The 144,179-nt window shown below is 32.5% G+C and overlaps 1 protein-coding gene across 1 annotated transcript; it reads left to right on the top strand.

Moving 5' to 3' along the window:
* The first annotated feature begins 4,271 nt into the window (after positions 1–4,271).
* On the top strand, positions 4,272–113,702 carry LIN28B (lin-28 homolog B). The gene is made up of 4 exons (XM_051997460.1): positions 4,272–4,305; positions 13,583–13,770; positions 68,168–68,352; positions 113,151–113,702. The coding sequence occupies exons 1-4, from the start codon at positions 4,272–4,274 to the stop codon at positions 113,518–113,520; spliced, it is 777 nt and encodes a 258-aa protein (XP_051853420.1). The 3' UTR covers positions 113,521–113,702.
* Positions 113,703–144,179: the final 30,477 nt, after the last annotated feature.

Genomic DNA, 144,179 nt, shown 5'->3' on the forward strand with positions numbered 1-144,179 from the left:
AGAAAACTAAAACATCTTTTTAAAAAATATATTAGATGCCCATGGAAAATGCTTGAGCATATTAAAATTGGTTTTTGCTTACTTATTCATTTCAATATAAGCATCAAAACAGCTATTAGCATTGTTGAATAGCAAAATTATGTACAAAACAAAATAATTTGTTATCATTGGAATTTAATGAAAGTGGTTTTAATTTCAGTAGAAAACTTTTTGTTATTCATTTTACAAGAAGGCAATTTAACTTAAAATGTAATTCAATTAACTTTGAAACTATGGTTGGTCTTCAAATGTATTAGGTCTTTTAAAAGAGGATTTTTTTGCACTTATTTTCCCCTTTATCTTAGAATCAAACTATTCTTGCTTTGTCTTTATTTCACCTCTGTTCCTTGTGATCTGAACAATTACTCAGTTGGAAGCTTTATCATATAAAACTATTATTTTTTGTGATGAAAAACTTGGATGAGCAAAACCAACTGTGTTGTAGCCCATTTATATTTCAATATACACATTTGTTTAAAGAAAAGTGTGGCTTATTAGATTAACATTTGTGCTATAGGCAGTATCTTTAAACTGTTTTTATAGTGTGCCTGTTGACTTTTATTCAGTTTCCTGGAGATTGAAAGTTCTTATTTTCTGGTAAACTGTTCATAACTGTGTTTGTTTGTTTCTTTGTTTTTAAGGCAAGACTTGTTTTCAGAGGTATTCATAGCTTATATCAGAGTAACTGAAATCAGATTTGTAAACCTATCCAGAAAATTAAATTCTGTGTGGTAATTCAGCAATGTTATGAATATTATTATTTGCAATTAAATACTTTATGTGATATAGATAAAAGATTTTCCTGAAAGATAAAAATGAATGAGTTTTCAATAATTTTCATCATTTCAGAATGCCTACAATTACTTTTCTCTCATGATTTTTTCAGTTAAGTACTTCATTAAATTTATATGGAAAATATATTAAATAAAAACAAAGAATAATCAAGACAATGTACTATTTTGACATTTAAGTTGCTCCATATTTATTTCACACATAACATTACTAACAAACAAGATCAACCTTTTGTTTCTCACCATTTTGTGGCCATGATTGCTATCAAATAATATTTCTAGTGTTTAAAATGCAGTTCAATTTTCATCCTTCAACTGAAAAAAAAAAAAAACCATTGAATTCATGGATTGTAATTTTATCGAATATATTTTTTTAAAGTAAGACTTGAAAATGATGGCTATTGTACAATAAGTAATTTGCATGATAACAGTGGAAACTTGTTAACATGTACTTGTATCTATATTGAATACTTTTATATCTAGCTAAATATATGAATTTTCTTTTTTTGCTGTAAGAAGAGCAACAATTCCTATTAAGTGATAAATATTAATTCCAATATTCCCCAAATTGTGTTTATAGACAATGTTCAATTATTTTAAATGTAAATGAACATTTTAACTTGTGGTTTTTTTTTTTTTTTAATATTTTAGGTATATCATTTTCTGTGTAGAAAACTGCATTTAAAAAGTTTTTAACCAATTTGTTTGATTTTTAATATATATATATATATTTTTTGGTGTGTTGGCACCTAATAATTAGCCATGGAAATAAGCTCTTTGGCACATGCACTTATATTAGTCAGGAAAATTTTGTTGTTAGTTGAAGCCTTAGATTTTGCAAAATGTTTTTAGAAATTCTGATTATTGTCACTGGTCATGAAATAGTTTATTTCTTGGTTACTATCCTGGCATTTTCCTTTTAGATACTAAATGCTTTTTGCTGCTTGAAAAAACTGCTATTTATTTGATATTTTTTACTGGTATTCTTAGGAATGAAAATTAGAATTAAACAGTAACATTTGACTTTAAATTGACATTAAAATTTTAATAAGACTAAAATTGTGTTTCCAATGTTATATATTAGAAATATATGGTTTCTATTTCTGTGTTTGTTTGTTTTAACTTGTCAGTTGCCAAAATTCATTGGTATCAATAACCCACCAAATTGTTAATCATATAAAATAATGCTCATATACATGTGAAACATAATTTATTTGCCAATTTTATTGCATAATTCCACTGCTTTGATATTACTACTTCAGGGTTAAAGTAATGAATCAATATAAGTACTTCCCATGGAAAATATGTACCATATTTGAAAAAACCTGTTATGTATTTTAAAAGGTTAATGTAAATCATAAGAGTACAGGTAATTCTCATGTTTTTTTTTTTAAATATAATACATCATGCTGCAGTAAATCACACCTATATCTGTATAAACAATTGATGAAGTTATTGGTTATTTGCATGTTTTATTATTTTGGTTAAGATCTGAAATAACTTGTTATACTTTTTTATGTAAAATTGCTCTGATCATATCTTTGCTTTCAAATAAGATCAAATAATTAATGTACAAATATTTAAACGATAAACTATTTTTAAGTAATAAGGTAAAAATAATAGTGAATAAATTATTATTAAATGTGTTCAGTGCATTCTTGGGTTTCAGAAACTTTTAATTTTTAATTTTGTGGTGAGTCTTAATCCCAAAAGACTGAATAATAGTTTTGTTCTTAACAGTCACTCTGAAAGAACATTGAGGTTCAATGATATTTTAATTAACTTAAATGTCCAGATTTAAAAATAATCTGTTTTTCCCACCATAACTCTTTGGTTTCCTTTAGGAACAACAACAACAAAAAAGTTTGAAATCAATGAATTAGCTTAATCCACTTATGTCTTTAAAGCTCAAATTAAAAAGTCCTCCAGTTTATAAGCATAACACAAATTATAGTGAGATTCACTTGCTAATAATTGCAGTGTTAAATTAGTTTCAATATGGAAAGATGACACATTATGATAAATACAATGCTACATTTTTAAAAAGGAAAGGTACATTTTTTTTTTTGTAGATTAGCCTATCTTTTGCTCTTAAAGACCTTGCAAGGATATAACTGAAGAGGGCTTAATATATAGTAGTTTGAGCTTTACAAACCTTTTATTCACATTTTTGCTTCTAACCCTTTATAAGACAGAGTCCTGGGTCAGCATTCAGTAGACCTCTACATTTGGAGCAGCCTCCATTTTCTTTTGATAAGAAAATTAGACATCCAAAAGATGCTACAAAAAATGGTTTCTTTGAGAGGTTGAAATAATAGAAAGTGTTTAAAATCAAGCAAAGGAAGAAAGCTTGCCTAAAAAAGGTGAGCTTGTGAATGTCCAAACAAATTTTTTTTCTGTGCCTTGAAAGACTATACAATCTGAGTAGAAATTATCAATTGAATGCTATTTTGCCATTTACTGTTCCTTATTGCTGAATAGCATTTAGGAAGTGAGAGTGAAGGAAGGGAGTACATTTTATTGGCCTGTGACATCTTCAGCATTCTACTCATTAGAAAGAGGAGTATAACTTACACAAGTTCTTTGGGAAAACAGTTTTGCCTTTTCAGATTTAGTTTCCTGCACAGTTAGTGTCTTGGGGGATATATATATATATATATATATATATATATATACTTTCAACTCTTAATATAGATGAGAGGATGTCTGTCAATATCTGGAAGGAACTGTAAGATCTAATTTGGATAGTATGTTACAAAGCTTATATTTTTGAGCTGTTTCTTTTAAAATATATTTTAAAGGAAACAAAAATCAAATATGGATACTATTATTGATGTAACCAGGAGCCAGACACTTGCCTTCTTTGTCCCTCAGTTTCCTCATCTGTTAAAAACAAAGAATAAAAGTTATAGTATCAACTCTACTGTGAAGTTTAAATTATAAAGGCTACATAAAGATTTTTGCAAACCCTAAAGAACTATATAAATATCAGCTGTTCTGATTATGTATATGTAAAATTTGTGAATTTTTAAATTATTGTTTATAATAAAGTCCTTATTAATAAATAAGAAGAAGATGTTTTGGTTTTTCAGGAAATTTGTATCTTTAGACAAAAACATTAGTTGTATAATGCTAATAAAATAAAAACCAAATTAAAAGACCTTATTTACACAATGCCCTTTAACCGGAAAAGGCTAGGCAAGGTGCTGCATTCCCTGTTTGATTGTTATACCAATTGGTTATCTAACTGTGGATTTGATGAGCTAGGTAAGTCTTAAATTGTTGAAAAGTTTACAGGTCACTTCACAGAGTCAAAGCCTTGCCATTTTATGGCCTTATAATGAGCCGTTAAGTTGGGGAAGAGGCAATTAAATAGGGTGCTCTGGTAGAATGAACAAAGTTCTGACTTGAACTCTTTAATTTCAGGTTCTTCAGAAGATGATGAGGTCATTTAAGAAGATTCCTTCAAGCCCAGGTTAGTTTTGTTTGTTTGATTTTTGTTTGTTCATTTATTTGTTTTTCAGTATTTTACTTAGCTGCTTTTTTTTTTTTTCATGAGCAGCCAGAAACACAGCAGATATTATAGCTCCCAGTATTTCTCCTTCCTTTAGTATTTCCCTTATAATAAACTTATTTCTAATGCTATGTACTAGGAAGAGAGTATTAGGTTAAAAGTCCCAGTATCTGGTTTAAATATATAGTCTCTTTTAATTTTATTTTTGTGTGTGACCTTCAGCAAAGTTCTTAGCTGCTTTGGACCTGTTTCATCATCAGTAAAATGAAGCGTTGGTTAAAATAATCTTTGAGATCCTGACTAGCTTTAAAGTTTGTGATACTCACTTGTATTCAGATTTCTTAATATTCATTGGAATTACTATCTCTTTTCTTAAAAATGTCAGCGACAGATAAAACCAGGGAGGTGCTGGTTAATGTTTAACAACCAGCTCAGAAAAAGAGAATGTACTCACTGCATACTTTTAAGTTTAATCTGCATTACTAACAGTTTCTCCATAATTTTCTCAAGTCTGAAAATCAACAAAACAATAAATCAAGCTCTGATTTGTAGCATTTGCAGATTTTCAAGGTGTAAATGTTCACAATGAAATTGGACAATCTATTGGGCTGGCTACTATTCACCTATTTTTGAAAAGGGGTAGGAATTCCTATTGTCAATAGTTGTGCTTACCTAGAATTTGAGATAGAAATTCAAAATGCTAATAGATCTACAAAAGCACTTTTCTTGAGTAAACAAGCATTTACCAATAGCTCACATTTATGTATATAGAGCTTTGAAGCATAAAAAATATGCTTTAAGGTAGATGGTGTCTATTATTAACAGTCTTGTTCTACGGATGAGAGAACTGAAGTTCAAAGGAATTAAGTCACTTCTTTATATAATTCAGCTACTAGATGGCAGAGGCAGATCTTGAATCCAGGCCTTTCAATTATAAGACCAGTACCTATTCCATTATATCACACTACACCTCTATAATTAAACTAGAACTGTGAGTTGACAAATAATGTGGCTTAACTTAAAAAAAAAAATTAGTGTGTAGATTATAGCAAATGTTCTTGGAATTATTCAAGAAAAGTTCAGCAAGAATTTGTTAAGCATCTGTTGTATATTAGGCTCTGTGCTAGAGGCTGGTAATGTTAAAATAAAATAGAAATAATCCTTATTCTCCAGGAGTTTACATTTTGGGGTGTGACAATTTGTATCCACATAAGCAAACACAAAATAAAAACAAAGTTATTTTGTTGTTGTTTTATAGAGAGAGGGAAGTTTATAATAACAGGGGAAGAGCCTCATACTGTAGTTGGTGTACTTTTTCTTTAAGGGAGATAGGCATTCCAAAAAGCTGAGTTGAAGCAAGAGAACATTTTTTCTTTAAGAATCCATGATCTTAAAAAAATTTAATTGGGAAATAATTAACAAAACAAAAACAAAACCAAACTAGATAATAGAAAAGAATGTATGCATTTCATTAGCGTTAAACTGAGTCAACTGATCATAAAGTTTGATATTTGTGATGTCATTTTGAGAAGCATATAGGTGTAAGTGCAAAAAGCACTTGACTTTAGTGAGGAGGCTAGGTTTAAATGCTTGAGTTCTTATTTATGGTATTCTGATAAAGAGCAAATCACTTTAATTTTTAAAACAGTTGCCTCAAGTATAAAATGAGGATAACGGCTCTGTCTTAGAGAGTTGATGTAAGAAATATACTTTTAAAATGCCACATAAATGATAATTATTGTGTTCCAGAAATCATAAGAAAAAAGAATGTAATACTTATTAAAAATATTAAAAAATCAGTTTATGATGATAGAGTTTGATAAATTGTCTGACTTTTGTCCAAATTAATTCAGTTCCATTTTTGCTGCCTATGAGTGTTAATGTGGGCCAGCAGGGTGTGAAAGCATCAAACACAAGTGCTGTTAAAGGGAGGTTATCTCTTAGGATAGTTTTCTTGACTGACTTATCAAATTAATTAGCAAAGATGAATAAATAAGTATCAAGAGATTTAATAATGGTTCTAGGTGTTGATAGTGTTTTAGAATTGAGTATTTCATGCAAATATATCTTTTCCTACTTGAAAAGATGGTAGAGAATGCTTAAGTCTTTTGGTTTATAACTTCTGATAATGGTGTTAGCAGGATAAATCATGGAAAAAGAATATTCTAAAGAGTAGCTTTACTGTTGGCTCTTTTGTAAATTATGAGGGGAAAAGTTGTAGACTTTTACTTTCTATTGTAAAATGTTTAACACTGATATTTTTAGTGAGTTGTCTTTCATAGTGAAGAAAGTTCATATAGTATCCTAAAGGAGATTTCTAGACAATCCCTTAAAATTTTTCATCAATTTAGTACATGTTGCTAATACATTTGTGGCTCAAATTGTTAATGTATTAGAAGGCTACATCTGGTATATAAAAAGAATAAAATAATAAGATTTTAGTGCTGAAAGGGAACTTTAGAAATCACACTTTTTAACAACTTCATTTTACAGATGGTGACACTGAGGGCCAGAAAAGTTCATTGATTTAACCAAAGTGATGCAGTAAAAGGATTAGAACCTAGGTCATCATTCACTTTTCACTTTTTAAACTAACTCAAGCTTCTTCCATGTTGTAAATTCTTTATTATCTGAGGAATTGTTTTTCTCTTTCTGTTTCTCTCCTAAGAACATTTCAATTTATTTTAAATGTGTCAGGATATATGTTCAGTTGACATATGCAAATTCCCCAGTAATTACCATAATCCATTACATAATGTAGCCATTAAAATTAGTCTAAAAGTTGTTATTACTGTGCCAGTTTGTTTCTTTCACGTAATTATATTTTGTATGAGATTGAAAGAAAAGTCTTATTGTCTTTAAGGAGGGAAGCTGATTATTTCCTTATTTTAATTCTCTTAATTTTCACTAATAACATGCATTAATTTCAAATTACATATTCTCTACAAAATTTTTTTCAAGGAGAAAGAAGTTAGGGAATCATAGCATATAAGTAATATTTGTCATTTCAAATCAATATTCAAGATGAAAAATGTTTACAATTTTACATTTTCCTAAAACAAGCATGAAAAAAAAATACACTTAACTTTGAAAGCTTACAAATCATGTTGGTCTATTTATGATGTATGAAAAATAAAGACATCTGGAAAACAGTTTAAAGCTTTTTTTCTTGTGTTTTCCTCCTATTTGAAGTTAAATTAATTATTGGGTTTTGAACTCAATTAAAATCTTCAATTGGATATTGAAACATTTTAAAATTTATTTTTATTGACCACAAATCAGGAACTTTTGAGTGAAAGTAACCACAAGAGATTTATTTCTCCACTTGAATCTAAAAGAAAAAGTAATAGAATTATCATATTTGCCATTTCAGTTATTTAGGGATTAAATTATCTTTCTTTGCTTATTTTGTTTTTTAATTTTTAAATGGGATTTATTGAAACAAAATATTGTGCTTATCTATTAAAAAATCTCAATTCTACTTTTTTTTGGGATATATATGAGAGAGACAGATTGAGAGAGACAAAGATTTATTTTAACAGTTCAAATGGAAAACATTGTTCCATAGACTCGTTTTATATATGGAGAAAAGACTTGAAGAAAGTTGCTTAATTCCGCTTTTCTTCTGAGTTTAACTTGACAAATTTAATCATTTTACCTCCAGAAGAGGAAATTAGAGACAATACAACGAAATTTTGCCTTAACAAATAAATTGATGGAGCGATATGGTGCCCTTAGATTACCCCCTCTCCGAGGTCAGTTAGCCTATTTACTTGGTTTCATGATTACAATGTTTTCTACGCAAGATAATTGCCTGGAAATCCCACAAAATGCTCCCTGGAACAAGAAAGACAGAAGGGAAGAGTTTACTGGAGGGACGCTCTGGCTGTGGCGTCATTTAGGCGGGAAAAGATCACGCCGCAAGAGGATGAGCTCTCTTTAACGAGAACATCGCTGCTTCCTCTCTCCCCCTTACACCTTCTTTCTCCCGACGTTTTTTTTTTTTTTTTTTTTTTTTTAACATTAATCCCCAAACACTTCAAGTAGTATTTTGACTACAAAATGATTGTAGTAGAGGTTCATACAGTATCAGTTATCCTTGTTTAGATACTCTCTTTCTTGGCATTGCTGTTGAATTCTTTCACTATAACTATCACTATAACTAATCTTCTACTTGGCCTTTCTTACGTTTGGGTTGGTTTCTTAAAGTGTCTATGTTCATCCCGGGATTTCAGTAATAAAGGAATCTAGTTTTAGGTGATGAACACCTCAAGATACAGCAAAAGCAGTAAATTCTGCTCAATGATTGTGGATGGGGGCGGGGCAAGGGAGAGAAGGACTCTTTTGTTTAGTCTTGGTTTTTTTAGAAGTACATCTGGGCAGGGGCAAGAGGCCAAATGTGAAAGTCGTTTAATTAGTGAGACATGATCACTAGTAATAATCTTGAGAAGGAAGCTTTGGAGTATTGTTGGGAACAGTTCAACATCAAGAGAGACAATGTTGAGCTGAGGTAAAAAGGAAAAGGTGAAGCAAGAGAAAAGGGAAAGGAAGTAGCCAGGGCTAGAGGTGCTGGAAGAGTGCAAGTCAACTTGCCACTCTTGGCGGTGGGTTTCTTTGACCCTGGGGGATCATCTCTATCTGTCTGTATGGGAAGGATTCGAGGGTAAAGTACCGGGCAAAGCTAGAATCTATATTGGCTGAAAACGCCGGGTTTTATTTTGAGGGAGGATAAAACCGGTGCACTTATTAGCGGGAGTGCTGCAGCCCCTCCCCCTAGTTTTAAGAAGAACCGGTGCATTGTTTCTGTCTATAATAGAAGTCATAGTGCACCAGAATAAGAGTTTAAAGTAATGATTGAGTAGTAGTACCTCATTTGGCTCTCAGCACTTCATTATTGCAAAACAAAATAAAACAAAACAAACAAACAAAAAAAAACCCAGCTGGACTACTAAGAGAAAATGCATTGCTGCTTGTTTTAAATGGAGAACCCAAATAATCGGGATAAACAAAACTCATAGCCCACTTTGTGTTTATTACATTGTAATTTTTAAAAAGCACATTGACGATTCCTAGGTAGCTACTTGATCTTATTTCAAAGGATTTTGAAAGAACTGCGATAAATCAAGCTAATAAAGTATTTGGCTCTCTCCGATATAAAACATGCGTTTTGAGTCAAATGCAAGTTTTTTAAGGTATTAGAATTAGTCGGAAATGAAAAAAAAATTAAAACCAGAAGACTGCAGGAAGGTGACAAATTGGAAAGCATTCAAGTCGAGCTGTAGGGCGTTTTCATGTCAAAGAAACCCGTATGAGCATCAAGAGGTTGTGTTCATTTTATAAAATAATTTCTCTCTCAGAAGATTTCTTTGGGGGTGGAGCAAGAGAATAAATCGATTTCAATGACAGTGACTTTGCCCGAAGACGTAAAAAGGGACAGTGATACTTTATTTATCAGCCTTGTTTCTTTTGTGTGTGGGTGTTTTAAAAGGTATGTATGTGTATTTGCCTCCAATTCTTCGTGAATGAATTTTAGAGGATTTCTGAAGAGTTCCCAGTTGGAAAGAGCTCTACGTTCTACACAACTTGAAAGGCCGATGTCCCTCTCAGGAAATGAATGAGTCGATAACATCTGACACCAGTGACCAGTCCAGTGAACCCTACCTTAATTCCACTAATACTGGAGGCCCCCAAATCGGGGCAAGTTCGTGTATCTTGTAACTATAGCATTAAACGTGCTTCAGCTGTCTTTGGAGGTTGTAGTCTTTTCTTAGCTAATTTTAGCCTTGTTTTTATTTTTATTTTTTCACTTAGCAAATTGGATTTCATTAAACAAACTAAAAACAAAGGAACAAGACATACCATAAAAGCACTAAAAATAGTTTGGGTTCTGTCTAAAAATATTCTTGCTACATTAGGTTTTTTAAAATACGAATAAAATGAGAGATTTAAGATAAATTTATGTTTAACAAAACACTTTATATGTATTATAGCATGTTTTAAAGAAAAAGATATGTGTGCCATGTTTTAACACATTTAATCTAAATTACATTGTTCAGAAACATTTTGTACATTTTCCTATTGATTCTTTTCAAAGAAAGTTATTTCTTAAGCATTCGAAAACTTGGCAATTTTTATTAAGAATCGAATTTTAAATTTTCTAGTATACAAAATGTTTTCATGTCAAATTGCAATTGTAATATAAATCATTTATTTTGTATGGACCAGATAATCTACAAACCAAGTTACATTACTTAATCTATGGAGTTTTATTGTTTAAATAGTATATAGTTTGAGAATGCAAAGAAAACTCAAAATTTAAACCTTGTTTCCCTTGCCAGATTGCTTGTATTTTTATGCTACTTTATGTTAGTTCCTTTTCAGTTCCACACCAACTGAATCATTTTTATCCTCCCAAAATTAAAAAGAGAAAGATTTGTACCCCAACCTAAGAAATAATAAATTAAAAAAAAAAAGGTAAATAAAGCAAATAAATCTTTCTAAACTGGTCACACTGATTGACACCATTCAACCTCAACCTTTCCCTCCTATACTCCCCAAAGAATAACAACTGAAAATTACTTACAGTTTAGTAAAAACTCTTTATTTCAGATCTGGACTGATTGCCCCACATTTTTGTCTTCTAAAAAGGACAATAGGATACTATGGGAATCCAGTGTATGTTTTTCTGTATCTCTTAGATTGACTATATCTTCATTTTAGCATGTGCTAAACTAAGCTTTTAGAGTTGGGAGTGTGTGTTAGGCTGAGAAGGGTGGGTTAAGAGGTGAAAGAAAGGCCTGGGTGTGGTGGGGGAGGGGGACTCTGGAGCTTATAGAAGGGAAGTAGTATCTGTAGTTTTTGTGTAAACTGCTTATCTAAGAAAATGGGGGTGGGGAAGGGAAGCGAAGAATTGGCTATTGTGTATTTTTGATATTCGTAAACGGGAAATATTTTGTCTTTGGAAAACCATATCTAAAGTCCTTATCATAATATTCCATAAATGCTATAGTATTGACACCAGAATCATGTAATCATACCATTTTAATAGCTGAAGCAATATAAAAGGTCCAGCCTTTGAGAGGGAATTACATTGAAGTGGGAGGCCACCAGATCCGTTAGAAATTGTTCATATATTTGACTCCACCAATAATAGTGCAGCTTTAAAATGTGAGTGTCCTGGTCAATATTATACCTAATTACCTTCTCTTGCTCCTCCTATCTCTACTTCTTTCTCCAGCCCATTCCACCTCCTTTCTCTTTTCTTCGTACAGTCTTTTCTCCCCCTCCCCCCCCCCCCCGCCTCCTCCTCCCTTCCCCTTTTCCACTCCTCCCCCTCGTTCCATTTCCCCTCCCCCTTTCTTCTTCCCTCCCTTCTTCTCTCCTCCCCTCCTTCCCTCCCTCCTCCTCTCTGCTCCTGGGGAACAATCGGCGCTGATTGAGGTTCACTCTTATTCTAGTCTAGAAAACTAGGCTCTTATTTAGGAAGTCATTAATCACATCTCCTCCCCCGGAAAGAGATGGCGGAGAAACCTGTGAAGTACAATTTCTCACTCATTCCCTCCAAAAACGCTACGAAAAGCCAAACCTGTACACATTTTGACAGTATTAAGATGATAGCAAGTTTCTGATAGACTTTGAATTTGAATTTGAAATTATTCAGCGAAATCAAAGACTGGGAATCGTGCGGTTTCGCGTACTATTAGAGATGTATAATCAATGATCCGAGTAATCGTGGAAACGCAATTTTGGGGTAATTGGCTAGAATCTTAAGTATTGTATTTTTCCTCTCAGAACTGTCTTAAATCAGGAAATAACTTATCCTAGCTATGCTTGCTCCTAGCTATTCTGGTTTGTAGATAGAAAACATGTATATTATCAGTTCCATTGTGTAACTTCCATGCATTCAAATACATGTTGATTTTTTAAAAAAGAAATATTTAGAAATCTCAGTCTATGACACACGAGTAGAAACATGACTGTTATTTGCTTACATAGATGAATCACAAGGAACCTGAACTGTTTCAGTGAGATGCACAGAATCAAGTCCCCTGGTTTACCGTAAAGAATTTTCCAAATAATCTGTAAGATAACGTGTTAGAGTTCTTGTTCATTCATAAATTATTTTGATGTCAGCATAGATGAAATGGCGATTGGTTATCTCTTCCTCTTGCCAACCCCTTAAGGATCCGATGTAAAATTAGTAGCAAGAAAGCATGTAATTGACAAAGTCACGTGTGCTCAGGGGGCCAGAAACTGAGGGAGAGAGAAGGGGGAAAAAATCAAAAGAGGGAAAGCACATTAGACCATGCGAGCTAAATTTGTGATCGCTCAAAATCAAGATGTTAGGCTGATGCAGAAGATCACTTCGTTCCAAAGGGAAAGTTTTCATCTTACGAGTTTGGAGCAGAGGGCCCGTGGGGCAACATGGCCGAAGGTTAATTTTCTTTTCTATTGTTTTACTATGATTTTTTTCCTCTTCCTCTCTCTTCCCTTCCCCCACTCCCACTCTTGCCTGCCTGTCCCCCCCCTCCCCTTTTGCTCCACTACTATGCATTTACTTTGCGGGTCCCCCCCCCCTTTCGAATCTCTCGAGGGGGGGGCTTTCTACAAACCTATTGTTATAGATCTCCAAAATGTTTTGTACCGCCCACACTGATTCACAACTTGAAAAGCTTTCTGGGGGCTATTGTTTGAATTGTTCGGGTGTGATTAAGCACAGTTTCAGTTGGTGCACCCGAGAAAACATTTATACACCTGCTCTCTTCCCCCCATTCTTTCCTAACTTTAATCGAAGGTTATTTCATAGGAGATGCTCGTTGCAAAATAATCCTCGTTCTAGTGCTATTTATTGCTTGTGCAATAACAAATAGTTATGGTATCTTCCCGGTTTCTCCTTCCTCTCCGCGCCTTGCAAAGAGAGAATAGTTTGGTGGAACATTTCCTTTTGGAAATGTGATCAGTGTTAAACTAACCATATTCTTGTATGTTGTAGTTTAACGATATAACTGAAAAATGGAATTAAATGAAAAAATACACATGTACAGAAACGTGGGCGCTAATCTGATCTGTAGAGCTTTACAGGTCTCCCCTTTTAATGACCGCTTACTTCTAGAAAATGTGATTCAAAAGATTTTATAAAGATTTTCTCTCTCACTCTTTAGCTCTCTCCTTATTTTGTATGTATGGACATGTGTTACCATCGTAGTAATTCCATGTGTTTTGTCGCCTTCCATCAAAGGGGGGGCAAGTAAAGGTGGTGGAGACGAACCCGGGAAGCTGCAGGAGCAGGAAGAAGAGGAATCCCAGGTTTTGCACGGAACAGGCCACTGCAAATGGTTCAATGTGCGAATGGGATTTGGATTCATCTCCATGATAAACCGAGAGGGAAGCCCCTTGGATGTTCCGGTCGACGTGTTTGTACACCAAGTAAGAACAACTTTTTTTTTTCCCTTTCCATTTTCTCTGTTTGGATTAATTGATTACTTGTTAGGTGAACAGAAATAAGTGCAGTTACGTTGTTTTAAGCTTTAGTGAACTGAATTTTCGCCGTTAAAGTTGTATAGATTTTATGATCTTTGGGTCAACTACTTGAAAAGTCGTCCCTTCCTAAGGAGTGCGGAGTCTTTGAAATTTCATGACCCTTGCTTGTATAACATTTTTAGTCTATAGCAAGATTAATAATAATTTCCCTTAAAAGATGAATGGCAAAACAACAGATGAACAAATAAAATGCCAATTCAGTTCTGAGATAATGTAAGAAAATAGCGTTTGTTTCTACAAGTTCTCTTTTAGCTTCTTCCCTTCTGTAGCTAAAGAGTCTTTCTCCCCTCCCCAAAAGTTAGACTTATGTTGACTCTAAATCAGCCATTATATCTCATATAATTATTTGGTTCTATAAGAAGATTTAATAGTGCGCTCCGATATGAAACAATAATTTTGAGAAAGCATGTAAGGGAAGAGATTTGCTAATCTTATCATGTTGGTTATCTGCAGGATGTAGGAAATAATAGGTCCAAGGATACTGTCCCTTTAAGGGAGGAAACTCAAAAAAGCATGTGGCCAGAGGCGGTTCTAGCTTGTATGTTTAAAATGGACCAGGCTATGTTTTATAGTAAATGTCTAACTGTACACATAAGTTGTTCCATCTTTTTAAAAAATCTCAAAACACCAGAAAGCCAGTATTTCGTCTCAAAAAGAAAAAATCATTCTACTCTTCATTCTAACCCTAATATTGTAATTACAATGTTGCAACAATAACATTCACAAAATTACAAGCTTTACTAAATACCTTGAAAGTATAGAAAGTAGCACTTACAGAAAAGGGGGGAGGGGACCGGAACTTGAATCTCCTGTTTTGCTATGTAAGCAAAAATAATTTAAAAACCTTTTTTTATTAATAACATATGTTATTCTTCTTGCTCAAACCTTCAAACCTGTTGGAATGAATATTGCTAAAATGCTTAGTTTCTTTTTGTGTATAAAATTTAGATATACTTATGTGTGTCTGTATGTGTGCACACATTATCATTCATACATATAAGTGTATTTTCTGTGTTGCACATTTGTAGTAACGTTTTCTTCTTCTCTTCCCCCTCCCCCCCAATGTACATACAATTGAAATTAAGCAGATAAGCAGTGGAAACCGTAAGAAAATAATCTCTTTTGGTCTGTAGTCTTATGGTCCTTGCAGCTTCTTGATTTCATTCTGTAGCATTTTTCCCTTTCAAAAGTCTGGGCATCATTATTGTCTGTTTATATGGGGAAGAATAAGCATAAACTGTGAAGGGAAGCAGGATTTATATACATAAATATATTATGAGTTCTTAGACAAGCTACTTGATTTTATGCTTCCTGTCCAGTGTGTGCAAATGAAGCCATCCCTTTTGGTTTGTGGGTTTGGTTTTTTTTTTTTTTTAATCCAAGAATGAGTTACTAAAATCACTGACATCAGTCTCTTTCTACTCCCACCCTCTTTTAACCTTATTTAGGTTGTTAAATTGTTTTTTACGATCTCATAAATTTGCTTTATAGATAAATGAAAAAAAATCTCTTTTGCTAATCATACCTTTGTGTAATTTTGCTTTGTTTTCTTTTTTCTTTACAGACATATATAGATATAAATAGATGTTATGACATTTTATAATACTTATAGTTAAATGCCAGTTCTTAAATCATACAGCATCCAAGTTTAAATAGTTACAATTTGTGATAATTGATAAATATGTCATATTTAGGATTTTGAAACTTTTAAAAAGGACTTATTACAATATAACACTTCACAATAGCACCTCTACTTTAATAAGTCTTTTGGCAATAAATTTGCTTTCAGAAATACATAAGTGAACTTTTAAAGTACTGATATATATATATATAATATAAAATTCTTGCAATGAAATGAATGTATAATTTGAAGTCCTTTTTTTACAGGCCTGTTATAACTATATAGGCTTCAACAACTTTATAGCTAGTATGGAATTGATGAGAATATAATTTACTCTTATTTTTAAATTTTAATCTGGTTAACATTTTAGAGTTTTTCTAATAATATTACCAGTTTGATTTTGGAATGTTTTCTCCTTCTCAGTTTAACTGATATATAAACTATAGACTTACCTTCTCTTCTTCAATTCATTACTCTGTTTAAAATATTTCCTGGCCTTCCTTGGGAAAGAATAATCTATTTATTTAGGTAGTGTGTAAATCATATGATTGACGGTTTTGAAAGAGTCAAAAGCCTTATTGACTTTGATAGGGTTACTATGAAGATATGTGCATATTATGTGATAGTGTACAATAACTACTTGAATATTTATGTAAAGGTATTCTATAATGTTAGAATGCATTAGTATTTGGGCAATTTTCATTAAAAAAATTTATATTTTAAAAATAGTATGGCATTTCTAAAAGCTGCCTTTCTTCCTGGAGTGTACTTTAAAAAAAAAAAAAACAGACTTATATTTATGGAAATTATAACAAAGTTTTTTATAGTTTGGGCTTTTTTTTTCTCTTTCATGACTTGGAAAATTAAGAGCATTCAACTTAACTGGTATCCCACTAAATTGATTAAGTACCATCACTGATATTTTATTAGGTATTCAGAAAGATTTTTGGTATAGGGTTGGTTAATTTTGAAAGTCATCTGACTTTACTTCTTGAAAAGCTTGAATTTGAGGGTTTTATATATCATTAGTGGGATTGGGTTTTTACAGTAATGAAAATACACAAAAATGCCTCTCAAAGCATATTTCTCTTCTTTAAAATAAAATATGAACATAAATAACCCTAAGCCTATTGTAATATGGTTTGTCTAGCATAAAGGAGAAAGTGTTCATATGGTCTTAAAATGATAATTTGGATGCAAAAATTGGTGGCATAGGATTCCAACACAGCTTTCCCCAGGAGAGTATGATGTAATCAATACACACAGAAGAAACTCATGACTAGGTGCTGTGCCATGTCAAACCATAATGCTCCACATCATTTTGTTATATAAATTGATAACATACTAGTTGAGAGAAAAATGCCTCATAATGTTGAATTTTCATTGTAGAAAAAAGCAGTTTAGGAGGAATGTTTTGTATAGTAAGCCAAAATAAAATTCTGAAAGCTCTGTAGGTAGGTGTGTATCAGTTGTGATTCTGTTGAAATAACTGTGTAAGAATCTTAGAGCATATTTATGACCAAAGATCCTTATCAAGGTATTTCATAGATTCCAAAGAATAAAGTTATGTTGTAAATTATGATCATTTAACTTGGTATACCTAGAACATTGCCTTACACATAGTAGAAACTTAATTAATGTTTAATTTGTTTAACATTACCTTATTTCTTATTACTTATCAACAAAACATAAAACACCAGAACCATCATATTTAAATGACAAGGTACCCTTAAGTCAAATTATTTACAGAAAAGATATCTGAGCTTCACAATGATTGATGGTTGACAGTGTTTATAACTAAAAGATTTAAAAATAAAATTGTTTCACCAGCATCTGAAATTCATTCTAATGATTTATTTTAAATTATTGTACATGGAATGAATTTGAAAAAAATCATGTCATTCTATGGAGCTTTTGAATTATAATACTTTAGGGATGAAATTTTAGAAGTGATTCAGAAAAGGGGACACTATATGACCCGATGCAACCTACCAGTTAATATTGTTATCTGGTAAACCACCTAGTGCTTCAGTTTTGACATGTTTATTTTCAAGGTTCCATTACTTCAATCTGTAGGTTAAAATGCACATTTTGAACTTTGTTCTATTAATATAAGGAGGAAGAGTAGGGATTTGTTTTTTTAAAACAGTGGAACATGGAGTCTCTTGCATCTTAATAGTGTTTACAGAATAATGTTTTCTTTTGTTAAGTATGTCACATTAGAAATAGGATACATAACACCTATACAGTATATACACACACACACACACACACACACACACACACACACACACACACATATACATACACACACACACATTGAAGAGCTAGAGAAAAACAGAGACACAAGACTGACAGAAACAGGAAAGAAGCGGGGTGGTTGGCTGTCAGATTTTTATTTGAGGCTTACATTTCTAAATTAAAAAAAAAGTATTTTAGATTATAGGATAAATTATGCGAGGATATTGACTTTTTTCAGTTGGGAAATGTTTTGAAAACCATTTAGTTCAGTTATTGTATTAGAGTAACCTCATATGTTTGCCAAGATTTGAGCTTTGATTTCTTCCTTTAGACTTAAAATTCATTTTGACAGCCATTTATTTAGTACCTACTATGTGCAAGTCACAATGTTAAACTATACAAAGATAAGTAAGATCATGTTATTAAAATTTTATCCTCAGCAGATTGTTTCCATTTTGATTTATTTTTTGAACTACTATTGTTTTCTGAAAAGTGTAAGCCTTTAATGTATTATTTTGTTTGGAAGTATAAGGTTATGTAGGCAAAAAGAAATTACCAAGTTATTTTAGTGTATAATTATTTCTGAAAAAAATTTTCAGAATATTTCTTACTGTTAGTAATACGGAGTTTATATTGACATTATTGTGCATTATAAATATGTATAGATGTATACACTTTTATATATAATTATATATTTTATATAATTTTACTCACAGGTGGAGCATCAATCATTTGAATGTAGCAAATAATTCAAGAATTGTTCATCTTTAGAGTAGTTAAATATTTTTTGAAGACATTTATTTCAAGATTTTCTTATTGTGATAAATTTCCTCATAATGCAGTATATTCATTATCAAATTGTAAAATATTCTTCTTTTGATGTGACAGTATAGAAGTGTATTTTATTTCCATGTAAAAGTTTCTCATAGTTAGTGATAGACTGAGTGCTTTAAAGCAATTAAAAATATTAGTTATACTAAATGAAGCCTTATAAATTTTATTTTTTTATTTTTAAAATTAAACTTTATTGCAAGCCTTTTTGGTTATAAAAACAGTGCCTAATTTACTTAGCCTTAAAAATTATTGGCTTTGGTAAAGTCTTCCAAAGAATTATAAACAAAATATATTTTATGTGTTGCACTAACAAATTCACTTTTTTACATGTATTTAAAACAAGATTTTGGGAATAGCTCTACTGATAGAACAACCCAACCTTTAATGGTAGAGAGAAAGATGTTGGGTCTCCCTTTTATCAACTGGTATATTTTCCATCATTTTTTGTCATTTCATCCATCTAGAAAGAATTAGTCTTGTTCATTCTGCACCTTGATTTTGAATTAAGTTTACAAAAGAGTATTTACAATGTTCAGACTTTTTATTTAAATTCTTTAAAGAGACTTTATTGTGTCTACTTTTTAACATTTTCCTTTTTCCTTAGTTGTGTTTCTTTTTCAAGACTATAGTAAAAAAAAGAATATAAATTATATAATTGTTTGTTAAACAACTATGAAAGATTTCACAAATTTCTTACAGACACTTAAGAGTTTAACTTTTTTAGACCATCTTTTGACCAAATGATCTTGAAGTTGTGGTTACATTTGGTCAACTTTAATTGGTTAGGAACATCTCTGATACTTGTACTTAACAGTGTGAATGAACTTCCTTGTGAAGGCTGCTGCTTTTGTGGGCAAGCAAATTTTTCATTATTATTAGAACTTAATTTCTTCCTGTGATAAAATGACTAAAATATTTGTATAAAATCTATTAACTTACAGATTTTATAATTATTTGAGGATGAGTAATTGTGTTAGTAGTGAGGTTAACCTACGATTTTGTATAATTCTTTTATAAATTACAACACCCAATTATACTTGAAAAGAAGATGTATATTTGATAGAAAGACTTAATATTCAGTTACTGAATTAAAATGAAGCACTTTAAAATGTGGTATCACATTGAAGAATTTTTAAAAGTTAATCTAAAATTAATTTCACCAGGTAGATTGTTTAAATGTTTTATTGTATATTCACATGTTTGTGCCTGTAGGGCATGCATAAATTTTAACAGGAAGTTCAGCAGTGCAGTTTGGTGAGATATTTTAAAAGATGACAAGCTAATAAGAGATACTGAAATGGTTTACATTTCTTCAAAAAAAATTTGATTTAAAATGTCCAAATAACTAATTTAATAGCTATCAGTTAATTAAAACCAAATACTTCCATGATAATTGTGAATGTTTTAAGAAATGCTCATATTACATTAATAAAAACATTATATATATTGAATATACATTGAATGAAGAGCAAAGGTTTTAAATTGCACTTTAACTCTAGTAAGAATAACAAGATATGAGCATATTCTTGTCATTGTTTCATTTTGTCATAAAAATATTTGTCAATGTTTCTATTGAACTACAGTGAAATGTATAAATAATTGCTCTCTGTGTTTTATGTTTTTAATTGAAGGACAGGATAGTTCTGTGCATTTAAATAGTTCCTAACTTAATGGTTAGCACATAGTACATCTTCAATAAAATATATGCTGAAGGAATGAGTAAAAATTTTAAAAAATTTTCCTTAGAAAAACCACAGTTAAGTGATTTTGCTATATACTTATTTTTGAGAATTCGATTATTTCATGGGATGCTTTTGATTCGAACAAGCAAGGAACTACTTGTATTCTTTTGTGTGTTTTAACTTTGTTCATTGAATATTATCTAAAATCAATGAAAATAATTTTGTTACACAAGCATTTTTTATTTTAATGATAGCTGGTATAGAACTATTTGATCTTATATTGGTTATTATTTAGTGCCTGGATTTATATCAGTAGGAGTTACTGCAAAGCAGTGGTGCTTTAAATAGTGTTCCTTGACTGCCCAGATAATATATTTATTATATTATATGTAATTAAGGACAATGAAAATAGACATACAACTTTATTTTCAAATATAGATATCTAGATTGTGAATGCTGTTAGAATCTAAACAGTTTCTTTGTTAAGGTATGGGCTTTAAGACTGTCTTTGTAATAATTTGGTAGGTGATGGGGGCAGGGAGAGGAAGAGAAAGTGAAGCCATATTGTTTGCTTTGACATTGGGTCAAATCAAATGAGTATTTCTTAGTTTTGACTTAAATTTGTTCTAGTATATATAAATATGCACACATGCGCGCACACACACACACACACACACACACATATGCACACACACACACTGAAAGTCATGTACCTATAGCTGTCTCTGGATTTTTCTAGAGAATTTGGATTTTCTCTGGATAATGATATCTAGAAATTATCAGAGTACAAGTTCATTCACTGCAAAAGTTAATTGGCACTTCTTTTACTCTTTTAAATGTTAATTTACTTTTACTTTATTTTCAAACCATTTAAATTTTGTAAATGTATGAATTTTCTTGTTAATATTCGCCTCTGATGTTAGGAATTTCCCCATTGGTTTTCAGTTATAACAGGTTGTTTATAATAAATTTTGGGAGGAGTTAAATAGATGAGGACTTTTATTATTGAAGAAAAGGAACAAGTATGAAAATATTTGGAGTTATTTCTTTGTGGTAAAGCATGATTACTCATGCTATATGTAGTTAGATTAGTGTTTATTTTGCATTTTAAAATAATTGTACAGCATTATTTTGAGCATATATGTGGATAATTTAAAGAAGGAAAAAAAGTATTTAGTGTGAAAGCTTTTTGTTGAGGTTTTTTTCTTAAAAAAATCTCCAGAAAAAGATTACTTTGTTAGTATTCATTCATATAGAACAAAATATAATGCAAGTGGGGGAATTCAGTTCCTATTTAAATAGACTTTTTCATGTTGTCTACTCTTCATTTACTGTTGATTACCTGAGTTAAAAATATAAATGTTTGCATTTTAATTATGAAACAGATTTAATTATTGCTTCATAATAGTATTGGGAGGAAATGTCCTGATTTTCAGATGTTCATGAGAAACCAGAGGGCCTCTTTTTATTATGCAAATCCCTATCTATCTAAAATTTATAATTTAATGATTTACAATGTTTAAATAGAACTTTTTTCATTAGTTTTGTAAGAATTACAACATATCTCTCATTTTATGTAGCCTAAAAGTACTTAAAACTGTGTGTTTATTATTTTAAATGTAATATAACTTTAGGTAAATTTAAAAAAATCTTTTTAGCTTGGTTCTCTAATTAAACAAAGATACATGTATGATTTTCTTCTCTTTCATAATGTAAAGTTATTACAAGTTTTCAAATTTATTTTATTTTGTACAGTATTCTTTTCCTGACCATTGCCTTCTACAATCCTGTAGGCCAATACTGTTGTTTTAAAATGCTTGCAATATTCACATTCTTTTATCTAACATTTTCTTTTCTTGAATTTCTTCCACCTATCCTTGATGTTACATTTTGTGTCACACTGTATATACTAAAGGAAAGGTTTCATTTATCCTATAACAAAGGTGTCTCACAATTTAAGAAGGTTATTGATTAAATGTAAAGCCTGGCTTGGATTATATCAAAAATTTTCTCTAAGCTTGGGAACTTTTCCATTTAATAGTTAACACAACTGGAACCTCGGAGATTTAGAAGACAGTCTAACTTTTCAGCATCTTTACCAAAAATAGTTTAAATGACAACTTGTCTCACACTTGATTTTATTTACTATATATCTAAGAAGAGAAGTAATGAATTATTTTGATTTAGAATTAACCAAGAAGGAAGGAAATGCTTTCTCATTTTGAAAACTATTTTAAAATTAAAAGTTTCTAAAATCTAAAAGACAACATAATCTGAAAAAATGCCTTACCACTTTTAAAAACAGGAAAACAAAATCTATATACAATTGGATTTGCACGTATCCCTTCTTAGAGTTTCCTCCCCCATTCCATTGAAGAATTTTGAATGGTGAGGAATTTGCACCCTTTGGCTCAGGTTGCAGGCCCTCTTGATCAAACTGGGGAAGCTAGGGTCAGAACTATTCATTGCCTATCACTTCCTTGGGCCATTTATAACCGACCTTTCTGCTTGCAAAAGATTTTTTTTTCTTTTTTTTGTTAGTCTTTAATATGACATACTCTTACACAAATAAAGATCATTGTTTTTTGATTATTTCCAGTACATGGTCTGATCTTAATATCTGGGAAGGTTCATTATTAATCATTTGGTGAATTTTATATTGTTTTTATTTAAACATTTTAAATAGCTTTAGGTAAGTACTTTATTATTAAAGTAATAAAATGGTTTTTCTATCTGTATGAGATTCTCTACCACGATTATTTTCTTTTTTTTCCAAATCTCTTCCAAATTAAGTAAAGCATTTAATTTGAATTAGAAACGCAAAAAACTCAGAAGTACTTCTAATATTTATGCTAACACGTAGAAAAAGCAGGAAACAATATTTGCACATGTGTATGTGAAGCACTGTTAAAGATATAAATACTTTTCATCTGGACTCAGGTTCAAACAAACACCCTACACTTTGTTCTTATCTCTGAATCCCAAATAAAGTATACAGCCCTGGTTCAAGACCTTAGGACCACCCATCACCCTGGACACTGGATACTCCTATTTATTCAAGAAGCTTGTGAAGTGTGTGTAGTGTGTAGTGGGGGATGGTGTGTTGTGTGTGTGTGTGTTTAACATCATGATCATAGGTGATTGTTCAAAACAAAGACACAATATTACTTGTAAATTTCTGTAGAATGTTCCAATTTTTATTTTACTTCACAGAAAATTCTATTTGTTTTCTTGAAAGTACTGTCAGTGTAGTGTGTGGAGCTGGGGAGGTGGGGAGTAGGGAGGTTGGATGCAGTTTTCACATTTTTGATGTATTCAGGAGGTTAAAGTGGGCCCCCATTAAGATTAACCTCAACCCATTACAGCTTTTTGGCTTGCAGGCCCCACCCATGAATGGCCTTGGATAGCTAATACCAAGCTTTTGTTTCTCCTGTAGAAAGGTTTTTAAGAAAGGAAAGAAAACAGTTCATTCTCTTTCACTGCTTCAGTCATGTGACTTCCCTTTTAGTGAGTCACAGGGTTGAAGGTGAATTTCAGAATGAATAAGATCAAAATTTTAAATTTATAAAAATAATGGTTGTTGAAATGGTTAATAATGTAATTTATCAAACTGCATTCACTAGAATACTAATTAAAAAATTAATGTGCTTTATTTAAGGATATGCTCTTGTTTTTTGTTTTTTGTTTTTTTTTTAAATCTAGAGATGCTCTATGCAAAACAGGTTTTCAATTGAAGCTGAACTTATCTCTTGCATCTCCCCTAAACTGGTAGTTACTGAATTTTCTGCAGAATTTTTCCACCATCCTCTCTATCTTTCAAGCTGTCTTTGAGGTTTCTGAACTGTAACATATTTTCTCAGAACACATATGGTAAATAAAATGGGGGAGGGGATCTCCTTACCTACTTCCATTGTATGGAATTGGGATTGCTTCTTATCACAGAAATTTAATAATAAATATACTGCTGATATATAAAAAAGAAGCTATATAAAATGGCATGTAAAGAAAGACAAAGGTAATTTAAGGATCACACATCTTTTCTTTTGCTTATGATAGAGAATTGAGATGAAAAGAAAAAAGTATTATTTACTGTCATGGTTAGTTTTGAATTTAGATAACTTTGAATAACACTGGAGATTTGATTATTTTTGAGGATATTCCTCCATTTTAATTTTTAAGTACCTACCACCAAAATGTTTTATTCTTTATTTACTTTTGTATAAATTAGCTTTTCAAAGTGTTGCCATTATCATTTCTAAAAAAAAGGGGTGGCATTTATGAAAAATCTTTGAAATATTGAGCACTTCTAAAAAGAATTCACTTTTACTCTCTTGGTTATTCTTTACTTTTAGCCAGGTCATTTAACACCTTGGGCATTTGTTTCCTTATCTATCAAATGAGGATGTTGGGTTGTTTAGGCTCTTAAAATTCCTTTCATTTCCAAAGTCTTAATGTCTTATTTTTGTGTTAGATTTTGTTTTGTTTTGTTTTAAGGAAAGAATAGTAGTACTTTTAAGAAATGTTTAAAAGACTTCATTTCCATTATATTCCAAAAAACAAAAAGAATAAAATTAATTAAAATAAATAGGATTATTTGAGGATGCTTTTGATTTTTTTCTTCCAGTTAAAAACATTCTAGATTATTTTAACAGAAAATAATCCTTTTTTATGTCATGTTCAAAATAGTTAAAGGGCAATGATATTTGACTTATCAGATCCCTGAAAAGAATAACTGAAATTATAAAATAGGATTTTTTTTTTTACTTCATTTTTTAGGGCAAAATGAAGTATAACAATTATTTAAGGGATCAATTGATTCAGTGTTAGTACTTACCTGATATATTTTGTCCATTTATTTTCAAATAAATTTCCTATTTCCAAAATAGGAAGGAAGATAAAAATATATTATTTAGTCTGTGAATTCAATTAAGTACTACATGTTGTTTTCTTTGATTATAGCAGGTAATTAAAAAAATTTAAAAGGTATATTGTATTTTGGGAATATAGTACACATGCTTCTTTTTTAACATTAAAATTATCCTTTTGGGAGTAATTTATACACACACACACACATATATACATATATATGATAATATACTTTACATGTTTTAATCTTTAATTTTTAAATTAGTATTTTAGTTTTGGTTTACATTTCACTAAGATGTTTCAGAAAATTCCTTAAAGTTTAAACCTTTCAAATCTTTGTGTCACTCATTTCTTTTGTCTAGTCTAGTTATATATAAAGTATCTATCATTTAAGGATCTGAACCTTTAGCATTGACATTTATCATTGAGATACAACACCAGTTTTCCAACTGTCTGTATAAGCTTTAAAATTAGATAATTATAAAAGTTTTTAGAATTGCTTTGAAGAGATGTTTCTTTAGTTAAAGGAATGAATTACTTTGGTTTAGAAAAACTACAAATAAAGACGGTTAGAACAAAAGGGTTGTTTTAAAATCGTTATTTTCTTCTCAAAAAATTTTTTTTCCTTATATTTTTCTGGTTGATCTCCTTTTGAGCAAACTTTCAAATGTTTCCTGTAACTTAGTAATATTGTTTGAGGTATGTTATCTTTTCACTTGCTTTTTTTATTTTTAATGAGTGAAATATAAAGTTGATGAATGATTGAATGTCACATTTTCACCCAGAAAATAAAAAATTTAGGAAATTGGAAGTTTTTCAAAAGGCTAAAGTGAAATGCCAACTGAATTTGAAAATTTACTGTAGTAAAGACTTGTTAGCATGTCTTAGTCTTCCTTTTACAGTGGGAATATTTATTTTGTGAAGATAAATCAATGAAGAGAATCTTAACAGATAGTAATTGGTGAATTTTTTAAAAAAATAATTTAGTAGTGAGCACCTTTGCCCCTTTTTTTCTTGATTAAAAAATAACCACCATCTCTCCCAATTTTGTAATTGTTAAAGATTCCCAAAAAGAGTAAAGGTTTTCTTATAGAATTTGAAATTGATATTCAAAATTCATTTTGAAACTCACCAAAGTATCTAATTTTAAAAAATCCTTTATTCTTGGAGTTAAAATCATTATCAAATAGATCATTTAATTTTTTCAAAATTGATTGGTAGGTTTTTAAATACAAAAAGCCCTTTTTTAGTTTTCCTTATATTCTAATGTGTAATTTTTTTTCATCCAGATACATCAAATTTCCTATGTTTTTAATATGTTGAGATGCCCCCAAATGAGTCAGAATTTCCTGAGTTTGCACCTCTCCTTATACTAACACCACTGTCTGAGCTGCCACCAGTAATTATCACTTCCTTTGTGGGGCCTCCTTGGTGTTCTTAGTGTTTCACATCCCTCCCTTCCCCCCTCACCTCCTCCCTTCCACCTTACCCACCCGAGATCAGCAGCTGCAAGCTCCCTTTGGGGAAGGAAGCTGGAAGCTTGTCTTTAGCCATGGTAAGAACCCAGCCATAGGGGGGGAGTATGGGTAAGAGAAGGGATTTTATCTTAGAATTTTCAAATTGGCAAGAGTATCTATTCCAGTCCTTCTTTTAACAGAAGTAGAAGGATAATGGGGCTCTCTGGCATTTTCTGTTATCTGGACATTGCTGCCACTCTGAAAAGAAAAATCTGACTTAAGTATGATATGCCTAAAAAAAGTCAGAGACAATTTATCAATAGTTTTTTCTTCCCAGTTTCTCCTCTCAGCCTTTTAAGACAGACTGAGTTTCTTTCACTGTAGCCTATCTGTAGCTATGTTCTTGCTACTGGTCCAACAGTCAGTGGCAACACTTTCCTTTGACAATTAGGTCTTCCCATTGGTATTATATATTCCCATTGATACTGGGGAGCATACTCCCCAATCATACGTAGACAAAGAATATGCATAAGGAATCTGATGCCCCATAAAAGCCATGAGTGTAATTTTACCTACCTCTAAAAAAAGTATCTTATTTTAATTTAGAATTGTGACAGCTACAGTATTAAAAAATTAGTTAGTATATGTTCAATTTTAATGTTAATAATTTTTCTGTTTGCAGATATGTTAATTCATAAAAATTAATATACCTTGTGATATCTTATTCAGCTAACTTTGCCACACGTATTCTTAAATCATTTCATATTTTCCTTTTTTTTTTTTTTTTTTTTTTTGGCTGAAGCAGTTGGGGTTAAGTGACTTGCCCAGGATTACATAGCTAGGAAATGTTAAGTGTCTGAGGCTACATTTGAACTCAGGGCTGGTGCTCTATCCGTTTCCCCACCTAGATGCCCCTATTTCAGATTTTCAACACAGCATAGTTTATAAGTGTGTATATATCATTTCATTCGTGAAGATTTTTAGATAATAAGAATTATAAATAAAAAGAATTATTAATAATTTTCCTTTTCCTACATTATTATATGCCTATATAGGTATATTATTATCCACTAGTGACTTTTGATCCTTTTTATGACACATTAATTAATTTAAAAAATCAATAAGTGAATGCCATGTGGAGTGCTATTTTGTGATGTTAAATATATATTTACTGAAAGACTAGTTTTTCGATATTTTTCAATGAAATTTCGATTTTAATATTTTATGCATAGCACTTTAGTCAGTTTGATATTTTTCCTACTCCTAGTCCCAGTTGTGTTAAGGAAGGATTTAAAGAATCTGAAGAAGAGGTCTCTCCAGGTACTGTTTACCCAAAGTTATGAGCAATTAAGTAATTTCTCTCTAATTTGCATATTACTGATATTATATATATAATTCCTTCAAGAAAAGAAATGTAAGGGAGATATTTTACTCCTCTTAAGTCTTTCTTCATATAGTTACTTGAATACTTAAGTGACCTGTGATCTCATCAATTCATATGTTCTATTCAACCCATCCATGCCTGCCCACTCTGTGTGACTCTTTATCTATAGCTTCCCATAAGGACACCACAGGGGTTCTACCCATGCTAGGTACTTTGGTGCTTTTTCCTGACAGCTAGGCAGCTCACCTCTTTTCTTTCCCTCTTGCCTCATGATTGGCTCATCCTCCTTTTCAGTCATAGATTTCTTTGATGTAATTGACTCTAATTCTTAGTTTCTTAATTGTTAAATCTGCTCCTCATCAGTGTTTCTTCATTGCCCTCTGAATGATTATAATATGTAAACCAAAAGAATCCTCCTACATGCATATGTATGAATAAGTATATGTGTTTCTGTATGTGTATAAACACAACTCATATGCACAAATCTTAGATACTGTAGATGGAAATAAGCTAGCTTATATAGGACCTGGAGAAGTTGAATTGCCTTTGGGAAATTACAACTCTTTAAATGACCTTAAACAACTTCTAGTAGGGACTAGAGCAGTGAATAGAGCACCAGCCCTGAAGTCAGGAAAACTAACATTCAGATCTGCCTGAGACACTTTAATACTTACTAGTTGTGTGATCCTGAGCAAGTCACTTAACCCCAATTGCCTCAGCAAAAAAAAAAAAAAAAAAAAAAAAACTTATTCCAGAAATAAAGGCCCATTAAAAAAAAAAAAAAAATGCCAGTATTGTACTTGTGTTATTGTGTGACTGATACAGGGAATACTATCAAATTTTAAATTCTTATGAAAAATCAATCTGGAAGGAGTTTTTTTTAAAGTGAAATAACTTCATAGTAGAATACCTAGTTTGACAAGTACATTCTTAATAGAATATAATTTATCGCAGGTATATTCTTTTAGGATATTATGGTAAAAGTTTTTTGGATTAGTCAGAAAGACTTGCCATATAAGGAAGATCGTTCAGAATTAGTCGTTCAGAATAGTAATGAGAAAATGCTATTTCAAAGGAGTAAAAATGATGTCAAAATTTTTTGTCTCCTTCTCAAGTAGCCTTAGTCAAGCCTGAAGATCTGTCAAAATGAGTGAGAGTGGGTGAGAGTAGAAGAGACCTTAGGAGAGCTCTTTGCTATCTATTGTTAGGGATTATTGTTAAGTAAATTGTGACTGTTTATATATGTTTCTTTGGATTTTTCTTGATTTTCTTAGTTCCTTATGCATTTGGTTTTTATTTTTCTTGTCTTCTGTCTTGATGTCTTGATCCTCTGTAAACTTTTCATCTACATAGGACACTAATGAAACCTAAAGTCACAAAAAAGGTGAATGCCTGAAAGATAATTAATAGAAAGGAAGATCTAATTCTGATTTATAAAAATTAGCAAAAAAGTTCAGTTCTAGATAAATCAACATTTTAAAGCTATTTTTAAAGAACAAATCAATATTTTATGAAAAGATAATAATGAAGTAGGTGGCATCAAAGTTACTTTTTTCATTTTCTTTTGTACTTTATCTGCACTCTGCCAAGAGAGCAGACTCATATACCTTATCTTTAGTCCTCTACAGTCAGTTTGCTTACTGTATTGGTCAGAATTCAGAAATTTTTTGATTTAAAAAAAATTGCTTTCCTTTACATTATTTCCATTAACATGTGAATTGCTGTGGTTCTGCTAACTTCACTTTGTATAATTGCGTATATTTTCCCAACTATCTCTGAATTCTTTTATATGTCCCCTTTTAGGATTAGTGATGCTTCATTGTATTCATATGTCACAGTTGGTTCATTCGTTCCCCATTGATAGATACTTTTTCTTTTCATTTCTTTACGATTTTAAAAATCATTGCTATATATAATTTTAGGTCATTTCCTTCTTGTGTTTGATTTCTTCAGATACATTCCTACTAATAATATCTTTAGATCAAAAGGATATACAGTTTAATTATATATTTTATATATTATATATATATTTCCAGAATGATTTGCCTATAGTTTCACCAACAGTGTATTTATATTCCCATAGCTCTTCTAGAATTTATCATTTTGTCTTTTTTCATCTTTATCTAGGTTATGAATATAAGGTGAAACCTCAGAGTCATTTAAAATTTGCGATTCACTTATTCATTGGATTTGGAATAATCTATCATGGTTTTTATTCCATGTTTTTGAAAATTGCTTGTTCATATTCTTTGACCATGTTTTATATCACATCCAGCTATGTATCACTACATATTGCCATCCACTCTGCTGTTTCCCTGCTTTTTCCCACCTGGAATAATAACCCCAGGCAGAAATCTACCTATCTTCATTCAAATCTTGATCTAACCTCAGTAGTCAAAATCAATCAAATCAATACTATGACACTACCATTGCTCTTGAAAAGGGCATGTCGATTGATTGTTCTGTGGATCAATTCACTATCCTTGTGACCTCCTAATTCCCCAGATATTTCCTTTACTGACCAACACTCATATGTATATATATTTATATATTATATCATGTAAATATGTCTCAATATATACATAAATGTATGTGTTTGGGTGTCTAATGTTTTCCTCCATTGGAATGTAATTCCCTTGAGAGCTTGGACTATTATTTTTTCTTTATATTTTTATGTAGTATAGTGCTTCATACAATAGTAAGCACTTAAATGCTTTTTAAATTTATCCTTTCATTCCTTTGTTCAATTTTGAAGAATATCATTGCTTTTTTTGGTTACTGAGTATAGCTTTCTTTTTACATTGTAGTCATTCTGTAATTGTCTGGTTCTGCTTATTTCATCTTTTCCTATCAACCTTATATCTCTGAATTCCTCATATTCACCATTTCTTAAATAATACTTCAATCCAGATAATAAATAATATTCTATTAGTTTATTATTCTAGTTTGTTCAGCCATTCTGTAATGGGTCAATACCCACATTTATTTCTCAAATACTTATATGAATATTTTGGTGTATATTGAACCTTCTATCTTTGTCCTCCTTAGGAATATGTTCCTAGTAAGGGATCAGTGAGTCAGAGGAAATGAACAGTTTGGTCACTTTTCTTATATGATTCTTATCTATGGGAAAAAGATATCTAAGGAAATTTTGGAGAAAAAACAAAACTGACTTTCAGGTAGTGAATATTTAATAAATATTTATTAAGTTGAATTTTTTTGTATTGTATATTAAGTAAATTTTAACTTAATGTATTTAATATAGTCTGAGTTAGTTTTCTAATGATTTTTGCTTACTTTGTCAGTAGCCAATTCTCTGTGTGTATATTTGTGTGTGTGTGTGTGCTGTAGTTTGATCCATTTGCTTCAATTGGTAATTCTTTTATTTAAATTATTAAGTTACATGTTTCCATTCTTTAAAGTGAAAACTTAAAACTTAAACTTCCTAATCACAAAAAGTAGAAACAAATATTTCAGATGAGTTATTATTGTCGTTATAGTCGTCATCGTCATCATCATCATCATCATCATCATCATCATTATCACCATCACCATCACTACTCTTACATAGATCTGTGACTCTTAGTTGCCTCCTCATTTTGCTCCTATAGTCCTCTTCTCTCATTGATGAGTTCTCCCTGGAGCCTCCATATTGGGGAAGGGCCCAGACCAGCCATCTGTGAGTTTTAGTACTTAGCTACCGTGCCTCTGAGCTGTCTCCTCATTGTGTTCCTGCTGGGTCCTTTCCCATTGAGAATTCTTTCCAGAATCTCCACTTTGAAGAGGAGTTAATAGAGCTATCCTGAATTCTCAAAATTTAGACAATGTGCTGCTATAGTGGTACCTCCTCACCTTACCCTTTTCAGCTTCCCTTTTATGTGTTGTCTTCATTCATAAGAATGTAATCTCTCTTTGGGATCAGGGACTTCTCTCCTCCACCTTTTAACTACAGTACAAGTACATAGTAAGCACTTAATAAATGTTTGTTTATTTGACGTGGATTCTGTTGAAATAAAGTCATAGAAAATTTGTTTTTTTTGTTGAAGTATGTCATTAGAAGATCCTGGAAGTGAATTCAAATTATTTTAAAAGGATTTTCAACAATTCTTCTGGTCCTGACTAAACGGAGAGATTAATCTGTATTACCACTTATAACCTTAGGAACAAATACTTTATGGAATCATACAAACCAAATCATGTGCACAAATTATAATAGAATTCATATAACAAATCATTTTGATACCTCAGGCAATCACCTAGTTAGTAGAAGAAAATTCAGAGGAATAAAAATAATTTAAATAGTTCATTGTAACAAAGTCTGACAAGTTGTACTTCTTTTCTATAGGCAACTTTTTTTTTTAATCTGAAAGAGGCACCCAATTACCTTTTTAATCCTGGGTACCATATTTTTCAAGAGAAAAGCTCCAAAAGTAATAGAAGAAAAATATGAGAGAAAAAAAAACAGAATTATCATGAGAAATGGTAACAAAAGTGACTGACTTGGGTTCCACTATGGAAGGATTAATTTTTCTATGTGGATGGAAACTTTTTTCACAGAGATACATATATTGTATATTTTTAAGAAGGATTTTCATGGTCTTTTAATAATTATTTTGTTGCTAAACCATCCTTTTGATCATGTAAATAAATTCCTGAAGTTTCTGTTTTGTGCCAGGCACTGTGCTAGGCACTAGGAAATCAAAGACAAAAATGAAATAGTGACATCCCTCCAGGAACTTATATTCCACTGGGAGGAAACAGAGTGTGTGTGTGTGTGTGTGTGTGTGTGTGTGTGTGTGTGTGTGTGTAAAATATGTGGAAAGTCACATATAAAATATGTGGAAAGAAATAATGTGGATGGTGAGTTTGTAAAAGGAGAATAAGAAGGAACATTTTGTTAGGTGGGAGGAAGAGTGTGACTAAGAAAGAACAGTGTCATGAAAACTCAGAGAGAAAGAGAGAATATCCAGGAGAAGAGTTGCCAGCAATGTCATATGCTCTAGAGAAGGTCAAGAAAAGTGAAGATTATGAAAGTATTTCATATAGGATTAGTAGCTACCATGGTTTCCCCCATTCTCATGAAATCCCCATCTAAGTTAGGCTAATCCTAAAAGACAAGAACCATGTGCCTAAAATATGATTGTTGTAAGATTTAAGCACTATCTCAGTTGAACAAATTCCTATTAGCCTTAGAATATATTGATACAGCTTCTTGAGTCACCTAAGGCATAAGACCTCTTCACGTGGATTCTAGGACTTACAGACTAATTCTAAGTTGAAATTCATCTTATTTCTGGAAGATATTTAAGGCTCTAGACAGTACCAGGAGCTGGTCAAAGGAAAGGGGTAAATTTTGAGACCCATGAGAATGAAAACCATTTCACCATGGACAAAATGGTGCATAGACCAACTTTTTTTCTTCTGGAAATTCAGAGATTTCAAACATTGAAATTCCACAAGAAAAAACTCTTTGGTCTACAGAGGTTTCTAGTATTTTATGTGCTTTAATAATATTATTATGAACATTTTTATCTGAATGTCAGTGGATAAAAGGAAGCATATTTGAAGAAACAGGCTTGCTTATAGAATTTGACTGTCCAGAATAATATGGCAGACTATGCTATTGCCCTAAAAGAAAATCTGGCATCTTTTTAAAATTATCTGCTTATCTTTGACAAATAGCAGGTTCTTAGAAAGCACAGCTCAATATAAATTGAGCACAAAGAATACATGGATTTATGTACTTAATTAACATTTTATAATGGCTGTTCATAGCATTGTTAGAAGGGTTAGCCAAGTTTTCTTGTTATAAGACTAATTGTGGGAGTTGTAGAAGAAACAAGCCTGTCCTTGTCTGATTAGCATTATCATTAATGACTTGTAAGACTCAGCAAGCATGTTAATTATATTTACTGATAATACAAAGTTGGAAAGGATAGCTAATATACATAGATGACAAAGTCAGGATTCAAACCATCTTGAGAATGTGGAACAAGGAATCAAAACAAATGAAAATAAATTTAACATGGATAAAAGTGAAATCTTAGATTTAATTTTAAAAATAATATTTACAAAATCAGAATGAGGAAAGCCTAACTTAACAGCAGATCACATATGAAAGGCCTGGGGGATTTTAGTTGAAAATAAGATATCTAAATAGGTACATAAATATTTACAGGAAAGCATGGCTGCTAGAAATTGCAGCCCAAGCAGTAAGAGAGAGAGAGAGAGAGAGAGAGAAAGAGAGAGAAAGAGAGAGCGTGTGTGTGTGTGTGTGTGTGTGTGCGCGCGCATGTGTGTGTTTGTGTCTGTGTGTGTATTTTTCCCTCTCAATGTGGGGGAAAATCAAATAGCTCTTGATTTTAGATAGATATTGTTTACCTCTTAATGTGGTAATGCTGGAAGGAGAAATGCTGGAAGGCTTTTCTATGTTTTTTGGATTTTTTAAAAAAATCATTTGTCAGACCTAATCTGGAGTAATTTGTTCAGTTCGAAGTGTCACATTTTAAAAAAGACATTGACAAATTTACATTCATCAATAGGAGTCTTAAAATCAAATCATTAAGAGCAAGAGTTTCATAAAGAACTAGGAATATTTGATTTCAAGAAGTGGAGATCAAGAAGGCAAAGAGCAGGTGTTTTCATATATTTGACGAATTATTATGAAGGAAAAAGAATATTCTGTTTTATAAAAGAATAAGAGCAAGTAGGCAAAAATTAGAGGAAGGAAAATTTCTGAAGGTATAGTAGTGGGGCAATACAGTGCAATAGAAGAAGCATTGGACTTGAGTTCAACCTCCTGAGTTCAAATTCTGGCTGGAATAATATTAATAGCAAGCAAGTCACTTAGCTTACTAAGACTCAGTTTCCTTATGTATAATACATCAGTGATAACAATCATTACTTAATAGATCTTCTGTTCAGAAAGTTTTTGTAAATTTAATAAATAATTTGCTCCTGTTATTAAAGGAAACCTTTGTAGCAGAGCTATTCAAGAATGGAGTAGACTTGTTAAAAGTGATCCTTTTGTCTCTGCAAGTACCATGTAGAAGATGTGAGGGATGTGTTGTTGAAGAGAGAGGAGCTTGTACTAGATGACTTTTGGGGGGGTGAATTTAAAAAAAAAAATTAATTCAATGAATATTAAAAAAATTCATATATAAAAAGTAGAACAGAAAATGAGGATTATATGTGATAATTTAAAAATTCTTGTAAATTTTATTTATTTTAAACTTAAATATGAAGCTAGAAAAAAATCATTGTCATGGATTCAATGTAAAAGGATAAATTTTTATTTCAAGAAAAACTTATATAATGAGTAGTATGCATTGTTTTCAAAACTGTCCAGCTTTTCTTTCTTCCTTTTAGGTATTCTTTTGTTCTCTGCTTTGTACTTTTTATTTTATTATCACCCTCTATTCCCATTCACCTTCCTTAAAGAAGGCCACAATTCAGCATGAGCACACATGTACACATACACACGTGTATCTGTAAATATATACATATAAACTCATACACACTTATGTAAGATCATACTATGCTTTTTTCCACTTGTTATCTGTTCCTCTGAAGGTAGATAGCATCTTCCTTAATAAGTCCAACTCTTCTCATAATTTTTAAATCAACCAGCTCATCATTTTCTAGACTATAGTAATATTCCAACCCAATAATATCCTGAGAGTTGTCTTCTAAAAGTTTCCCCTCCAATTTTCTGCATTCCTTCTAGGCTGCATAGATTTTATTTATACAAGAAAATTTTAATTTAAAATCATCAAAATTATCTGTTTTGTGTTTCAATTATCTCACCTTGTAATTTAGTTTATTGTCTGATATTGCTGAGTCTGCTCCTTTTACATCTTTTACCCCATTTTTAAAAGTTTCTGACCTTTTGTTCTTTCATATGAACATTATAATTTTTTTCTAACTAAGCAAAATAATTTTTTAATAATCTAATTGGAATGGCATTGGTCAGGTAAATTTTAAAATTATATTGGCTTTACCCATGAACAATAAGTATTACTTCATTTATTTAGATCTGAGTTTGTTTTAAAAATGTTTTATTTATGTCCATACAGTTCCTTTTTAAAATAATACTGCTGACACATAATGGTTTCCCTATTTTTCTCTTTTGAGTAACTATTTTAGCTTTAACTTTATCTGAGATCATGAGTACCATACCTGCTTTTTTTAATATAATAAATTTTACTCTTGATCTTTATTTTATCTTTGTGTGTAAAATTCTCTTATTTTATAACATTTTGTGAAATCAGTATACTGTTTGATTCAGATTTTTAATCTATTGCCAGTTTCAGTTTTATAGGTAAAGTCATCCCATTCATATTCTAAACTATAATTATTTATGTATTTTTTTTCCTTCCTATTTTTCTTCACTTCCTTCTCACCCTATTTATCTTGTCTTTTACTTTGTTTCTATGACTATCTTGCTCTCCTATTCCTTAATCCACCCACCATTCCAAGAGTACCTCCCTAATCCTCTTTCCCAACCCTTTCCCTTTGCCCTCCTATTTCTTTCTGGATTTAGAAGACTTTTATACCATATATGTTATATAATATGTACACACATGTGTGTGTATATAAAGTTATGCACACAGAGACCCATACATATATGTTTCCTCTTTAACCCATTCTTGATGAGAGTAAGATTATATCACTACCCATCCTTCCCCCACTAGCTTCATCTGTGTCATTTTTCCTTTTATGCCTCATTTATATGAGATAATCACTCCTTCTTATCTCTTCCTATAGTTTTATTTTTTTAGAATTGTACACAGCTCAGTCCAAATAGTTTTTTGAAACTGCCCAAGTAATGATGACAGTGATAAGAATACTGATAATATTTTCACATATAAGAAGTAAACCTTTTGACCTCATTGAGTCCCTTAACAAGTGATCTTTAATGTTTGTCTTCTTTTTTTCCTGGATTTTATATATTGAATTCTTTCCCAAGTTCTGTCATTTTTCTCACAAATAACCTGTAAATCTTTCAATTCATTAAATGTCTTTTATTCCCTTCACACTTTCCAACCCCCATTCAGGATTATAGTTAATTTTGCTGGGTAAATTATGCTTTGTTGTAACCCCAGCTCTTTTGCTTTATTTCAAGACCTATGGTCCTTCAACATAGTGCTAGGTAGGCCTTTTATAATCCTTATTGTAGCTACATGATATTAATTTTTTTCCTTATTGCTTCCAGTATTTTTTCCTTAACTTGGGAATTTTGAAACTGATCTATGATATTCCTCTTGGGATCTCTTGCAAGTGGTGATGGGTAGATTTTTTTTTGTTGTTGTTGTTGTTCCATTTCTGTTTTACCTTCTTGTTCTAAAATTTAGGATAATTTTCCTTGATAATTTCTTGTAATACTAGACTCTTTTTAAAAGAAAAATTGTAATTTTTAGGTAGTCTGACTATTTAATCTATTGTCCAGATTGGTTGTTTTTTTAATGAGATATTTCACATTGTGTTTTACTTTTTCATTCCTTTGATTTTGTTTTATTTCTTGATGTCTTAGAATGTTATTAGCTTTCCTTCCCAATTCTAGTTTTCAGGAAATTATTTTCTTCCAAGTTTTTGATTCTTAATTTCAAGTTGATTTTTCTTTTCATAATTTTCTTGATTTCTTATTTAATTCTCTCCTCCCTTCCTAATTTTCTTTGCGCTCTCTTATTTGATTTTTAAAGTTTTTTTTTTTTTTTTTAAGTTCTTCTAAGACCTCTTTTATGTGCTTAGTACCATTTGCCATTTCTCATTGAAAAAAGAGTGGATTTTTTTGCTCTGTTACTTTCCTTTGAATATGAACCCAGATCTTCTCTATCCCCATAGTATCTACCTATGGTTGAATTCTCTCTCCTTTGCTTGCTCATTTTAATTTATTTATTTTGTTTTGTTGTTAGCAGCTTTTAGTGTAATCAAGCTATATTGAAGTATGGGGAACAATGTCCCAAGTCTCAGGTCTTTTTTACTTATTTTCTGAGGCCCTTATTTTCCGTCTGTCTGAGGTCTCAACCATAAACTCCCCTCTCTAATCTTAAGCCACAGATAGACCCTCTAGGCACCTCATCCGAAAATTATCATACTTCTGTGGCCCTTAGATGGCTTCAAACTTGAGCTCTCCTCTCTGCCTTGGAAATGAAACCAGGGGACTCTACTCCCCTGCAAGTGCTCACAGCCAGAAGTTCCTGCTACTGCACTCCCCAATTGTGTGCTTATGCCTTTTCTTCAGCAGCCATAGCCTTAGAAGCATCTGGTCATCACAGCTTTGCTTGTCATTCCTTGACAGCTGAAAGTCCTATAGTCTTCTCCTACTCAGTTTTCAGACCACCAATTTGAGAACAGATAGTTTCTAAGGCTGAGGGTGCCTCTCCACTCAGATGTCCCCAGGGTTTCTTGTTTGTTGATTTTGCAAAGTCAGCCTGGAAGTGCTTGTATTTCAGTGTGCCTGAGCCTCCCTCTTGGAGGGCAAGTCTTCCTTTATATCTTCTCTAGTTGTCTTAAGAGAATTGTTTAACACTAACACTAGTTTATTTCTGCTGCTCTACATTCCCTCTTTGGCTATATTTTGTCTTTTTGTCAAGGAAATTCAGAGAGCCAAAAGATCAAAGTTTTCTGAGCTACTTTGCCCATTCAGAATCCCATGTGTGTTATTTTAAATTTCTTAATACATTTGCTTTTTTAAAATTTGCAATTGAACATGTTCTAAAAGCTGTCCTGATTATGTTTCTGCATTTGTTGCTATGCATTAAAAAAAAATGACTTTCTTTTCTTTTTCTTATTACACTTTTACTAGTTCCCCCCCCCCCAAAAAAAAATTCTCTTTGAATATCTTGATATCAGACTTTTATCAAAGAAACATCCAAATTTTAACTATATTTATTAATGCAAAAGTTTTTCAATTTTATGTTTTGGGATCAATCATTTGTAATCATTTGTTTTGGCTTTTGGGATCTTCTCTATCCTTATGATCTAGAACTTGTCTTCTGTGGTTGCAAAGATATTTTTTCCCCTTGGTCCTTTAATTTGTTTATGATATGGCCTTTCATAATTAGATCGTTGGTTTTTTTTTTTTTTTTTTTTTTTTTGCTGAAGCAATTGGGGTTAAAGACTTGCCCAGGATCACACACCTAAGACAGATTAAGTATCTGAGACCAGATTTGAGCTCAAGTTCTCCTGATTTCAGACACTACACCAACTAGGTGTCCCAGATCCTGTATCTTTTGGGGATTTTACTGTACTATCTGGTGTGCGATGTTGGTCTAAAACTAATTTTTGTCAGATGACTTTCCAAATTCTCCAAGGGTTATAGTGAATAATATTTGATTTTACAAAACACTGTTCTGCTGTGTTCATTTCCTTTGGTATGTTATATACATAATCTGTTTCACTGATTGACTTTTCTCTTTATATATATTTTACAAGAACCAAATAGCTTTGAAATTTATTACTTTGTACTACTAGCTTTCTCTTTTTTTCATCTTTTTCATTATCAAACTTGAAATATATTTCATACACCCCTGTGGAGTAGTAATGCTCTATAAAGTAAGTTTCCAATTTATCTCTTTTATAAATTAACCCTTTAATATGTGGATTTTCCAAAAGCCACACATTCTGGGAATTTTGTCATGAAGCTCTCTTTAAAGTAAATAAGATAAATAATTGCAAATTGAATACTTTTCAAATTCCTGAATTTCTTCATTTTTTAGTTTTCTTTTGTATCTCTGAACAAATTAAACACTGGAGTATAGGCCTCATATCTGTAGCCTCTATGATCTTTTGGCATTCTAGAGTTCAAATTAGTTTTTAGTTTGTATGGTCTTGTGACATTAGGCAATTAGTAAATGTTTAATCTTTAATCATTGCAGGTTATGATAACATTTTATATATTTTAAAGACAAACTGAGTATTCCTTTTATAACTGACATATCTTCATTTTTCCTTAGCACATTACTGAAATAAAAGTAATAATAGCTCACATTCAGTTTAAAAAATTATATGAAAACCTTTCATTTTTACATTGCCTAAATTTCCCTTTTATCTCTTCTGGAGAGTCATCCCTTGGAACAAAGAATTTTTAAAAGTGGAAAAAAAATGAAAAAGATAAAAATTCAGCAAAACTAATCTATATACAAATATTGTGAAATTATAGCTAAGGTTCTGTACCTATGAAACCCTAAACTGCAAAGGAGAGGAAGAATATGTGTTATTATAAAAGCTATTTTTTGAGGCCCAGATTGTTTGTTTTAATAGTTTTGAAACATTAATTTCTGATACTGTGTGGTTATTCTAATTTCTTTTTACATTGTTATAGTTGTGTATATTATTTTCTTGTCTCTGATTCTTTTACTTTTTATCAGTTCCAGTCTTTCTATGCTTCTCTGTATTTCTAAAATAGAAATATTCCATTATATTTGTGTACCAGTTTAAAATTTAATCATCCTTCAATTGAAGAGCATCTGCTTTGTTTCTGTTTTTTTACTACCCCAAGAAAAGTTTTGCTATAGATGTTTTAGTGTATTCTTTTAATCAGTGGCCTCTTTATATAATAGTTCACATTTCTGTAACTCAATAAGATTTTAAAATACTTTCCTCACAATACTATGAGATAGGTAAGATATTTATTATTTTATACAAATACATCATTTTATAGTTGAGAAAAGTTAGTTATAATTAAGAATATTAATTAATTTGTCTAGAGGCACACAGCCAGTACATGTCTGAACCAAAATATAAATTCAGAATTTTTGAATATACACAGTGATCTTCAGAAACTGTCATAGGATAAAGCTGGAAGGTCATTGATCCTCTGATCCTATCCCCTCATTTCTGTAGGTCAGAAAACTGAGACACCAATATCACAAATAAATTGTCAGAATAAATTTGAACCTAGATTCTCTCACTCCAAATCTAGTTATTTTTAATCTAGTCATTCAAGGTTAATCACAGAGTAACTAAATTGATAAATCAGGGAAATGCTATAGACACCTTAGTATATTTAAATTTACCTTACCCTTGTGGTAGGAGGTAGTGCAATAGATAAAACATTGGGTTTGGAGTCAGGAACACTCATCTTTCTGTTTTCATATTTGACCTCAAGACACTTAACTAGCTATAGTTAACTGTGGGACCCTGGGCAAGTCACTTAACTCTACTTGCCTCAGTTTCCTCATCTGTAAAATGAGCAGGAGAGGAATGGCAAACCATTCCAATATCCTTGTCAGGAAAACTACAAGTGGGATCACAAAAAAAGTCAGACATGACATAAGTGATTTAACAACAGTAACATCCTTGTGAATATTATGACAAGTTGTGAACTAGAGGCAGCATAGTAAAGTAGAATTAGAAGTTGTGGAATGATTGGAACCAAAGAATGATTTTTTTTTAATAATAGCTTTTTATTTTTCAAAATACATGCAAAGATAGTTTTCAACATTCACCCTTGCAAAACCTTGTGTTCCATATTTTTCTCCCTCCCCCTCCACTTCCCCTAGACAGCAAATAATCCAGTATAGGTTAAACATGTACAGTTCTTCTAAACTTATTACCACATTTATCATGCTGCACAAAAAAAATCAGATCAAAAAGGGAAAAAAATGAGAAAAAAACATAAGCCAAAAACAACAAAAAAGGTGAAAATACTATGTTGTGATCCACTGTCAGATGCAGTGTGGTTCTCTTTGGATGCAGATGGCTCTCTTCATTACAAGTCTGTTGAAACTGACCTGAATCACCTCATAGTTGATCATCACATAATCTTCTTGTTGCTGTATAGAATATTCTCTTGGTATTTTACTCACATACTACTCATTTCTCTTAGCATCAGTTCATATAAGTTTCTCTGGACCTTTCTGAAATTATTCTGTTGATCATTTCTTATAGAACAATAATATTCCATAACATTCATATACCAAAACTTATTCAGCCATTCTCCAACTGATGGGCACCTACTCAGTTTCCAGTTCCCAATCACTACAAAAAGGGCTGCCACAAATATTTTTACACTCGTAGTTTTTTCCCCTTTTTTATGATCTCTTTGGTATATAGACCCAAGAGAGACATTACTAGATCAAAGGGTATGCACAGTTTGATAATCCATTGGGCACAGGAACCAAAAAATTGTATGTAATCATTCAACTGTCGGCCATAATGAGTCAGCATTAATTTGAATTAGAATTAAAAATGGTAGAGTGCTTCAGACCTGTTCTCAACCCTATGCTACTTAACATTTTTATCAATGACTTAAATGAAGGTATAGTAGGTATGCTTGTCAAATTCAAAGATGAAATAATCTGGGAAGTCTAACAAAAGACACTAATAATACAGCTTCCAAAAAGATTTGACAAGTTAGAATGTTTGGCCAAACCTAATAATCAAAGGAATCAATTGAAATTTTTACACTTTTTAAAAAAAAATTGTTAAATACAGGATGAGGGAACTGTCTAGCTAATAGTTCATTTGGGGAGGGGGTGAAGATCTAGATATTTGAGTTGACTATAATTTCAGTAGGAAAAGGCAGAAATGGGAACTAAAAATGCTGTCTTACATTGCATTGAAAGAATTCGTATCAGTAACAATGGAAGTTCTGTTGTACTCTGCAAGGCTAGACTACCCCTGGAATACCATGATCAATTTTCAGTGCTCAGGGCACTGACAATCTGGAATGCATCTCAAAAAAGGCAACCAAAATGGAGACCTTCCCTCCCTTTCTTCCCCCAAACATAGAGGGTTAATTTAAAGAAAGCAGGTATGTGTAACCTGGAATGGAGAACACCATGTTGGTGGGTCAGGAGGTATGGTAATAACAATCTTGAAGTACAGAATGAATTTTGTAAGAGGTATTAGCTCTATTCTGTTTTCCTTCAGAGGGCAGATTTATGAAAAAAGGTGCAAATCGCGGATTTTAATTAGATAAAAGTGAAAACTTTATGAGCTTTTTAAAAATGTAAGGAACAAAGTAGCTTAGTAGGTGGTGATGTCTGTCTCAATGTAAAATCTCTCTGAGCCTCAATGATGACTTATCATTAGTATTCTTTAGAGGATTCTTGTTCAGAAATATCTTGCATTAGATGGCCTTACTCTGTAATTTTATGCATAGAATTTTATTGTTAACTGTAGACTGTTTGTTTTCACTTATAGTGGTAAAACTAGAGGAACATTCACCACTTTATTTAGGTTTGCCATTTTTTATTTGTAATAGAATTTGAAATATATCACAAAGAACTCTGATGCAGTTTGTACTTACATGATTTATCCTACTTAAAAGATAAGTTACACAATTTATTAAATTAAGAATCTAATCTTTGGACATCCAGATTTTAATCATGGTTTTTGAAAAAGGGAACATGTAGTTTGGATGAAAAGAGGGGAGCATTTGAAGTAACAAGAATTTCACATGAAAATTTTCAAAGATAAGAACTAGTTCTTATAGGTAGCTAATTTTATTTGATTTCGAGTTCCCAGTAATATCCTTTTTAGTTATGTCTTCAAAATTGGACCTGCAGAGATATATGCATGTATGTGTTTCATTAAACCTACCGAGTAATAGAGCTTATCCATATCAAATTGATTGGTGTTCTTCAGGTTCTATAAGTTGCTAAATTAGATAGATCTTTTTTAACCCAGAGGAAAAAAAAAACAAATGAATGTATAAAGGACAATTTTCATTTAACAATAAATATTTTATATTCATTTTATTCTGATGATTATTCTCACTCTGTATATTTCTCTACGGTTTTGGCGTCTACCCTTTAACATCATCTACTACTTAACAGGTTTTCAACTGTTTCTTTCATGCAAATCATATAATTACTTTATTTTTAAAACTTAGACTGGCCTAAGTCACCCTGCTATGTTTCTCAGTATAACAAGCTGCTCCATTTCCTCAGTTACCTATTGTTATTAACTTCTGTCTTATATTGTATGTTCATTTTATTCCTTTTGTTGCTTTTCTTCAAATTTACTTTTTTTTTCTTCTTTATGTTTGCTCCACCCTAGGTGAATTGGCACTGCAAATGAAAATGGGGCTTGACACTCATTTAATGAGTCCCTGAACACTTTAATTGTGTGTCATAAAGGACTTTGAGAATGGGTTATCTACATTGCTTCTTATCCTTTGTTTTGCTAATGCTTTTATTCCTTACCTTTTCTAACTATTATCTTTTTTTTTTTTTGTACCTCTTTTTTCTTTCTGATTTTTGTACCTCTTTCAACCTTTGTTTTCTTTCTTGTTTTTTCCCTCATTTCTGGTCTTGTTGTAAAGAGCTTCTGTAGGAAATTGATAATCTGTTTCTTTCTGCTTCATACTCTTTAACACATGGAGCAGGCTGCTAAGGGAAATTGACTAGGAGCCTGTGATCCTTGTCAGCATATCTGATTAATCAATTTCTCTTTGCCACAGGAGCAGCTTTCAACAAAAGGAAGCTATCTTGAATTTCAGTCATTTGCCCAGTGCTGCTGCCTATCTCATACTCCACTTTTCTTCTATAACTTTCCCCTTTTTTACTGCTTATGCTTAGCTCTCAGTTTTTACATACTTCATCTGTGTTTGGAATGTAAAGAGCTTATTTCAAGCTATTTCTTCCAAGGTTTTGAATGACTTCAACTAGGCTTTAATAGTTTCAGAGGCCAGTCAAGCTGCTTCCTACTCATAAAGTAGTGACTACAAACATTAATGAGGATTCATTTGTACTTTGCTTTGTCTTGTAGAGAAACCAGATTAGTGGAGTCCATTTACAAATGAATTACAGTAACTGAAACTAATATAAAGAAACTGGGGGGGAGGGGAATGGGTGGTTGAGGTTGAGAATTTTTCCAATGCTTTAGATGTACTGAATATATTTCATTTTACATTTATGTTAAGTTAAAAGAATTTGCCTTTAGGTCAGGGACAAGTTTGAGCAATCAGATAAGGTGAAAAATGAAATTCTAATATTCTGTTCCAATAGATAAGAAATAATTTTTTCATATATGTAGCCTTAATGAATATGGAGTACTGGACATATTATAGTATTTATGAAATGACATACATATAGCCAGGAGAAGAAATTGAATAGATTTATTTATATATTATTTATGTTATTTCAACATTATATTTCTTATATATAGAATATTATTATATATAAAAATATTTACACATAAAATTTATACCAGTGATTTGATTTTTGGTATTAGTATTCAAATATTCCTCACAGGCTAATTTGTCATTGCTATTTTGGAGGAGAAGAATTGTTTTTATATAATACAGTTAAAAGAAAATGATAAATTCCAATAACATATTTTTGTTGTCAAAAATTTCATTATTAGAGGCAAAAATAGATACATTTTAGGACATCAAAAAAGGAAGACTGTAATGCCAAAGAAACTGAGCAAGACAAGAGATTAGAGACCAATTCAGTAATTTATTAAATGGAGAAAAATACTGGGACCAATGGATCCATCCATGGTTGATCTCAGGGCTAGAGGAAACTACCATCTCAAAGGGTCTAGCCCCGAGTATTGGAGTAGCAAGCTTTTTATAGAATAACAAGAACACTGACATGGTGGGGGAGATTACTGATATTCTAATGACATCTGAAATGGATAAACCTTTATCTTGTCAAACATTAAGAAGGAATGTCTATAAAACCTTTATCTCAAACTTTAAGAGGGAAAGGCAGAATAACTAAATAGAACAATTGGAAAACTGGATCACGACATTAAAAAGGGAACTTTGGCACAACAGACTACTGCACATAAATAAAATTAAATGACTATAATAATTTGAAACATTCTGGAATTTTCAGAAATATTTTTCTAGTAGTCTTGGACCAGAAGGGGAGGATTAAGTATAATTAAAAGGGGAAAACAAATTTATTGGGTGGACGGCTAAATTCGGTGTTCCCAGAAGAAAGTGAGCCAGCCTCTTAATAGTTCTTAGGACTCCTGTGGGCCCATGTTGGTAGATGAGAAAGGAAGAAGGAAGTAGAGTATTTTGCTATACACTTGCATTCTCATTCTCATAAGAGAAGGGATAAACATTTATATGGCATTTGTTATATACCAGGCATTATGCTAACTGCTTTACAAATATTATTTACTTTACTTTCACAGTAATCCTACAAGGTAGGTACTGTTATTATGCCCATTTTACAGTTGAGAAGGGAAGTTGTGATTGCCCAGAATTTTCCTGATTCCAGGCCTAGTGCTTTGTCCATTTTGCCACCTAGCTTCCACTGCTATTATTTACCATAGGTATTACTTGCCTTGGAAAAGTATTTTTAATGTAATGGCAGTTACATACTTCTGTTTATGTCACAGTTGACAATCTTTGCAAGTGCAAAACCCATACAATCAATCAACCAACAGGCATTTATTGAACATTTTCTATGTGCTAGGCAACATGAGGATGTACTACTTAGACAGCTATATGAATGATATGGAGAGGGACTTGAGACAGCAAAAGAAGATGATTATTTAAGTAATCCAGCACTTGAAATAGGAATTAGGTAGTGAGTGGGGAGGGGAAAGGGACAGATGATGTATCTTGGTGTAATGGAAAGACATTGGCTCTGGAAACAGTTACTTGTATGACTTTGGGCAAGTCATATAACTTCTTTTTGCTTCACTTTCCTAATCTGTAAAAATGATGGGGGGCAGATTAAATGTCCTTTAAAGGCCCTAGTAGCTCTAGGTAAAGGATCCCATGAAGAAGATGTGGGGTTAGAATCAAGAGTAGCTAGTTAAACCTAGGTGACTTAGAATGAAGGTGATGCCCTCATTAAAAACAAGAATGTTCAACAGTAACAACAAGATTATGTGAAGATCAAGACTTGCTTCTTTTCAATAGATAGGTGATTCAAGGCCATTTCAATAGATTTGGGTTGGAAAATGCCAGAACTATGGAGACTGAATGTAGATCAAACCATAGTATTTTCACTTGTTGTTGTTTTTTGCTTGTTTTTCTTTATCATCTTTTTTCCCTTTTGATCTGATTTTTCTTGTGTAGTCTGATGAATATGGAAATATGTTTGGAAGAATTGCACAAGTTTAAGCTGTACTGAATTGCTTTCTTGGGAAGGAAGGAAGAGGTCAGAGAGGGAGAAACATTTGGAACATGAGGTTTTGCAGAGGTGAATGTTGAAAACTTTTGCATGTATTTGGAAACATAAAATGCTATTTAAAAAAGAAAATGTTCAGAAGAATGGTATTTTTTGGGGGGAGAATAGCAGTGAGTTGTTTTTTTGGAGGTATAACTGGAAGTATGTCTAGTTCTTTATTGTTGTTTTCTCAATAGAATTTTATTTTTTCAAATACATGTAAAGATAGTTTTCAACACTTTTTTTTTTTTTACTTAAATAAAATATTTTATTTTTTTATTGAAGTGTTTTATTTTCAAATCATATGCAAGGATGATTTTTCAACATTGACCCTTGAAAAATCTCAACATTTATTTTTATAAGATTTTTTGTGTTCTGAATTTTTTTCTTCCCCAAGACAGCAAGCAGTCTGATAAAGTTTATATGTTTGTGAGAATACCCAGTTTGAAATCCATTTGATAATTGTTTATTGAGACTAGCTCTAAAGAGACTAGGGTTAAGGATATGGAGACTAGGGTTAAGGATATGGATTTGGGGTTTGACAGTGTTTAAGGGAATTATTAGAGAATAATATAAAAGACAGGTGATGTTGTTAAAGAGCTAATATAGAGAAATAAGTAAAGATATTAAAAAAAAAAGAATAGAAAGGACCCAAAACAAAGCTTTGGTAGCAGTTAAAAGGTAAGACATGCTCATGATAAGCTATTTAGTAACTGAGAAGGCACTGTTGGAATGTAGGTAGGTGGTGAACCAAGAGAAAGAACAACTCTCCAAAATGAATACATGGTGCAGAAAAGTAAAAAAAGAGTAAGGCTTAAGTAAAGGCCATAGGATTTGAAAATTAAAAGACAAAGTTTAGAAAGAGCATTTTCACTTGAGTGATGAGGTCAGAAGCCAGATTACAGAGAGTTGAAAAATTTGGTAGAGGAGAAGAGATAGGATAGAGACAAAAATTGTAGATGAATTTTTCCTAGAAATTTGGTTGTTAAGGGAGTAAAGTTGTGAGATAATAGGTTAGGATTTTGATTTTCTTTAAAAGGATGAGGACCTGGTCATGTTTGTAGGGAAGAGGGAATGAGGCATTAGATGGAGAGAGAGAAAGAAACAGAGTATGTTATAGACGCTATCTGCTACAGAAGATGTGGGGGATAGAGGGGTTGGCCTTATCAAGAGGGAAGGCTACCTCTTTATCAGAAACTAAAGGAAAGAAGAGAATAGGATTGTATCAAGAAGTTCCAAGATATCAAATAACAGAAAAGAGAGATTTCATAGTAAATATATACTCTTTTAAAAAGTAAATTATAACTACTGGGTCAAAGGAGAATGTTGGAGAAGGAAAAAAGGAATAAGCATTTGTACATACACACACACACACACAGATATAAATATATATGCATATACATATCTATCTAATATATAGATATCTATTTATAAAGTGCTTAACATAGTGCCTGGAATATATGCTTGCTTTGTGAAGGTTTTATGTTAAGTGCTTTATAAATATCTCATTTGATCCTCATAACAACTCTCCAGGGCAGATACTGTTATCTTCATTTTACAGTTTAGGAAACGGCAGCAAACAGAAATTAAGTGACTTACCCAGGATCATACAGTTAATAATTGTTTAATGATGAATTTAAATTCAGGTCTTATCAATTCTAGGGTCAACATTGTACACTGTGCCACCTAGCTGTTAATGAAAATGGGACTGCTATAAATGTCTCATAACTGGAACCGGCTCCCCAGAAATAGAAATAATTTATCCAAGAGAACTCAAGACAACAGCAAAAAAACCAGATACTCCAAACTTTTCAGAGTATCTGAGAATGATTGATGATGATATCCACAAGAGGAAGAGTTAACCATCTTTAGAAAGTTTCTTTTTTTTGGCTGAGGCAATTGGGGTTAAGTGACTTGCCTAGAGTCACACAATTAGGAAGTGTTAAGTGTCTGAGACCAGATTTGAAGTCTTCCTGACTTCAGGACTGGTGCCCTATCCACTGCACCACCTAGCTGTCCTGAGTTAACCATCTTTAAAAGAGACTGAATAAAAGGTAAAGATAAACAGTAATGTATGGAGTAAAATATGGAGTAAAGGAAAAGAGAATGGGATCATATGTGGAAATCCAAGAACCTACAGGAGGGTGTTTAGTTACATGACAATTTTGATAAATCAGAGCAACAAAGGGGTGCATGGCTAGCACACTGTTGTCATAAAAGAACATAGTTCTAGTCAGGGAGGTTATTTGAGACAAATTGTCCTCTTTCTCCATTTTAGACTGTTTCTCCTAACACTGCATTATATGTAGGTATAGTGCTTTCCAACTTTAAAACTTTTAAAACCAGCTAAAAAAAACTTTAAAACAAACTCTCCCAGTTGGGATGTTGAATTCTGCTTAACTCTGATTTGATATCATTAGGTCCCTGCTTTAACTTAGATCACTACTTGGGTCATATTCTCTTTCCTCAGGATGTTTGCTTCCCTCATCCTGTTCCAATTGTTCATAATTACCAGCATTTCAAATATCCTTTAGGTATGAGGGAGTTGACAGGAAGAAGCAAGATGGGATGAGCCTAAAGGATAGAGAAATAAAGTTGATAGACAACGTTTTTATTTTACAGATGAGCAAACTGAGGCCCAGAAGCATAAGTAATTTGCTCAGAATTCACATAACTGATTAGAACTTGTGGAATTGAAACTGCTGTTATAGAAAGGGGTGATGGAACTTGGATTTTGACAGCTGTATATAGATTGAATTAAGAGGGAAAAAAGGTCTAGATAGACTTTCGTAGAAGGTTAGTTTAATTTATTTGTGAGATGAGGTGGGTTAATAATAATGCTGACTTGTTAATAATAATGAGACTTTAAGAAATGGAAATGATTTTTAGATTTGATGGCTGAATATATAAGGCAATTGAGAAACGATTAAAGAACTTTAAAGCTGAGGCTTTCAAAAGTATTGATTTGTAATATAAAAATATGTGACTTGATTTTGTTGATAAAGATTTCACCTTATTAAAAACAGCTAATCTTATTGTTAAGTATATACTGCAAGGATGTTAGAAAAGGAAAAAAAAAGACTTTGTGTGTGTGTGTGTGTGTGTGTGTGTGTGTGTGTGTGTGTGTGTGTGTGTCTGTTTTTAGTGATAGCTAACCCTTTTTGGGGGGGTATCAAATTAATTAGAAACAAAGTAAGGTACCGGTCAGCTGGAGAATAGCTGAGTAAACTATGTTATATTAATGTAATGGAATATTATTATACAATAAGAAATATGAGGAATTTATGGTAAGGTTTGTGTGGATGATGGAGAATGATAAAACCAGAATCAGTAAAACAGTATATATAGTGACAATAGTAGTGGAAATATAAAGAAAGCTTCTCCTATCCCCTATCTTATATGGCAAGTAATCCTATATGTGTGTGTGTGTGTTAAACTTGGTAGAAATATATATTAAATCCAATATATACATACATATTTATACAATTATCTTGTTGCACAAGAAAAATAAAATCAAACAGGAAAAAAAATGAGAAAAAAATAAAATATAAGCAAACAACAACAAAAAGAGTGAAAATGCTATGTTGTGAACCACATTCAGTTCCTACATTCCTCTGGTGTAGATGGCTGTCTTCATCACAAGATCGATACTGGGCTGAATCATTTTGTTGTTGAAGAGATCCATGTCCATCAAAATTGATCATTGTATAATCTTCTTATTGCTGTGTACAATGATCTTCTGGTTCTGCTCATTTCACTTTTGCTAAACATTTCTTATAGAACAATAATATTGCATTACATTCATATACCATAACTTATTCAGCCATTCCCCAATTGATGGGCCTCTATTCAGTATAACTTCATATGCTTAGCATGAATTAAGGAACTATGGAATCAGAGACACATATATGGTCTTTAGTTACTCCTTTTGTTGCCTTTGATTAAATATTTTTCTTGGTAAAAGAAAAATCTCAATGCTCACCTTAGAAGGTGAGGTTAAATATCCAGAGATGATCATGATGAAAAAAAAATTAAAATATCAATAAAACTTTTTAAAATTAAAAATGAATAATGAAAAGGAGTAAGACCAGAATATTAGTACACTAAGAGCTCGTAAGACAAAGTGAAGTTTTAAATTCAGAGTAGAGTGCTAAAAATGTATGTTTGGAAGTTGAAATGTTTTGAGTTCATAAAACTGGGATGTAAGAATAGGGATTGGAGGTTTTCAGTAGTACAAAATGTCACAGAGACACTGGCATGGACAAGTACATATTAGATATATAATTGTTAAAAAGAAAGAATGAAGGATTTTGGGGATTTGTATGTTTAGAGTCTCATTAGCTTTATTAGTATGACATGTGCATGTGTGTGTAAAAACATTCACATACTTCTTAGAAGGAAATTTATCTTTTGGTGATTTATCCTCTCATCATTGTGTTGCTATTGAAAAATCTTCTTTAAGAGGGCTTTTAAATTACTATGATATTCATATTGTATTTGTAGTCAGAAAATATTTCATTTTGCAAATTTTTCAGCATCTTATAGTCGTAAAATTAAGGAGAATGATATAGTCTAATTTTCTCAATATTTTTGTTGATAAAATTTAATGGTAAATATACTTGAAACAGATGTTAATATTCATTACCAAAGATAAAATGAACTAAATGAACTGTTAACTATAAGTTTAATATATTATTAAAATAAAGATTATATTAACTGAGATTTTTATCTGTCAAATGGAAATTCTTTAAGTAGGTTTGACTGCATGTTCTTTTTTTCTTGTCTCATTTGTGTCATCTTACTATTGCTATGTGTTTCAATTACTAGTATAAAAAATTAATTTCTCTTTTTCCATTCATTTTCTGTTACAGCTAGATAATATTAGTCATTCACTGATTCAGATACCCAAAGTCTATGTAGGAGCAAAATTATGTAGTTTAATATTCATTTTATTTAATATCAATTCATCTGAATATTTGAAAGTTTTTATCTTAAGGAGACTTAAAAAAATTTCCATAAAGAAAGTAAGCTGTTTATAAACTAGATATAACATATTTGGGGAAAAAAGGTCAATTTGACAATATGTCAAATATATTATGGAAGAACTTGATTGACTGTTTCAGCTGTTTTTTGTTTTAAAGTTGGTTTTCAAAGCTAATTAAAGCCACCAAGGATGAAGTTCAATACAAATAGAACCCTTTTTAAAAGCCATTGTTGGAAAAGAGAACTACTCTCTACCTTATAGGATTTATTTGATATTGCAAGTATTTGCTCTATACCCTTATGTTTTAGGAGATATGATTCAATTTGTAACAAATAGCCTTGTTATAATAGTCTTATTGTACTAAAATTACTATTTTAAAAAAAGGAAAATCTATTTCTACAAAGTAAGGCAAGAAGATAAGTATAATTTATAAATAAAATACTTGTTCCAACATTTTTTAAAAGTCTTCCATAATTTAGTATGTTTGCAAAACTGTTCCATATTTTTCTGCTCTTCTATTTTTTTTTTTTTCACTAGTGTTTGAACTGGAATCATTTTTAGAGATTATGGAATACAGTACTCTCTTTTTACAGATGAGTAAACTGAAGACCAGAGATATGAAGTGATTTGTCCAAAATCATGGAGCTAGTTAAAAGAAAGTTGAAATCCTATATCAGTATGGTAGCTTCCTTAAATTTTAGTAAAGATTTATAGCTGTAAAAGTAGTATAGCTGTAAAAGTGTAAAAGATAAATATAATAAATATTTATCATGTTTCTATTTTTGCTTACATACTATGTAACAATTACAATATTTTTCTTAAGAAATCAGAATATTTTGTGCTAGAAAGAAACAGATTTACTTTCAACGGAGAAAGTAAGGTTTGTATTTATATAGTGAAGAGGTTGCATAATTTAATGGAAAGAGTGCTAGAGAAGGCTAGCAAAGGTCAGCACACCTAACCCCAGGTTCTCTAGTAACTTAAGTCTTCCTTTTATTGATGGGTGAAACATATCCCCTGAGTAAAGACTTCTAGTGGCCAAACTGGGCATCTTCCATCTGCCCCAAAGAAACCATTTCTGTCTTTACCAACAGAAGGCATCTTCTATTTCCTGCTACCATCCCAATTACCCAACTGGAATGTGGAAAACCTACAGTGCAAAGAACAACCTTCCCTTTGAACTCAGGCCTTTCATCTCCTGTGACTATTCTTGGAAGGTAGAGAAATAGTCCCACCATCAATGATAAATGTTCTCACACCTGGCCATACCCTTCACATCCTCGTGATTCTGAACTTCTGTAGATTATTAGTCCAAACCCATTCTCTACTTCCTACCACTTAATATCTCTTTCAATTCTCCCACCCCAAGTTTCAGCTTAATACCACTTAGCTCTTTCATTATGCCATCTAGAATGCCTATTTTGTAGTCAACACAATTACCTTCACTCATCTTCCATTCCTTCCATATACTAGCTTTTACTGAAATCTGACCTCTGCCTGGTGATACAGCTTCCCTGGGTATGCTTTCAGTACTGGTTGCATATTCACTCATTCTCTTCAGTTCACTAATCAAAGCAGGACATTTGGCAGACCTCTCCCCTCCTCCATCCCTCTGCTGACAATTCCAGATTCTATACCCTCTTCCATTTTCAGTAATCTCTCCTTCTGTTAAGTTCATGCTATTCATATCTACCACTCAATCAAAATCCTGGTAGCCGTTGTCCATAGTTACTCAAGTCACTCTCCTTTCTTCCTTAATAAGTTAAAAACTTGGTTTACAATTTTTGTCTCCTTCCTAATTCATGCCCTCATACTAGAGGACTTCATTATACATATAGATTCTCCCTCAAAAAATCACTCAATTCCTCAATATATTCACTTCCCATGGCTTATTTCTTCCCCTCATCTCAGCCAAGATAGTTATATACCTGACCTTTTCATCACTCACAAATATATCATCTCCATGTTCAAGAATTTGGAAATTCTCTTATCTGACCATAATTTATTCAGTTTTCCTTCTGTCTTTCACATAATTCTACTCTTCATTCACTTAGTAATCTCTAATCCTTTGACCCCTTAGTTCTCTCCCAGTACTTCTCCCCTACAATAGCCACTCTCTGCTTTTCTTCATCTTGACTCTTTGGTAAGCCATTCCAACTCTCTGCTATCTTTCTCTCTTGAATCCTTAGCTCCAGATTATATTACAGATTGTACCCAGCCAAGCCTCAGCCTTGCTTCACTCCCACTATTTGTTGTCTTCATGTCTACATGCATGCTGCTGAACAGAGGCAAAGAGAAGTCATGCAACTATTCTGACTACAGAATATTAAGAATATATACAGAATATATTAAGTAACCTCAAATGGGCCCTAACTGCTGCTAGGCAATTCTACTATACCTCCCTTGTTATATCACTGTCACACTGTCCATATAACTCTTCCCAAACTTTTTATCCCTCTTTAGAATCCTGCAGCTCCCTTTATCTAACTTTCTCAGTTGAGAACCTAACCTCAAATTTTATGGAAAAAACTGATATCATTCTTCCTTCTTCTCTCCCCTTCATTTCTTGCCATTTTTTCCTCCTTCATCCTTGTCTTATATGAAGTAGGTTAAGTCACCTTATTTCTTACCAAGGCTAACCCTTCTAATTGTTCCAGTGACTTCATTCTAGCCCCTCTCCTCCAACAGTTTGTGCTTTTTTGTCATCCTCATTCTCTTATTTATTTTTAATTTCTCCCTCATTCTTATGAAAATTCCTATGGTTCCCTCTTTTGGAAAACCATCACTTAATCTTTCCATCCTTGCTAATTATCCTCATATATCTCTTCTGTTCTTTATAGTTAAAATACTAGAGAAGGCCTCCTACACACTAGGTGCTTTCATTTTCTCCTCTCTTATTCTCTTACCTCTTCACAGTGTGACTTCTAGACTTATCATTCCACTGAAACTATTCTTTACAAAGTTAACAATGAAGTCTTAGTTACCAAACACAATGACCTTTTCTAGATCCTCATTCTTTTATTACTTCTTCAAGTGTTTTATCACTCTTCCTTCCAGCTCATATCCAGTCCCATATCTGGGACTTCACTGTATCTTGGTTTTCTTCCTATCTATCTGAATGCTCCTGCTTCCTTTGCTAGATCCTCCTTCAGATCAATGCTCTTTTACCTTTAGTGCACTTCAGGGTTCTGTCCCAGGTCTTCTTTTTTTCTACCTCTATACAACTTTATCTGGTGATCTCATTAGCTCCCATGAATTTAATCATTCATCTTAATTTGATGAATCTCAGATTTACCTTTCTTGCCCCAATTTCTGCTGATCTCAAATTTCATATATCCAACTGCCTTTCAGATATCTCAAGCTAGATGTCCAATAGACATTAAATTGAAAATGTCCAAGAAATAATTCATTGCTTTCCCCCTTAAATCCTCCTCTCTCTTACTTTCCCTTTTACTGCAGTGTCTTAACACCATTCCCCTAGACCCTCAGATATATAATCCAGAAAATATTATGCATTCCTCACTCTCACCACCCATATCTAGCTGTTGCCAAAGTCTGTCGATTTCACATTTGCAGCATCTCTCAAACAGGTCCTAACATTGCCACCATCCTAGTGCAACTCCTCATCATTCTCATACCTGATGGATTTGCTTGTCTCAAATCATTCATCAATGATTTTTCTAAAGTTTGGGTCCAATCATACCATCCCACCATTCAGGAAGTTCCAGTGGCTTCCTGTTTTCTCCAGGAACAAATACAGAATGCTCCATTTGACATTCAAAGGCCTTTATTACATAGTCCTCTCCTACCTTTCCAGTTTTCTGGACCTCTAACTCAGCAATACGTACTCTTCAGTCCAGTGACACTGATCTGATTATTCCACCAGTGACATACTCATCTCCCTGCTCCAGGTAATTTCTCTTGCTGTTCATGCCTAGAATGTTCATTCTCTTCCACTCTTACAACTGACCTCCTTGGGTGCCTTTAAGTCCCAATGAAAATCTTCTACAGGAAGCCTTTCCCAGCCTTTTTTATTTCCATTGCTTTCTCTCTTTTAGTTATTTCCTATTTAGTTATACCTATCTAGGTATAGCTTTGTTTATATTTTTTTGCATGTTGTTGGAGGCATGGGCTATTCTTTGCTTTATTTTGTATCCCCCACATCTAGAACAGTACTTGACCCATAGAAGGTATTTGATAAATGTTTACTGATTGATTTATTTTATTATGCATATATCATTTATCTACTTAGCTAGATGAAACGTTTATTAAATACTTATGTACCTAGCACTATGTGAAGTGCTGGTACAAAAATAAGCAAACAGAATAGTTCCTGCTGTCAAAGAGCTCTTATTCTAATGGAAGAAGAAAACATATGAAGCAAAACTAGAAAGGACTTGGGTGGAGGTATATGAATGAATGCAAGGCATAGAAATGGCCAGGATATACTTACTGGCCAGCCAGATTTTGAAAAACTTTAAATGTCTGAAAATCAAGTATCTAATAGTCTACATTCTTCTTTGCTTTGTTGTTCTTTAAGAAATATTTGAGGATATAGGCCAACCATTTCTCCTGTGTTTTTTCCTAATGAGATAGAGCTCTATTTTAATATCAATGGGAGTTATGTCTACATAGTATTAACCACCAGAAGAGTTCTGTCATTAGAATATATATACACATGCACATATATATTTGTCTTTTGTAATCAAAGATGGCAATGTTGCCAATATTTTCTTCTAATCTAGATTGTCAGGTTATATATTTATAGTCTTTATGATGATAATTGGTTATATTGAACAAATTATGTTATCTTGTTTATGGCACTCTGAATGTATAACAGATAGAGAGAAAAATGGCAGATATGAGTATATCTGTTTGATAAAAGTTTTCCATGTGATTTTTCTAGTAACAGTGTAATATCCACAATATTATTTAGATTACTAAATTACTCTTTTGAATATAGCAATCAAGTAAGCTAAATAAAGATACCCAGTGGAGTTGTCAGAATTTTTTTCATATCAATTCATTAATCATTCTAGTTGGGTCTCTCTGTTCTCACATTTCCCCTGCTCCCTTTTCCCTCTTGGGGAAGGATTCTAATTTGGTCAGACTATGACATTCATAGAAAGAAAAGTATAAAAAGTTCTTATATGAGCTCAAAAAATCATAGCAATCTGAGGCCATTTCATATATGGACAAACAGATCTATGTACCACAAGGGTACTGAGGTTTTGCTGTTATTGTTGCTATATCATACTTCTTGATATGCCTTTGATTCGTCAAGAAGAAAAAAAAGGGCTAAATTACCGTCATTAGTACTCCTTATCAGTGCAGTTTTGTATTAAGAAAAATTCAAACCTATTGGGCGAATAAAGTATGGCAAGTTCCATGGTATACACCGAATATATAGCTAAGGAATTGTGAAATAGGATGAAATTGAAGCCAATTTCAATTAAAGTTTGGGAATTCTATTATCAGATTAGTAAAAGGGATTGTCAGGAAGAAAGATGCTTAAAATGATATCAGTTGTAGAGGAAGATCACAAGTCAGGTATCTCTGTGACTGGGAAATAACTTATTTTCTTTGCAGATAGCCTGACAATTAAGATAGGCTCCATAGGTTTTTTAAACTCTTTAAGTTGATTCAATAAAAAGCTACTCAACATGTTTCAATATAGGGTAAAAATATTTTTTTTTCTATATCAATAGTGGATATATAACAAAAGTTGATTTGTTAGGTCAGGATACTTTTTTTTAATTAAAACTTTTTATTTACAAAACATGGGTAATTTTTCCAACATTGACGCAAAAACTTTTGCTCCAAATTTTCTCTTTTTTTCTCCCCACCCCCTCCTCTAGCTGGCAGGTAGTCTACTACATATTAAATATGTTAAAATACATGTTAAATTCAATATATGTATACATAATTATATAGTTATCTTGCTGCACAAGAAAAATCAGATCAAGAAGGAAGAAAAAGGAAAACTGAGAAAAAAATGCAAGCAAATACCAACAGAGAGAGTGAGAATGCTATGTTGTATTCCACCTTCTGTTCCTTCGGTTCTCTCTATCTGGGTATAGATGGCTCTCATTGTCACTGCACAAGTGGAACTGGTTTGAATCCTCTTATTGTTGAAGAGAGCCATGTCCATCAGTATTGATCATCACATAATATTGATGTTGTACAATAATCTCCTGATTCTGCTCATTTCACTTAGCCTCAACTCATGTAGGTCTCTCCAAGCCTCTCTGAAATCAGCCTGCTGGTCATTCCTTACAGAACAATAATATTCCATAGCATCCATATACCATAATTTATTCAGCCATTCTCCAATTGATGGGCATCCATTCAGTTTCCAGTTTCTTGCCACTACAGAGAGGGCTGCCACAAACATTTTTGCAGATGTGGCTTCCTTTCAGAGGTCAGAGTACTTTTAAAGAAAGTTTCAGTGTTTGTTTTAAGAACATAGTGACACAGTTTCCACATTTCAGAGATATAAAATTGCATTGGTAACATAATAGGATACCTCAATGATTGTCTGTCATGATTAGGAAAAGAAATATAAAATAATTTTCCAGAGAAGTGAAGCCTACGTCTCAAGTTCCAAAACTTAATATATGTTAGCTATTTTCTTGGAACTTTTCTATAATTTATCACACATTTCCCTGACTTCTAAAACATAAACACAATGATAGTAATTTAGCTGTTTTTTTTTTAATGAATCAAGGGCATATCAAGAACAGTTATGATATAGCAATAATAATGACAAAAACTTAGTGACCCTTGTGGTACAAAGATCTGTTTGATCATATATGAAGTGACCTTATGTTGCTATAATTTTTGAGCTCATGCAAGAACTTTATTATATTTCTGTCTTTTCTCTTGCTATGAATGTCATAGTCTGACCAGATTACAATCCTTCCTCAAGAGGAAGAAGGGAGCATGGGAATGTGAAAACAGAAGGAACCAAGTAGAATGATTGATGAATATCTAAGTCCATTCTCTGATATGGAAAGATTTCTGACAACTCCACTAGGTAGCCTTATTTTAGCTTACTTGTTTGCTTTATTCAAAAGAGGCCTGGGATCTGTTTCTGTTAATTTGTTTTCATGACAAAAATGTTTGGCTCCTTCCATTTTTACCTTGCCATAACTGCTGAGGTAACATTTAGAACCAGATCACAGTTCTGGAGAAGGTTGGTTTTCCTGGAACTATCATTTGTTTTCCTTTACCTGCCTTAAGATCAGAATGTACAGCTAAAATTTTGAGTGATCAGGGAAGCTAATTAGCTTTTGCATCTTTGAAGTCTGTATATTTGTCCATGTTTGCAGATACATGAACATGTGTATGCATGCAAACATACATATTCATGCTACAAATTTGAAAATTTTTCAATAAATCTTTTAGTTAGATATAAAGAGTATTCCTACTCCTCAGAATCAAGATTTGGACTAAATCAGTTAGAATGTAAGTTCTTATCTTTATGTTGTTGTTTTTTTTTTCCTGAGGCAGTTGGGGTTAAGTGACTTGCCCAGGGTCACACAGTTAGGAAGTATTAAGTGTCTGAGGTCAGATTTGAACTCAGGTCCTCCTGACTTGAGGGCTGGTGCTCTATCCAGTATGCCACCTAGTTGCCCCTATTATCTTTATTTACCTTACACTTTGTGTAGTGTTATGTTATGAAAAGAGCACATTATATTTGGAATTGTGAGACTATGTTTGAATTCTGCCTGGTTCTAATAGTTAATGGTTCTATGATTTGAACAAGTCATTTAATTTTCTGAACCCCAGTTTTCTCTTCTAAAAATATGTGAAATATATGCATTATTTATACTTGTAAATATTGTATATCAAGTGCTTTGTGAATTAAAAAGCCCCATACAAATGTGAATTGGGATAATTTCATTTTACAAAAAAAGACTCCAAGGAGAATCCAAAAGGTTAAGTGATTTGCCCAAACTTACAGAGATGGTGGCAAGTAGGAAAAATAGAACTTTAATCCATGTCGGCCAATTACCATGTAATGTAAATACCAGCATTCCTGTCTTTGATAGTCCCTCCTCTCTCTTTTCTAAATTTGTTATTTAATATGTTCTGCAGACCAGAAAAGTAAATTACTGTGCTTATTGGAATTATGTATGAAATGAGAACAATTAGGCTGAAAATGAGGATCTATGGGCAGAGCCATGGGTATTCTCTTTTTAATCAGGTAAACTGATTTATCCAAATAGATAGAAAAAAAAGAAATCAGAGATTGAAAAAAAATGTATATGCACACCCTCATTTATTCAAATAGCAAAATGAAATAGAAGAAAAAAAAAGTGTGTACACATACACATATACCCATTTATCCAAATAGAGAACAAAAAGAAATCAGAAATTACACATACACACATACATGCATACACACACATAATAAAATACACATACACACACCCCCATTCATTCAAATAGCAAAAAGAAATCAGAGAAGGAAAAAATGTATATATACACACAAACACCCATTTATCTATATAGATAGCAAAAAAAAAATAAGAGAAGGAAAAAAGTGTGTGTGTATGTGTGTATATATACACACACATTTATCTAAATGAATATCAAAAAGAAATTGGAGAAGAAACACACAGATACACACACACACACACACACACACACACACACACATGCGCATGCATTTATATACTAGACAAATATAGAAGACTGCCTGAATTCTCCCTTTAGGAGGGAGAAAACTCAGCTCATTTAAGGAAGAGAGTCCTAAATCTCAGCCGTGGAAAATTCCCCAGACTGTCCAGTATAGTAAGCTAGGGATGGGGATGGGGATGGGGAATGGGAATGGGGATGGGGATGGGGATGTCATTGAGACGGCAAATTATTTTACAATTTGACATCTTTCAAGAGTGCCTCTTCCTTCAGATACCTGAACATAGATGTTAAAATATTGTGTCATTTTCCTTGAAACTGGGAGCCATATCAGATGTCTCTCTATTCAACTATTACCATCTTCACTCATCCCTCATACAATTTCAGAGCTTTGGGGAACCAATCTTCACCAATGAGAAGAAAATTAATGGATGCTCTCTTAATGAGTTAAATGCATGAGATTCAATAGAAAACTTTCCCCCACCTATTTCTACTTAGAAAACCTTTGCTTTAACTCTCGATTCTAGAGTATGTTCCATATAGTTGAGGCAGTTGAATAAGTAACTAATGAACAAATAAGTAGAAATTAGCAATGGAAATTAGATGGGGACACATTGTAGTATAGAAGACTAATGGAAAAATTTATCTGATATTCTGAAACAGCTCACTCTTCATTCACTAAAATAAGAGTAGCTTATTATTCACGTATCCTAAAGATCATTTCATTTGTTAAAAGGAAGAAGAAACTTAAATTCTGGATTTTATTCTGGCCAATAAGGTGGTACCAGTGGCCAGAGTAGATATGACAGGAACAATTTGTTGTGGAGTGGCAAGAGTCTGGTTCATAGCAACTGAAAGACAAGAAATAACCATCAAGGTGAGAGGGGGGTAATTAATCCTTCTATCCTTTGAAATTTGGACAGAGTTAAAACACTTGTTCTCTTTTTGGTGTGGAAACAAAATACATGTACCTGTTGTGTGCTTTTATTAAGCAATATTTTCAAAGATATATTTGATGCAGTCATCCACTTTTGGTGAAGTATAATATGACTGCTTACCATTCCTCAGTGCATATATATTCGATTTCTCTAGGGAGCACATCTCCTAGACTAATATTATTTCATTTCAATACAAAGCATGAAGCATCATGAATAGAACAATAATGTAGACTGTTTTAGTCTCTGGTATTTTTACCTTTTGGTATTGGTGTCTCTGGTATCTAAGTTACATTGTGAACATCACATTTAGTGGAAAGCATATAGCTGAGGGATTGCTGGTTTAAGGTTGGCTTCTAAAATCATCACATATAATATATTTATGACCTTTGTCTACATGGGGTTCTTTATTTTATTTATACACATAGCTGTATGTATTAAAGTATATTTTATTGTAATATTATTGTTACTTAGTGACATGTAACTGTTTATGTCTTTGTAATATTCTAAGCTGTTAAATTAATCATCAAATCATAGTTGATTTAACAGTCACACATATAGAAGATAATTTCTTATTCCCTGCTCTCCCTCCATTCCCCATTGGTATTCCATGATATATTTGGATAAATAGTTGTTAGTCTGAGATAAGGAAGTGAAAGTCAAGCACTCAACTTTTAATTTTAGTTTCTTCTGTAAAATGAAATAGTGCGATTAGATGATCTCTAAAGTCCCTTCCATTTCTAAATTCCATGGCCTGAATTTTTAAATGAAAATGAAGAATGCTCTGAAGAATAAAATTTTGATGACATGAACAGAAGTGATCCCAATGAGGGAGAAAAGAGAAAGCTATCTTTAAAAGAAGAGTTTGTATATAGTCAGGGAAACTCAGAAGTTAGTTTTATTTTTAAAAGTTTTTATAAAGACATTCTCAATGAAAGCAAGCTCATAGTAACAGGGGTGGCACATTCTCACAAGAACAGTCTTCCAATAAGCTAAAATCCAGCATTACTTGAACCTGGTAATAAAAACTTAAAGTTCTCTTTAAGTTATTTTAGAGGCAAGATGATACAAGACTGGGACACTGTTAATACATGATAAATATAAAGCAAAGTGACTAAAAATTTATTTTATTGGTTTTTTTTTTCCTACCAAAGAGAATGATCTTCAGCTTGAAAAGATGCAATCAAAAATGATTTAATAGGTATGTGGAATGATGAGTGAGGAAATTATTCAAGAATACTAGGTTATAATGTGTTATGTCTCAGCATATAATGAAAGTACTTACAAATGTAATTGCTGAGCTGCTTTTATTCATCTGAAAAATGATGGAAAATGGGAAAGGTGCCACTGGACTTGAGATTGGTAAATGTCATTACTTATTTTTTATAATTAAAGTTTTTTTTTTTAAAATTTTTGAAAACCTATGCATGGATAAATTTTCATTAACCCTTGCAAAACCTTGTGTTCCAATTTCCTCCCCCTTCTTCCCACCTTCTCCCCTAGATGGCAAGTAGTCTAATATATGTTAAACATGGTAGAAATATATGTTAAATCCAATATATGCATACATGTTTATACAATTATCTTGCTGCACAAGAAAAATCAAATCAAACAAAAAAAAATGAGAAGAGAAAATAAAATGCAAGCAAACAACAACAAAAAAGTGAAACTGCCATGTTGTGAACCACCCTAAGTTACTACAGTCCTCTCTCTGGTTGTAGATGACTCTCTTTATCACAAGATCATTGGAACTAGTCTAAATCATCTCATTGTTGAAGAGAGTCATGTCCATCAGAATTGATCATCATATAATTTTGTTGTTGCCATGTAACTTAATTAGCCATTCTCCAACTGATGAGCATCTACTCAGTTTCCAATTTCTTGTCACTACAAAAAGAGTTACCACAAACATTTTTGCACATGTGGATCCCTTTCCTCTCCTTTACGATCTTTTTGGGATATAAACCCAGTAGAAACACTGCTGGATCAAAGAGTATGCACAGTTTGATAAATTTTTGAGCATAGTTCCAAATTGCTCTTCAGAATTGCTGGGTCCATTCATAATTCCACCAACAATGTACCAGTGTCCCAGTTTTCCCACATCCCCTCCAACATTCACCATTATCTTTCCTTGTCATTTTAGCCCATATGAGAGGTGTGTTGTGGTATCTCAGAGTTGTCCTAATTTGCATTCTTCTAATCAATAATGATTTAGAACTATCTTCATATGAATGCCCTCATTTTCAAAATGGGAAAGAATGTTTGTTTTTTATATTAAGTTTTTTCAACTATGTGAAACATACCACAATTGAGGAAATATTAATAATTAAGAAAATTATCTAATGATTTGAATTCAGCAGTCAGATGATATAGTAAGGTGGCTTTAAGTCATTGAAAACAACTAGGTGTTTTCTTACTATTTCCTAATTTATTTCATGTTTAATTTCCCTGTTAAACATTTTTGTCCCATCTTTTCCAGTCTATGCATCATTCTCATTGGCAGACAAAAGTGAAACTAAATAGAAGCCATGTAGTTCTACTTTTTATCTCAGTTTTTATTATTATCTTCCTGTAAACTATTCCAAGCAAGTGTCTTTAACTAACCTACATTTCACTCTTGTCCCCATCATAGCTTTTAAAAAACAATAGTCTTTTATTTTATTTTATTTTAGTATTCAGTGTTAACCTTATCTTACATTGGTCTCTTAGTCTTCCTGCTTTTATTCTTATGGGATATTGTCACTTTTATTTTCAATATTTTATTGCTTGATGTGCTTCCTAATACTTGAGTTTACTGATGAACTTTCCTATACAACAAATTATTCTTCAGTCACATTTCCATCCATTTTACTTTCTCATTAGAATAAATTAATTGCAATTCTCATTACAGTTTTTGTTCTTGTGAACTTTCCAACTCTCTTTAAGCCAGTTTTCCTTCTAAATTCAAAAGCCATAGAATCCTAACTGTATCCTATCTTTAGAATCTACTTCACTATGGCATTTGTGTTCTCATATGTCCAAACTCTAAAATGGCATGGACTTGACATCTAAAGTATTCTGACATGTTCATTTTAATAAGCATTTCTCAGTGATCAGAATTATGTCTATAATAGGATTTCCCTTACTGCTTTCACTGATGAAAGATGAAATTACTAGCATAGCCAGGTAAGAATTTATTAGTTTGTAACAATTCCTTGATTCAGAAGTTCCTAAAAAGCTAAGATGCTGTCTATTTAATTTACTTTGTTCAGTGAATACAATGGTGCCTTGCACACAAGGCATCTATTAAATTGTATATAAAGATAATCATAATGGCCTCCTGTTTCTTGTCATCAATTTCTCACCCTCCAGCTTCAGCTTCTCTTATCTACCTCTTGAGCATAACCAGTCCTCTCTCATCCTTAAATTATTACTCTGTCAAAGAGTTCTGTACTTTTACAGATGAAATAGAATTGGAAGCAGCCAACTCATTCTATTTGAAGAAATGAATTTATAGTAAATCATTCATTTGCATCATAATTATTTGAAATTTCTAAGTATTTTCAGTAGCTAGATTTAATTTTAATTTACCTATAGGCCTAGATGACATTTTAGTTACCTTCCAGATTTACAATCTGATTCTACAAATAAAACTTACTTATGCTTTGAATGAATTCTAATACCACCACAATTTTTGTTGTTTTCATACTACTTTTTTAATTGAGAGAGTTGAAGCATAGTCCTCTGTAGTGATCTTTTTCAGTTATATTGTTAGTAGTATTTTTTTTGTGTATGTACAACAACATTTAAGATTTGTCTCCTTATAATATTACTGATTTTTTAAAATGTCTATATATCTTGTCTCTTTAATTAAATAATATACTCAGTGTTAGAGAATGCAAACATGTCTTTGTATCACCCAAAAGCAGCTAATACAGTGCCTTACAAATAACATTCTCAATAAATATTGACTAATTTATTGTTTGAGATTAAATACAATGAAGTCAGCTAAGTGGAATTAATTATCCAACAAGCATTTCCATAGTATAGTATCAAAAACATATATTACTTTTTAAGACAAAATAAAATAGGACATTTTATAGTACTCATAACCAAAATCTTGCTTACAGGGTTTCCTTTTATGAGTTTCATGGGTAGTTCAAGACCATTCCTTTATCTAGGTTGTTAGAGCAAATTAGCAGTGTGATCATGGGTGAGTTACTTCATTCCTCTGAATCTCAATTTCCTCTTCTCTATAAAAAAGAAAAATGAGTTGGATTGAAAGAGTTCTCAAGTTTCTTCCAACTTTAAAGTTTTATGAGTATTTGAAATAATGAAATTATGGAGAACAAAATTATCATTGAAGTGGGTCACTGAAACTTCATGTTTTTATGGGAGCCTTCTAGATTGGTAAGCATGGAGACAAAAAGTGGCATAGAGAACCAGGCTGATATGAAGCCATATTTGCAAATTTTCATTGTGTTCCACTTAGATTGAGGACCATGACTCTCCATGCATGTCTTTCTTTTGCATCTCTTATTTCCTGACTGCCCTGTAGAATTATCTTTCTCCTACAAATCCATGAAATACACTTAATTATAAAATTTTCTTGCCTCCTTATTATATGCTTTTGTCTTCTGAATCATACTTTCCCTTGACATTGTTTTGTTTTGTTTTACAGATCCTTTTAACCATTGGGATAAAGTTGGGAAACTAGTGTGTTCTTTTTGGCTTTATATAGGATTATGAAAACATGGATGAGATTTTGCTAATGGAATATAGTCTTTAATTTGAGAAAAAAAGGTTTTGATTATCCAGGAATTTTTTTTGCCATTTTCCTTTTATTTACTTTTTTCTTTTATCACCACAGTACTAGTTGTAATGCAGTTTTACAAAACTCAGCAAAACTACTCTGCTGTTTAAAATGTCTCATGCAGTGTAAAAGCCCTGTTGTGAATCAACATTTTCACACATGACTAGAAACAAAACATGCTTTTGATCACAGATGACGAACCCTTAGTAAGAAGACCAAATAAATCTGAAAGCAGGAGTTCTGGAATCAAGCAACAAGTTCTGACTTCACAACAAGCAGACACACCCCCAAAGTAATTAAATTGTATTTTTCAGTGTCAAAGAAATGAACTTTTGCTTGTTTGGTAATGTAAATTTGCCAGAAATTCTATTATAATTTTACATTGAACACTGGACACAATATTTATCAGCTTTATACAGCTGATAAATATTTGTAGGAACTTTTGGCCTCCTACTTTAAAAAAAAACCACTACCATATGCACAAAGAAAAACAAAAAAAGTCTGACTCAAGGTTTAAAAGACAGGAAAACATTTTGTAAGATATTTAAAAATCTTAGAAATAACTATAAAAGTTGTTTATAATTTATTTCCAGGCAGGATCAAATTCTTCTTGATATGTGCACATACTCATGCAGAAGAAAAATTAGGAGTGTGATTCCAAGTTGCCAACTTTTTTAGTAATTACTTTTTGAAACATGAGTATTATTTACTAGAAGAAGAAAAAAAAAGAACTGGGCAATATTGTTTTCACTTGTTCATAATGATTTGATAGTGGATTTTTTTCTTATTATACTGCTTTGAATAATTTCTTTTTTGACTGATAATTATCATTTAGTATATTCTTTCTATTTATTTAGATGCCTTTTTAAAATTTGTCTTATACCAAAGACAGTTAAGAAATAATTTAAAACTATAGTGTCAACTGTAAAGAACTCATGATGAACTATTATATCTCCAGAGAGAGAGAACTGATGAACTTTTGAGTATAGACTGAAGCATAATTTTTTCATCTTTTTCTTGCTTTTTTTTATAGCAACAAGGATACTATGGAAATGTCTTGCTTTATTTCACATGTATAATTGATATATTGCATGCCTTCTTAATGAGTGAGGAAGGGGCTAGAGAATAGGAGCGAATTTAGAACTCAAAAAAATTTTAAAAAATGAATGTTTAAAATGAAGTTTTTTTTTTTCAAGATTAGTGTCTGAAATTAGAACTATTTTATGTCCTAAAACTTATAAAATGGAATTTACAAAATAATTGCTTTTTATGTATTTTCGGCAGGGAAAAGAAGAAAATGGATTCATATTTAAATTGAAATCATATGTGTATATGTGTGTGATATTACATTTTGCAGATTACATTTATAATTTAGAATATGTTGTTTTATGAAGAAAAATCCCCTTAATTTGATTATAAATTATATAAGCTCACTTTGACCTTATTAAGGATAGAAGAAAGAATATGATGGTAGTGAAATATGTTTCTCACTTCTTGGCAACGAGGTATTTGACTAGAGTTGCAGAATGAAAGGTACATTTTTAGTTGTGGTCAATTTGTTGGTTTGTTTTTCATGAATATACTTATTTGTTACAAGAGAAGGAAAGTGGGTAGAGATGGAAATATCAAAAAATGAAAGGGCAAAAATGGAATGTTAAAATACATAGCTTTATTATTTTGTTGTGTGAGCCTTTAAATTGTAAAGATTATTTATATAATAATGGTAACTGAGATACTTTTTGTTTCCTGTTTACAGAGCAAGCTATATATGGAAGGATTTAGAAGCCTAAAAGAAGGAGAACCAGTGGAATTCACATTTAAAAAATCTTCCAAAGGCCTTGAATCAATACGGGTAACAGGCCCTGGAGGGAGCCCCTGTTTAGGAAGTGAAAGGAGACCCAAAGGGAAGACACTGCAGAAAAGAAAACCAAAAGGAGATAGGTAATGATTGCATTGTTACTTTACAGTTTTTTAAGACTTTGTTGAGATTTTTTTTTTTTTTAATGTTCCTAATGCCTTCTTAGAACATGTTTATATTGCTCCCAAATAGGACCAATTCAGTAGAACTTCTCCACCATGACGTGGATAAATAAGAAATGACTTCATTGTGAATTCGCAAGTAAAAAGTATCTAGAGCCTAGCTCCAACTATAGAAAAAATACTCAAATACTGAGTACTCAGCAGATCCTGTTGTGAGTCTGCATTACAGAATTAAAGGAGCTGCCTTTTTGATGAATTTTCCTTTATGATATCTCTACATGGTAGATATCTCATCTATTTGTTCCTTTGAGCTACCTTGCATGTAGTGGAGCTGTCTTCCCCTGCTAGTGCTTTTATTAAACTGGAGCCATTCTAATCCTTGCAGCACTTTTGAGGCAGCATGCGTATAGAGGGAGGTGGTGTTCAATAACATCCATAACCTCGGATCACTGATCAGATATTCCATTAGATACCAGCCACAGGCTTCTGAGAGGGATGCAAAGTGGGATCCAGGAGTTCAAAGGATAGCTTAGACTATTTGGTAATTTGGTTCCTACTGCCAGGTTTCAGGTAAGAGTGAAGCTTGTGAATGAATGAGGGCCACATTCCATTCTCTGTATAGGATCAGTAGCCAGTCACAGGAAATCCACATAAAGTTGTAACATCTAGCTGTAATGTTGCCTAGCAGGAGAAGCAGGCCCTCCGTTTATTTGGCGGTCATGACCCCCAAAGTATCTGCAAGCAGTAGCAAATGTGCCACCGCATGATCTAATAGAAAGAGCTCTATGTTTGGAATTAGGTAAAGTGCGTTTGAATCCTTGTGCCGCTGTGTACTTATGATCTATGTGATGTTGGACAAGTCACAATCCCTTTAAGGCTCATTTTTCACACTTATCAAACAAAGGAATTGTACTAGGTAGTGTCTTTGGTAGTTTTTGACTCTAAATATTTTGATCTGCAGTCTTCTGATATAGAAAGGTAGGTAGTACATTGGTTCTGGTATGGGTCTGTATCTTCAGAATTGGTTTCAGACCTAGCCAAGTATTTGGGAGGCTTGCTCAGATTAATGTTTTAGCTAAAACTGTGCTAGTACAATTTTATTGTGTTTTTTTGAGCTTCAATTTCACATAGAATAAAACTGAAAATATGACAGTAGAGGCCCCATTAGAATTGTGCTTTCATAAAAAGTGATTTTTTTTTTTTTTGGGGAGAGAAGTTCATTATAAATGTGCCTTTATTGATGACAAAAAATAGGTCTTATATACAAAGTTAACTTGAACTCCAAATTTAGTAAATACATACATATAAAAGAAGAGGGTTGCATGGAATTTTTTTCTCCTAAAACAAAACAAAACATTGCTTTTTATGGTCTGGAATTTTTTGAAGTGTATTTAAACATTGTCTGGATATGTTAATATTAGAAAGACACGAAAATTTTGGTGAAACTAAAATTACATAACCATATGGAATTAATATAATATGTATGGAATATATTGGAATGACAGGAATCTTCATAGAACATGTGAGTCTTGAAGAATGAGATTTAGAAATGGGAAGAATTATCAACAAAAGTACAGAAGCAGAAATGTGCATAATATTTTTTTTGATCATATGATACCCATTTAATTAGATAAAGAGGAAAAGTAGAGAGAAAATCATAACTCCTTATACTAGTTAGCATTCAGAGTTATTTATAATCTGTGATCTTATTTCACCTAGCTGGCTTTATTCATTCATCTTTAAGTAATAAAGAACCATTAGTGCTTTTTAAGCAGAAGAATGACATAATGAAAGAAATCTTTTTAGATATATTAAGGTGATGGCAGTGTTCAGGATGGATTAAAGTATATGGAAGCAGAAGATCATATATTAATCTAGGTATGGAGTATGGAGAACTTGCTCTAGGGCAGTTATAATAAATATAAAATAGTAAGAGGTAGAGAGAGGAAACATTTTGAAAAATGAATCAATAGGATTTACTTGACTTTTGGGATATGGGGGATTAAGGAAAAGGGGAATTTAAGAATATTCTGAGATTTTGAGTCAATATGATGGGAATACTGCTGGTATCAATAACCTAGATGAATCAATTTAATGAGAAAATCATTTTGGAGAAGAAATTAAGTTGATTTTTAGACATACTGAATTTGAGGTTATAAAATAGAAATGCCCAACAGATAGTGGATGTGGGGGATTAGATTTTGGAGACAGATTTAGCAATTATTAGCATAAGAAGTAAAAGAAATATCATGTGGAAAGACTATTAAATAATATTTTTTAATATGCTCCAAATTAGTCAGACGATTACTAGATTATGATGTCTAGGATGTTGAGAAACTTGAATAGATTCGAAGAGAATGATAAAAATAATCAAAGACTTAGAGAAAACAATAAAGGAACTGTTACTTCTATTTCATCTAAAGAAGAAAAGGAAATTCAGTAAATATTTACTGCCCATTTATGTGCTAAATATAGTAGTAAATTGCTTTCAGTTTTAAGAATATGTAGTCTACTGTAGAATATAATTTGTAAAAGTCTTCTTATTTCTTTCTCATACTATATGCCAAGTATTTTAACATTATTAATCATTGTGGGTCACATTTTTATCTAGCACTTTTAAGTTTATAACATTTTCTTTACAGTTATCCTATAAGGTAGGTATTACAAGTAGTAGCATTCTCTCTTATTTTATAAATCAAGAAAATTAAGTGACATGCCAAATGTTTTACAAGTATAGAGTGGTATAGTTGGTATTCAAACTTAAGTGTTTTGCATCCATAGCCAAAGAGCTTTTCTCAGTACAGCACTGTCTTGGTCATTTATTGTTTATCATAAAGGATTTACCTTTTGAATTACTACAACTTGAAATTCTTAGCCTTTTTGCTTTGGCTATCTGGTGAATCCTATAAGCCCTTTATGGAAATAGTTTTTTTAAGTGTGTAAAATAAAATACCAGAGATTACAAAGGAAATTAGAAATTAGTGAGAATAAAGATTTTATTCCCCATCCAAGTTCATGCACCCTATAAACCTATTGATGGAACTTCAACAATCTATGGACTGTCTAACCAGACTTTAAGGTTTTTGTGAACTGAGGTCAAGTTTCTACACATTTTAATGCATAGCATATAGTTTTTCTAAATCCTGAGAATTGATGAAAATACAACACAATTTGATTAAGAATTTTGCTAGCAATTCTTTTTTTTTTCATTTCGATATTCAGAAATTATATCCCTTATGTGATTCAAGATGACTTTAGTGTTAGTATACTTAGGAAAAGAAAAATAGACTTTCATTTCTATTCAGTTTGTGCTTTAAAATCAGCTGTGTTAGTTAACATAATAATTCTCAGAAGTAAACATTTAGCAAAAGAAGACAATCCTAGTAGTTTCTACAATAATTGGCACATGCTTTAGAAAAATGTGTTTGTGGTATCAGAAATTAGCCTACTTGACTATAGAGAGTAAAATTTATGTAGGTCTTTCTACTCAGAAAGATGGCAGTTACTTTCAATAGTATCATCCTTGATTAGCAAGGATTGGTTTTCATAATTTAAGAAAATTGTCTGTCTCCTGTAACATTTTGAAGAATATTCAAAAACTAACCTTACTTTTAATAAAATTGTTTTGTAATTAGTTTGAAATATACCAACCACTTTATAAAAAGGAAATTTTTAGAAACTATCATTGTATAGAGAAGTTACAAGTCTTTGGGATTTGACTGTAATTTGAGTAGTTACTTGCACTATCACCTCCAGTTTTACTAGTTATTTAATGCTATATCTGAACAACAAAAACTAGTCAAACCTATGGAAATTGTTTTGAGATTCTTAAAAAGCAAGAACAGATATTACATGTGGTGACAATTATCTTCTTTTTCCAAATTAGAACATCAGTAAACAGAACTAAAGAAATGATTTGGCATGCACTGGTATTGAAACCAGCAAGACAGTCCTTTCGTGTCTTATATGAAAGATATCCGAAGATCTTGCTTGCTTATTAGTATGCTTAAAATTTTATTTTGAAGTCTACCGAATCTTTAAAATTAATCACACATACAGCTGATGAAAAACTGTTGTGGGTACTAGAATCCTAAATATCCTTTTGGTTTTGTTACTGGGGTAACTAAGCATCCATAGCATTTGTAGACTTGGTATATTCTTTGACTTATATAAGGGCAGTAATCTAATGCTTGCAGTGGATAATAGGGTCATTTAAGGATAAAATAATTTAAAAGATTTTTTTATCATATATAATATGTTTGTATATGTGAATTTTCAGCTCAGGCTTTTAAAAATTAGGTAAAATTTTGTTCTTAGGATACAAAAAAGATATTTAAATATTTTAATTGTCATCAATCATAAAATGAACTAGGGTTTTTTCTCTTTCTATATTAAAATTCTTCAATATTATTATTATACAAGATTCTTCATTTTAAATAAAATTCAAACCTTTTCCTTAAAATTTTATACAATTCTAGGCTCATTTCTTGCTATTCTTTACTTTTCTCTCTATTTCTTTTCTTTTTTCCCTCCTGAGATAATTTGGGGTTAAGTGACTTGCCAAGGTGACACAGCTAAGAAGTGTTAAGTGTCAGAGGTCATATTTGAACTCAGATCCTCCTTACTTCAGGGCTAGTGCTCTATTTACTGTGCCCCCCAGCTGCCCCTCTATTATTTTTCAATACAGGTATTTTGCATGTGTACTTTTCACTCTGTGTGGAAGAAACAATTTTAGCACATATTTAAATTATTAATGAAAGATTGATGATTTCTGATCACTTCCTGTCTGATTTGCCTTAACTTCCTTTTTCCTTAGAAGAAGTCTTCCAACTTCCTTTCTCTAAAAATAGCTTAAACCATGTGGCGAGCACAGTAATTTCTACTGTTTAAGGGGGAGAGTTATTTCTACAGTTCTTCCTTCTAAACTATAAACAGTAATATTAGCAAATAGTCTTAAAATTTGTCTCTGATTTTAATAACATTTTTCATTTTTAACTGATGTACATATAAATTTCATATATGATGGTTTTATATAAAATATAAAATTTATATAACAATAGCTTACTTTTGTTATTGTTATTGTTGTTGTTATGTTAATCCTTTTTAAATTTTAATTTCCTTGGGGATAGAGACTATTTGTTACCCCATAATATCTTCTCTCTCCAGAAGGACTAGTCACATAGAACTTTGTCTTTCCTTATGTATTAACTCTTTGGGGATCTTAAAATATAATTTAACAAATTGCAAGTATCAAAGTACTCTCATTCAGTTTTTCTTAATATTTTATTTATCACATCTGATTATAAGCAAAGTACTTTGGTTTTCTATTTTGGACTGCAGTATTAGTACATTTTTTACTAAAAAATAGATTAATAATGAAAGTTTAAAGTTAATGCTTTTTTTTCATACAAATCTTATCATTTGCATTGACAAGCATATGAATCCTCTATATGAATATCTTGGAATCATATCAGATTCTTTTTACTTAAATTATAGTAGGCTATATATAACTAATTTTATTGATTCAACACTAATTGTTAATTGATAAAATTTTATTACATAATCGAGATGTTATCTTTTTATCATTTATGCTATTAAGATTACTAAACAGACATAATAAAAATAATGCCAAGTTTATCATTGTTTTTGAAATTCCTACTTTACTAAATTGTATCTGAGTTTTTTTTGGCAATGCTTGTATATAGTAATAGTAAAATATTTTTATTGTAATTTTTTCAGTAGTTTCTGATGAAATTTTAAGTTATAGAGTCAATTGGAATCCTTGCATTTTATTCACAAGGACTTTTATTCAACTGTGGGTAGTGTATTTTTCCTAATCTAAAGAAGAGGGCATTTCTATTTAAAAGAGAATAATTTATAACTTGTTTTCCAATACAGCAATTTCCTTTTTTCACTAATAGTAATTATAATTTCACCTCTAACCATGTTTGCTTTAATAAACCCTTTTAAAATTATCATCTAAAATAGATTAATTTAATGATTTTATTTTATTTTTCAGTAAGTTGTACTTAAAGGAAAAGTAATTTTTTAAAGGTATATGCTTCAGAGTATTTGCAACTCACATACCATTGAATTTTTATGTTAAAGTTAGTTTTTACAATGATCTCCCACTATAAATTCCATCCATTTTAGCTGTTAATTTTTTGATGATTTTATTTAAAAGATATTCAAACACCTGCTTAGGAGAAATAATAATAATAATAATCAGTGTGGCTTAGGTGCCAGAGATAAGGTTTTTGGTAGAAGCACATCAACAAATACCAGTAAATAAGTGTTTCATCTTTATACTTCTGTGATTAGATTTTGGAATTTGCTGTTTAGTGGGTTTCTTTTGTGGAAGAGAAATCTTTCAGGCATGAATTGATAGGCCAGATCCTTTGAGGTCTGTCTCCTCTGACCTATGACCCCTATTCTTACAAGGTCAACATCTGAGGGCAGGAGATTAAGGCAGTTTAAAGACTGGAATGGTAAATGGAATGGAAAAATTAGCCAGCACATTTTGGGTGCAAAACATCAAAGTCATCAAACAGTTTACTTATTTTAAACCTGGCTTAAGGGTGTAACAAGCTAATTGTACTGGGCTTGTTGGCATAAAAATATATATTTTTAAGAAAAACTTTAATTTATTTGCAAAAGGTCAGTTAGAGTAAAAAAATATTTTCAAGAGTTTAATTCAAATTAAATTGACAAATGGAAGCAAAAAAGTTCAAGGAAAGCAAAAATGCAGTACTCCTAGTATCCTTAGCTTATACTGCTGCTGAGTTTGGATACTTATTTTTTTATATTTTCATTGGAGAAATGTTTGATATTATTTTAAAAACTCAATATATTTTTTTGTTAATTAAGTTTGCATTTTTGTGTACATTGCTTTCCTAATTAAGTAGTAGCTGCCAATTACATTGTAATATATTTCATTGTCTAAATAAACTATGCTTTTAGAGATTTTAGCTAAAATATGAAAGGAAAGTTGAGAGTGAATCCTAAAGTTAGAGGAAAGGACTAATGTGTTTTCTTCATCCTCTTTTCCTTTTTAAATATGCTTTCCCTCCTCCCTTTTCTATTCTTTCATTTTGCTCCATAATGACATAATTGTATAACAATACAAAGGAGCCTAAGTGTGTATCACCTCTTAATTGCTATGTCCTGGTCTCCAGTGAGATTGAACTCCAGACAAATTCTTTATTTCATGTTTGTTTGTTTGTTTGTTTTCCTAAACAGTTGTGAAAATAGAGTTTCTGCTTCTTACTTATTGGTGAAGGTAGGAGTTGAATGGGCTCTATTAATTCAAGGTTCCATATAGACATGCGTAGCTGAGGAAGTTAGTAGTACAAAGAGAATACCTATATCTTCAGGAATATTTTGCATGCTTTACATTGCATCCATTTTACTCACCAGGGATTTAATTTTTAAGTTGCTTTTCCAAGTCTCTTCCTTTCAGGATTATTTGCCCAGGGATCTCTTAATGAGGCAATTATAGCTGTTTCCTTCATTCACATTATCTTAGCAGATGCTCTCCCTGCTGTGACCTCTGGATAGGTTAGTCAGACAATGTGCCATTCTCATCACCTTCTTCAAGACATTGTATAGGGATGAGCTTGATTTGGCCTTACTAAATAAAGTCTTAGTGGATTCCTGATAAAAATAATCAAAAGCAGTTATCAAAAGACAACTTGAAACTAATTTTCTCTGAGATTTGTAGATGTCTTCACACTTTGCCTTCCCCTTAAAAAAAATCAATATTGAAAACGAATCATATGAAAAGTTAAACATTTCAAAATAAGTTTAATGAATAAAGTAACTACTATTGTCTTTACCCTTCACATATTGTGACCATGGGTAAGTAGGATCAACAGTTCACTGCATACCTTCATTATAGGGCTATTGTGAAAGTTAAGTAGGTAACGTTTATTAATATCCTTTCCAGAAAAGATAATTTAGCTACTATCCTCAAAATTTTTAGCAGATATATGCCATTGGTTTTCTGTACAAAAGTTAAAGAATATAAATGTCATGTCTTTTATTTAAGAATTGTGATGTCTATGGTTTGTTCCTATCTTTTTGTAAAAGGAAAACAAAATAAGGGTGAATACAGGCAGGCCCATCATACACTCTTGTATTCACCTAGATAAATAAATCCTCTAATTGATTATCACTTCTTTGCTCCAACTCCCGTGAACAGCAATAGAGATTAACAAATTTGTGATAACAGCGCTCACAATATCCCATCTTTATTCTCTCTCAAAAGGGAAGTGCCAGTCAAATTCTACTTAGAAAATTTTACTAGTTTACTACTTTCACATTTAGAAAAGTTTTGTACAAAACTAAATAAATTTTCATTGAAACCAATGGATCAATGGCTATAGTTTGAAATCTTTTTGTTGTATAGAGTTGTTTGTTAAATTGGTATTTGATTTGAATTTTAATATTATCTTTATGTGCTTACTGAGAAGTTTTAAGCAAAGTAATTATAATTTTTGCATTGAAATAGAATGGTTAAAATTATAAGCCAAGATGTATGCATTTTTCTGCTATAAAGCACACTTCAGTTTTTTGTAATAAAATTTTTTAATATTAAAAGTAAAGTGATACATATATGTATATATATAATGTGTGTATGTATCTACATCCATATAGATATATGTGAATATATATATATGATGCTAACAGTATTAAAATATAATTTTTTAAAAATATCTTTTTTAAAAAGAGTGATCTTGTGAAGTATCATAATATTTGGAGCAAGACCAGAGAACATTAATCAAGAATTTGAAATTTAAATTTTTAAATACTATAATTTTTGACTTGTACATTCATAAAGTTTTTCAGTACCTAAACAAGGTTTGAAAGTTACCCATGTTTCAAAGACTTTGTCAGTGTAACAAGAGCCCTTTCAGATTCTACAGTATTGGAAGATTTGAGTATGGTCCTGGCAACAGAGTAATTCTTCTTTCCAAGGAAAATTCTAAGTAAGGAAAGGCTCATCATTTCTAGACTGTCTACTTGCTAATGAATTCTTTGGCCATAGCAACCCCACTAGATAGAGTAAGCACTAAGTAAAATCACAAAAGAAAAATTAAACTGATTATATTTCAGTGGACAGGAAATGACTTGCTATTGATGTGAATGGCATTCCTGAATTAACTCTTTGGACTATCTGATCACTGGCTTGTTAAAACAAAGATCAAAATTCACATAGAATTTCAGGAAAGAACAAAAATAAGAGACAATATGACCAATTTAGAAAACTTCATCCTTGTTCATTTAAACCAGTTGCTGATTGTGAAAAAGTGGGATTTGGACAGAAGAAAAAACATAGACACAGACTTCAATATTTTCATCCAGAAACTTTGCTAATTTAACAGCAATAGAAATGAACAAAGTTGTTAACAGCTCCCAAAATATCCTATCTTTATTCTCTCTTAATATGGAAATGCAAGTCAAATTCTACTTAGTAAAAATTGACAGTCTATCCAAATTTTATCTCAAATTTAGAAAACTGTTTTGTACAACACTTAATATTGATTGTAACCAATGTACCAATGGCTATAGTTTAAAATCTTTTTGCTAATTGCCATAATGAGGAGTCCATCATGACATAAAAAGTGTCCTAGGCAAACAATTGATTTGCTTGCTAACAAGAAAGTTATGAATATTGGAGGCACTATTGCTTTAGAATGAGAAATGAGAACTTAATTTGTAAAATTGTATAAAGCACAACTATGAAAAAATAGTAGTACCATCTCACAAAGCATAGACATTATAAAGAACAAATCCATTTTAAAGAAAGTATGGAAATACCTAGATAAGTAAAGCAATTTTAAAGATGAACATTGAAGAAGAACAAGAAAAATTTATTAAAAGAAAAATTTACTTAAAATTATTAGAAATTATTTATCAAATTAATATTTATTAAATATGAGATATTTATTAAATTAAATGAATTTATTAAAATATTTATTAAAATTTATTAAAAATATTTTTATAACAAACTATTCATTGTCAATAACAGTGTAAAAGATATTAAGAATCCAATTTTTCTGTCTTAAATATACTTTTAGAGGAAGTAGAAATGAAATTGAAGAGACAGGAAAAATAGCTAGATTTGACCAAGAATAACATAAAGGACATAAAAACTTCATATAATTCAATTGTGAGAACATTGATAGATCAATTTGTAAGATAGCTGAATGAGTGGAAAGTACAAAGGCATGAAAAAATGTTGGGACTTACTAAAACCCCCCTTCCAAAGGGGATGACCTAGAAAATATCAACAACTGCTGATCTACATGCTGCTTATACTTTGTAGATCTGAAGTAATGAAGCTGAAAGTAATTCAGAGGCTAACTAGTACAACCTCATTTTACAGAAGGGGAAATAAAGAGAATGAAAGTAGTTGAATGCCTTCCCTAAGGTAACACTAGTAGTAAGTTCTTCCAGAGCCATTGCTCTTTTGGCTATACCACAGTGAATCCCAGCTACATCACAGAATAGAATACATACACAAAGCCATTTGTGTGTATGTGTGTGTGTGTGTACTTATATGACTACGAGGGTAGTCATACCTTTGTTATTGTTTGTCCTTCGTTCTTGAAGAGGACCATTAGAGGGGTAGACGATGCCACAGCATACTAGCGAATTGGATTTAAGTGAGGGAGGTCTGTGCAAGTTCCCCAGCCTCACTTTTCCCTCCAAAGTCATCTGGGTCCAGTGGCCAGATATAGATCAAGATGAGTGGAGATGGCCTTGGATGCAGTGGGAGATCTTGGACTTGGAACTATAGGACTAAAGCTTGTAAGAGATTCAAGGATGGATAATAAAGTTTTTGGAGTAGAAAGGAAATATTTGGGATTGATAAATAGGAAAGAAGAGAGAAAAAAAGATAATTGATGATAGATTTTAAAGAAATGCCAACCCATAGGGAATTAGAAATACATTTAGTGAAAGGGACAGAAGAAAAAATTAGAGAAATTGAAGAATAAAGTTAAGTAAATGCCAGTGAAGAAAAATTAAAAAAATTCAAGGAGAGAAGGATGGTTAGCTGTTTCAAATGCTAGAAAAAAGGTAAAAGAGGATTGAAAAAAGACCATTGAAATTGTCAACTCCACAAGTCATTGGTGCTCTTTCAGAGAGCTGTTGTAATTGATTGATGGGAGAAACCAGATTGCAAGAAGCTAATTAAACACTGAATAGAGAGGAAGTAGAGAAAGTGAATGGAGACTTCTCTTTTAAGTAACAAGACATTTATTTTGGATAGTGTATACCTGAACAAGGAAGCTAGTAAAGAGATATAAAAGGTACAAGGAGAATTATGACTGGATTGAGTTCTAGAAAAGTGGGAAAGGATAACCCAGGAGCATAGGTACCAATATTATTTTTAGGGAGGAGCAGGGGAAACACCTCACTCTAACCCAGGATTTGATACAGGATAAAGGGAAAGTCTGGGAATTCCTACCAGTTGGCTTCAGTCTTTCTAATAAATTAGATAAGTTAATATTTTGTGAGTGGTTTATAGTTTTGGAATGGTAACTCAAATCTAAAAAAGCTTTCTAATAACTACATCTGGAAATATCTGGGAATAATTAAGAGTTGAGAAAGTGGAGTAGTACTGAGTTACCTTTTGAGATTCAATAATCTAAATTCAATGTAAAAATGCTATATGCATTAAGAGTACTTTTTACAATGGTCATCAAAAATGTGGCAAAATAATGTAATATAGGTATTCTCGTAATTTTCACTTAATACTATATTTTACAATCATTTTATTATTTTTTATGAATCTCAGATAATAGTGCTCACCACTTTATAGGTGAAGAATTTTCTTAAGTATATATCTCTTCAGATTCCATTAATAAAACAATTGGAAATTGTGTAAAATACTTTGTTCATAGAATTATTAAAATTATAGTTATGTACTACTTTCAGATACACAGTATAGTATAGTAGAGAGTGCTGGATTTACAGTTAGGAAAAACTGGTTTCAACTACCATATCTGACCACTAATTGATCATAGACAGGTCCTCTAATCTCTCTGGTTAAGTAGATTTGAAACAGTTGTTAATTTTTAAAAAATAACAATTTACTCTTATCTTCTTAACATCAGATACTTAATATTCAGATCTCTTATGGCCTGAGGTCAATATGATGCATGACATATGTGAATGGCATTGGATTGGTGGTGGTGGTGGTAGAAAAAGTACTAATAAAGTGGTGTGCTGCTATCATCAATATCTCCTACATATAATGGAGCTAGGAATACTAATTATCATCATCATAGCTCATTTTTCTGTAGTTCTTTACCAAGCATTTCCCTCAAAACAATCCTATTAGGTTGATAGTCTTAGTATTATTTTCTCCTTTTTGTTGATGAGGTAACTCATGCCTATGATGACTTGACAATGATTAACAAAATCAAAAGAAACTCTGTAGGACAAAAAATCAGTCTTCAGCACAATTTCTATTTCATGAAATATCTGTCAGAAGTGATATTTAGTTAGAATCAGGAAAAAATAAGACATATAAATGATATAGACATGAAAGAGTTCTTAACCAAACAAGTGATAGAGGATATACCACAAGAGCTAAAATAGCCAATTTTTATTAGATGAAATTTAAAAAAAATTAGATTAAGAAATTCAATGCAACTGGGATAATAGAGAAAATTGTCACTTGAGAAAATCTTTGAATCAAACATCTCTGATATCTTAATATTCTATATATCTATATTAGTAAATAAGAAAGGACTTGCTGAGCTGTTTTAAGGGATGATCATCCATCCACCTTTTGTAATCACCTTCAAAACTCAATTCTCACTTCTGTTCCCAGAAACTGTAGCAAATGCAGTGGCTGCACCTTGATAAAACAATCTCAGCAGATGGACTAAACCAGTTTGAGTATAGTTGATAGACCAGCAGATTAGGGGGATGTCTTCCCAAAGTATATGAAGACTTCCCTTGGCTGAAAGAGTGGATGAGAAGTTTTGTTCCAGTGACCATGAACACAACTGAATCAGGCAGTGTGAAGCACTTAGAGCTTGGACAGATACTGAAAATGCCAAGTTTGTCCACTGCTTCCTGGGACATTGCCAGTCCTCACCTATTTATCTTACCACTGAACATTGATGACTTTGGAAGAAAAAGTAAAGTGGATGACTTTATGCAACTCTGCCTCACTTAAATACAATTCACCAGAGTCAAGCATTGGTCCTCTTTGGAACAAAGGAAAAACAACATGTGTCTATATTGGACAAAAAGATGTTCGTCAGAGGGTAAGTAATCAGTGAATATGAATAAATAGTTCTGAAAAAGAAAAAATTAAAACTTATAAACCATATGAAAGATTGCCCTAACTGACCAACAGTAAGAGAACCATACATAAAAACAACTCTGAGGTTTTACTTTATACTCAGAAAACTGGAAAAGATGACAAAGGGTGGAAATAGTCAATGTTGGAGGAAGTATAGAAAGACAGGTGGTGTGTGTGTGTGTGTGTGTGTGTGTGTGTGTGTGTACTTATAAACATAAATTGTAGAAAAGAGACAGTGATATACTATATGTATATACATACACATATAAAACTGTAGAAAGACAGGCATATTAATATATTGTTAGAGTTGTAAATTGCTTCAACCATTTTGGAAAGCAATTTGTACTAGTTTATTTCTTTTCTTTTTCCCCTTGTCTGTATCAGAATATTCATGGAAGCATTTTTTTTTTTTTTGGTGGTAATGAGAAACTGGAACTAAAGTACATGTTCATTGCTTAGAAAAGAATTAAAAATATCATGACATACTAATGTAATGGATTATTGCATCCTAAATATAAAATAGTAAATGTGAAATAATATGAAAAGTAAGTAAATATGAAAATTTCAGAGAAGTGTGGAGGCACTTGTATGAACTATTGTAGGATGAAGAAAGCAGAATAAAATAATACATGATGACTATATAGAATCATATATATAGAATATATGAATATATAGAATCATATAATTCTGTTATTTCCAGAAAATTTAAGTGCTTTCAATGCTTTAAATCCTGACCAAGATTGGTCCCAAGAAAGAGATACCTTCCAATATACTCTTAATCTTGAATGATGCACTGCTTAGTTCAGTCAATTAGTTAATCAAGAAACATTTATTAAATGCCTACTATATTCCAGGCACAAAAATGAAATTGTTTCTCAAAGGAAAGGATTAATGTACTGTTATAAATCATATGTAAATATATGAGCAAGTGAAAAATAAATTTTTGAAAGGGAAGGCATCAGCAAAACCAAAAAGGTTTGGAATTTAATATGGTAGGAAATTTTCTTTTTCTCCTTTGAGGACCAACATCAAATAGAAGACATTTAGATTTATGTTACATAATCACATACAGACTTAAAAAAAATCATGTTTTTGTAGCTATCTTTTTTAAATTGAGATATTTAATTGTATTTTTAAGATTTTATTGGTGATTTTATTCAGCAGTCTTTTTCCAGTATTCTCTCTCCATCTCTGCCCACCCTCATCTTTGAATCTTCTATTCAATAAAAGAAAAACAGTATATGCTGTGTGTCAGGTACTTTGTTAGGTGCCAGAGGTATGAAAATAAAAATAAAAATAAAATATTCTTGCCCTCAAGGAACTTGCACTGGATCAAGGGAGGTTACAGTAGAAATATCAGTTTATTTAAAACATGAGAATGAGACTAGATATGTGCTTTAATTGGTTCAGTGAAAAACTTTTTTCTTAAACAACAGTCTTGCACCTCCTTTCAACTTAGTCTTAGAGAAATGCCTGAGATACGAAGAAATCCTGGATCAAATAGCCAGTAGGACTTGAACTCAAGACTACTTGTCTCCAAGGCTGCCTCTCCATCCATTATGCCATCCTACTCTATGGAGAACAGATGTAAAATAAACATAAGGTAATTTGAAGAGGGAGGCCACAAGAGGAAGTCAGGCAGAACATGTTATCAAACTCATAGAAATGGATTCCTAAGGGCCACATATTGACTTAGAAAAGTACAAATCAGCATTATCATTTGTTGTTTTTGTTGTTGGTTGCTCCTCTTCTTCCTCATCCCCCTTTCCTCCACCATCTCCTCTTTGTTTCTCTTCCATCTCTTTCTCCTTATTCTTCTTTTCTATTTCTCAATTACATTTCAGTCTGGTTTGGTCCTCATTCTGGGAGCACAGGTTTGGAGTTGGACATCTTTAATGTAGAAGATGTGGTTAATCTGAATTTTACAAGCAACCACAGAAGTAAAAGATGGTGGGTCCCATGTAAGCAAATATCAAATGCCAGCAGAGTTGGTATTTGATCCTAGAGGAAATAGGGTCGTAGTGGATAAAACACTAGGCCTGGAGTCAGGAAAATATGAGTTCAAATTTAAGCTTAGATGTTTATTAGCTTTGTGATCCTTGTTAAGTCACTTTACCTCTATTTGCCACAGTCCACTAGAGAAAGAAATGGCAAACTAATCCAGAGCCCTTGCCAAGGAAAACCCCTGGTCAGTAAAAGAAGACAGTTTAAAAGCAGGCTTGAAGCTTAATATCAAAATTGGCAGTTGGGTGGCTCAGTGGATAGAGTCATAGGCTGGAGTCAGGAAGACTTGAATTCAAATGTGACCTCGGATACTTAGTAGCTATGTGGTTCTGGACAAGTCACTTAATCCTATTTGTCTCAGTTTTCTCATCTGTAAAAATGATCTAGAGAAGGAAATAGCAAGTCATTCTAATATCTTTTCCAAGAAAATCCCCCTCAAAATTTCAAAGCAATAAAAGTGTATGAACAATGACACTTGAAGGAAAAGTCTAGAAGTAGCAGTAGGGAATTTTTCCAATTCCCCATCTTAAGACTATGGTTTCAAGGGAGAAATAGGGAGTATGGAAAATCATAGGAGAGAAAGAGCAGCCAGTGCTTGAGAGAGTAGTCAAAGGTAGTGTCATTTAGGGACACACACAAGCCTCACAGCACTCCCATGCTGCCGATTAAAATGTAATTGGGAAATGTTACTAAAAATAAAAATACAGTGAAGCATAGATAATGTTAATATGAACTTTTCTAAGTCAATATTCCCACATAGAAATCCCTATGTATGATTTAGTGGTATAGTTCCTATTTGAGTTTGACATCACTGATCTGGAGAAAGCTTGGTTTCTGTCAGTAAAATAAACCATGTGATTTATCAGAGATAAGGGCAGAAGCCTTCTCCAGCTTTTACTTTATTTTGGAGAGCAGAAAATCATGTTTAATCATCTCTAGTATAGAATTGATTATTGTCATTTAATTTAGCTGTCTTCATTTTCTGGGGTTTCTAAGGTTGTTTTCATTTATATTTTGGTAGTTCTTAAGTGTATTCTTTTAGTTCTGCTTAATGTCTTCTGCGTCAATATAAATTCTGATGCTTTTCTAAATTTTTCAAATTTGCTATGTCTTTCAGTGCTATAGTATCCTATTATATTCATATCCCACAATTTCTTCAGCTATTTCTCAACCAATGAATACCCACTTCAATTCCAGCTTTTATGCTGCTATAAAATATACAGTTACAAATATTTTATGTTTATGAAACCTTTCCCCCAACTTTGATCCCTTTAGCTTAGATATGGAGTAGTAGAACTACCAAATCAAAAAAAAAATTTGTTTGTTTTATTGAAATTGCTTACTAATTACAGATTGTTATCTAAGGATTGAACTAATTGACAGCTACACCAATAGTTATTAATGTACTTATATTTCTAAGGTCCCTCTACCACTATTTCCATTCTTAATCAATAATCAGTTTGGCAGGTGAGAGACTGAACATCTGAATTATTTTCTTATTAATGATTTGGAGTATGTTTTATAATCTTTTAAAAACTGTTCACATTCCCATCATTTTAGGTTCTTAGCTCTTGATCCCATATTTTTGCCAATTTCCTATAAATTTTGAATATTATATTATCATCTGATATTTCTAATAGAAAGTTCCCTTTTTTCTTTCCCCCACAGTATCTCTTCTTATTTCAGCTGAAATAATTCTTATTTCTTCTGAAAAAGCTTAGGCTCACAGATAACAGAAATATAGATACAGAGCTGGAGCAATCATTAGAGGTCTTTTAGTCCTACTATGTAATTTTATAGATGAGAAAACTGAAGTCAGTCTAGTCACATCGATAGTAAATATCTAGTAGAGCCTAGAATTTTAACCTAGGACCTATGACTCCGGATTTTAGGCCTATGTTAGCTTTTTAATGTCATGTAATCAGAATTGCATTTTATTATTTATTTTTTATCATTTATTATTATTTTCTTGATTCATCTATTTTTATTATTGCTATTTTACTTTATATTATCACCTCTATCCCTTGCTTGGTTAAGAATTCTCACACTGGATATAATTGTCCCCTTAATCATAGTTGTGAAAAATACTTTTCAGTTTTCTTCTAATATAGGTCTTATATAAATTTGGAGCTTTTTTAAAATATGTAGCATAAGGTGTGGTTTCAACCTATTTTCTTCTAAATAGATTGCAAATTTTCCTGGAAAATCCTGTCTAATGGGAGAACTTCACTTAGATATTTGTGTTCAGTTGCATCTGGATTTTGCTTACCTAATCTGTTCCACCAATTTATTTTTTCTTATTTTATCAAATAGTCTTTATATTTTCTGTTTACATGGTGATTTGAGATTTGGAAATGATATGCTCACTTAATACCTACTTTTGTCATGATTTCCTGATTTCATCTTTTTCATTAACATAATGCTAACTCAATTTTAGATACCTACTTTTGGTTGTATTTTTAAAGGATACTTTAATGTTTATGTTTTTTAGGGTTTTTTCCTGTATTTTTTTCATAGGTTTTTCTACATTTTGACCTACATAATTATCCTTTTGCTATTCCTATTATAAATTATTATTTTTAATAATACTTAATATTTTAATTAATATTTTCTTACTATTAAACCATCCATGCATCCCAGGTATTAATCAACCTTGATCATGATGAATAATTTAAAAATTATTCCTATTTAAATTTTGCTTAAAATGTTAATATCCATGTTTCTTAAGGGAATTCTTTTAGTTTTGAATTTTTTTTTCCCTTCCCTGATTTTGTTATTAGGATTATCTGTGACTCACAAAAAGTATCTGCTAGAATGCCATGTTTCTTAATTATTGATAATAATTTTATAACATATGTATTAAATGTTCTTATATATGTTTGATAGAATTAAATTGAAAATGTGCCTCGATTAGGTTCTTCTCTCCCACCTCCCTTTGGTAGTTCATTTATGGTTTGCTCAATTTCTCTGCAATTGGGTTATTCACTCTCTCTCCTTTCCTCTCTCTCTTTCTCCTTTTCTCTCTTTTATTTTTGGGTATGTTACATTTTTGAAATCACCCTTTCCTATTAAATTATCTGTTTTGATGGCATATAATTGTGTATAGTAGTTTCTGATAAATCTTTCTTTTTGTTGTGGATGTTGATATGTGATTTTGGCAATTTAATTATTTTTTTCTTTTTTAATCATTCTCGATTGGTTTTTCAATTTAGTCTTTTAAAAACAACTTTTACTTTTGTTTATCAGTTATTTTAATTTCTTCTTATATTTGAATTTTCTTTTGGGGATACTATTTTCTAGGTTTTTTTTTTAAATCTCATGTTCAACTCCTCTTTTTTCTATTTTCTTTCTATATGTTTTCAGAGATATAATTTTTCCTCTGAGGACTGCTTTAGCTGTACCCCAAAAATTTTGGTATGTTTTCTCATCATTATCATTCTATTTAACAAAGTTACTTATTTCTATGATTTGTTCTTTTACCCACTTGCTAATGTTGATGCTATATAAATTTCACTTAGTTATGCCCCTTTTACTTTAACTCTATTACTGTCTTTAGTGTGTTATGGCCTATAAAAGATGTAGAGTGTTTATACTTTTTTTATTTTTTAATGATTTCTTTGTATACTAGCACCCAATGATTTTCATAAAGGTACTGTTAACATTAAGGGATATGTGCCTGTGTGTGTATCCCTGTCACACTATTCTCATTCCCAAGATGACTTAAATTTTCTTTAGTGTGATCCATGATCAGTTTTCCTTTTTTTTTTTTTTAATCTTTCCATTATGCTTATACAATTTAGAGAATCATTAAACTTCTAGTTATTTTGTTGCATTTTTATAATTTGATTAGCTTTTCTTTTATGAATTTAGACATTATGCCATTTAGTATATGTATATTTAATAAAGATGTTTCATTCTTTATATAGTTGTTCTCTTTATTTCTTTTAACATTGTAAATTTTTTAAATGTCCCATTTAAAATTACAATTACAACTCCTGCTTTCATCTAAAGCATAGTATATTTTAATTTAACCTCTAATTTTTATCCTATCTTTATTTTTAAAATGAGTTTCTTGTATATAAGAAATTATTTTTTTCTTATCCATTCCATAATTTTCTTTCATTTTATTAGGCAATTTAACCAATTTATATTTAAGGTTTTCAATGTAGCTTGAGGTTTTCCTTTATATAATGAATTGGTTTGATTTTCTCTTTTCTTTCCCCTTTTAAATTAGAACTTTGTTTTTATGTTTAGCTTTGCTTATATTAAATTAATCCTAGTCTCCCAAATACTTTCATTTCATTGTTCCTTTTCTCCTGCCCTATCCAAAGTTCCCTGACTTTGCTTTAATTATCTTTTTAAATGCAATTTTTAGTTTTATCTTTTCCTGTGCAATATAAATTATAGTTCAGAATTCTCCCTGTCTTCCCTTTCCCAAGAAATGCTTATTCCTGTCACTCCTTAGTTTTTTTTTTTTTTTTTTTTTTAATTCTTGAACTTTTTCACTTCTGCATCTTAATTCTTTCTGTCTCATCTATAGGACAAGATTTGGTCTTTCTCTTGTTGATCTCTTGATATGGTTGCAGATCTTGTACATGTCTGCCTTTCTCATCTTTTTAAAAGAAAATTTTCAAGGTCTTTTAAAAAATCTTAATACTAGAAATATAAATTCTTAGAGAAGGCAGTCTGCTATTGCACATATTCATCTAAACCTCACATTACAGGATCTGGTATAACTCTATGCTTTTAAATATACCATTTGCTCATACTAAAGTCAATATATCTTACTTCTGGACTGATATCCCAACTGCCCTGCTTCCAATCCTATGCACATACATTTTGTTCTGGATAAATGAAGAAGTCTTTCCCTCAAGGCTTTTTTTCCTCACGCCTCTCCTATATTAGATTGCAATCCTGAGAAATAGAACCACTGCTCAGAATGTAGTCTTCTGAGGTCCCCATTACTTATAATCAAAACCTGTTTTTTGATCTTTTGTCATTTTCCAACACTTATTTTACAATACCACTTGTCTTCTACCATCAGTTTGCTGACTGGGAAACATTCTTGTTCCTGTACCTACCCCTCACTGTACCCCCCCCAAAAAGTCTTTCTCACCAACTTATGCTGTAGTCTTCTTTCCCATATTATTCCAAGTATGTTTAAGCACCTAATTAAACTCAGAAACCAGGCAGAACTTCATTTTTGTCTCTTGCTCCCTCTACATTTGCCAGATTGACTTATTTATGAATTGTCATGAATTTTCAGTCAAAGAAATGTTGCTTTACTTACTCATCTTTTCTTCCTCTTAATTCTTAACTTGGTTGAATCTTCAACCCCAGAGATCAGAGAACATTAGAGATGTATATATATAGTTTTGAATTCCCAATGTGTAGTATCATTCCTTACATATGACTCTTAGTTAAGTATTTAATGAATTGAATTGTTGTTGAATTTAGAATGGAAAAAATTGACTTAAGAAAACATATGACATACTCAAACTCATATAGCTAATAAATGGCAAAGGTAGTACTAGAACTTACTTCATAAAAACACAGCACTCTGTCCACTGTGTCTCATAACTTTCTTGAAGTTTCTTGTAAATCAGTGAAGTCAGGAAGGGGAAAATTCTAGGTATGGGAGACAACAATGCCTAGAGTTTGTTGGAACATAGATTGTTTTATGCAAGGAACATCCAGCAGAATTTCAGTAACTGACTGAAGTACAAAGAAGACTAGAAAGGTTAAAAAGGGTTCAGAGTAATAAGAGCTTTGAATAGAATTTGATTTTCTATTTGATGCTAGAGTTGATAGAGAGTCAATGGAATTCATTGAAGAGGAGGTGACATAGAACTTCAGTATAGGAAGATGACTTTGACAATTGAGAGAAGGATGGATTGGAGTGGGTAGAAATTTGAGGCAGGGAGACGAGCCAGAAGGCTCTTGCCACAGTACAATTATGAAGTGATGAGGTTATGCACCAGGATGGTTTCATTGTCAGAGGAGAGAAAGAGACCATATATATGAGAAATATTGTGAAAATAAAATTGATACTATTTACCAAGAGATTCAATATGAAGGCAGAGAGGGAAAAGTTGAAGATGACATTGAGTTTTCAAGTCTAGATAATTGAGAGGAAAACAGGACAATTTTCTACAAAAATAGGAAAGCTTGGAATAAGGGAGGACTTAATGGAGAAAGAAAATGTATACATGTTTGAATATTTTGAGCTTAAAATGTCTATTTGACATCAAATATATTTCATCCATTGGATATGAGAGCCTGGAGGTTACAAGGGAAATTGGGGTTGGGTGAGCAGTTTGGAGATTCTTCAGCATAGAAATGATCACTGGATATTGATAAAATCAGCAAGCAAAATAGTATAAAAAAAAAGAAAGAAGGACTTAGGACAGATTTTTGGGAAATAATACCCATCATTAGTGATTGTTACCTGGACAAGATACAGCAAAGGAAACTGAGATCCATGAAATAATAGGTAGGAAGAGAACTAGAGGGAATAGTGGCCTGGAAACATAGAAAAGAATATCAAGGAGAAGAGCGTGATAGACAATGTCAGAAGCTGTGAGATAATGAGATCAGCTCATTATGATTATGAATTTTATGATAATTCTGCAAGTGAGTAGGAGAGAAGGAAGTTGATGTGTGGGATAATCCAAGGATGAGGCTTGTCAGGGCAAGATCTTGTGTAAGAGATTCAGAAGTAAGAAATTGAGCATTATGGATTTTTTTTATTATTATTTTGAAATTTAAATTTTTTAGCCCAAGCAGACGTAATCTAAAATAATGTTTACTCACTTAGAATATGTTCCTCAATTGTGCAAATATATGAACATGTTCAGTCCTTTGGTTTTATCTCCCATTGAAGAATAAACTACATTCTTCATCTAAATGTCTACCAATGGGATGAGCAAATTAAATATAACATCTGAAAGAATATCTTTTTTTTTTTTTTTTTTTTTTGCTGAGGCAGTTGAGATTAAACTGATTTGCTCAGGGTCACACAGCTAAGTAGAATATCTATTTTCAAAGAATGGCCATGATGTAATTATGATAGCTCACATTTACATGGCATTTAATGATTACAAATATAGTACCTACAAATGTAGTATTAGACTTGAAGTCAGGAAGAGTTGGGTTCAAATCTCACTTTGGAATCTTATTAGATATGTGACCACAGACAAGCCACAGCCATTCTGCTACTTTTCTGTAAAAGGAAAGAGTTGACTTCAACAACTCTGAGGTCCTTTCTATTCTTAAATAAAATCTATGATTCTATTTCTATATTTCATTTGATCCTCTCAACCTTTTCAGGCCAGTAGTTGAAGAATTACTATCCCTAATTTACAGATGAGGTTCAAAAAAAAGATACTGCTAAAAAGGGACATAGTTTGATCTGAGACACTGATTTTCTGATACCAGTTTGAATCTCTTTCCATAACACTGCATTGCTTCCAAAATATAAAAGTCTTTGAATACTATATAATTTAGCTATAATGGTTTCCAATAAAAATAGCCTGAATGTGTGGAGAGCATCTCAACTCTATCCGGGTACTGTTATTCTTATCTCCTTCAGTTTATAGTTAATATTTATTTGTTCTTTTGACTTTTAACTCGGTTTATTTTTTACTTCCATTCTCAACCCTATAGCTATGGCTTTCTATTTCAAAGATTATTAGTTTCACAGAATTTAAGTGTTCAGTCTGTAAGACAAGACTTAAAGACTGCCCTACAGGAATGCCAAAGTAGCTGTCAAACCAAGGAGAGTATTCTTGTTTCTCAATCTAGAAAGCCAGCCCTATATATAGATAAGGGATAGCTGTAGCTGATCAGGCTACAAAAGCAGCTAAATAGCCAAGGCTGGTTATTTAGATATTGTCTCTAGCTTTTTCATCCTTAATTTTTCAGGATTTACTGAGAGAAATTGGTGCCAGAATATGAGATGGTGATTTTCCCCTTCACAACAGCATTTTACTTCATATATTTTTTCCTCTCTACTTGGTGAACAACTTGAAAATTGATGCTCTCTTGCAAAGGAGAAACTTAGGCATGAACAACAACAATCAAAAACAATTGAAGGGGAGGGGGTAATGAGCAGAGGATCATTTTGTTCTCATTTGTACTGTCATTCCTCTTCCTCAGTGGTCTCTAATCCTGGAACATGAGATCAAACTTATTGATCACTAGAGGCATTTCCTTGGGTATTTCAGCAAAGCAGTTTAACTCTTTATGATTCTTAAGAGCATTGAAGGCAAAATGTTTTTTTTTTTTTTTTTTTTTTTGTTGTTGTTGATGTTGTTATTGTTGCTGTTTATTGTTTTTTGTTTTGCACAATCTTTTCTTTGTATTTAAAAATACGGTAATCCAGAAAGCATAGACTAGGTAATAACTTAATGACCTGAATGTAAATCATGTATTTAATACTGCCAATAACTGGCTCTGCTTCTATTTGCAAACCAAAAGACTTGGATACACACATAAATATTTTAGAAATTGAAAACAATATATATTTCTTATTATTGATTCAAGTTCAGTTTCTAAATTAACCCTTTTTATTTTGAAGAAATATGTTTGATAGTTGTATAGATGATGTATATATATATATATATATATATATATATATAACTATATAGATAGTTTAAGTTTTTAATAGGTCTAACCTTTTTAAAATCTCAACTCTATTTTTTTTTCAACAATGCAATGTCTTTGATTTTAATTCTTTTGAATAAACACAGTTCCTTGTTACTGCTACTATAAATGCACGTGTGACTTGTATTTGTTGTATGTGTAATGGACCTGACTTGGACACTCCCCCCCTCAGATGTCTTAAGAATGGAAAGTGCTATTGGCAGCATGCCCACTGCACGTGGCATCAGTATCGAATCCTATTTCATAACAAATCTCTTTTATGCCAGAGGAATTAAAGGCCATAGAACTCTCAGGACTTGAATCTATACTTTTCCTTATTAATCTGATCTTTTCCATTAGCCAAAACTGATAGCAAATCATGTTGCTTAGCTCTAGTTTTCTCCCTTTGCCTTGTATTCGTTGGTGGTGTGAGCTGGGGAGGTCTAACACTATACCAAGTATAGTTTTGCTCTTGGGAATATGAGAAGAATCATCTAGTCACAATAGTCACATTCTGCCACCTACTCCCAGGAGCATAAAATATTAGCTTCAGATTTGATCCAAAGGAACAAATTGTGCAGCCAACTTTTATCAGAATTAACCAAGATTTAAGATTATTCTTGTTAATTTGATACTTAATGCTAAGTTGCTCATCTGTGAAGTCTATACCTTTCCCCAGGGGACTGGTCACTGTTGCCTCTCCATTCTTAATAGAATCAGAAGCCTAAATGATAAGGTATCCTGAAAAGTCTTTTGTGTGTACTCCTATTATACAGGCATATCCCATTTCGTGTCTTAAACTGGTTCCATGAAACACATTAGGCAAAGCAACATTGGGTCTGGGGAAAGAGCATCAGTAGCATATAGTTTCATAGGAACAATGTTCTCAATAGGTAATTGACAAAAAATGTTATAACCTAGTTTTTAGTGTTATAATGGAATTCCATTATAATATCATTGAAAAGACTTAAGGTTTGGTGGAAAGAACACTGGAATTAAAACAAAAAGACACATTTGAAATAGTTTTGCTACTATCTTTGTTATCTTAGTCATCAAACTGTTTTAGGCCCAATTTCCTAATCTATAAAAGAAGGGTTGAGATTAGGTAATTTCTCTGCTCAGGAGTGAAAGTTCACTAAAGAAAGCTCTGCTATTATTTTATTCTGTGATCTTGAAGGCCACTCAAACAGTAAATCCTATAACCTTTTTATAAAAGACATTAGGATGACACCATGTACAGTATCTCTGTATACCACAATGACTTGCTATGCTTGTTTTGTGACACTATACATGAAATGTCTCTAGTGATGTCATTATGTCATAAAATTCTCAAATCAATTTTGATTTATATTAATTTTATATAAACACTTGCCATATAACTTTTAGGAAGATGCTTGAAAGGAATCAGCACAAAATCAAATGAGTAAAAAGTCTTGCAAGTATTTGATCCATCAGTAGGAGAGGCTTTTCAAATTTTTTCCCCTAGGTGTAATGAAGAATCTATATTAATTTATGCATATTCTTCTCCTTGATATTTCTGTAACCCAAAGTTTCTTAAATTTTAAGAATTTAAACAATCCCTCTTCAGCTAAGAAATTTTTATGTGACCTGGGTTATAAAAATAAATAAACAAATCAAATATTTTCTGATAATAAATGTAATTTCACAACCCCCACATTCAGTTATGAGAATCCATATGGAGTTATAGAAGCTGGGCTATGACCAACAACATATATTTATGAGATGGTTATTATAATGCAATTTGTGGCCCTGGAACAGAAAGCAATAGGTTCCTAAAAGGATTTAATTAATGATTTTTGTCTCATCATCAAAGTCAAACTAAGTTTTGTGACCACAAAGCAAGTTAAAAAATAATAAATGTAAATTAAAGTCACTTAATGCTGTTTGCTTCATTTCCTCATCAGTAAGATGACTTGGAGAAGGGAAGGCAAACCATGCTGGTATCTGTTTAAGAAAACCCCTAATGAGATCACAAATAGTTGAACATAACTAAAACTCAACAACAACAACAAAAGAATCACAGCATTTTAGAGTCAGATGGCCAAGTGGCCATCTAGTCCATTCTATTTCTGAAAAGAATAATTGTTGTTATTCTGTAGAATTGGTCCAGTATTTTATCAAATATTTTGAAACAATGAAAGAACACTCTCAAAATTTCTGGAAGCTTGGGATCTTTTTCTAGCTCTATCACTAACTTACACTTGGACAACTAGACCTTATGGCCTTGGCTTCTCCATTTATAAAATGAGAAGATTGAGCTAGATTATTTCTAAAATGAATTTTATTGATCTAGCTTATTTTGTTGGGGGGGAAGGGTTTGTATCAAAATTTATTCTAGAGATTTCATAGAATTTTCCTTTTACTGTCTAAAGTCTGTAATAGTTATATCCAGTGATAAGTTTGTTGTTGTTGTTTTTCCTGTTGCAGGAAGCATAAGATGAATTGCAGCACTTGATCATTTTTCCACAGAAATATTTTTAGAAGTAGTAGTTAGGTGCATCAGTATTGTACTACACACTAGTTATACCATTGATGAAAGAGATATTTGGGGATTGACCTTGAGAACCTATAATATAAAGAACAAAAATTCTTTGAGAAAGTACTTTCTGAGTTTCAAAAAGCTGACTTACAAATTATAATTGAATCTGGTAATGGTTATAGTGATTGTTTTAATAATAATAGTTTGAGATTATATGCTATTTTAAGTTTTATGAAGAACCTTTCTCACAATAATCCTGTCAAGTAGATATTAATAGCTGTTTTGCCAATAAGGAAACAAAGACCCAGAGCCATCAAGTGACTTTTGATGTCCCCTTCATTTCTAAATGTTTGGATCATTTTCAATTCCAAATACCTTGATCCTAAGCCAACTATGTCTGACCAATGATCCATTCAGTCTACTGTTAACTTTCCCTTAACCTGGTAGTGATATGCTATCTATGAATAATAATAACAACTAACAAATGTTATGTGGGCACTCATTAAATGCTTCCTAGTAAAAGGCTGGTCATGGAAGGTAAATGAAACAATATAAATATGGAAGGTCTTCTGGAATAAATATTCTTTGAATTTTATACTAGAAGTATTTGTGTGTTTAATTAGATTGGAGTGAGGAGGGATTAAGTATCTAATTCATTCTTATTCATATAGAATGAATGACAAGTGATGTTCTAAACCACAAATCTTGAAAGTGAATGAAGATGACCTTAGAAATAGAAAATGTATCTAGGAGATTTTTAATCTTAAGACTCAGATGACACTCAAGAAAAATTTCAATAATAATTACATATAGCACTTGAAAGTCTATAAAATACATTACTTATAGCAACACTTAGAGCAAGTATTATCCTAAATATACTCTCTCTCTCTCTCTCTCTCTCTCTCTCTATATATATATATATACACACACACACACACACACAAACATATACATACACTCATATATACATAGACATATATATATACATTCATACATACATAGACATATTTATAAATATATACATTCATACATATGTGTATATATATATAATATACATATTATATATATGCTCAGAGAAATTAAATGACTTCTTTTTGGTTATTTAATGAGTATGTGATAAGGTCAGATTCAATTCAGCCTCTCATAGTTCAAAGTGGTGCTTTGAGATCTAAACTATTGAAGGACAAAAGGAATATGTTAATTCTCAGTTTAAGATGCCCTGGAGTTTTGGATCCAGTACCAGATTAGTTCTCTTGCTACCTGTGGGAGATCAGGGGAAGTTACTTTAGAGCAAATATCAAAACTGAGTGCCTTGTCAAGGTTGTCAATAATTGGTATAGCTTGTGGAGACTAGCCATTGGATGTGGAAAAGAAAGGATTGTGGCCAGTGTTATAATTTTAATTAGAATGATTAATTAAGTTCAGAGATCAATAATATGACTTAGAGGAAGAGAGAAAACATTGGGGACTTTAACTCTCTTGCAGTTAGCTGTGGAACTTTGAGTCTGTGTGAACAGGAGTCACTCAAAAGAAGAGTGAACAAATGCCCAGGAGTTAAGGGTCTGGGGATTTATGTATTAGCTTTTATTTGAGGAAATGAAGAAAGATAAAGTATATTGCTCAGGTAGAGGTTGGGGGCTTGAACTCTAAGAAATTGTGTGTCAAAACATGCTCTACCTAATATAGAATAGTCTGAATCTCTAGGGACTCTTCTGGAAGTGATCTATTCTTTGGTATTGGCCTTATGGGACTCTAGTCCTAAAATGAATGGATGAATTAATGAAAAAGCATTTATTATTATAATATTACAGGTACTATACTAAATACTGGAGTTAGAAAGAAAAGGAAAAGAAAAAGAATGAATCAGTTAGGATCCAGCAAGAATTGACCATAGAAATGCACTAACCTGTACTTAACCATCTGTCTGTTACCCTTACCAGTTATCTAAATAGATTTTTAGGTTTTATATAGTATTTCTTCACTAATGGAATAATAGAGAGTATAGCTCTTCTTACAGAGAATATATATTCACCTCCAGTGTCTTCAAGATGTTGGCACTCTTAGAAAGAGTTCCATTTACTCCATTCTAGGTACAGCATTGATTTTGAAGCTGTACACCCATTAGTAGACCACAAATCTATTGAATTTTTGAAATATAATAGACATTTCTGTTTTAAGCAGAAATAGAACCCATTGAAAATTTATTTAACCTTTTAAGGCATCTTTTTTGGAACAGATAAATGTAAGTAAACCAGAGAATGCATACAAAATTGCAAAATTCCAATATGAGATAAAATTAAGATGTAGAAATTTTGATGTCAACTTTATAATGGGAATTAATTTTTATTTTAAAACCAGCAGGAATGATTTGGTTTTCTAATCATTCACTCATTGAAGCATATGTGTTTTAAAAAGAGATGGAGAATTATGCTAGTGAGGACTATTATTTGATGATTATTGGTGATTCATGGAGATTATAAATTGCCACCCAACTGAATGATTTTAATGCCTGATATTGGTGTTTGATATGGTCATCACTCATTTAAAAAACTCAGTAACAATTTCAGAAGCAGAATATACTCCTACAGCTAAATCCCCTGGTCCTTTGAAGGTTTTCCTCTCTGAGATGGGCAAGGAGAAACATTAGCAACAGGTAGCCAGAGAGATTCTCCACTATTATAACAGGAAATCTGGAAAATAATTTTCTGTTCCCAGTAGAAAGCAAGAAACAGTATATAATGATACTACTTCTGTTTGTTTTATGAAGCCGTGATGATACACTGAATTGTTGAAACTTTGACAGACTCTGTTTACTTTACAAGTTGAAATGTTATTTTGATACATGTTCTGTTTTTGGAGAAGCATATTAACTTCATGATAGGATTATAAACTGTTTTCAGGATAATGTCTTCAGTGCTTTGTTTATAGAGAGGTGCTCTGGAACCTCTTTAATAGTAAAAATTTAATTACTTGGCATTATTAGATTATAAGTTGAAAAAAAAAAGTCTTTTGGCTGTAATTGTTTTGTAACTTTTTAGAAATTTTTCCTCCCCTTTTTTTTAAACCTGTGTGTAAGCCTAATTTGGATACATAGATTCAAAATAATTCTATTTTCTTTTACTTGTTTACGCTATATACAATTGTAGAGAGTTGTAATCAACTCTGCTAACGATTATTTTTCTTAATGAAGGGTAGGAGCCAGAATAATCAAAATAGTAAATAGCTGCCAAATTTTTTATTTAACTTTAAAAAGTGTTGTTATTACTCACATTTTGCATTCAGTCATATGCAACATTGTTGTAAGACACAATTCTTCAGAAAAGTCAAGTATCTTTGTAAACATCCCAGTGGTCTATGTCAGGTGAATACCCACCTTAGTAAGTACAAACCTTAAGAGGTGTGTATCACATGTTGCAAGTTGTCCTGTAATCAGGTATGGTTGGCCAAGACAAGTAATCAAAATAGGACTGTAGGACATTTAAGTTTGCTCTGACTTGAGACTAGTCTTGAGTAGTCAAGAGGTATTGGTAGATAAATATGATTAAGATGTTATCACTGAAGATAAAGAGATTGCTTATCAGAGAACTGAAGTCAAAATTGGTCATTTTAGCACAGAAATAAAAGCAATCAAGACATTAGAGAAGGAGTGAGTTAGAACACATAGCTGGAATGGATCTCAAAAGTTATATAGTCTAAGGCATACTTGAACAAAAACTCCTACACAACATTCCAAACAAATGGTCATCCAATCTTCACTCGAGACCTTCAATTGGGAGAACTCATTACTTCCCAAAGGAACCTGCTTCAATTTTTAATAATTCTGACTATTAGGAAAATTCTCCTTAAATCAAGCCTCAATATGCCTCTTTCTAACTACTACCCATTGCTCCTACTTCTGTCTTCTGTCTTCTGCCTTCTGTCTTATAGTGCCAAAGAGAATAAATCTAATTTCTTTTCCACATGACAGTTCCTAAAATACTCAAAGATGGCCATTATATACTTCATACATTTTTGATTGTCTTATCCACACATGACTCATTGAATTCACAATCTTTTAAAATGTCAAAACTTTTCAGAACTAATATCTGGCCAAGCTTTTATATTCTTATTCCAGTGATGCTGATTTTTAAAATCCACTTATAAGACTTATATCTTTTAAAATTTGTCATGTCAGATCTAGCACGTCTTAGCCTGTCAATCTTTTGAAACTCTCACTCTACCATCTGATGTATTGGCTATCCTCACCAGCTTTGTATCACCTGAAAATTTTGCAAGGATACCCCTGCTCTGCTGCAGCTTAAGACATTGATAAAATATGACACAGCACTAAGCCAAGCATGGGTTCTCCAGGCACTTTCCTGTAGTGTTCCTTCCAAGGTGATCAACTCATTAATGACAATAAAATAATAAAAATTATTATTAAAGCTTAGAATAAAATTAATTGCACTATCAATTATCTCATACTTCTCTATCTCATCTGAAAAGATGAATGAGATTTAAAATATTTTGTTTCAAAGTTTTTTATTAATAATCTTTTGTTTTTTGTATTACTTAGATTTACTAATCTAACCCTTCTTCACTTTTAAGGAATTCACATTCTCAAGAGATAGATGACATACAAAAATTATGTACAAACAAAATATATACAGAAGTAATTAGGCATTATCTCAGAAGAAAGACATTAAGATTAAGGAAGGCTGGAAAAGGATTTTAGCTGAGATTTAAAGAATGCCAGGGAAGCCACGAGAAAGAGCTGAGAAGGGTAAAATTATAGACATGGGGGACAGCCACATGTATAACATTCCAAGATGAAAGATATTTTGTGCAAGGAATTGCAAGTATGAGTCTGGTTATAGCACTGTCCTACCCAAACACTACTGGTTTCCTATGAAGTCTGGAATCAAACATAAACTCCTCTATTTAGCTTTTTAAAGTCCTTTACAATTTTTTGACAACTTCTCTTTCCAATGTCATGGTATATTGTTTCCCCTCTTTTGTTGTTTTATACCAGACAAATGGCCTTCTCTTAGCTTCTCCTACACAATACCCCATATCTCTCATCTTTATATCTTTACAGTGTCTCTTTAGAATACCTGAAATGCATTCCCTCATCATCTGTTCTTCACAAAATTTTTTTCTTTAAGATGTAGTTCAAATGTTATCATTTAGTTTCTTCTTCAAACAACTTTTATATATTTGTATTTAGTCACTTAATATTTATTCCATATGTATATTTCTTTGTCTCATCTATTAGAATATGAGCTCTTTTGTGTAGGAATTAATCTTTATTATTCTCATCTTTTAACACAGTTGTGAATGTGTTCTTCCATAGTTATAATTTGGTCGGGGTCTCATAGTAAGTCTTAGTGATTTATATTTGGTCCAGTTTTCTTGTTTTGGTCAAAATCAGTGATTTGTTTAATTTGTGTATAGCCATTCAAGACTAGGGATTTTATTGCTGGCTCTTCTTTTGATTTTTTTCCCCTTCTTCTGTGGATTACTGGATATGTACAACTATTATTCTTTATATTTTGTAAATAATGATTATCTAGATTGGTAGATGGACAAAGAACATAGTTTTCTCCCATCCTCTTTTCAATTTAATGCAATTTTGGGGGTGGTAATTTGTACAACTCCAAGCAAATATATTTACCAAGTCTTCATTAGGTACATTCATTTCTGGAAAAGAGTCCATTATTTCTATATTTATCTAACAACTTGGTGTAGTCAAAAGAGAAAGTGAATTTAAATCAGAAATTGCGAGTTCAAATCTCTGCCCTGATGGTTGCTCCTCAAGCAACCTCTATAAAATGATGGTGCTGTCCTACATAATAATAATAGCTAGAATTTATAAATAGAATTTTGGGGGTTTTATCTTCTCAATAGTGTGAGGCGAGTACTATAAGAATTATTCTTCAAGTGACTTGCTATTGGTCACATGACTAAATATCAGAGGTAATCTTTGAATCTAGGTTTTTCCTAGATCTGTCATTTTCAGAGCCTTTGCTTTCAATCAGAAACAGTAGTCAAAACAACAGCTTATGCTTATACTTCTTAAGGTTAGTTTCTAGCTCAGGATTTTATAATCATCAGCAGGACTTTATTATCTCTTCATGTGTTTTGAGTGCCAGATCTGATGACTCATTCCTTAGCCAAACAAGATCCCCAAAATCTAGATCCCTACAGCTGTTCCTTTTTTTTTTTTTTTTTTTTTTTTTTTTGAGAAGGTTCTACTTTTTCATTATTTGTATTTTCAAGGGAAGTCATGTCCTTTAACTAGAAGAAAATCTCAGCATGACTTCCTCTGGCTAAGGACAGTTGGCTATTGTTGTATATTTTCTGTTTGCACTAAGATCAGCTATGCTCTTCTTATCCGTGGTGACCCTTCAGTATTGAGAATAATAACAGGAGAAAAGAATAGGATATAGGGCTTTATAACCAAATCAATAAAGGGGCTAAATGTTTTCTAATTTCTTTGCCTGATTTCATACTCCACAATGTCACTTTAAGACTCTTCCTTTGGGGAAGGAGACATCATTCAGCAACCTCTCCTTCTTTGAGCTTCTTGGATATACAATTTTATCACCTAATCCAGTATTGGTGGTCATTTTCCACTGACCCTGATTACATTCTTCTTTTTTCCTTAATGAGTTTAGTGCTTGGCCCCAACTCCTCCTCTTATTTTATTGGATTTGGACATAAATATTTGAAGTTTCTTCAACAACTTAACCTTCCTAGTACCACAGACTGCTCAGTTTGGACCACTGTTTCATGAGGGAGGCTTACCATTGAATCACATCACTCCTGGTTCCAATCATTCTCCATACTTCTTTACTTTGTCAACTGCTCCCTCTCCCCTTTATAGCCAACTTTTCTCCATTAGAATGTAAGTTCCATTAGGATAGGAATATCATTTTTGTTTGTATTGATATCCTTAGTGCTTAGTGTATAATTTGACACATAGTAGGCATTTAATATTTATTTAGTTACCTCGCGTAATCTATTCTATTCTACTTTAACTATACAGAGTGTGGCCTTACATTGATATTGATCTAGCACTTATAAATATTCCCCTTATTGTACATGAATTTTAAAATTCCTTTATTTGGTCATAAACTTTTGTCATTCTATCTTTCCCCTATGCCTTTTGCTCCTCATACCCACTTTTTCATTCTTATAGTAAATTCAATCCCTCTAACACTTGTATTTTTCCATCATCTCTGCACTTCCTATAATCTCTTCCCTAACTAGTTTTGATTCTTTGATGAAAAAGTTCAACTATACACCATCTTCCATTCAAATCCCTTATCTTATCTGTAGTCATTCTTGGCTTGGCTCCAATTTTGGATTACTACCACCACCCACCTCTTTCATTACTATTCAAATGCTACTAGAGGAAGTCAGAAAATGATGCTGTGACTTAAATCTATCATAAATCTGTTATCTGATCTTGCTTAGGCCATTATTTCACCCAAGCTATGCTTCTATTCCTTAATTAGTTTTCTATTCCATTCACTTCTGTAACTGTTCCAAATGTTCTCTTCTTTCAAAAAACCTTTCATATCACTTCTCCTCCAATCCTCTCAACCGATGATCTCACTTCATTATCACCTAAAAAATTGAAGCCATTTGTTGAGAGCTCCTTTTCCCTTGTCCTCCTCATATCACATTCTTTTGACATCTTCACCCATTAACTTCTCCATTGTTCTTCATTTATCCTTCTGTAGATTTCCCCCATTATTATTCCCACTTTCACTAATCTACAATCTTTCTTTACCTTCCATTTCCTTTTCTCATGCTTACTGATGTATTCTTAATCTTCCTTTAAAAAAAAAAAAACACAAAAAAATCCCCTCCTTTGATCCAACCATTCCCACTAACTCTTGTTATATTTCTCTACTGCCTTCTTAGCTAAACTTGAAAAAGCCATCTCTACTATACTTACTCTATTCTTACTTTTTTTCTAAATCCTCTGTAGGATGGCTTCTAATCTCATTCAACTGAAATGGCTTTTCAAAGTTACTGATGATCTAATTAACAAATGAAATGGCTTATTCTCAGTTCTTAGCTGTCTTACCCTTTCTGCAGCATTTGATATTCTTTTTCACTTTTCTCTCCCACATATTCTAATCGGTCTCTTTGCCTTAATTTTCTCTCTTCTCCAATTCATCCTCCACATATTTTCCAAAATGATTTTCTTAAAGCCTAGGTCTCACCATGTCTTCTCCCTTTACTCTGTATATGTTTTATGTTTCTATTTGTATGCATGTTATTTCTTTCTTTAAAATGTGAGATACGTTGGGAAATATGGTTTTAGTGATGAGAATGAAGATTTGTCATTTTATTACCCCATATGACTGAATCACTAGTTTTCTTTTCATTGCTACCACTCAAGGGGTAAAAATGGTAAAGGGAAAGGTACAACATATTGTAAGTAGTTACTTGGATCCTGCCTGTTCCTCTTTTCTCTCAGTTTTCTGTGCAAGTAACTCATCTGCTATCTTGTCCCCTGCAGGCCAAGACACAGTTCTGATGCACAATTAGACTTGACTACAATGGGAAGGAATTACAGGTACAAAAATATAGTTGCCAAATGATATTTTTATGATTTCATGTTTTGATTGTCTTACTTCTAGTTTAAGAACTCTCACTGAATATTTTCCAAGGTGCTGGTTAAATGTCTTCCCCTACTTCTTTATCCTTTTTTTTTGCATGAGAAAGTGGCCCTTCTTGTCTTTTGGATCCCTCCATGTGTGTCCTTGTTCTCATTCTATCCTGCTTTCTCCAGCAGATTGCCTTCCCTCTGATTTGAGAAGGGACAATCTTTAAACTTTCCCTATTTTATTGGCTACTTCTCTATTGTCTGCAAACATGCTCATGGCTTCTTCATCCTTAAGCAAGAAAACAAAACCCCAAACATTTTTACCCAATCTGTTCGCTCCTACTAGCTATTTTCCTGTAGCTTTTCTCCATTTCTTAGCTGAATTCCTTGAGAAAGCCATTTATAATCAATGCCTCTACTTTCTCTCCTCTTTTAAACTCTGCCATCTGACTTTTAATTACTTCATTGAAACTGCTTTTCTTAAAGCTATTAGTGACTTCATAGTCCTTATCCTTGATTTCTCTGAAGTCTTTATTATTTTCACTGAATTCTTTTTCATTTCTAGGTTTCTATGGCATTGCTTTCTCCTGGTTCTCCTGTCTATCTGCTGTTTTTTTCTTTCTTCTTTGCTGGATCATTATCTAAGTGCTGCCCAAGGGTATGTCCTGGGCTCTCTGCTTGTCTGTTGGATTTCATTTAATTATCTCATTATCTCCTTTGGATTCAGTTATCATCTCCATGTAGGTAACTCTCAGATCTCTTTATCTAATTGTAGAGCTCTTCAATCTCACATTTCCAACTTCCCATTCATTGGCCATCTCAAATTGGTTGTCCCATAGACATTCCATAGACTCAACTTATCCACAACTGAACCCAACACATTTAATCACCCTCCAAAGTAACCTCCCTTTCTCAAATGCCCCAAATGCTATCAAAGGGGACCCCCCCCCCCATCTTTCCACTTGCTTAGGTTTACAACCTAGATGTCATTCTAACTTCACTTTCACTCAAAGTACACATGTAGTCTATTGCCAATTTTGGTTATTTCTACTTTTGCAATGTCTCAGATATTTCTTCTTATTTCTAATATGAATACTTCTCTGGTGTAGATTTTCATTACTTAATGAACATGCCTTTTCAAAAGCCTTTTAGTTGATTTCCTTTCTCATATCTGTCCTCACCCCATCCAGTTCTCCACTCAGATGTCAAATTGATTTCCCTAAATTATGAGTCTTTCTTTATCACTTCCTTACTCAATAAAGTCTAATAGCTTCCTAGTGCTTTTCATTCTCACTTCAATTTCCCTTAATTTCTTCAAGACTAAGCTCAAACTCTATCTTCTTCAAGAGAACTTTTTCTGATTCTTCCCATTTCCTTTGAAATGATCACCAATATGCTATGTATGCACATGTTTATTTGCATGTTGTCTTTTTTTTTAACTTTTTACTTTTTTTTTTTTTTTGTAATTAATAGAAAGCCATTTTCTCTCTCTCCCACCTACCACCTCACTAGAAAAAAGAAAAAAAATATTCTGCACCTCAAGTTCACCAACTCTCTATTGGGAGGCATCTAATATTGCTTCATCATTGAGCTTCTGGAATCATGAATTGGTCATTAGAATTAAACAGAATTCTTACAGCTGTCTTACAGCTTTGCAGTGTTACTATTATTGCATTAATTATTCTTCCCCATTCAAATAAGAGCTTATGGGCAGGGACTGTTTTTTTTTTTTTTTTTGTTGTTGTTTGTTTGTTTGTTTTTAATTCTTTGTTGTTGTTGTTCTGATATTTAGCATAGTATCTTGGATTTCTTCACTTACTTGGGTTTCTTGCCAAATTTTCATTTAACTAGTTTTTACTTCTATTGCCTCTTGCTGTTTTATGAAGTGATAGAGCTCATAATTTTGTACCGTATTTCTCTGTAAGATTTTACAGTGAGTTTATATTTTAAATCAGTGTTGTCTTTGATTACCATATGCTTTCCATTAGTAAGGATTGTTTAAGGCTCTTCTAATCTCTTTGTTACGGCAATTGATTATAGTGATTGAACTTTCATATATGAAATTGTTTTAATCAGTGTCAATATGTGTTTCCCTTTTTTAGAGCATCAACAACCTATTTATATTATTGAAATCATTTTAACGGTGGGCCATACATTTATAAAATTAATTTTTAATCTTATTTTAATTTTCTTTCCTCTTGTCTAGTAACGTCCCATCTTAGTAACAGATCTGTTAAAATAGAATATTTTCATTCTTTTCTGATGCCTTTTGATGCTTGCTAAGTCCAAAGCCTCCCAATTCTTTTTTGAAAAAAAAAATTCATCATAAGCAGGCGTTATTTACAACTATATTTCCAGCACATTTTTTGGTCACATGTCCCCAGCAGCTTTTATTTCGGGGAACACGTACTCCCCTATTACTTGCCAGCAAAGAATTAAAAAAACTTCAGAGGGAAAGTGGAAGACAAACTGGGGCCAGTAACTCAGTTGCGTTCATGTCCTCACTCCACGCTGACCCGTCAGGGCCCTGAAGCAGAAGGTTCAGCCACCTACAGGAACAGGTGGAAGATTGAGGGGAGACTGAAGAGGGTAGCAGGATCACAGCCATCTGGAAGGCAGCCCCACTCCATTCTATCCCAAATTCCTTCCCCTGCAACCCCTCCCAAGGATGTAACAGAGAAACCAAGACTGACATCTAGTGATAGATGATTTTCTTTTATATTTAAAAACAAAACAAAATATAAAACAACCCCCCCAAAACAAACAAACAAACAAATCCAGATTAAATAAAATTTACAGTGAACATACTCAGCAAACATCTGTATGTGCAATTAAATACTGTGTCTATTACTACAGCATGATCCTCAAACAAACAATATAAAAGTGTTCTGGGGGGCTGGGGTGGATAGAGGAGGGTAGACACAGATTTTTTAACTCATGGGATAGGGGAGACAAGACCTCTAATAGTTCATTGATAACACAAAATAAAATTATGTACATCTAATTTGGAAGGTTCCTTCTCAACAGATATTGGTAGGTAAGTTGGTAATTGGTAGGTATTTTCAGTATATCTAAGCATAGGTGCCCCCATTTGTAATAAGGTAGAAAAGAAATAGCAAGAAAAGTTAGTGAGGTGTGGTAATCCGAGGACAATTTCTAAGTCCTTAATTGAGGAGAATTAGGCTACAGATAAAATTGCTTGGTATTTCCTCACAATCCAAGTTATTTTTTTCCTGCTTCATTTTACACAAATATCCCTTCCTTCACTTTTACAATTTCAGCCAAACTGGACTATTAGCTGTTCTTTGACCTCATTGTACCTGACCTAATTCTTTACATTCACACATATAATCTTCCTTGATTATAATGTACTTTCTTCTTTCCTTAAACAGTGGAGATACATAATAAAGTTTGAGTTTAGCATAGTGTCTGGCACATAGTAGGTGCTTAACAAATGTGTATTGATTGACTGAATTAAAATAGAATTGTCTTCTCAAATATTAACCCTGCTTTATTTTTTTTCTCTCTTACTTCAGACTTAGATATATAAAGAGAAAGGGCAAAACAAGATGAGACACAAACAGACCTGGTCCTGGTATGAAAGGGACCACAACTGCTAGAGAAAGTCTCTATAGGGTATACTGCAAGAAATCTGCTGGTCTGTTTTCTCCATTTCACTATCTCCTGATGTCTCTCTGATGGTTTTCTTCTGATTTTAGCAGCTAGACAACATTTTTCCTCCATGAAAGATATTTCTTTTAACTTCTTCCATAGGTTGCTCCTATTTCCAACCATAAATGTAGCTATCTAAAGAAGTTTTATAGATATTTCCTGTTTATTTTATTCCTTTTTCTTCTGCTCCTTCTGATATTCTTTGAACTCCATCTGTTCTTTGATAGTATGTGAAAATTTCTTTCAGTTTTCATTAGGCCCTTGGTTCCTCCCTGGATCCATACAGAGTATCTCTGGGACTTCACTTAACAAAACTGGATGAAGGGACAGAGTGGTATTGCTCTGTATTCATGCTAGCAACAAAATCATTGCCCTTGATACATATCCAACAGGTCTGGGGAATCAGTAATGGTTTTTGAGTAAGGAAATAAAAATACCTAAATCTCTCAAGAGAAGACGAGAGAAAATAGAGGCTGGAAAATTTTTAGGTTGTTTTAGAAGTCCTGAAAAAAGTTAAAGGCCTAAAGAGTATTAACATGCCAAAATTAATGTAAAGCAGTTCATAGAACTTAAAGGGCTATGTAAATTCATGCCATTAATAATACTAATGGTAGAGAGAAGGGAAGAAATATGAGACATGTTTTAAAAATAGATGTGGCATGCCGGTTATGGCAACTAGATAAGAAGTAAGAAAGAAGGAAGGAAGAAAAGAAAGAGGAGGGAAGAACAAAGAATAATTTTGGATGACTAGAGCAGTGGTGATTATAGCTGACTACTTCATGTATGTGAAACAGTGTAATCACTGTTTCAAAGCGATCCTCTTAGTTGTCTTTCATAGATTCCTATGATTTTATAGATTTCATATGATTTATAGAATCATAGCATTTTGAGGCTAGTAGGAGCCTTAAAGAACATTTAATCTAACTCCATTATTTTGCAGATGAGGAAATTGAGTCTCAGAAAAGATAAATGACTTTCCTAGGTCACTCTATTCCTAAGTCATGGAGCTGGAATCCATCTCCTGACTATAAAGCCAATGCTCTTACCCCTATCCCACTGTACTTCGAATAGAATGTGTGCTATATGAAACAAAGTGTTCTCCCTATGAAGACTGGTGAGGTCTTCTAATTGTGATCTTTTAATATGCAATAGAACTGATGCAATGTTGTCTCATGATGTTTTAGCAATATACATAATTTTTAGGGTTTATTTTTCAGATAACTAAATAAAGTCTTATTTTCTATAGAAATCAATTCTTCAGATTTTAAATTTTCAACCTTCAAATAATAAATGGCATAAATAGGCTCCATAAATGTGTATTTGATGGTAATAATGATAAGTAGCTTACATTAATGAGATTGCTGGATCATCTAATTATTTCTTAGTATTTCAACATTTCTTCTAATGTGATCAGTTACTCAGATTCACTGAAAAGAATAACTCATATTTATAATTGTTCATTCTAAGAGATTTAGATTACAGTTTAGTCAACAGAATTCTAACCAAGTGTATTTAAATTATTAAAATGAGAATTCTGGACTAAAGTATTAAAATACTGACTGCTAAAATTGGCAATATTCAGTCAAATTACTTAAGGGAAATCATTGTTTTTGAACAATCTATAAACACATCTTTGCATGCTATTGACCCTTCTCTATAAAATACAATTACTGTGAGGAAACCATCAAATTGAGCAGAATTATAAGAAAGTTGGGGACTGCTTATGTCCAGGAAATTAGATCCCCAAAGTTTAAAGAAATATTTAAAGTGACTCATAAAACTGTTTAGAAAAATAATATGTATGTCAGTACTTATTAACTTAAGAAGTTTTGAAAATGACTCATTTCTTTTGAATACAGTTTATCATTCAATCACTTGCAGTTGCTACAAAATTACATTTTCCTAAATATTCTAAGCACTGAACTCTGTTAAGTAACAGGACCATTGATGGTTCATTGTATGTTTGTATATTGTTTATTCATATTTGAAGGAAGAAAAATCTTAATTATAAAAATCACAAAATTATACTGAATTGAATTAACCTTTCCTTCACTCTTTTTAAAAATTAGATACAAAGTATCAGGTTGTCATCTCCAAAAATGTTATTTACAAGATTGTAGGATTTCTCTTTCCCCCTTATTTTCAATAGATACTGGAATGAAAAATTATTCTCTATTAGTCATATATACATTTATATGTCACTTTTGTCCTACTTGTGCTATGTATTAGAATTAAGAATCAGATAATTTGACTTATTTTCTTAATTGCTTAGGTAAAATATTTTCTAATTATAAATTGGATTTGAAAATATTTTGCATGCTTAGTTGCTAGTTTGGTCATTTTCACTACATGTGAATTTAAGTTAAAATGAACTAGTTATTTTGCATACAATTTCCACATTTGAAAAATACTTTGTTTTTGTAGAGCCTCATAACATAATATCCATTAATGTCACAAGATTATTATGTCCGGTTTGTATAATATTTTACATCATAAAATTTCTTCTTCAGAATGAAATATTATTTAGGTAGAATAAAGTATTTCTAAAATCCTAAATGCTTTAAAAAATTTATGTGATCTTTGATATCAGAGAGATTTTGAAACTGCTGTATACTGACATTATTCTCCATTAATTTAATATTTTCCTTTACTCTTTTAATAGATTAAAAAAAAAACTGATTAAACAATATATTTTTTTTAAGTACCTGTCACAGAAACCCTCTTGAAACAGTTCTTAAACAAGAAGTGATCATTTTGAATTGAGATTTCCCCTCCTCCATTAAAAATAAAAATCAAGGCAGCTATATTTTTGTGAAATACTTTGAAGGAGCACAATGTCCTATTAATTTTTATTTTTCTTGTAGATTTAACTTGGTGTCAGGGATTTAGTAAGAATTGGTGTTCATGTGTACATTTTTATTCTTATTCTAAAGGTTTTAAGAGATCATGATAGGGTATGGTTATAGTTCTATTTATATGTATGTGCTATGAAGTATGTGCATCTATATATTTATTCACATAACTCCCCATAGCCATATGCAATTTTGGTGCCGACACTATAATGTAAAATTAGTCCATGCATAACAAAAGCAAAATCTAGTTTGGAGAAGCATTCCTTAATGGTGAGTGAACAAAGGGGACTAGTACTACCACATACTGCTTGCTTGGAGGATGTGGTATGGTATCATTTGTGTGCTGAGAGGTATGTGAACATTTCCATTTTGGTGTAAATCCCTTGAGAAGGAAAGCATTTCAGAATGGGGTGTGATCTGCTCTCTTAGTAAGAGTGATTGACATGGAATGAATAAATAGAAGAGGAGAATAAATACCACTCCTCCCCTTTTAAGCCCAAGCACATATACATTTAATGCAACGCTTTCTGTGCAGAAGGCTAGCTTCCTTAATGACAGCAAATTCCTTAAAAGCCAGGCAATAATTTTCCATTGGTTCTGTTTAAAAAAAAAAATGCCAAGAAACAATCAAATAAAACCCCCTTACAAAAAGATAAACATTTTGCCCCACAAATATGATAGTAAATATGTAGATAAAATATATGATGAAACCTCCTATATGTGAAAGTGGAACCTTGACAGCAGTTTTTGGTCAATGGGTGAGACAGAATGGTTCACTGAATTGGATAACACAGTGCATACCATAGTGACTGATTAAATTGATTTGTCTGTAGCTACAGCCTACTCTATTACTGAAGCCCTTTAACCTATTTTGCAACTCTTCAAAAACTGAGATCCTGCATGAATGTGATCTTAAAGGAAATTAACTTAATTCAAAAGAAAGAATTTTATAAATGCAAATTTAAACTTGATCAAGTATTCATTTTTCTTTTGCACACTAAACAAAAGAACTATGGCAAAAAAACCACATTAAAAGGAATTTTTTTTTTAAATTTGATTTTGATACTTACAGCTTCCTTAGCTCATAAATGAATTTGTTTTAATTATTTGTAGATTCCTTCTTAAAAAACATAAAACAAAGCAGAACCAACAGTGTTGCGCTTTGAAAATGAGTTTAATTTACATGATCTTAAATATAGACACATAATTTAACAAAATATATTTATATAAATATATGGTCTTTTTTATTTTGGGAGATACATAGCAGTGTTGTTTGAGATAAATACTTACTGACTGATTTAACATTAATTCATAACTAATAAAATATAGCCAGTTCATATATTAATTTCTTGTGCCCAAGAAAGCAATCAACTGTATGTCTAGTTTTTGCCAGCTTACCTATTGCATGGAGCAGGGAGATTGAAAGTATACAAATTAATTATTGTTCTTAAATGAAATGGACAATTTTGAACTGCTTATTATCCCTTCTATTTATGTTTGAGTTATAAAGCTGTCTAATTTCTAGGACCTAGTCATTTCAAATATAATTAGTTATATTTTGCAATCAGCTAACGCACTACCATACCTGAAGATATATAATGTTAGCTATAGAAATGTCAGTTTCATTTACATAAAAATAAATGATACCCATGAAAATAATACTTTTTAAAATGGTGAATTATTTTTCTCTCTGGTACATTATGAAAATAGTATTTCCATTTTAGTGTAATAGTTGAAAATTTTACTTCCTATATAATAAATGTAAGTTGAATAGTAGGTGTACCATATAGTTCTGTAAAACATTTACTTTTAGAACAAAGTGTCAACTCAGAATTAATTTATATATTCTAGACTCCACTTTGATCACTGACCTCAGTTTCTTTTAATCTGAAAATAATTTATATTTTATTGAACTAAGGAAAGCGTTTGCTTTAAATTTTGTATTATGAAGAAATGAAGAAACTAGTTAGGAGTGAGTAAGTGATGTGCTTTCATTTCTAAATGCAGCTTTTAGAAGATGAGTAGATTTTTCAAACATAAACAGCCAATACAATAGTCATGCACTCACTCAGTGAATACCACAGTTTTTGATGATAGATTGATGTTCATTTGAATTGAGAATTTAGCCTAGAGGAACAATGAAATGTTTTCAGAAAGAAAAAGAAATCCGTTCAAAAATGAATGACAAGCATGTTAATTTTTTTTCCACAAAAATTGTTGGCATTCCTTTGAAAGCATAGGTATTGTATAGAACCTCCCACTTCCTTCATTAAATTATCATCAGCCTTTACATTTGTGCTTATGAATCTGACCTAAGTGTCTGGAAACATTCCATTTGTAGTTATGTTCTGATTCAGATACTTTGCGTATTCCTCTTGAAGTAACTGGTGATTTGCCAGATATTATTCATTAAAGATGTCTGAAATTTGTAGATATCAAATTTCACTTTAATTTTTACAAAGGAAAAAGTATTTTCTCCTCGTTCAGGTAGTTATCAAAACCAACCTAATCACATTGCCACTCGATTTAAATTGTAATTTTCTCAATTACAAGTTGAATTAATTTCTTTCAGAGTTGAATTAAATATGTATATATTAATATCTATTTTTTAAAGTTCTTTGTAATGCTGTATACTGATTGTGTTGTTTAATAACGGGTGCCCTCTAGTGGACTAAGGTATCCAGAAACAAATCCATACAATTTTTAAAGAAAAGTTTTCTTTTTTGAGACAAGTGCTCACTCTGGTGGACCTGGATTTGCATTCCACCTTTACAGCTTTCTATCTTGTGACAGAGAAGTCACCGACCCTTCCTATAGACCACATTTCTCACATCTTTCAAGTGAAATTGTACTATATGACCCCTGCGGCCCTTTCTAAGCTTTTAAAATGTGAATCTTTGATAACCACAATATCTTATCTTATCCAAAAACATATTGCATCTATTGGTTTTGAATTATTGCATTTGAAATAATTGGTTTATGTAAACCCATTCGATTTAATCATCAAGCTCCTGATTAACTCCTGCAAATAAGGGAAATTGAAAAATGTTTATTTCACCAAAGACTATATGTCTTAATAATGCTAACTTAAATGAGGCTCCTACTCTATTTTCTAATGCTTCCTGCAGTTAAAATAGCTTTTCCCCTCCTCTTTTTTTGCAGATGCTACAATTGTGGTGGCCTTGATCATCATGCTAAGGAATGTAGTCTACCTCCTCAGCCAAAGAAGTGCCATTACTGTCAGAGTATCATGCACATGGTGGCTAATTGCCCCCATAAAACTGTTCCACAGCAGCCCACTAGTTCTCAGGGAAGACATGAAGCAGAACCACAGCCATCCACTTCGACTTTTCCCCGAGAAGTGGGAGGAGCCTATGGCTACTCATCTCCATCGTATTCTCAGGAGGGCCGATCTGAAATCTCAGAATGGTCAGGCAGGTCACCTCAAGAAACTTCCTCGAGTAAGCTGTCCACCTCACCTGAAGAACAAAGCAGAAAGGGGCCTTCTGTTCAAAAAAGGAAAAAAACTTAAAGCTTTTTTGTCATCATTTTTTTTTTTTACCCAATTGGGATGTCTACCTCATGCAAGTACAGGGGAAGTAATTTTACCATCAGCAGCTGACCTGAAATTTTGACTACTGTTGAGGAACTGTGAAATTTTTTTTTTAAACAGACAAATCACTCTAAGCAAATTATATTTAAGCAGGGTGTCACGTTTTATGTTATTGGAAGAATGAGAGCGAATATGAGAACATATGTGTATCTGCGTCTGCGTTTGCATGTGTGAAAGGAGAGAATATATATCTGTGATGAGTGTAGCTTTATATACAGGTATGTAGACATATATATAAAGAAGATTATGTCTTTATATATGTGTGTATATAGATATAAGCATACACATACAACTGGAAATGTCCAAGAGTTGAATGTCCATGTGAAGCAATGTTCACATTTTAGGATGTTTTTGAAAATTACCCCCTGGAAACTTTCTTGAAATATCACATTTTTATTTATAGCCACTTATAAACAAGAAAAATATGACTGTTACTCTTTGTCTGAACCAAATAATACTTCACATCTCATAGCTGCCAGTCATGTGGTACCAAGAGTATTAAGACATCCATTTTCCTCAAATTAGGGATAATTTTTTGGTTTTGCTTTCTTTTCTGATGCTCATAGATAAGCATTTCCTATTATCATGTCTCAAAGGCAGTACCTTAAATGTTCAATGCCTCTAACTGCCATTGTTTTTTATTTGTTCTGGAATACAAAACTCCAGAAAAGACAATGAATGTGTATTTTATGTGCTGGTATCTCAGTGTTACTTTATATGAATACAGCATAATTGTGAATTAGATGCCTACTAGGAGGAACAAAGGGAAGGTAATATAAAAGTTGTTATGACTTGATCGTTTTGTATGGTGGTGTGATACCATCCCACTGTGACCCTTTATGTATTGATCAGGTGGTTGAGGGTCTGTTGGGAATAGCAGGTTTCCTGGTCAAGTTAATAATCCCTCTAACCATTGTTTAGATCAAAGGGTCCTCCTTTTAAAAAACAAAACAAAAAACTACTGAAAAACTCTTAATAGTTTGATATATATATATATATTTTTGGTGATGGTTTTTTCCAGGAGAATGCAGGAATAAATCTGTTTTTTAAAAAGATCAAATAAAAAAAAAAAAGCAGCACAAAAATGAATAAACCATGATGATAAAGGTTGAGAATGAAAATAAAGTGGGTACCAACAGTTATCCAACCTGTATTAGAAAAGAATTATATTTTGGGGGAAAGAAAGTGCAGTATTTAATGGCGTACAACTTGAGTGACGAAACCTAGGGCAGAGGTCTTTACACCTCAACTGCCTGAAATCTAGGGGTATAATGTGTATGTGTGTGTGTGTGCGTGTGTGTGTGTGTGTGTGTACACACACACACACACACGCACACACACACACTCTTGGCATGATGAAATTGACCATATTACAATTAATTACCTTATCACTGATGCTGAAGTTAGCTCATAGAGACTTTGAGCTCTGAAGTACAGTCCAGGATGCGGCATTGCAGGCTTTGCATCAGCCGTCCCAGTAAGTAACTCCTTTGTTAAACTGATAAAATGGTTGGGGAGAGGTGAGGAAATGTGGGCTGCATAGTAACCGTCATGGTATTGGTACCTTGAGAGTCAAACAGAAAAAAATTACAGGACATTCCTGTTCAAGTTGCTATTCATAAATTTATGAAACATATCCAAGAAAGTATAATTTAATTCTAACACCTAACATTGGCAATAATTGTTGGTTTGCAAGTGTCTGATAGGTGTAAGCTCAGATAATCAAAAAAAGAAAAGAAAAGAAAAGAAAGAAAATAGCATGAATCAAATTAGACAGTTTCCGTTATATAGTTTGTTGACCCTCCCCCACTTGTCCTGCTATGGGAGACTTTTACAGTTGCTACTGCTTCAGTGAGCAGCAGATAAGGATATAATGCCTCAGGCTGTGGCACAAATCCTTTACAATTTAGCTTGAATTCCATGACAGTGTTTGTGAGAATCTCCATGGTTTATACTGATATTCTCAGTGTGCTATAATGCAAAGCTTACCTTTGACGATATTGAATGTGATATATCTATAGAGAAGTACTTCCTTGCCTTATGTGAGGATTGTAAGCTTATTTAAATTATGTAGACAAATCAAAGTGGCATTGCTTAACCTTATAGCAGGTATTATAACCAGGTTAAACGGTATAAAGATGCAAAACATAGGTCACTTTGAAAATTCAAACCAAAGTTTCTTGACCTTGTAGAAATAGGAAATTGTGCATTTGAGAACTGGACATTCCCTGTTTACATATTTAAAAAAGTTCAGAGCTGAGATCATTTTATGGAGTAAGATATTCAAAGTTAGGGTCAGAATTTTAGACCTTACTGGCGCAGTTTAAAATCATTGTAAGCGTCAACCCAGACTGAACTACTAAGAGCACATACCAAACCTATCTTATGGTTAAAAGTTTAGGGTTTATTTTTTTATATAAGAATATTATCACGATTACATAACATACTCAGGACAAAGAACTTTGCTCAGGGAATATACCATATAAAGTTGGGTTTTTTCTTTACAGAATAGTCTATGGGCCTGCTTATTCAAAACAAACCAAAAAACTTAGACATTTATGTAAGTATTATGGACTGATGTTAGTAACTACCTCTGAGTTTGACATAGACCTAAGTTTTTGATAATCAGATATCAATTTTTGTATTTTTGTTTCATGTGAAAACGATAAAGTGGTATTCCTGTACTGGTTGCTTATGTGAATATCAGTGATGTTAGTCACAGTGTATTTGCATAGGTGAAAATGTTATATTCTGTTTACAGCAAAAGACTACCTCATAGTTAATGCAGAGCACACCTTTATGCTGCTCCAGCCTTAAAGGTGGCTGTTGACCCTATGGTACATACTCTTTAATATCTGTATAATATATAGTAATTCACCACTGCATATTTCTGACAAACACTTGGTGACAATGAAGCATCTGATTTTAGTTGTGTGAAGTCTCCAGACATTTCTTTTAAAGTTACTGATTTGGTCTAAAGGATTATGGGCACTCTTCACAAAAGCCAAATAGAACACTAAAGCAGCCTTGGAAATAGCCTGATTGCTGAGGGGTGAATAATCATTTATGCTAATTTCATTCATATTGCTACTAGTCAAAAGCTACCAAAAGCCAAACATTGCAGCTTGTGGCATGTAACTAACTAGCACTGCATTTTCAGGAGATATAAAAAGTGCAATTTCATATCTAGCTACTATAATTGGCCTTTAAAAGGAAGATGGAGTTGGAATGCCCTACAGAAGAAATGGCCATTTACATGATCTAGAGTTTCCTGGTTCAAGAACAGGGCTATGGTCTTGAGAAGAGATTGCACCTTGTCCTCTCATGTGCCTCAAATGGAACACTTCAAGCAGTCTGTGTATTTGAACAATAATAAATCCCGAGAAAGGTGCACTCCTATCCTCCCAGATCTCACAAAAATATAAATGGCTAAATATCAAGATAACATTATCATAACTGAATGTATGTCTTTACTAGAAGAATTTGCTTGATTCTTTTTGTAATTGACAGGTGAAACCAAAAGAACATCGGGCACCTGCACATCATCCAGAGTAATTTGAGTTGTGTTCTATTTTTGAGTGCAATTTAGGGAGAAATCAAGGAATGAGCCTTATAGCTGACTGGCCTGAAAAGTAGTAGCTTCAATCCTCTTTCAAACAGAGGATATTTTAATTGCCAATCTTTTTTCCTTTTTCCTATTATGGCTTAAGTTTATTTTGCACCAGTGCTATCCCCAAGTTACTTACTGCTAGTTGTATTTAGTTTTGTGAATAGAGACCCATACATGTTAATAGACTTTGTAACATTCACTGTAAGATGAATTATAAAGGACATGGGAAATCTCATTAAGTCTTAAAATTAATTTAAATTAATTTATCTGTTTTCTCTAAGAAATGTTTATCATAAAAATATGTGTGTATTTCCCCATTGGTTATTAAAAAAAACTGGGAAAGTATATACATGTGCAGATGCACTGACTTTAATTTTCTAGATATCTTAATGAGATTTATTTGTTTTAGAGAACCCCTCATGGAGAACATCCAATTCTCTCGTACACATCTATCAACAACCTCTTTGAAGATGTGGTGGTTGTATTAGCTGTGTCAAAATTGTTGAGTTGTAGGAAGAAGTTGATATATGAATGTTTAGGGCTTTTTTCCATTTTGTGCTTTAAATGGAGCTGCAGAATTTAATACTGTACCAGGAGAAAGAGCTGAGCTATGTCCTACACCTGTTGCTTAACATTTCAGAGTTACCAGCTTTAAAATAATTGTGTTGGGCTACCTCTTGAACTCCTTTTTAGCAATTATTGGCAACCACCACCAGCCTGGCTTTAACTAGTATGTGATGCTTTATGATGACAACTGTAACCATACTAGAGACCAAAGTGAACACTGATTTCTATTTGTCTTTAATACTGTGTCTTATCTAGTGTTTTTTAAATTATCCTATGTAGTATATAGATTACCTCATTGTCCATTTTAACTCATTTTGTTTACAAGCTAAAATAAAAATCACTTGAATTGTATGTTTTTAAAAGGAGGAAAAGAGTTAGATATTTTGAAGGGCATTTCATCAGTTTATGGTCATCTTGCTAGACTAAAGCACTGATTGCCTTTCTGCATATCATGTATTTTATATTCTCATTTCATGCCTAATGTCTTATTTCTGTCAATCATGGATGTTATGAGGTTTCAAAGAAGTACTTGATTAAAAATAAAACATATAACGTTGGCATTTACACTGGCCTTTGGACATTGTCTGTGATTTCTGAGGTTGAAGGATGAAGGCTGCTCTCCTTAAACGGCGTTCACACTCACCCAAATGCAGAGAATAGTTTATAACATCTCATCCACTAAAGACCATTTTAGTTATGGAAATCATTGCTTATTCAAAAGCTTGTGAGGCCAGATGGATAAGTTACTTCAGGGTTAGGTCAGCTGTAAAAATTCTCCCCACGTCCTGCAGCCATGAAACCGTAGGAGACTATTGATTTTGAAATCAGTTCAGTGCATGTATCCTGTAGTCATCCCAAATCTTCGGCATGATCCATTTTTCAGACACTTTGGGAGGAATTCTTTTTCTCATTTTCCTTCATCTTTTTATACTTTCATCCCTATCAAAGTATAGCTGAGGTTACTGTCATATAGCACTGTATGTGATATGTAAGATTACAAATATAGATTTAATGTATTATTCCTTAAAACTATATTTACTATTTGTCATGTGAGTAGGAGACCATTCTAATGAATCTTTTGGATCTCTCAGTCACACCATTCAGTTCTGCAACTAGATACATATATGTTTTTAAATAGCTATATGAAAGACTATATATTTAGATGTTTCCATAAAAGCAATTATATATTTTTTCCATGGTTACTTTTTTTTTCCATTAAGATTTTCCATTTTTAAGTGTAGCTTTCTTTTAGCATAAGCTTCATCTTTTTTTAACCATTTAATTTTTTTTGACCTATTGAGGAGACTCCCTTTTATGGAGGATCCATATAACCAGAATCTTAATAACTCATATTTATGTTGCCTGTCAAGGCATACCAAGCACTTTTCTCACAATTCCTTTTGCTACTCATTTCATAACCCTTGTGAAGTGGTAGTGTAAGTATTATTATCCTTATTTAACAAATATGAAAACTGGAGCTCAGAAGTGAAAGGACTAGTACAAAGAACTAGAGCTACTAAATGGCAGGATTCATATTCAGATATATATCTTTGGACTCTTCTACATTATGTCACCTCTAACGATGTAAAAATGAATGCTACCTAGAACATCTATGTTATAAGTAAAGGGCATTTTATTTAGTTAGTATCCATTATTTTTGTATTTTATTTTGTTATATTATTGTATTTTACTTAGTTTTAATCTATTACTTTTACCCAGTATACAAGAGGTAATTTCAAGTTCTTGTTGGCCACAGTACAAAAGGTTCCATGGCATTATGTAGTTACAGAAGGGAAATTTTTAAACCAGCATTGTTATAAATGTCTTAAAACTAGTTTCCTATTAAGGAGGGTTTGTCTGTTGCTTCTGACCTAAAACTCTTATAGCACCTTTTTCTGGGTTCTCATAATGTTATCTTTACCACCCGTTGTTCTATAATAAAGTTCATACACTAATTCTTGAAATCTCATACTACCTTTTAAACAGCCCCAAATTACGGAAAACACAGCTTAATGATAGCCAGACCTCAGCAATGTATTTTTGTGTTAGTATGGCTGAAAGTTAGCTTTGATCTCTAAGAAGACTTAAAAACCCAGTGAAGAAGACAGATGATGTCTAATTGGAAAAGGTCTGGTTTTTGCAGTAAAAAAGCAATATTCTGGAATCATAAATTACTGAGTTAGCATATATTAAGTTCAATCCTTCAGAGTGAACTAAACTTACAAATGTATTTTCCCTTCTTCTGATAACTATTTCTTTCCCTCTGGGGAATACGCAACTTGGAAGAAGCTAAATCAGTGATACTCATTTGGTCTTTTCCAGAAGTGTAGTATGAGAATTTTTCCAACTGCATTCTAGAGAAGAAGTTCCAAGCAATGTGTTTCACAGAGAAGTGATCTAAGGTTAATGCCCAGTTTTCATGTTTTTGAGATATTTTAGGCTATCAGTTTTACTTAACAGGTGTAATGACTTGAAGTTGTGGGCCTGAAAAGTCTTTTATCTATATTGACTTAACCTCACTTAAAGCAAGATATATTTCAGTTATGAGTAAACCAAAAAATTTTCAGTATATTGATAGTTGGCTTTTTGTAAGTCTTTTGTAAGAAAAATCATCACCTCCATAGTTATTTTTGCTGCTAAATTCTGATTGCTATCTCTTAGCTTTCTTAAAGTGAACCACATCTTTCCACCATAGATCTTGAATCATTTGAGTCAGTCCCAAACCTGTGAGAATACTAAACATTCTCAGAGTATTAACTTCTAATGATTTTTTCCTTTAGTTTGTTACTAGTGAAAATAGGCATTCTGTGAAAATTATTCCTCTTTTTACTTTTCCTTCTGTGTTAACCAATAGCCATGGTATATCATAGTCTAATATTTACTATACTGAACATTTGGCTTAGACATGATAGATATTGCAAAATTTAACTTTGTGACTGACTCAAAGAGCCCTGTAGAAAGGAGGAGGTATAGACTATGAAACATTTGTCCCAACATGGTATTATTGAATGATTTGACTTGGGTCAAAAGAGGTGGGTTGGAGATACAACTTTGCCCCTTAATAGATGTATGATACTGACCAAGTCTTCCCTTCTCTGAGCCTCAATTTCTTCATATGGAAAATTAGAATAAAAATATTTGCCTTATCAACCTTAAGATTCCTGGGATAATTCAATATAACATCTGCAAAGATGCTTCATAAACTATAAAATCTGTTTTAAAATAGAAAGTAATAGTTTCCAGAATCCCACCTTTGAAATATATTAAACTTTGAGGATTTTTAATTTTCTCTTTTTTCAATGCACCAAATTATTTTTAAAAGCTTCTAATTTACTGTCAAAAACAATGAAATTTAAAAATTTTTAATAGTATTTTATTTTTCCAAATATGTGTAAAGATAGTTTTCAACATTCATTTAGAACTTTGTGTTTCAAATTTTTATCCCTTACTTCTTCCTTCCCCAAAACATCAAGCAATGTGATACGATTAAATATATGCTATATATATATATATATATATGCTATATATATATATATATATATACATATATATATTTTATTTTTTTTAATTTAAATTTTATTTTATTTAATAATAACTTTGTATTGACAGAATCCATGCCAGGGGAATTTTTTACAACATTATCCCTTGCACTCGCTTATGTTTCGTTTTTTTCCCCTCCCTCCCTCCACCCCCCCCCCCAGATGGCAAGCAGTCCTATATATGTTAAATATGTATGCAATATATATTTTAAAAATTTCATGTGTCATATCGTACAAGAAAAATCAAGCAAAAAGGGAAAAAACACAAGAAAAAGCAAAAAGGAAAAGTGAAAATACTATGCTTCAATTCACATTGTTTCCATAGTTCTCTTTGTGAATGTGGATGGTATTTTCCATCCCAAATCTATTGAAATTGTCTTGAATCACCACATTGTTGAGCAGAAACACATCCATCACAATTGGTCATCACATAATCTTGTTGTTATTGTGTACAATGTTCTCCTAATTCTGCTCACTTCACTCAGCATCATTTTATGTAAGTCTTTTTAGGCTTTTCTGAAATCAGTTTGCTCATTATTTCTTATAGAATAGTAATATTCCATTGCCTTCATATATCATAACTTGTATCCACTTAATTTCTAGTTCCTTGCCACTACAAAAACATTTTTGCATTTATGGGTCCTTTCCCCATTTTTGTTATGTCTTTGGGATATAGACCCAGTAGTGAGACTACTGGTTCAAGGCTATGCACAGAAAATCAATGATTTTAAGGGAAAGAATAACTTCACAACTTAATTGTTCAAATTTATAACACTCTGGCATATTTGGTAGCATAATTTCTCTTTCATCATAAACTGAGTTATCGCCAGGTTACCATAAGTATCACATTCCAAGTCTATCTGCTAGTCATTGATGCATCATTGATTTTGCAGTAGCAGAGGAAATTCGTAGCTATAAGGAAATCAAATTCATAGCTGTCCACATTAGTCAGAGGAGGACAGTTTGGGATTTTTATTTTCTAATTGGAAGAAAGAATATCTCAGAGATCCAACAAAACATACTGTCTGTAAAAAGTCCTGGACAGTTCTCAACTCCTAGAACGATTCCTAGTAACCAGTATACCCTTAATTATGACCATATCTCCATGGTGAGGGTGATAATAACAGCTGCCAAGCAAACCATATGCCCTAGGCAATCCTTTTAGAATCTCAGAGCTGGAAGGGACTTTAGACACCATTCTATTCCAGCCTATATTACTGAAAATCTCTTCTATATCACCCGAAAATCATTCAGCCTTTATTTGAAGACCACCCCTCCCTTCCTCTCCTCCCCCCCACCCCCAATGATGGAGAAATCATTAGCTCTCATAGCAGCTTTTTGGGAGAGCTATAACCTTTAGGAAGTTATATTGCACTTAAATAGGCTTCTCAGCAGCTTGTTCTAAGTATTCCTAATTTTTTTCCTAGCCTCAAACCAGATATGGTAAGCCTTTCATTTGAAGAAAGCTATCAAGTTCCTATAGAAGTCTTCTCTTCTCCAGACCAAACATTACTTGTTCTTTCATACAGTTCACTTGGGGCATAACTTTTAGACTCTTTATTCTTCTAGATGCCTTCCTCTGAATATTTTTAGACTTATTGGTATCTTTCCTAAAATGTGGTTCCCAGAAATAAGCATATCAATTCAGATATATTTTGTCCAGGACAGACTCTTGGGATTAACACCACTTTTTTTTTTCCTCACAAGAGTTGAATCCAAGAGATTGACTAAGAATTCCTTAGTTTAGCACTCAGGGGTGCTCCATATTTCAGGTAGGATGTAGGAATCAAACAAACAAAAAACAACAAACCAGAATGATGCCATAGTGGAGCTTGACTGAAATAGACAAAAATCGTAATTCCTATATGACTTTCTTGGGATTTGGACAAGGAAGGAGCAAACTTGCTTCTACTACAATAATAATGGCAGATGGAATAGTATAGATCTCAGGCAAAAGTAATAGGATGGGAGGATGATGAATAGAGCCAGATTTAAAATTAGAAGGGTCTTTAAATTCATCTAGTCCAACGCTTTCATTTTTATGAATTAGGAAACTTGAGACCTGCATAGGTTAAATAACTTGTCTAAAGATTTCATAGGTAGTAAGAACTAGAATTCATTCCAAGGATCTCTAACTCCAAATCCAGTGTTCTTTCCATTGTGCCATAGGATTAAAGAAGCAGGAATATTATTGGAACCAATATACATGTAATTAAACTTTGTAGCCTGGACTCACACATGTAACAGCTATTTTTATTAACTTTCTGCCACATGAATATAAATTGTGAGAGTTATGGGCTAAATAGAAGTTAACCTCTATTTAATATGTTTAGGAAGAGAAAACATGAAAGATACAGGTAATAATAAAATATAGGATAAATTGTTCAAATCTGTACTAGAGCCAGTTAGAACTTTAGGAATAAAGAAAAGAATATTGCAGTTTAGAGAACAGGACAATGGTTAGTAGATACAGCCAACGGCCAAATATAACTGGCTACATGTTTTGTATATTTTGCAAACTAAAAATGGTTTTTATACTTTTTGATACAGTTCTTAGCGCTTATCCTATCAAAAAAAAGTTGCAGCTGGATTTGGTCTGCCGGCTGTAGTTTGCTCATCCCCACTGAGGGAATTGGAAGGGGTCTAGGAATTGGAAACAGCATGTCATGCTCATGAATCATTATATCCCTCAGGGTGAATAGATAAGAAGTTAGAAAGATAGTAGGTTCAGATAATATAAAACAATGGTTGGTAGCCTAGTGGATAGAGCACTGAGTCTGGAATCAGAAAGCTCTGAAATCAAATCCCATTTGCTAGTTGTGTGACTGGGCAGTCATTTAACTTATGTCTTTTTCGGTTTTTCTATATAAAATAGGCTACTAATAATACCTACTTCCCAGAGTTGTTTTGAGGGTAAAATTAGATAATATTTGTGAAGCACTTTGTATACTTTAAAGAAGTATATAAATTTTTTGGAATTTACCTGCCAGCTATAGAATCAAATGGAGGTTTTTGAAAGAAATTAGTTATAACCCAAGGATTTAAGTATTTTTGAAGATTCATTTAGTAGCAATATACAGGATATTTTAGGGGAATGTATAGAGATTAGAGACTTGTAGAAGAGGCTATCACTCAACACAAGCATGATGATAGTTGGAGTATAAAGGAAGGAATGTAGATTTATCCAAGGAAGAATCAACAGAAATTGGTGACTAATCATGTATGAGATATAAAAAGAAAGCAAGGAGTATTTAATTTTAAATTTGATGACTAGAAGATTGTGATGGAGATAAAAAAGACAAGTATAAATCCCAAGATGAGAAGGAAAGATTCAGAACTCAATTTAAAGATGTTGAGATATCCATATGGAAGCAGTTACCTAGAGATGATGAAAGAGGAAGCTTTGGAAAGATAGATTTGGGAAAGAAGCATGATGCAGATGGAAAAACCCTGGATCTGGAGTAACAAAGACTTGAATTCAAATTCTAACTTAGACACTTAGTAACTGTGACTTTGGGCAAATCAATTTATCTCTCTAGTTCTCAGTTTTCTTAATTGTAAAATGAGAGAGGACACATCTACCTTTAAATCTATATCTTATGAAGTCCCAACTCTGAGAAGAAATGATTGGATTCCCAAATTCCTGAGCCTGGTGGTAGCTGGGTTTTATTGTACTTTTGGGCCCCAATGAGTCTGGATATATAGAAATTATTTATCAAGTGTATTCTTTAATAATCCCCAATATAGTGGTAAAAACCATGATTCTGATGTGAGCATTTGGCTAAAGTGACCCAGGAAGTCAGCCTATAAGAATAGAGGTTCTTAACAGAGACCCTTTTATCAGTCTGGTGAAAATTATGGATCATTTCTCAGAATAGTGGTTTTAAATAATTGAAAGAATGTTAGATTTTATTAGAATTTAATGAAAATAAAGATACACCCTTTCTAAATTCATAGATATCTTCTCAAAAAAAAATCTCTATTCAGTCCTTGGGGGTCCATTGATCCCAGGGAAAGAACCCCATTCTTTAAACATTGTAAGTACTTAGAAATAACAGCTAGTTTAAAATGTTTCCATGTGTCCTAATAGAAACATTCATCTCATTTTTTTTTTTTTTAGTTCAGCAAGTTCTATTAAGGAATATACAGTTTTTAAATCTTAATTGGGAAAATTAGGAAAATAAGTAATTAGTTCCAAGACACCTCAGGTATGCATGATTTGTACATAAAAATAATAGCAAGTCAAAAGGATGTTTAAGACAAAGAACCCCAGAAATTTTGTCTCTGAATTATATGGGTAAGCACCCCTTCCTCAGGCATTAACGATAGGATGTGTGTATCTTACTGTGGCCTTGATGTATCATTTTTATAAGCTTTTTTTTTTTTTTTTTTTTGTGAGGAGCTTTTGCTTGCTTTGCTATTAAATCAAAGAATTGCTGAGATGACAACCCATCATTTTCTGATCGATAACCCTCATGTTTTCTTGTTATTTTCTTGAAATTGAAAATGTCTGTCAAATGTCCTTTCTGTGGACTGGCTTGCTCTGCTTCCTAGAAACAATTAGGGTTAAAAAGTAAGTATTCACTTCTCAAATTCTCAATTCTATCTTTTTCAATTTAAAGATCAGCATGTTATTCTCTGTCTAACTAATTTCTTCCCTCTTCCCTCTGCTCACCCACACATGCATTTTCTCAAGTGGTTTCTCCATGCTTTGGGAAACTAAATGCAAGGCTTTCAAGAATGTACACCCAATGGGACCCTTAGCACACCCTCCTATAGCTCAGAAATGTCTTGCTCCTCAAGCTCAGCCTTCCACCATGGAAACATATCACTTGGCTGTGCATTTTATTTCTAAAATGACCTGAAAGTCTTGAAAGCATGTGTGTGTGTGTGTGTGTGTGTGTGTGTGTATATATGTACATGTACACATGTGCATGTTTCGTGCTTTCTGAAGATGAAAGATTTCAAATTTTCTCTGATTTGGGAACTTCCCAGTAGCTATACTCCCAACACAAATTCTCCTAGGCTGTCTTTTACTGCCTTGGCCCTTCTGTCTTAGGTAACTTTTGCCATAGAAGGTCTGGCTCAGTCTCTAGTTTGAAAGCCATCAAAGGCCTGATCTCAGGACTGATATACTAAGGCCTATTTGGGATTACTAGAAACTCTGCTAGGGACTAGTTTAAAGCTTTAGATAAACTCTATAATATTTCAATTGTTCAGTCATTTTAGTTGTGTTTAGCTTTTTGTGACCCAATTTGGGGTTTTCTTGGCAAAGATACTGGAGTGGTTTTGCCATTTCCTTCTCCAGTTCATTTTACAGATGAGGAAACTGAGGCAAACAGGGTTAAGTGATTTGCCTAGGGTCACACAGCTAGTAAGAGTCTGAGCACAAATTTGCACTCAAATTTTCCTTACTCCAGGGCTGGCATTTTATTTACTGCACTACCCACCTGCCAACATTTCAAGTATTCCAAATTAAAATTGTTTGTTCTTTTGCTTTTGGCAGTATTCTTTAATTTTTTCTTTACTTATTTCCTAAACACATTGCCAGAAGCAATGTACCTGGTGAGTCCTCACTTTTATTGTTAGAGTAGCAGAAGACTATTCATCATATTTCTCATTTCCTCTCCAAGGAAATTTAGATTGGCTAATAGGATCATAGATTTAGAGCAGTAAGAGACCTCAAAGGTCAGCTCTCATTTTACAGATGAACTACATGAAGCTAAAGAATATTAAATGACATGATGGTCATATGGCAGTCAGCAGCAGAGACAGGATTTGAATCCCAGCTCTCTAAAAAGACAATGCTCTTTCCACTGATAACTTTTAGCAATGGAAATTTGTATTGGTGCTTCAAACTCTTTTTTTTTTTCATTAAGTTCATTGTGGATAGTTGTTTTTCCTTGTTCATTCTGTACCATTTCATATAGCTTTTGTGAACACTGGTTATTATCAGTCTCCCATTGTGACCTATCTTTAAATACCTATGTTTTTTTTCACCTGTTCTAACATTATCCAGCCATGTTCCATACTATCTCCTCTTGTTTCCTTCTTTATCATGGGTTCATATAAGTGCAGGGCTGAACTAGAGGGGGAAAAAATCTATAAATGACTGAGGATAACAAGCAAGACAAAAAAGCTATTGCAAGGAATCACAGATTGAATCAATATTGGAGTTCAGTTTGTGCCATAGGACACAAAGGAGAGATGTTTCACTTTTCAAACCACAGTTGCTGTAATTTCCTACATCTGAGGACTGGGCAAACTAAAAGGCAGCTGCAAGAATTCTCCAGCTGTACAATATCCCTATAATTTCATTATCTTCTAGCCATTGGACCCTGCAGGGATTCAAAGACCTTTTGGACATTTTTCTCTCCTTCCCAGAAGCTTTTCACTGTAGTCGAAGGAGCAGTCCAGAGAATTAGTGAAGCCTAAAGTAGGGATCATCTTTGAATTTCCATTTCTCCTGAGCCTTTACTGAAGAATTTTCCTCAACTCAGATACTTCTAAAGATGTGCCTGCTTTTTATAATAGCTGACTGGAAAGTCAGAGTAAGAATATATGGGAGACATTTCCAAAGGAGGAAATTTCCAACTTGGGAAGTCATCAAGCATAATATAGAAAAGAGGATGTCTTTCCCCCTTATCCTACTGTACTGACACTGAAAATCTGAGTCTGACTTACCATGAAAGAGAAGATGGAAATGGGGATAAACCCAGAAAATCAGATATTCTCCAGTAAATATCGTATATCTGGATTAATCCTTGGTCCTTTACTTTTGCAAATAAAGATGAATGGATTAGAACTATTTCCACACCATTATCGGTATTCATAGCATTATAACGAGAATAGTGGCTCTATAGGCCTTGGACCATTAAAAGGAAATTAGTCTGGTTTTTTTGATGCTTATTTCAATATCCAAGATGGGATAGTTAACTTCTATCCAAGTCTAGCCAGTCCCTTGAATTTTTTTCAAAGAGATTACAATGAATATGCATTCTTTCAAAAAATGTGACTATAATATGCCTAGTAAATTAACACAAGGCACTGTGTAAGAGCCCTTTAAGAGGTTTCTAATATAGTGAGTAAAAAGGAGATGCTTTGATGAAGTCTATTAGTCTATTTCATTTCAATTAATTGGCTCTCATAGGATCAGAGATGTAGGACTGGAAGAAACCTCAAAGATTATCTAGCTCAATATCCCTATTTTACAGATGAGGAAAAGTTAAGTAATAGATCTAGAAAAGAACAATCAAGTCTCACTATATAATATTTCCTTTCTCAATGAAATCTAATAGTTTCTTATTTTTCCAGGATCAAATACAAGTATTTAAAACCCTTCACAACTTAGTTCCAGCTTATCTTTCCAGTCTCAAGGTCCAGCAAAACTGGTCTGATTGTCAGGCTGAACTGTACTCATCTTAGAATTGCTAATTTTCTTCAAATTTCAGTTCATCTATGCCAAAAGGACTATCAAATTGTGCATACCCTTTGATCCAACAGTATCTCTACTGGGACTATATCCTAAAATGATCATAAAAAAACAAAAAGGATCCACATGTGCAAAAATGTTTATAGCAGCCCTTTTTGTAGTGGCAAGGAATTGGAAGCTGAGTGAATGCCCATTAGTTGGAGAATGGCTGAATAAGTTATGGTATATGAATATATGAATTTTGCAAGGGTGAATGTTGAAAGTTATGCATATGTTTTGAAAATAAAAAGTTGTGAAAGTATTCACACAATAAATTGTTTTTAGCATTATTTTCCAGTTTCTTTTTAGTCTGCCATTATTCTTTACCCGAAGTGTTTGTCACAAATAGAGGAAAGAATTTTTTCTTAGGATAAAGTGATTAGAAAGAAGTTTATCCATATATTGGATTATATGTGACATTCTCAACTTAAAAAAAAAAAAAAACTAGTAAAAAGGAAATTCCATAATATGAATATGGTAATATAAATATTATTGTTCTATAAGAAATGATCATCAGGATGATTTCAAAGAGGTCTGGAGAGACTTATGTGAATTGATGCTGAGTGAAGTAAGTAGAACCAGGAGAACATTGTACATAACAACAGCAAGATTATACAATCATAATTCTGATGGATGTGGCTCTTTTCAACAATGAGGTGATTCAAGCCAGTTCCAATGATCTTGTGATGAAGAGAGCCATCTGCATCCACAGAGAAGACTGTAGGAACTGAATGTAGATCACAGTATAGTATTTTCATTTTTTTCATTGTTGTTTGCTTGCATTTTCTTTCCGTTCTCATTTTTTCTTTTTGATTTGATTTTTCTTGTGCAGCATGATAATTGTGGAAATATATATATATAGAAGAACTGCAAGTGTTTAACATATATTGGATTTCTTGCCATTTAGGGGAGAAGATGGTGGTGGGAAGAGAAAGAAAAAATTTTGTGACATGAGGTTTTGCAAGGGTAAAAGTTGAAAATTGTTTATGCACATGTTTTGAAAATAAAAAGCTTTATTAAAAAATTTCAGATCAAATGGTAGCTTCTAAATAAAAGACTTTACTGATCCCAGAGATCCTTCCATTACTATATTTTAATTCTGTATATATTTTACATATGCTGTATAAAGAAAAAAATAGAAAAAGATTTATTTATCTTGTCTTCCCCTGATAGAATGTAAGCTCCTTGAGAAAAGGAGCTAGAAAAGCTTCTAGCATGGCTCCAAAATAGATAATTAATAAACTTTATTTATTGATTAATGGCCATGGGACAAATAAGTAATAAATGGGAATGTATAAGTTCTTATATTTAGAGAGACAGTGAAAAGCTGTGGAAGTATTTACATGATAATTTGGTCATCGTACTATTTCCCAGTTTCTTTTTAGTCTGACATTCTTCATCTGAAATGTATGCCACAACCAGAGGAAAGAATTTTTTCTTGGGATAAAGTGGTTAGAAAGAAGTTTGGGATATCATTGGAAAAATAAATTCTAGAAACTCCTCTTGAAACTCATGAGAGCCTAACAATTTAACCAACAATCCTCAGAAAACCAAAGTCTGCATTGGGCTGGGTGACATTTCATTTACAGGTGTAAGGCTGAAAGTTTAAACTGGTCCTTCTGAGTCAAAATATTCTGCTACACTCCCTCTTCTCTTTCCCCATCCAAAATAATCATTTCTTCACGTGACACAACTCCAACTAGAACTTTTTCCACTTCTAAGTAACAATGATATGAGTAAATGATTAGAGACTGCTTTTTCTATTTGATATGTGCTATGACCTAAATAATATAACTCACTGGTTGGATGACACATATCTCAGCCCATTTCTATACTCATATTTCACATTAGTCTTTTAGGAATGTAAAAATATGACTTATAATGAGGATGAAAGTTAAAGCTGTTTAAGAAAAAGTGAGTGGACTCTCATTTTGATGATCTCATAGAGGCTCCATACAACTCAGTTTAATGGCAATGAATCACCACGAGAGGGTGCTCTTGACTAGCTTGCTTGCACCCAGTTTTGTATTTTCTCCTACCCATTGAAATTTTTGCATATTTCATATTATTGACAGAATTACCTAGGGAAGCACCTGAGCAGATATTTACATATGTTTATGTCAATATAATGTCACATGTTTTCATATATTTATTAATATGTAAATAGGTACTTCAGAGGCCATGGCCCATCTGGAACTTAATGCAGCAGGCTTCTAAAACCAAGGAATGGTGAAGTAGAACTTACCCAGCTAGTGGCTCCCCACTACCAAATGCCCTTTTCTATTCCAAAAACCTTCAGTACTTTGAATGAACAGAACTCTTAATCTATTATGATTTTCAACCTCTAAATCTCCATCCATCTTTCAAGAAATATGAAATACTGTGATCCCAAAACTAAGCTCTTAGTTGGGTTTTATAACTTAAAAGGTTTTGATGCTTTCCTTCCACTTAGAAACAAAATTATCACAAGAACTAGGGTGCTTGGCAAAAATTCATTTGGGAAAAGGGGGGAAAGAGACAGGGGAAAGAGACATCAGTGATGGGTCTTTAGTCTTGTATACTAAAGCCTTTTGGGGAGAGACCTCATGAAATTACCATGGATTAAACCAGTTTCCATTTGTTGAGATCACTCCCTTCCTCCATTCCTTCTAGTCTGGAGCCATGTAGACTAGCTCAGTTAAGGATAGGGCTCATCAGGGATATAGCAGAGAAGTATAAGTGAGCTATGTAAGACTAATTATGTTGCTAACTAGGTACCTACTTCTGAGGAGTATAAATGCTGTTTGTACTCTGGGTCAAAAGTCCTTGATTTGAGGGAAAAGTTCCAGCCATCAAGAAACTTGCAGTCTACCAAGAAGATATTCTCACAGATAAATAAGAATATATACATAGACTTCTGTGTGTCCAGTGGACCTTTGTTTAATACACTGTGGCTTTATATAGATTTGGGTTAATCATGAGGTCATCAGCCCCAAAAGTGTCATCTTATCTCTGGCTCTGTCCCCATAACCTCTAGGAAAATCCCTAAACCAGTCAATCTTCCCAAATGTGGATAGAGTCTTCTCCCACAGAGATTCTCAATATATAATGTGGGTATTAACTATGGGTAATTTTTTTTTCTTCCAACATAGAATTGCAATAATCGACACAAAGGACTCAGAGGTAAATATTAACAAAAACAAAAATAGAAAACATTCAAATAAACTTATTATACTCATCATGACAAAGTTATTTTCCTAAAGTGAAAATCTGATCATATTACCTACAATTCAATAATCCCATTGGTTTTCTACTACCATCAGAATCAAAAATAAAGTTTTTTGTTCACATTTAAAATGCTTGATATTCTCCTTTTCTGTCTTTCCAGTCTTATATATTTTCCTCTATGCTTTACTTTTAATATTTCACTTATACTTTATGATTCATCCTGGCTGGCCTTCTTGCCATTCCTTGTTACATGTCACATCATCACTTGTTTCCAGGCCTTTGAACTGTCTGTCCCCATTCTTTAGACTTCTTTAAAATCCCTAGGTTTTTTAAGGATTCAGCTCAAATGCTGTCTTCTTCAGGAGATGTTTCTTGTTGTATTTCTATACCTTGCCTAACCTGCCCCCTCTCGAAATGATAGAATTTCTCTTTCGAGATTACTTTCCAAAGAGTATATAATATGATGAGCCTAATCATTTACATTTCTCCCCCACTGAAATATAAACTTATTGAGGGCAGGACCTATTTTTGCCATTTTGTGTGTGTGTGTGCCTTGCATAGTGTCTGGCCCATAGTGTTAACCACATATTAGATAATAAATACTTGTTGGTTTTCCCCTTTCCCCTAAATAAAAATCCTTTGTGAGATTTAAAAAAAAATTCAATAGTATATTTTTACAAACATATACAAAGGTAGTTTTAGACATTTACCTTTATAAACCCTTGTGTTCCAAATTTGTCTCCCTCCTTCTTTGCCCTCCCCCAAGATAGCGAGCAGCCCAATATAGGTTAAACATGTGCAGTTCTCTTAAATATTTCCAAATTTGTTATGCTGCCCAAGAAAATCAGATCAATGCAAAACAACACAAAACAAAAAAGAAGAAAAACCCAAGCAAATAATAGCCAAAAAAGTGAAAAACTATTGTTTGATCCACATTGTCTTCATAGTTCTCTCTCTGGATGCGGATGGGAGTTTCTAACACAAGTTTATTGGAATTTCCTTGAATCATCTCACTACCTCAAGTCCCATCACAGTTGATCATCACATAATCTTGTTACTGTGTATAGAATTTTCTTGGATCTGCCCTTTGTGAGATTCTTAAACAGATATTCTACATTCTTTTAAAATATTCACTACTACAGCAAATCATAGTAATTATTGGGATTTAGTAAAGTCCAGATTAGGAATTTAAAACATGGCTTTAGGCCTTCTTTTGCAGAATGATCCTGTGGTCCCCATGGGGAAAAAAATTTAGAAAATTTTCCCTCTGGAAAGCAACCACTTCATATGGAACCTGGAAATTTCCAAATTCAGAATTACCCATAAAGTAACCAAAAAAGTTGGAAACATTTATATCTCATATGAACTGTGCTCATAACAGGAAAGAATAAAATAGAATAAAGTTCTCCAGTCTCAAACTTTCTTGACCATGTACAAGTCTCACATAACTGTGTTGTGCTCTTAGTCACCATTGCTATTTGGGGTTGAGAAGTAGAATTTCTCTTCCTCTACCCCCTGTTAGAAGTATAAGGAATGTAAATGGTATAAAAAAGGAGAAAGGTTAAGATGACATCAAAAGAAGACAGTGTCGATAGAATCATATTTTCTTGCTTTTATGGAAGAATTCCTCTAATAAGATCCATTTTCCTAGAACTCAGAGGGAAGTGCTAGTCACTAGGGTACAATCAGGAATTCTTAGTCCTCTCAACAAATAGTGATAAGAAGCATGTCAAACTCCATGAGAAATATATTTAATACCAATCAATCAACAAAGTCCTCCATTAAAGTCTTTTCCTATAAAAGTATGTGGGTTGGACTATATAATTTCCAGGGTCATTTTCTCTATTAGCATTTCATGGTTCTATTTGGGAAGATAGGAATAACAATGCAGAACCTGATTGGATATATTTTAAAATATGCATTAATTGACATTTTTTTTGCCACTTCATATTTAGGGCCATTAAGTAGAGATCATGTAATTTAATCTCTTCATTCTGAGGTAAGGAAATTTGACAAACATGAAGATGTTAGGACCAAAGCCACTTAAGATCCCACATGTCCCGTAAATGGAATCAATCTCTAGCTCTTATCAAGACCTGACTCAAATGCTCCTCCTTCATCAGGCCTTTCTGGTTAGTACTCTGTTCTGAGCCCATCCTTACCTGACACCTCCAGATAACTTCTGTATTTTATTGATGTTATGTCATTTTAGTTGTGTGACTCTTTGTGAACCCCATTCTCCAACTCATTTTACAGATGAGAAAACGAGGTAAACCAGAGTTAAGGGTCACACAGTAAGTGGCTGAGACTGGATTTGGACTCAGGAAGATGAGTCTTTCTTCTACCATGTCACCTAACTGCCCACTCCTTTCGCATAGATTTTTGAATTTGAAAGGCAGAGTGAGGCAATGACAAGATGATTAGCCTTGGACTCAGAATGGCATGGATCCAAGGCCTGCTTTAGAATCATACCTCCTCAGCAAGGTACTTCTCCATATTTTAGCCACTTCCCCAAAACTATAAGTCTAGGGCCACTCTGTAAGACTAATTTTCAGAGGAATCTATGCCAGTGGAAAGCATTTTGACATTTTGAATTTCTTATACTCATGAAGCTACAGATCTGGCTAATACAATCAATAAAAAAAAGTGTATTTTTTATTCTCATCCTGAGAATGTAAGCGACTTGAGTACACTACTTGTTTTAGTTTTATCTTTGTAACCTAAGATACTAGTGTTATGTTTGGCAAAAAGAAACGTTTAAAAATTCAGTTGGTTCAATTAGAATGAGAGTAAGGGGTGAGTTTCCAGTTTCTTGGAGATCTGCAAGCAGAACTTTGCAGATCACTTTTTCAATAATAGTTAACAAGCATTAATTAAGCATCTGATATATGCCAGACACTATGTTAAGTATTGGGGATATAAAAGGACCTGCTCTCAAGGAGCTCATAGTATGAAGGGGAAGATAACGTGCAAACAACGATGTACAAACATACAAGATAAATTAGACATAATCAACAGAAGAGGGATCAAAAGAAACTAAAAGAGGTATTAACTTAGAATTGAATGAAGATAGGAGACAGAGGATGAAGACAATTCCAGGTATGAGCAAGGCCAGTGAAAATTAATTAGGAAATGGATCGTTTTATGTGAATAACAACAAGGAAGCCAGTGCTATTAGGTTGTAGAGTATGAAAAGGGAAGTAAGTAGTTAAGACAATTAGGAAAAATAGGAATGAGACATTGTAAAGGGATTTGAATGTCAAACAGAAGATTTCTTTTTTGATCTTAGAAGTGATAGGAAGCCACTATAGTTTATTCGAGGTGGATGGGGAAGAAGGATTTCCTTGGCTAGATCTTCACTTTAAGAAGATGAATTTTTCAGTTGAATGGACTAAAAGGAGTGGGGAAAGACTTGATTTGGAGAAACTAACTGACCAGTTGCAATAGGTTAGGGATAGTAATAAGCAATAGTAAGGGATAAGGGCCCGAATGAATTTCTTTTTGAGTGCTGGTTAGACTGGAAATCTACTCAAATCTTCTCCAACTCAAATTCTGGAATTTTATAAAAGAAATATGGCATAGTATAAAGTGCGTGGGTGTAGATAAACCTTAAGAGTCAGAAATTGTAGAAACAAAAACTTTGAGTCAAATTAAATCTTAGAGATCATAACATCCAATCCCCTCATTTTACAGATGAGTGAATTAAGTCTCAGGTCAAACAATTTGCCAAAGTTCACAGAGGATGTAAATGTTAAAAGCCATAGTCAAACCTAAATAATCCTAAATAAAACATAGTTGGTGCAGTAGATAGAGCACTAGTCCTGAAGTCAGGAGGACCTGAGTTCAAATTTGACCTCAGACACTTAACAGTTCCTGGCTGTGTGACCTTGGGCAAGTCACTTATCCCAATTGCTTCAGGAAAATAAATAAATAAAAAATTAATATGTCCCATTCCTACTAACTTCCCATATTAATTGTATGGCCAGGCCTAAATCCCTTAAACTCTCATTTTCCTCATCATCAGGGACAATAAACCTCACAGATTTATTGTGAGACTTAAATGAGATAATGCATGCAAAGTCCTTTGTAAACTTTAAGGTGACATAGCTATCAGTTACTATTGTGCTTTCATTGAACTCAGGTAGTTTAAATCAATTAACTGTAGTGAATTCTCCTTGGCTTTAAATTTGGGATTTTCAAAGACAGGTGTATTACAGGTACTTTTAGAATTTGTGCATGTCTGTCACCAAGGAAAGGTTAAGCCAATTTCTCATTATTATCTTGCCACTGAAATTATAAGAAGCATAGCCTACCAGATAACATATGGCAGCTAGAGTTAATAGAGAAAAAGCAGTGAGGCTAGAGTTAGAGATGTGGGGCCAAGCCCATCTTTAACAACTGTCTGCTTGTGTGATGTTAGCCAAGTCATTTTCATACTCCTGGTCTTGAGTTTCCTCATCCATAGAATAAAGCAGCTAATCTAGATAGCTTCTGAAATTTCCTTTAGTTTATAACTTATGATTTTAAGGAGAGGGAAAATAGAAAGTCCTGATTCCCTCAAATGCTCTCTAGTCAGTTGTTATTAAGGAAAGCACAGTATTTTTTTTTTGTTAAATATTCCCAACTTAAACCCTGAACTCCAATTCTCCCAAATCAAAATGTAGCATTGTGCTGATTTGAGTTCATTGAAGATTGATTTTCCTTTACCAGTTGTATTTATTCATACATGGAAAAGGTAAGCACTAGAAAATTATCTTTGGCAAGATTCCAGGACTTTGAGACCTTGGTCCTATAAAGAAGAGTCAAATGCACATATCCTAAAGTTAAAAATAAGACTTTTTATTTAAAAACAACTTTATTCTAAAAGCAAGGCACTGATAAAAAAGAGTACAAGGTTAGAATTCTAATCTAGGGAAGAATAACAGAGGTTCCCGTTTCTTAGGATCCTGATACATATTTTTAAATACGTCATTTCCTATTTCCTTTTGAAAAGTTCCTGTGTACATTTTTAGGACATTCCAGAAGACTTGGTGAAGTTTTAAACTGTTATAACTCAAAACTTGGAAAACTTTAATAGCTTAAAACTGTATTAAGATTTCTGGAGTACCCTATAAAGCTATATATGCATATGTATGTAATAACATAAATTAAATTCTTTTCTATTTCAGGATGGAAGTTTCTTAAGTAATCCAAGGAAAAATGGCTGAGATCAATCAAGATGACAGTAATTACACATACAAAATCACAAGGGGTTGGAACAGAAAGAAAAAAAATTCTAGAGGAGATTTGATTGGAGTAATTAAAAAAAGTAAATGACAGATTACAAGTGCCAATTTGAGGAAAGTAAATTCAGAGAAGATGAAATGAACTTTAATCTTGCTTCATATACTATATAGTCCATGCATAGAAATCAATGGCAGAATATCTGTTAAGCTAATTTTTCTAAAAGAGGATTACACAGTTCATTGTAACACTTATGGTCGATCATAGATATCTTTGTACTATTATATTCACTTGGATATAAATATCTATATCTCTCTATAAAAATATAATTAATTTTTTTTGAGAGACAAAGCAATTGGGTTTAAATGACATGACCAGCTAGTAAGTGCTAAGTATCTGAATCTGAATTTGAAGTGAGGATCTCCTGACTATAGAGCCAGTGCCTCTTTCCACTGCACTATCTAGCTGTCCCAAGCATCAATTTTTAAAGATGTTAATTGATGCCATTTATACATTTTACTTGTTTATGCCTTTGTGTCCTACATTTCATATTTTTGTTATATGCTTTTTCTATAACTCAGCTCAATACCTTCTATAATCAATCAGCAGGCAAGACAGATATCATAGCTGCCCTTTAAAGTCCAAATTGATGCTGAAATCAAAGACTCAGTGTTCTTGATGTTGGGCTGCATGCTGGTGTTGCCAAAGATCTCCTCATCTTTCTTCATTTGAGGTAACTTTCCATGTAGAAGATGGTATGGTTCAAGTGGGTAAAAGCAATATTGAGGTAGGTGCTCTGATGTGGATGTAGTCATTCCTCTTCACTTGCTGGAAGAAAGAGAAGGTGAAAGTCATTTTGTCTGCATTCAGTACAGCAACTACCAGGAAAAGACAAGAGTGCAAGTAGTATTTCTGTAGTGTGTAGATTAGGCTGGAGTTGCTGTCTTGGTTTGTATCCAGGACTCTTGCAGAGGTTATCATGGAGTCTTTGCATCTCAGCTCTCCTCATATCCAGCAAAATTCCAGGAATACATAGATGGTTTCTAATGCCATACGTAGGAGAGAGTTCTATACTAGTAGGGACTAAAGAACTCTTTGGAGAATTCAAGGAAATTAATTTATTTGCCTCATTCAAAATGGCTTTTGCCTGTTGGTAAATTAAGGCAAAAATTATACTTACTCTAGGGATAGATCTTAGAGGGCTGGCTATGTCTCTCCTCTAGCCCAGACCCTTTTGTAGAAGACAGATTTTTCTATATATAATCTACGTGACATTATAGGTAGGAAATTGAATTTATCTTCCATATTATTTCTGGATCATATCTGCATAAACAGATTCTTAGGGACAAAGAACACTTCCCAGATATGTCATCTTATGTGAACAGCATTAGACAGATTATGCTACTTACTTTAAGTGGTAATGTAATGGATCTAGTACTTAAAAGAAATTGGCTACCAAAGGAGACTGACAATTAATTTATGACAAATCATATTGCTTCCTTAGTTATTGCTGATAATATTACCATTTGAAATGCTTATACAAAGCTCATTAAGGTGGTTAATATAGTTCAAATCAACTTAATATTCATAGCTCTGAATTACAGTCTGGTCAAATGAATGAATTTTCAGTGGGTTTGATTAGAATAGAAATGAAGTGAAGGAAGGAGAAGAAACCATGCTTCACAATTTCCTCATTTCTAGCCACTTAATCAAATATATTCTCTGTATCAACTGGGTGATATTCTAACCTTTTTACTTCTATCTGCCATCTAGATTCATATTTCTATCAAGCATTTAAGAAGATGAAATGTCAGGAATCATTAAGACCATGTGCCTTCTTTTATCCCTTAAGCCTTTATCTCAATTAGAACCTTTTCAAATCAGAAATATCTATGGCCAACTTTAATAAGAGAGGAAAAAAATATTTGGTTTATAAATATAAAAATTTACAAAGACTTTATATATGTAAATATGTATAAATATGTATAGTAAGTATGTGTAAGAAACAAAATATCTTAGCAAGAATTCCACTGATGAATGCCAGAAGGATTTTATTTTGCATTCTTGCAAAAATGGGTGTGTCCCCATTTCATAGAAAGGGAACACACTTTATTGAGACCAGATCAAGTCTTTTTATGTTATTCAGTCCTACTCCTCCTATCAGGATCCAAATTGGTCAAGATCCTCACAAATTGCAATTCTTCCTTATATAGTAATAATATACCCAAATTCTAAGTGAAATGTAACCAGAGAAGCTCCTCCTTTTGTTCTTTAAGCTCCTGCTGTTGGTCACTTCTATATTTCCAATACGTCCTTGTCTAAGAGGCAATCTCGCCTTCTCCTCTCCTTTACTTCAATCTTAGTACAATCCCTGGAACATTTCTCAGGGACATCTGTAGAAGCAAAACAGCTAAGGTTATAAACCCCCATTTCTCACCGTATGTAATCCAGAAATATCTATATACCATTTATTGTAATTAGTTTACATATGTGTACATATTTATATATTAGGCTACATGGATATGTAATTTATATGCCACTTATGTTGGAGCCTATAATTGCAAATCAGAAAGCTTGTATATATAGCTATTAGCTAAAGGTACAACTGTTAGCCAGTCACTGGCTAGGAAATGGTGGTTAGATGGGTAGATTTTTTACCTGATATAGCAGATTAGAATACTAAAATAATTTTGAATGAAGAAAATCATCAAAATTTTTTCAAGTTGCTAAGAAGTTTAAGATTCAGTATTAAGCATATTCATGATTTTATATACCATTCCTGGGCTCCAAAATATGTGTGTGTGTGTGTGTGTGTGTGTGTGTGTGTGTGTGTGTGTGTTGTGCATGTAGCATACTCTTTGAGATTCAACCTTGTTGAAATCTAAAAAGGATACACTTTTGTCTACATAAAACCTATTTTTTCATTGATGTAGGATATTCTTGGGTGAAGAAACTCCTTTTGCTATTGCAAATATATCTTTTTTTTGAAACTTAATAATCTGAGTTACTTAGATCTGATACATTAAGTGAACCTGGGTTATGCATCAAAGATGAAATATGAACCTACAACTTGTTCACTCATTGGTTTGGTTTCTCTTTACTATACTGATGAGGTGCATATGATGAGGTTAGAAGGTAGTGAAGAGATGTGAGAATTGGGGTGGGAAATCCCCTCTGGTCTGCACAGGTCCAATGCAAAAGAATTCACAAACCTGAAAAGTCTGTAAGGCAAAAGGGAATTTTATTGTTCACTAAGAAGCCAGCCTGTTAGGAAAACAGACTTCTTAGTGGCAAAAGGTTCTGTCAGGGAAATAACAATGTTTAACACTGAGAAGAGAAAATCTTCACAGTGGGTAAGAGTCCTGGCAGGCTGCTTTGCCAAGAAGAGATCTTCCTTGGCAAAGCATAATCCTGTTTCAGATTTCTGCAAAGATTTGGGGTTCAGAATTATCTTTTATTAGCAGTCTGAGGCTTGGGCTTCCATTCAAAATTGAATGAGATTCCTTCAATATTGTCAATGCCCCGGGCTTAGATCTCCAACTGAAAAGAGATTACTTATCTTGAAGTTTCAAGCCCTCAATAGGAATATTAGGCCGAGATCCCCAACTGAATAAAATCATTTAACCTGGGAGGACATTGTCTGGGAAAGGCATGCTTTTCCCAGGGGAGAGCTTGAGACCCCAAGTCACCCCTTTTCCACAGATTAAAGGAGACACAATTTCAGGGTTTACTCCCATCAATACTAAGCTATTCCCCATACACAGCTATATGTGTGTGTATATAGAGATATAGATAAATACACACATACATATGCATATATATTTACATGTACACTAATTATAAAGAAGGTTGTTTACATATTTCTATATGTCACAAGTTTCCTCTTTCAGAAATACAGAAAAGCATTTTAAGACTATCAATATAAGAACATAAATTTGTTTCAAGAAAGATTTTTTAAACTTCATGGTAAGTTTATAAGTAAATAAGTTTTGGTTTGGTTTGGATATTAATCTAGACTTGTGATTTCATTGACATAGGAAACTGTATTAGCAAACTTCCTCTATATATGCAGGCAAAATCACCAGCTCTGAGAGATTAATGACTTGTCCAGGTTCATATAGCTAAAGTGTTTTTCAGATGGTACTTGTTTCTGACTGATCTCAGTGTTCTCTTGACTATACCATGATGATTTCCCTGGAGCCCAGTTGCTTATTGTGGTTAATGACCCCATATGCAGTCTTATAACTGAATGTGAGGGTGGCAAAATTATGATATGTTATTTGCAAATGTTTGATTTGTATACTTTTTTTTTATATACCTATAAACGCTGGGGCTTGTAAAAATTTCTTGGGTGAAAAGGGATTGTAAGTGGAAAAACTTTAAGAAGCCCTGCTCTAGAACATAGCTGGGGACACAAATATAAAACAAAAACTTCCTCTAGAACCAGACATTTTACTTTGTGAGCTGGGGAGGCTGGAGAGGTGAGTATAGTATGAATAGAGAAAAATAAATATAAGGTCACAGAGTTAGAAAAATACTATTCTAATAAGCAAATCAATGCAATTCCTTTTATATTAGCTATACTTTCAACAGCTGCTTCTTTACTCTGGTAGGATGCTACCCACTCACAGATCTTGCAGTTTTTATATTGCATCTAATGCCTTAGCAATCATTTTATCGGCCCCTTTTTCTGAGTTTGCAGTTTTAATGAGATTTTATCCTTGACGAAGAATTGTTATGTTCAGAAATAGAGCCAAGAACCTCTGAATGACTTTGATTCTGTGTTTTCAGCATGCCACAGTTAATTCAGAAGCACAACCTGTCATAGTACTTGTGATGGCAGATCACAGAGGTATTTGCCCTCCACTTTGTGGGTTTTCAACCACACACAACTCATACTGGGATTGTGGTAGAAGTCATTTTTTCTTTTATCTCAAGCAAAAGAGAAATTGGTTTTTATCAGCTAAAAATTCTATTAATCATTTGCTTGATCGAATATTAATTATCAAATTAAAATTATAGACTTTAAAACTAAAGTGAAATACTAAGATGGACTCATATCTGATCAGTACTCTTTGATACTGAAGTCCTTCCCTCTGATTAGAGAGGATAGTCATAGATCTCCTCCAGAATCCTTATTTAAGGAGGGCACTGAGGCCTCCCTCATTAAATGATAAACTCCTTAAAGATAGACTGTTTTTTCATTTTTTCTCTCTTTCAGTGTTTAGCACATGATATACATTTAATAAATAAATATTGACTGACTCAATCTTTAGTCAAGAAGAAAGAATTTCAAATGCGACCTCAGACACTTCCTGCTTGAGTAACCTTGGACAAAGCATTTAACATCTGTCTGCCTCAATTTCCTCATCTAGAAAAATAGAATAAAATGGCACCTTCCTTCCAGGATAAAATGAAATTATATTTGTAAAGTGCTTTGAAAAACCATAAAGTGATACATGTTAGCTAGTAGCAACAGCAACAGTAGTAATGGTGGTAGTGATGGAGGTAGTCATAATTGTAGTTGAAGTTGTGGTTATAGTAGTAATATCAGTTATTATCAGTTTTTAAAAAGTGTTTAGAATGATGCCATTGCTGATCCAATGCCTGGCCTTATTTGATAATAAGGATCAAGAAGGGTCAATCAAATTCTCATTTCTGTAATTATACACTCAACAACAAAGGATGCTCTGGGGATTGTAGCATGTTCTCTATGACTCTCAGAGGATGGAAAACCTGCCTTCCCCAACCTAGCCTCTTTTGTGAATGGCAGCTTCTTAGTCTTTACTTAGTTTAGTATATGTGAATGGATACAATTAGCTATTGACTCTTCTCCTTAGAATCCTTCTTCATCTGATGCTAGTTACTTAGTTGCTCTTCTTTGTAATATTCCCATCTCACTCTTCTCTGCCTCATGTTCCCAATTCTTCTTCCTCCTTTACCCTGTTTCTGCTCATTACAAGAGAGCACAACCTCACTATTCAAATTTTCTTAAAAGAAAGTAGAAGGCACAAAGCCCTGAGCTCAGTACCTGAACTCTGTAGTATAATGGAAACAGTCCTGGCTGAAAAGTCAGAATGTTGAGGTAGAAAGGGACCCCAAGAAGGTTGTCATGAGCAGTGTCACAAGATGTCTCAAAAGAATTTGCATGCTCAGATCCATCTCCAAGTCAAGGAGCAAAGTTGTTTTTTTTTTTTTTAATAATTATAACACCAATTGAAATGGGCAAAAGAAGAAGTTAGCAAAAAAGTAGGAGCAAGAAGATAAATTTATAGGGAAAAATTAGAGAGACCAGGTGCTTCATGTCGTTGACATGCTAATTTCACAGTTTAGAGATGCCATTGAGTGATTTTGCTTTGTATGCAGCTGTACTATCCATAATTCTCTGGGCAGAGCTTAAGATGGGGGGAAGGAATATACTTGACATGTCTTTTTAGGCCTGAAAGGTCATTAGGTCAAGTGGTATACACCCAATTTTGTTCTTGCCTGTGCCCGTTTTAAGCACTTCGTTATTGCTGCCCATTAGTCTCAGAATCTGTTATCACTAACCAACAGGCTGTTATCTGACAGCTAGCAATAATAGCATCCTAGTCATATACAATAAACTGGGGCAGGATGACTTATGGAAAAAATATATATCATTTCTTACTTCATCACTTCCAAAGCCTGAGGACTTTAGGCTTATTGCTACATCTCTCCTAGAAGCTGCACCACATCAAGAACTGAATTCCAATTCAACTTCTATTTCTTCCAGTTTTTGTGACCTTGGAAGCTCATTTAATCTCTGTGAAAAGAGGGAATCGTCCTTTAGGTTCCCTCCTAACTTCCCATCTCAAATGCATATCTATTTTGTCTTACCCTATTTCTTATTTTCTTTAGAAAGCCCTAGTCCACCATCATTCTCACATGTCAATCATTTGAGTGTTCTGCAGGTTTACTTCTGCTTCTTTTCTATATCCTT

This window comes from Antechinus flavipes, chromosome 4, assembly GCF_016432865.1.
Source record: "Antechinus flavipes isolate AdamAnt ecotype Samford, QLD, Australia chromosome 4, AdamAnt_v2, whole genome shotgun sequence".
NCBI lineage: Eukaryota > Metazoa > Chordata > Mammalia > Dasyuromorphia > Dasyuridae > Antechinus > Antechinus flavipes.

What these genes read in the sequence shown, in the direction of transcription:
- LIN28B (XM_051997460.1), top strand. Translation starts at nt 4,272, where the DNA reads ATGAGGTCATTTAAGAAGATTCCTTCAAGCCCAG. An exon ending in GAAGATTCCTTCAAGCCCAG is followed by an intron (nt 4,306 to 13,582) that starts GTTAGTTTTGTT and finishes CTTCCATCAAAG; the next exon opens with GGGGGGCAAGTAAAGGTGGT. An exon ending in AGAAAACCAAAAGGAGATAG is followed by an intron (nt 68,353 to 113,150) that starts GTAATGATTGCA and finishes CTTTTTTTGCAG; the next exon opens with ATGCTACAATTGTGGTGGCC.